Source organism: Hyperolius riggenbachi, chromosome 3 (assembly GCF_040937935.1).
Source record: "Hyperolius riggenbachi isolate aHypRig1 chromosome 3, aHypRig1.pri, whole genome shotgun sequence".
Taxonomy (NCBI): Eukaryota; Metazoa; Chordata; class Amphibia; order Anura; family Hyperoliidae; genus Hyperolius; species Hyperolius riggenbachi.
The window spans coordinates 345,316,576-345,449,709 of record NC_090648.1 but is presented as its reverse complement, the minus strand read 5'-3'; the positions used below and the strand labels follow the sequence as shown (position 1 = coordinate 345,449,709).

General features: G+C 44.0%; 2 protein-coding genes across 8 annotated transcripts in view; both read right to left on the bottom strand.

Moving 5' to 3' along the window:
• Nucleotides 1-22,035: 22,035 nt before the first annotated feature.
• FAM53C (family with sequence similarity 53 member C) lies at nucleotides 22,036-95,969 on the bottom strand. 4 transcript variants are annotated; one of them, XM_068277022.1, is made up of 5 exons: nucleotides 95,848-95,969; nucleotides 94,317-94,517; nucleotides 62,129-62,186; nucleotides 49,677-50,434; nucleotides 22,036-25,785 (listed from the first exon to the last, which is right to left on the bottom strand). In XM_068277022.1, the coding sequence occupies exons 2-5, from the start codon at nucleotides 94,392-94,394 to the stop codon at nucleotides 25,561-25,563; spliced, it is 1,119 nt and encodes a 372-aa protein (XP_068133123.1). In that variant the 5' UTR covers nucleotides 94,395-94,517; nucleotides 95,848-95,969; the 3' UTR covers nucleotides 22,036-25,560. The 4 variants fall into 4 exon arrangements, with proteins under 4 accessions (XP_068133123.1, XP_068133120.1, XP_068133124.1 ...); XM_068277019.1 differs by lacking the exon at nucleotides 95,848-95,969 and adding an exon at nucleotides 95,190-95,463; XM_068277023.1 differs by lacking the exon at nucleotides 95,848-95,969 and adding an exon at nucleotides 95,190-95,463 and having other exon boundaries at nucleotides 49,677-50,431.
• Nucleotides 95,970-105,118: 9,149 nt separating this feature from the next.
• Nucleotides 105,119-133,134, bottom strand: part of LOC137563918 (oocyte-specific histone RNA stem-loop-binding protein 2-like) — a 68,868-nt gene continuing 40,852 nt past the window's right edge. For 3 of the 4 annotated variants that reach the window (XM_068277016.1, XM_068277018.1, XM_068277015.1), the window contains exons 3-8: nucleotides 124,493-124,570; nucleotides 124,241-124,357; nucleotides 123,199-123,324; nucleotides 122,377-122,511; nucleotides 118,775-118,874; nucleotides 105,119-105,358 (exon numbers count right to left, since the gene is read on the bottom strand). In XM_068277016.1, coding sequence (XP_068133117.1) covers nucleotides 105,239-105,358; nucleotides 118,775-118,874; nucleotides 122,377-122,511; nucleotides 123,199-123,324; nucleotides 124,241-124,357; nucleotides 124,493-124,570 — 676 coding nt within the window. In that variant the 3' untranslated portion in view covers nucleotides 105,119-105,238. The remainder of the gene's footprint in view (nucleotides 105,359-118,774; nucleotides 118,875-122,376; nucleotides 122,512-123,198; nucleotides 123,325-124,240; nucleotides 124,358-124,492; nucleotides 124,571-133,134) is intronic. The other variant, XM_068277017.1, reaches the window with a different exon arrangement.

The window sequence follows — 133,134 nt, the reverse complement described above, 5'->3', positions numbered from 1 at the left end:
GAGTTTATTTTGGACAAGGAGGAGTCCCAAAAAATTATATTATGGTCACGGTTCATTGATTACCTCCTGTTCATATGGAGGGGTCCAAAAGCTGAGCTAGATAGCTTTTGTGAGATGATCAATGGGCTGTGGGAGGAGATAAAATTAACATTTAGTATCAGTCAAACCAATGTCAATTTCTTGGATTTGGAAATAGGCAAGGCAGGGGGAAAATTGGTATCCAAGACTTTTTTCAAACCCACGGACAGAAATGGGTACATACCCAGAACCAGTTGCCATCATTCGAGATGGCTGGATAATATCCCCAGGGGACAGTTTATGCACATTATGAGGAACTGTACACATAAGGAGGACTACACTAGGCAGAGCCAACAGTTGGTGGATACATTTGTGGAGAAGGGGTACAATAGACACAAGATAGAGGCTGAGGCCACCCGGGTGGGCAACATGGTGAGGAAGGGACCTTATCAGGGATGCACCTCGACCTCCAGCAAGCAATCATGATTATTCCTTGCAATTTTGATATAGCAGTCAGCATAAGGATATTGAACGTATTATATACAAACATTGGAACATTATCAAACTGGACGGGACATTGGGGAAACAACATCCAGAAAGACCAGCCTTCATCTACAGAAAGGCCCCAAATTTATGGTCTAGGTTGGTCACCAGTTGTGTGGATGCCCCTAGGACCTCGGGGACCAATCTGTTGGGACAGGCGGGGTTTTTCCCGTGCCGTCAATGTAGTGGATGTGTGGAGGGGAGGGGTGTGAGGGGGAATAATTTTGTGGCAAGCAACACTGGGTATACACATAAAATCAAGCATTGCATTACGTGCAATACAAGGGGGGTTGTATATATTTTATGGTGTCCATGTGGGTTGGAGTATATAGGAAGAACTACTAGGGTATAACACAAACAGATAGGGGAACACATATACAATATATCAAGAGGGTTTGAGGCCCATAGTGTATCTAAGCACTTTAAACTAAAACATGGATCTGACCCCACGCAGCTTAGTTTCATGGGGATCAAGAAGTGGATCCCTAAGTGGAGGGGATCAAGTACACAGAAAGATGTATCACAAGCTGAAGGCAAATGGATATACAATCTAGGATGCTTTGCCCCTAATGGGATGAAAATAGAATTTGATCTAAACTGCTTCATAGACAATGATTAGAGGGTTTAGTATTAGAGGTAAGGGGGAACTGGAGGGTTGGACCCAGTGGCGTAGCTAAGGAGCTGTGGGCCCCGATGCAAGTTTTACATTGGGGCCCCCCAAGCACTCTATACTTAACAATTGATACAACGCACCAAAACCTGCCATTGGCAACTTCAGTGTCAGAGGTGCAAGAAGGGGATGGGGAGCAGTTTGTTAATGATTACCACTATTCAAAGTATCTATAGAAGTCATTATTATGAGCACAGGACCAGTAGAGAGCTAATACTGTAGTTGAGGGAGGGCCCTTCGGGTCCCCTCTGGCCCAAGGGCCCCGATGCGGTCGCTACCTCTGCACACCCTATTGCTACGCCCCTGGTTGGACCTTAGGAAGTAACAGGGGATCTATGGTATTGAGGTGGGGGTGGTGGAAATATATGAAAGTATACTGCAACACTTGCGGAGTATACTCTGGTATAAGATGGACGGGGGTAGGACACTCGATGCGAACGGATACACAGTTTATTTGTAGCAAGGTACTGTAGATAAAAAGAATCTGGCAAATATATACACACATAATATAACATTTCATCACTAGATGGCAGTATTTGCATGACAAAACATCGGTTGGAATTAATATATAATTTTAGAAGGATTTTAGGTGGCAGGATAGTTTAGAGTAAGTAATGTCAGGCACTGTATGTTAATTTGAGTATTATATGATCTGCCGCTTTGTACAAGCTATTTCGGCGCATTAATGCTGAAAGTGATCAAGATCAAAGGACCACAGGGATGCCAGTGACGATAGGGTCACATGGCAGGTGGAAGGACCCAAAGGGTAGTGAAATTCGGGCGGCGCACTGGCCACACTAGCCCCTGATGAGTCTGATTGGAGAACGAAACGCGTAGGGCGGAGCCATTGCGCATGACGTCATCACGTACAGAAGTCTGCGGCGGGGATGCTGGAGTAACTCGCGGGGGAGCTTAGCAGTAACAGGGACCTTTACAGAGCGGGACGCCGCCGGGAAGCCGCATGCAGGCTCGAAACAACCTTCAGCATTTCCGCCCAGTTAAGCTTCTTTCTTTCTTTTAGTCTGTAAGTAGGCAATCGGCGCGAGAAGCGCAGTTGTGGCATCTGATTGTACTTACATGCTGCGCAATGAGGGATTTTATTGTTCTTTGTTTTTAAAGTTTTACGAAGAATAAATGCATTTTTCTACTGAACTGGAGGGTGTGAGTCACTGAGGACCCTGTTGACACACAGTGCTGAGCTTGAGACCCACCTGAAAAGCGAGGTGGTTAACATCCGGTGAGCCCCTTTGATGTTAGTGGAGGATACACATGAGTGGGCACTTTTCTGGCACAGAGGTGGTCATAATTAGGATTGTACTGTGAAAACCGGATTACGCTATGTGGAGTGTTTTTTCTGTTTTAGGTTACTAAGGAGAGCGCAGTGGAAATACATATATATATATATATATATATATACACAAGTTCAGACACTACTGCAGCCAAATAAACTAGCAGGACAGCCAAGCAACTGGTATTGTGTAAAAGGAAATAAATATGTCCGCCTCCATTTTCCTCTCACTACAGTTGTCCTTTAATCCTTTTCTGGTTTGAATAACAAAACAACATATTTTTCTTATGAAATCTTTATCGTATGCGTAACTCGAGGTGTGTCAGGGGTGTGGCTTACGTTTCCCCCTTTCTGATCTCACAAAGTTGGGAGATATGAAGGAGCGACCCACACCCTTGCCACACCCCATAGTCACTAACATGAGAAATAATTCAGAAGCCAAAAATTGCAGTTCTAAATTCAGACCAAATTGGTCCTCTCTATCATCACTAGCTCTCATTCATTTTAACATTTTACAAAAAGAACTTTAACAATAAAATTTAGAGTATATACATTTACATAGATCTGTGAGTCCTGAAAGAGGAACAAATGAGAAAGAAAGGGGGACAAAGGGATTTAGTTCCCAAAGAAGGACTTTCCCTCTGAAAATGGGACAGTTGGGATCTATGGCTTAGAGCTTATTTTCAGAGGGTGTATTATATTTCCATGAATGAGAACCTATATTTATTCTAGAACCAAAAATATATGTGCCGCCAGGGGCGGACCCGCCTAGGATGCCGCTTCCTCAGGAGGCATCATGCGTCAGGGCAGCATCCAGGTTGCCCCAGGCCTCGCACTGAAGGAGGCATTGCCTTGAGCAGAAGGGGGAAGCAGCGGGGAAGGAGGAGCAGCGGGGAGGGGGACCAGACCCCCCCCTCACCTAGGTCCCCCCCCCTTCTGCACTCCCCCTCCAGCTATTCGAGCAGTGTCAGTGGATGGCGGAATGACTTACCACTTCCACATTCCAGACGCAGGAGAGCTGCGTGCTACAGGTCTCCGCCTTCAATGCTGCTCACTGTACTTCCTGATTAGCGGAAGCACAATGAGCGGCATTGAAGGCGGAGAAGACCTGTGGCACGCAGCACTCCAGCGTCTGGAACGCAGAAGTAGTAAGTCATTCTGCTGCCGCTGCCACTGCTCGAATATCTGGAGGGAAGAGTGCGAAAGGAGGCGATGCCCACTACTGTGCCTGCTGCTCCTCTTTCCAGGCTACCTATACTGGGGACACTAATAGCTAACTTCCTATAGCTGGCTTGTGGCTACATATACTGGGGGCAACTATATTACCTATACTGGGGCAACTATACTACCTATACTGGGGCAACTATACTAGCTACCTATACTGGGGCAACTATACTGGTTACCTATACAGAGGGACAACAATATTGGCTACTTATAAACAAAAAAAACCAGTTCTATGCACAATGCCACACACACTTCAAACTGAGTTGCAGCCGATCTAAATTGATGCCCAGTCAATCTTTAAAAGTAACAAAATCTGTGTTGATCAGCGCAGATATATTCACAAGCTTCACAAATTTCAATATCCTCCACCACACCTCTTGTGAACGCACTCACCAGCTGAGAGCTCAAAGGTGGGCTCCCCTCTATATCCTCTTCATTTCCTCATATGCATAACATGAAAATATAAAAACGCTCCACATAGCATAGTACAGCTTCAATAAAATTTATTTTCCATAAAATCAAAGTAGAATAAACACGTTTCCGGAAACCGGTTGGGGAGGAGCTACAGTGCGGGCGTGGAAGTCTGGAAGTGTGCGGATGTCTGTGAGACAGCGGTGCTACATGGAGTAAACGGCTGTTTGCGGTCCGCTGACACATACACACACACAGCCCCTCAAAAAATTAGCATATTGTGATAAAGTTCATTATTTTCTGTAATGTACTGATAAACATTAGACTTTCATATATTTTAGATTCATTACACACAACTGAAGTAGTTCAAGCCTTTTATTGTTTTAATATTGATGATTTTGGCATACAGCTCATGAAAACCCCAAATTCCTATCTCAAAAAATTAGCATATTTCATCAGACCAATAAAAGAAAAAAGAAGTGTTTTTAAAACAAAAAAAAAGTCAACCTTCAAATAATTATGTTTAGTTATGCACTCAATACTTGGTCGGGAATCCTTTTGGAGAAATGACTGCTTTAATGCGGCGTGGCATGGAGGCAATCAGCCTGTGGCACTGCTCAGGTGTTATGGAGGCCCAGGATGCTTCAATAGCGGCCTTAAGCTCATCCAGAGTGTTGGATCTTGCGTCTCTCAACTTTCTCTTCACAATATCCCACAGATTCTCTATGGGGTTCAGGTCAGGAGAGTTGGCAGGCCAATTGAGCACAGTAATACCATGGTCAGTAAACCATTTACCAGTGGTTTTGGCACTGTGAGCAGGTGCCAGGTCGTGCTGAAAAATGATTTCCAAAAAGCTTTTTAGCAGATGGAAGCATGAAGTGCTCCAAAATCTCCTGATAGCTAGCTGCATTGACCCTGCCCTTGATAAAACACAGTGGACCAACACCAGCAGCTGACATGACACCCCAGACCATCACTGACTGTGGGTACTGGACACTGGACTTCAGGCATTTTGGCATATCCCTCTCCCTAGTCTTCCTCCAGACTCTGGCACCTCAATTTCCGAATGACATGCAAAAGTTGCTTTCATCCGAAAAAAGTACTTTGGACCACTGAGCAACAGCCCAGTGCTTCTTCTCTGTAGCCCAGGTCAGGTGCTTCCGCCGCTGTTTCTGGTTCAAAAGTGGCTTGACCTGGGGAATGCGGCACCTGTAGCCCATTTCCTGCATACGCCTGTACACGGTGGCTCTGGATGTTTGTACTCCAGACTCCGTCCACTGCTTCCGCAGGTCCCCCAAGGTCTGGAATCGGTCCTTCTCCACAATCTTACTCAGGGTCCAGTCACCTCTTCTCGTTGTGCAGTGTTTTCAGCCACACTTTTTCCTTCCCACAGACTTCCCACTGAGGTGCCTTGATACAGCACTCTGGGAACAGCCTATTCGTTCAGAAATTTTTTTCTGTGTCTTACCCTCTTGCTTGAGGGTGTCAATGATGGACAGCAGTCAGGTCAGCAGTCTTACCCATGATTGCAGTTTTGAGTAATGAACCAGGCTGGGAGTTTTTAAAAGCCTCAGGAATCTTTTGCAGGTGTTTAGAGTTAGTTAGTTGATGCAGATTAGGTTAATAGCTCGTTTAGAGAACCTTTTCATGATATGCTAATTTTTTGAGATAGGAATTTTGGGTTTTCATGAGCTGTATGCCAACATCATCAATATTAAAACAATAAAAGGCTTGAACTACTTCAGTTGTGTGTAATGAATCTGAAATATATGAAAGTCTAATGTTTATCAGTACATTACAGAAAATAATGAACTTTATCACAATATGCTATTTTTTTTAGAAGGATATATATATATATATATATATATATATAGATATAGAGTTATATTCAGCTGCACTCACTCTCTTTCTCCTTCTCCAGAGCAATTGATGGAGAAATACCTTTTAAAGAGTAACTGTTAGCCCCCAAAGTGAAATTTAAATCTCTACAGCAATGTTTTATTTAGTATTAAAGTGATCCAAAAAGCCAATGCAGAACTTAAAAATCAATATAATTATGTTACTATGTAGCCTTTTGCCCAAGCTAATGACGCAAAGCCGCATATCTGATACTGATGAGCATGCAGAGCATGCCTATGTCTGCCCGACCCCCCTCTCCCCCCCAGGACCAGGTGCCGATCTATTCACACCACAAACAGCTGACCGCTCTGACACGGAGACAGAGCGGCAGCACTTCCAGCGCAGCCACGGCAGAGCAGCCGCCACCGTGCATCTCTCTCACATGTGACTCGGCGGCGGCTGCTCTGCGTGGCTGCGCTGGAAGTGCTGCCGCTCTCTCTCCCTGTCAGAGCGGTCAGCTGTTTGTGGTGCAAATAGATCGGCACCTGGTCCTGGGGGGGAGAGGGGGGTCGGGCAGACATAGGCATGCTCTGCATGCTCATCAGTATCAGATATGCGGCTTTGCGTCATTAGCTTGGGCAAAAGGCTACATAGTAACAAAATTATATTGATTTTTAAGTTCTGCATTGGCTTTTTGGATCACTTTAATACTAAATAAAACATTGCTGTAGAGATTTAAATTTCACTTTGGGGGCTAACAGTTACTCTTTAAAGTATACAAAACCGCACATAGTATAGCCTATTAAAGCATATCTAACACCCTTTTAGTGATCAGCATGCTCCTTCACCAGTGACCCAGGCATGCATACACGAACACAATGAATCCAGTGCAGGAGACTTGGGCGCACAGGGAGTAACTTCGGCGCCATCAGAAGACAGCTGAAGTTACTTTTAAAACACAATAATTTGGCTTCCAGCAATTGCTGTAAGCCGTTTTATTATTTTAATTCTATACCACCCATGACGGCCTGGAGGGGCAATAGTATTTAATACGGCCGGAACTTGTGCAGCAGCAGGATCAGCTATATACCGGCTGTATCCTGCGCCCAAGTCTCCCACACAGATATCTCTCATATGCTGCATACATAGGGGGTAATTCCACCACCTGCAGGCTCCCCCTTCTCTATGTTCCTGCTCTCACTGTCAACTGCTTTCAATAAGTAGTCAGCATCCGCCACGGGTCTTTCTCAATATGACATCTCTGCAAGTAACTCAGAAAGACACACACATATGCCTGTTGTAACTAAGGGTCGGTTCACACTTGTTCAGGAACTGTATTTGTGTTGTATGTTTTTTGATGTGGACAAAAACTAAGCCATGGATCCCAATGTTAAAAATTACACCCACAATCGAGCATTATTATATCAAACAGCACTTGTATAGGGCAGAAACAATACTAGTACCCTCAAGAAGAGACAAAGAGCCCTCAAAAAAGTGAAAAAGTCACCATACTGCGGATTTAGAGTATGCAAAAAGGTTAAAATTTTATTAATTTCAAACAATACAGAGTACATCAATTAAAACCAATATTAAAAAATACCCATGATTTGATTATAATCAGAAAACCCTATATTCCACAAGAAATAGTCAATACATAGATCAAAAATGGGTAGAAAACATCCTCTGGCGTGTGGGAACACACTATAGCAAAAAAGAAAAAAATGTGCATGTGCAAAATAGTCCAAGGAAAGACCAAAGAAGTGCAATCAAAAAATGCATATAAATGCTGCTCAATGTTAAAAATAGCGGCAGTCTTCACTCTTCAAAAATTTGATCCATGGAATCTGTGCATGAAATCTGAACTGAGAGTCCGGACTTTGCACTTTTTCCCGGAGCCCGGATCCCCACGGAGGCAATGAAAGGCAACACAAAGACGGATCTCCCTTCACACACAGAACTTTGCACACAAAATGGATGCCAAAGCGGATTGCCTACTGCTTGCTCCTCCCCTCAGCGTCATCTTTGTGGACCTCTTTATCCAATAGAAACACACAGGAAGGAAGGACATGTTTTTGACATATGTTTAAACGGTACTGGAAACATATGCTGCAAAAGCACAACATTTTGAAAAACGGATCAGTTTTTAGAAAGCCTAATCTGTTTAAAACGCATTCTGATCTGCAACCTGATAAGTGTGGACTGAGCCTAACCGTGCTTTAATAAATGACCTTGCATCTGAGTGCTGGAATCCTTTATCTTCATTGAGAATCAAATATATATATATTAAAATAAAGTCAGGTCATCCTATTTTGGAACATCATCAGAGCTCTCCAAACCAAGAATTTGATCATGCATTTCTTGTGACCATTTCCTTTTTCCATGTGCAATAGTCTACACTTAGAGAGAGACCAGTACTTCCTAACCCTAAGGCTGGTTTCACACCAGGACGTTGCGTTTTAGGGGATGTTATGGTCGCATAACGTGCCCCTAACGCAACGCCTGGTGCTCTCTGATGTGGACGTCAGAGTGAGCCGCGTTGTGCAGCTCACTCTGGCGTCCGTGATGCGTACTCTTGGACGCATGCGGCATCACGTGGTCCCGCCCGGCCAATCGCCGCACAGAGCGGCCGCTCCAGGAAGTAAACACTGCACATCACTGAGTGCAGTGAATGTTAATTAGCCATGTGCCTGGCCGCTCTCCGCTCCTCCCCAACATTGCTGCGCATGTGCAAGCAGTCCTGCATGCAGTACGTTCTGTTATGGCGCAGCGTTACTGAGTAACGCAACGTGGGCACTGAACAGCCCATTGATTTTTCATTGCTGTGCGGTGGGGTGCGTTACAGGCTGCTCTAACGTGCGCCTGTAACGTCCCACTGTGAAACCAGCCTTAGGGCCCTTTCACAGGGGAAAATGATAGGCAGTGAATTCCCTGCCAGTCAGCTGCTCTCCAGCAGACAGACTCAAAATGGGCTTTATTCACAAAACCTGTCAAACATGACTTATCACCTTATTGATAAAAATTAACCTTTCAGCACATTTACAGCAAAATAATCACTCAAAGTAAGTGGTTTCTGATTAAGTTCATTTCAATATTACTTTTCTTACCTTAATTATATTACATTTTTTTCTCCTTGGGAACTTAAAAAAAGTAACAGAGAAGGTGAAAACAGAGGAAAATAGGTGAAAAAGCTTTGTGAATCATGCCCAATATGTTGCGCTCCTCTGCTGTCCTGTAACACCATGTGTCAGCACTTGACAAGCATGGCGATACTACTGCTGCAATTCAACGGAATTTAAAGGGACCTTGAGAAGTGCAATAAAAGAAATCTAGACTTACCTGGGGCTTCCTCCAGCCCCCGCGTAGCCCACAAGGTTTCCTTTGCATCATCATGGTCCCGCTGGCAGCTCCAATAATCCGGCAACTTCAGCTGAAGGTGCGCACCCTTTGCATCATCACGCCGGTCGCCGTAAGCATCCTGCACATGTAGTTCTCTAAAGACTGAACCGTGCATGCGCAGGACACTTATGGCGACCGGCATGATGACTCGAAGAGTGAGCTCCAGGGGCTAGACTTCCACATGTCACTAGTGCTAACTTTGTTTTGGCATGTTTTGACTTTGCCTCAAATCCAGACGACAGCTTGCACCCTCGTAGTCCATACTCTGCTCTAGAGTAACTTATGTTCTCTCACTGTTTGAGCAATCTCAGGTGCTGTGTGACCTGGTAGCACCTTATAGCAAAATAGTTGGACACCCACTAGGGGTGGCAGTCCATCATCACCTGCAGGGAGTTGTGGTGAAGACCATTAGCTACAGATAGTCAGTGAAATGCAAATAATTCAGTTGATGCAGGATTATGCAAATTTTGTATGCTAACATATGCCACTTGAAAATGGACCAACGGAATCCCTCCAAGGTGAAATTTGACTGGTCCATTTTCAAGCTGCATGCATTTGCATTCAGAATTTGCATAATCCTGCATCGCCTCAGTTATTAGCATCTCAATGACCATTCCTATCAATAGCCTTATAAAATTTCGATACAGCCAATAAATGTGATTTCATTTTTTTATAAAAGGGTGCCTGTTTGTAACCAATGAGTGTGATTCTATTTACAGAAGGATGTAGCCGCTTTCAGAATAGAACCCTAATGTTAACTACCCCCCATGGTGGTGCCTGAATTTTGAACTGATATAACCCAATTTATAATAGTTGCCGCGGCATTTTCAAGTAAACATGCATTATTCTGAAAATATAACAGAATTTGTGGCTTGTGGATATTGCTAATCTTTAGACGTCCTCGTTGTAGCTGCATTTTGCGTTATTCTAAAAATATAACTGAATTTGTAGCCTGCTGATATAACCGATCTTTAGACATCCTTGTTGTAGTTGCATTTTACGTTATTCTAAAAATATAACCACATTTTTGGCCTGCTGATATAACTGATCTTTAGACGACCTTGTTGTAGCTGCATTTCTAATGCCGTAAAAAATGACAGGTGCCCTTTCTACCGCTTATAGTCGCAAATCACGACAAATAACATTGAAGTCTATGGCGGCACCCTTTTCAGTGCATACCAATAAATCAGCATAAACTAATCATTCAATGCATTCACCATATATAGTAATTTTGGTACCTTCTGGACAGCGCCCAAATTACTGTTTGAGCACCACTATATCCGTAATTCACGTTACGGCCTATGGCAGCGCATGGTGTGCCCAAATTTCCAGCGCCCTTTTCGCCTGTCTGGCGGCCAACTATTACTCGATTAATTGCATTGATTTACCGCAGATTCAATGATAATGATCAAATTTGGCAGAGATTGATGCTGCAATATGGATACCAGATCGTCATTTTGATCACGTTCTGGACAAAATCAGTTGAAAGGATTGATCTGGTATGCTGGAAAGATCTCACTTGAAAGTGCTCAGTAGGGTGCATAATGGTCGCAGCGTTACATTTACAGATACCTGGCCGCTGTCCCCCGAAAGGTAATGTGTACCCCATGGATCCTTGGTGAGTGCTGCAGTGTTTTGGTTCACCTATCCACTGGTGAGCTTCTCCTACCTGTAGCTTGTGATCCCGCTGCATGTAGTGACATCATACACATGCTGTAGGGTCACTGGGTACAGGTGCCTCGGAGGCAATGGAGAAAGACGCGGATGTGCCCCAATGGACAGGTGAGCCTACACTACGCTGCACACTCACCACTGGTCCAGGAGGAGGGGGGTGGCCTATTACATGGGGGAGACCTGGAGGGCCCAGCAGGCAGAGGTGGCAGCACCAATATTCAATTGATTTCATGCTGAAATCTCCACTTTAGCTTTTGACAGAAGGATGGAGCTACTGAAATAAAGTAAGGCAGAGGTCACACTTATGGTGTCCATACAGAGTACAATTAAAATGTTTGATTTCCCCATTTATTCAACCAAAACAATCAAATTGAGTGAAAATCAAAAAGACATTTTTTTGAACAAGAAAAAAAAAATTATTCAGTTTTTCCGATAACAATCTGATCGGACATGTCAGAAAAATCTTGGAGATCGTGAAATTGTATAGTGTATGGCAGGTTGTATAAGAAAATACTACTAGTCTAGATAAACCCAACTTTTTCTTCTTATTTGATTTCTTGGATTTTCAGGAAAAAAAATAAATAAATCGAACGTGTTCGGTACCTTGAAAATAATTTTTAAAACTATTCTTCCAATCAGATTAATTAATCCAATTTCTTTGATTGATCAGAGAGGAATCGATCTGTCTACCACATTAGGCAAAAAGCTAAACATGTATAGCCAGCATAAAGAGACAGGACTCTAATGGTGCCCATACATGGTACAGATTTTTTTCATCCAATCTTACCATTTCTATTTGAGCATATTCTTTTAATTTGCCCTTATACTAAAGGATAATTTAGGCAGTTCCCTTATATTACATAGAAATGGTAAGATTGGATGAAAAAAAATGGTACCATGTACGGGCACCATAAGGACAATTCAAAAGGAAAGTTAGAAAATTAAGAGCCTTACCTGATATCTTGATTCATCACTGCAAATCAAGAGATCTTATCCATATACGGCATTTATGAGCACATGTACTGTATGTATTTACCCTTTAATTCTAGAGAAGCCATGAAAAGTTCACTTGCATTAAATGCTTTACTGTTATACTGTCCATTCTGAATCTTGTGTAAATGTATTCATTGAATTGAGGTTGAAGGAAAATAAATAAATAAAAAAGGCCAGTCTTCAGGTGCATACACATCACATTTTGATTGGCCAGCAACTGACCAACATTAACACTTGAATGTGGTAGAAGGGTCAACAGATTTTGAATACTATGAACAGAGTAGGTAAGCTTTCACACTACATAATAGTGATGCTCTTACTCTACATAATAGTGGTAAAACTGGCCAATCAAAATCATGTATGCTCCCTTATAGTAAAATGTATTTTTTGTTAGGGAGTTAAATTCTTTCCCTTGCATGCAGATTTCTCCAATACATTTTATCGTTTAAATCATAACACAAATTCACTTTCACATAGTGATCTAATGCCACCCCCAGGTCTTTAAACCGACCCCCTTCTGGCAGAATTTACCAAAGCAGTACACCAGTGCGCTAGTCCGACTCACCTGCTGCATCTGCAGGTGGTGAATCCACAGCCCCCGTCAGTTTTTCCTGTTGCTGGGAAGCACTTAGAGGCAGTCGCACGTCTTACTGCACTCAGTCCAACAGTGCCACAAATTCTAAACATTTATACCTGGGGTCCTAATTCCATTTGGGTCCCCATACCTTGAGTTGGGTATTTATTGAACATTGTTATCTAATAGCTGTGCTTTTGAATGTACACTGCGGTCTGATGGGACTTGTTGGGCCTCTGGGTTGTGGCAGGTGAGACCAGGAACAATCTTCAGGGCAATTCAAGCAAGATTGACAGATGAAAACTCTGCAAAGACTCCCAACAAATTATGATCAAGACAATTTAAATTTGTCACTTTAACATAAGAGTAAGGCCTCTGTCAAGCTAAGAAATGCAAATAAGCAGGGCCTGATTTCTCCCATCCCCACAGGTCATCCACCTCACTCTGCCCCCTCATGCAGATTTGCAAGCGTAGCATAAAGGTTAAGTTACTCACCAACTCTCGAGCATTCCACCGCTAGGAACACTCTTCAGCCGGAAGCTGATTGCTGCTAAACGGAGGATGGGGAGGGGCGCATCATTGCTTATGGGGCTGGAGGAAGCCCTGGGTAAGTAAAAAAATATTTGTGAGGGTCTGTCTCTGGTTTCCTTCAATACACCCATATGCCTAACCTTAAACCATCCCCCCCAAACCTTAACACCCCTTTATGCCCACTCCCCCAAACCACACCTTTCAGAACACCCCCCTCTATTCCTTACCCAAATGGACTGTGCTGCAAATCTGCCGCTATTATGATACTTATGGGTCACCACCATAGGTGCTATTATAAATAGTGGCCATAGTGTAAAATTTGTTTATATCGGCGCTTAAGACGGTGCCCAAGTTTCTTGCAATAGTGGGCGCCCAAATTTCCCACTTTGATTTGCATCCCTCATTTTACAGCACTGTGTGATAAGTCAGTGTTTTATCGTGAGGTGTGGTGTTTACAAGTATCTGTAAAACAGTAGCAATCACTTCAATTTTCAAGTGAACATCTTTATTAAAACAGCACTCTCCATTTTCTCAGTTCATCTTTGTTTTATTCCTTAATATATCTAGGCCAATAGTTTGAAGGGAAACACATCATAGACATGTATAGAGAGCTCTTCATAGACACATAAATGAATCTGAAATGCAATCTGAAAAAGTGATCAATTTTACTGCCGTTATGAATAGCCGAAAAGGCTTTATTAAATCGGTTGAACAGAATTATTACCAGTGCAGGAATAACCCTTTCGCAGAATGCCAGAAATGGGACAAAAATAAAAATCAAATAAAGAACTTTAGTCCAGAGAGTGTACCCAACATTTAGTCCATTATTTGCAGTCTTTGACATTCCAATCTCTTCAGTCAGAGATTCCCAACCAATGTGTATCTATGCAGCATATTGCCAGGCTGGTTCTGGCTCAAAATCAGTAAAATATTGGTTAGGCAATGAAGATTATGCATAAACTGTTTAAATTGCAAATGGCACCATATAGCTATCAAGTATACAGATATTTATTCACAATTGCAATTCCATTCATTAGAGTATTGTTATAAAAATGAATTGTGTATACCTGTGTATACAGATGTGTTTCTAGGCCACAGAGGTTGGGAACCCCTGAATATATATATATTTATATATATTTTTATTTTCTCCAAGTCTCCAGTAATGTCTCAAACATTAAATTATTAAAGGAAACCTGCACTTTCACTCTGTACACACACACCACTCACTGATTTAGCATATTGTTGACCTCCATTCACCCAACAACAGAAAATAAATTAAAAAAAAAATAAAGAAAAAAAAACACTTGAAGTATAAAAATAAGAAGTTACAATTACATTTACAATACTAGAATGATAACACCATTGCTGCAGACATGTAATAACTTTTATAGTTATTTTAGGTCTCTCGCTTTAAACTTTAAGTAGAGGTCACTGTGAGAGCAAGCAGTTTGGACTGCTTAAATACTGGAACAAATAATTTCCCAGTGGAGATTAAGTTTGCAAGTGTAGCAGTTGTCTAAACATAGTGGAGGCGGCCATAATCTCAAATCACACTCTCCATGTAGCCATTTTGAAAAAAGGGACAAAGGGTCATTGCAGCAACCAACTAGGGCTGGAAGAACTTCAAATGCATTAGCTTCAATACACTTAAAGGGGCACAATGGTGAAAATTAGGCTACTGGTATAGCCCTGGTAGCATGTACCAAATATAAGGAGCATAAGATAGCAAGCAGTTTTTTTTTTAATGTCTGCTTAAAAGGTTATAGAGAGCATATGTAGAAATCCTGCCCATCGTTTTCCAAACTATACAATGTGTCCTCCCCCTCTGCTGACTCAGGTTATGCTGTACCAGCAATTTTTCATCTCTCCTTGCTTGTCGCTGTATGGTGGATGCAGGCTGGTCAGCAAGTGCTCATTAAGTGCTGGGGAAGATAGTAGCACAAAGAGCAGATAGAGCCAAACGCAGTGTAAACAAGTAATTTGTTATCCTAGTAGCCTAATTTTTGCCATAGTGCCCCTTTAATTTGGACAGCAGCACTCTGTATTGTACTGCTGATAGGTGCAGTAGCCAATGCTGAACACATGGACAATGTACCGAGTTGTCAACTTTCATCAAATTTTTGATAAGGGTAAACTGAATCTAGTTATTCACAAGCTTCCAAAGTTTAGGAAGGATCAGATGCTATCATCACCATCGTTAGATTGCCATCTCTGGTGTTTACAGTGTCTAACATCATGGAGCATGGATAGTAGATCAGCAACCTAAGATAGATAATTTTGCACCCACTGATTATACCGTAGAAATGTAGAGCTTTTAATCGGAGTTAGAGTGTAGTGCCATACTGACAGCATCATAGGTGAAGGCTGCACATTCATGTGTGCACCAGTAGAGTATCAACAACTGTGTGTGCCATTAGCAAGTCCATAATGGATACAATTACTGCATTTCTTTCAGCTTTACCAGCCTTTCTGGGGTGCTCATTTTGGAAAAAAACAAAAAACAACTGCACATACTATGTGCCAAGCAGCAGCCTGTTCTATTTATTTAGGGTGGGGGATGTGATCCCATCATGGGAAGGCCAAAGATTATTACTTTAACACTAGCATTAGAGAAATGTAATCAGTCCCACCGGATCACTGAAGTGGAGGCCTCCTTTGTCTCCAGTAAAAATCAAGAGTGAATAATCAGGGACTTTCATTCCAACTGAAGAAAATCTAGTGTATATGCAGCATTACCCTTTGTGAGCACTGTGTCATGTTTGACTCCCTTTCACTTTAACCCTGAACAGAGCCAGGAAAACCTGTATTAAATGGTTACCAAGATACATTTCCTTTATGTCACACTGGCCATAAACCCATATTATGCATCTCCTGATCCAGCACCGCTATGGCAAGCATAAATATGCTCTTGTAGTATTCAAAGAGCCTGTCAAACAGTTGTAGTACCAAATGAGTGAAGGACATGTACAGCCATCCTCCACCCTCTTTCCCAAGTGCTTTGGCTCCCTGGCCCCTGCATTTATCCAGCAGAGAAATAATACAAAGAGAGTAATCCTTTAACATTCAGATGATGAATTCATTTTGCCTACTCATTAGTAATCTAAATTTGGTGAACTACCTTATTCAGAATAGTTACAAGAGAATTTAGACCATTGAAACTTGGCCTAGAAAAATCAGCCAACTCCACTGTGTTTGGCAACAACGCTACACTGCTTCAAACTGAGGAATGGCTTGCAAATCAATATAGGCTACTCCAAAAGGCCGTTCTAGAACAGAGAACAGAGGAAGCGCCACACTGCAAAGCAAGCCAATACAAACCGGTACTGAAGTACATGGGGGAATCACAGTATCAGTTTAATGTAAACTGAAGAACAAAAAAAGAAAGTACACAGGCTTGTATGCCTGCACATAAAATCACAGTACTATACAGAAATTCATCTAAAGCAAATGCAGATGAGGTGGAGTGTGACAAAATGAGAATGAAATGGTTACACAGATAATAGTGAAGTGCCTGCGAGATGGCCAGCATTGGTGATACATCGAGGGAATATCAGAACAAATCCATTACACATTCTGCCCCCACACCCATCCTTAGGAGAGGAAGTTGTTTAAAATGGCTTAGAGCTACTACAGCTTTTTTTTTCTCAGTTATACCCCCAGTTGCCAGTAAAGTGTCTAAAATGAGAAGTTACAGATACACTGAAGAGCCACTGGATGCATTTACAGATGTGTAGTGAGATATTCACCTCTGCATTCCTCTATGCCTGAATCTCATGGTTCACACAGCCCTAACCCAAAATGTGACTGAACGCAGCATTATTAAGGGGGATTCGCAAATATTCCCTATAGAAAAGGGAATGATCCCTACAGCACATCTGTGACCAGGAGTAGATGAGCAGATATGGTACCAACAAATATGGGGAGGGATCTGTTAATCATACCTGCTGTGCAATAATAAAAAAAAATAAAACAAATTAAAAAAAACTCTTCCACCATCCTCATTACTCTTACTTCATCACACGTTAAATTATATTCTGTATGAAAAATAAAAAATATTTACTTTCGTGTGACTGGGAAGCAATTAAAAAGGATGCAATGCACAAGTCAATTCTTTATCACAGTTTACAGGATCATAGTTTTGACTCAATGTCAATGCCATTACCACTTATTTCCTTGGGGGAAAAAATATACAGGTATATAAAATGTCTGAATTTTTAGATTCCTTTTCATAAAAAGTAAAATGGCAATAGTACCAATGTTGTCTGAGCAACCCAGGTAATGTTAGGAAATAGAGGTCTCGGGATCTCTGGATGGATCACGATGCTTACATTTCATGCCGCAAAATTTGACATGATGGGACATTTGGGCGCTTTTGATTTTTGTGATTGACAGCAATCAGTGTTCCATTGCGATGGATTTTGTCAGATTCCTCAACAGGAAGCCCAAAATTAAGATGGAGAGGTCACAATCATACTTGTAACATTTTCCTCGTGCATACACCAGGGCAGAGGGAACATGGATTTTGCTTCACATGGACTGTACCTTATATGTTTAGTTGCCCGGTCTGTTTGTTTCTATGTTTATATAGGATACACAGTAGACATTTTCTCATCTTTTACAGCTGGGGGGGGGGGGGGGGGGAGGAGAACACCTCAAAAAAACTAAATTGGTTCATGAAATATCAGTTGTGAGGATTTCATAAATTTAAAATGCAAGGCCAGGCTAGGACTTTTTGTGCAATGGTCCTACATAAAACATAGGAAAAGGCAAACATTACACAGAAGTTTAACTCCTTTAGGAATGCTGTGTGTCACAGCAGCACACTTCAGTGCTCAAATGTAAATACAATTGGAATTAAACAGCCTCATTAACAAATAGGATGATAATAAAATGTATTACGCCATGAAAGACTACTGAGAACGCCTAAACAGCAACTCTAAAACAAAACCTGGATAGTTGCAATTTTTCCTCATATAATAACGGTTTCGCTATTCTCATTAGGGCAATATCCCTTTACTTCCAGACTCCATAAAACGTGTGGGTTTGCTTTCTTTCTGTTAAAGTGAAATTCTACTTAAAGTGGACCTGAACTCTTGCACAGGACAGAAGGAAAACAAAGAAATGCACAGTGTGTACTTACTCTGTCTAATTCCCCCTCATCTGACTAATCACCATTGCAATTTGATCTCTCAGCTGTGTCAGCTCAGGAATTTCCTCTGCCACGGCAGTGCAGCTAATTTGTAAACTCAGGATGGTAACCATATGCCTGTTTCCATGAAAGTAGGAAGTAGACACTGTAGATTGATTGCAGGATTTGTATCAGCTGTAACAAATGAAATGTTTATTTTTCTTTAAAGGTTATTATGCCGTTGCTTATCTTTTAGAGCAGAGAGGAAGTTCTGAGTTTAGGTCTGCTTTAAATAAATTAGTCTCCACTAGTGAAAGCATGTCACACACAATGGAACTAAAGTGCCAAATGTAAAAGGACTACTAAAGCAAAAGGCTGCAATTTTTCTGCTGAGAGCCACACATACACAGATGCTAAAACCGTGGCAGCATCTGACACTTTGCTCACCAATTCTGAATTATACATAAAACAAAATGTTCTTCAGCACCACGTACAGATACAAGGAGTGATCATTAGGAGTTGCCTGCTGTATTTTCAGTGTTTCTCAAACCTGTCCTCGTGACTCCCCAACAGTGCATGTTTTGCAGGCAACCTCACCTATGCACAGGTGGGGTAATTAGTGTCTCAGCTAGGTGGATTAACTAATTACTTCACCTCAGCATAGGTGAGATTACCTGCAAAACATGTACGGTTGGGGAGTCACTAGGACAGGTTTGAAAAACACGAATCTAATTGATACAAGAGTCCCTTGCACTTGTCTTGCTCCACGTGCGTAAGGACTGTTGGTTCCTCTGAAAGGCCTGTACTGCTTTCAGTGGTCATATTACAGATATAATTTTAAAATTGTGTAAAATATTTCTGTTTGTTGGCCATAGAAACAATTGTTACTTACATACTTCTGCGGAGTACGGTTTTATCTCCGGAAGGGCCATACTAAGTAAACTGAACCAGCAACTACAAATCCAGTCATCAGTGGAATCCGCTTAGTACTAAAAGGGCAACACAATATGCTCAAGTCTCTCTCTCTATACCTATAAAAAGTTAGGGAATCTAAGAGCAAGCAAGAATAACCTGTAAAAACTCCATACAAGTTGCTATCTCACGATGGTTTGGAATGGTCAATGCTTAAAACTGTCTTCAAATTACTACAGAATTTTATAAGGAAAGTATATATTTAGTAACGCAAAAACCACCTTGGGACGTTAACAGAAAAAATAAAATAAGAGTAGAATGGATGAGGGCTGCATAGAAACAATAGGATACAGGCCCAAAATCAAATGGTTTGACATGCCTGCACTAGACAGCAGATACTACCTACCTCAAATGGACAGTATAAATGGAGCAAGCCTGCGAGTGAGGAAAAATAGGATGTTCTAGAGAAACGTCAGTAAAAACGGAAGACAACTGTAAAAGCTCAATTTTCTACTAGTGCTAGATCCTATTCTCAAATGATCCCTCTAGGATTCCTAGTATGGACATTGTTAGATACCTCAGTGCTCGCCCCAGGCTCTTTTAGCCGGGTGCTCCACCCAGCTAGTTTAGTGAGCACCCGGCTGTCACCCGATCACCTCCTCCTCTGTTGTAAGCAGAGTTGTGCAGAAAAGTGCCGGCCTTCCATTCTCTCATCTCACCCCACCCGGCTACTTTTTCATGCCACCCGGCTGGAAAAAAATTCTGGGGAGAACACTGTACCTTCTATTTAATAGATTCTTAAAAATAAAAAGAAGGCCTTGAGTAACAGGATTGGCACAGAAGAATACTCTCTAAATTAAATTAAAGGACCACTATTGCGAAAATCATGCGGAAACATGCTTGTACTCCAAAGCACTCATATCAAAGCAAATTTCCCCATAAGAATGAATGGAAACTCAGGTGATTCGTTCCACAATCCAATATCAGTTATAGTAAAATAGTATAAAATAAAAATGTAAGCAAGACTTTCACTATAAATCATTGCCATCTGTTGGCTCACCCCAACCTTTTTTATTTGTCTGGCTTTAACAAGGAACTTATCCAATGACTGTTACTGCTTGTATTGCAAAGCGCTCTTAAACCAAGTTACTCTCACTCCAAGGTTTTACTAAGTACATTTCTCCAAGAGTAAAATGTGCTATAAATTTCTCCTATGTTCCTGTCATTCACAGTAGGAAGTAGAAATCGGACAGAACAAACAGGTTTTGGACTAGCCCAACTCCTCATGGGGGGGGGATTTCATTATTTTCATAAGCTCTTACTGAATGGCAGTTGCTCCATCCAACTGCCAAAAAAAAGTGTGCAGCGCACAGGGAGGCTGGCCAGCATATATGTATAAATCCTTTTCAGGGAGAGTCTTTATAAAGAATAAAGGTCATGCTGAGAATCCCCTATAAGGAGATAAGCTGGTTCAAAACCTGTCGGTTCTGTCAGATTTCTTCTATCTACTGTAAGGCTACTTTCACACCAAGACGTTGTATTTTAGGGGACGTTAAGGTTGCATAACGTGCCCCTAACAACGCGTGGTGGTGTTGAAGTTGGACGTCAAATTGAGCTGCGTTATGCGGCTCTCAAAGCAGCAGCTCCAGGATAGTGATGGGAAGTCCGGATCTTTTAAAGGATTCGGATCATTAGAATTGGATCATTGAAAAGATCCGGATCTTTGAACCGAATCATTTGAATCATTTTACTAGGGAAGCAGACTGGGAGAAATTACTAGCAGGACAGGACTTTCCCTGCACTGTACATTCTGTATGTTCCTGTTTCTTCCAGACAGACATCCACTGTGAACCGAATCTTTCATTGTGATGATCCGGATGATTCGACTCACAAAAAAGATCCGGATCAAATTAATGATTCGTTCATGATCCGGAAAACACTACGAGTCCCAACACGAGTCACCACAGTGCAGTGAATATTAATTAGCCATGTGGCTAGTCACTGAGCATGTGCAAACAATCTAACACTGCTCTGTAGGGGTATAACGTACAGCATGCTGCACTTTCATTTAACGTGCAGCGTTATACCCTAACGCAACGTGTGCACTGTGAACAGCACATTGATTTTACAGTGCTGTGAGTTAGGCTGCATTACTGGCTGTTGTAACGTGGGACTTTAACGTCACACTGTGAAAACAGCCTAAGTGACAGCAACATAGGAGAAAAGTAATCATAGCTCATTTTACTCTGGAAGAAACTTACGTCTTATTTGATAAATGCATGTAATGTAAATATTACACTTTTTCGTGATAGTGGTCCTTAAGTCTTTCAAAAAAGTCAAGAGCTACAAAGGCAAACTGCCTCACTGTTATCTGTCCAACTCATGCTACAAGAAAATGTGAGATTTGGAGTGAGAGAAAAACAAAAAGTGACTTTAAAGACAAAAATGACAAAATTGATGGGTTTGGTCTGATAAAAATGGCTTGCTGCAAACAAAAGCTCATTTAAATACAAACCTGAAGTCAGAGGAATATGGAAGGAGGCCTCTCTGACTCCTAGCTGTTGTGCTGCTCCTTTACATCAAATATACATGTGACTCAATGACCAAGAAAGAGCATGTAGATCAGGAGGCCTTACTTCTGGCTGCTAGCATATTCCAGGCGTGTGGCTCGGACATTACTGACCAACTAGCATTTTGTTTGTTTTTTTCAAGTGCACCTCTAGTCACATGAATAGGCTATTGGATTCAGTGGCGTAGCTAAGGAGCTTAAACCCCCAGTGCAAATTTTACATTCTCTCCCCCCCCCCCCCCCCCCCCCCCAAGCATTCTATACATAACAATTCATATGACAACATTACCTGCCAAAGTCATCCACAGTATGAGATGTGTGAGCAGAAGAGGGGAACAGTTAGTTAAGGATCACCACTGTTCAAAGGATATAGAGAAGTGATCATTACCAGCTTAGCACCATTGAAGAACTAACACTGCAGATGATGAAGGGCCCTCAGTGGAGCCCTCTTGTTCAATGGCCCCGGTACAGTCGCAACCTCTGCATCCCCTATTGCTACGCCACTGATTGGATTCCAACTAGGCCATATGAAAAGCAATATTGTCCCATTATACAGCACACGGGGTATTTTTCCATCTAAATGGAAAACCATTTAGAAGTAACCTATCTGGCCTGACACAAATGAAAAAGGGGAACGCGTAATCAATTTTTTCCGATAGTTTTTTTTGTAAGAAAAATCTGTCACTGTCTATATGTTCTGAATATAAATAAAGATTGCAGCCTTCTTCTCAGTTCAAGTGTGAAACTCAAGCCATACATTTTTACAAAAACCTACGAAAACTGATGAGGGGATAATCGTTAAAAAAAAATTACTACTAAATTAATTAGCGGATTTAAAACAACCTACAACTTTCTCAGAAAGCCAATACTGTTATACAAAGGATACTTGTTTACGTAGAATACACCTTCCCCGTGACAAAAACGCTGCAAGTCCCGCACTGTGCATTTCACTACAATGAGGGCCCGTTTCCACTATCGCGAATCCGCATGCGTTGCCCGCATGCGGATTCGCACAGTCAGTACAAGTGGATGGGACTGTTTCCACTTGTGCGTTTCCCCACACGTTTTTCTGTGCAAAAAAAATCTGCATGGTAGGGCCCTCAGAATTCGCCTGCGTGTGGAATGCAGGCGAATCGCACGCAATGTATTTAATAGGGAAATCGCATGCGTTTTCCCCATGCGTTTTTTGCCGCGAATTTGCATGCGATTTCGCATAGGTATTAATGTTAATTTACACAGGCAGTGACATGGTTAAATTCGCATACAGCCTTACCTATGCGAAATCGCATGCGAAATCGCGGCAAAAAACGCATGCGGAATCGCACCCGCATGCGATTTGCCTGCGGTGATTCGACGGCGATTCCGCAACGCTATAGTGGAAACGGGCCCTGAGGAATTTGCTTTCCATCGAGAAAATAAAATGTTTATGTATAAAAAAAAAAACATTTAATAAAATAAATACTCACCGTATTAAAACACTAATGAAGAAGTGATCTTCATACAAAGCCTCAACATTTTCAACCCAGTCTGATGTCCCTCAGTGTAGCCTCTGTTTAATATGGCTAGGTTGCTACTTGCTACAGCTGGCAAAAAGCTCAATGCCTTTGGGAGATTATTAAAAATATATCAATAAGAAGGTTTATATTCTTAACAAAAGACCCTTCAGAGGAATACAGTGTGGCTCAAAAGTGTTATGCTAGTAGTAGCCGATTGTCACTCATAAGCTCAATGTTTGGAAGCTATAACCCAGCGTTCACCTGGACAATGGGATGTATTCACAAGACTTTGAAGACTGACCAGTTTAAATATGAACAGTAATGTAAACAAAAAAAGTAGGATCTCCATTTGTAAAAAAAATAAAAAATAAAAGTCAAAAACTACATATTCAACTGAAAATGCAATGGCCCTTTGTAAAGCTAGCCATACACCTCTACATTGCCACCCGATGTGGCACATCGATCAATGCCTCTTTGAAAAGAATCAATTCAGGAAGGAACTGACTGCCACACACTGCACAGATTTTGAAGAGTCTAGCAGGGAATCTATTGAAAAATTGAACTGCAGCACTGTGGGCCATCAATCTACCACTCCTCCTGCCACAGATGAAGATCTTTCATCCTGTCTGATTACTCAGTTTTGCCACAAAAACAAACAAAAAAAAATCAGGTATCAAAGGTCAATTAATCAGACATTTTAAAGGGATCAATTCCCTGCAGTTCTAATCTGCGGGGAATCGAACTGCAAAAAGAAACAAAAAACCATGTATGGCATGGGTGGCAATACATCAATTTTATCATTTGAATCCTTTCAGATTCGATAAATCGGCTGGGAATCGGTTCCCCAAAATGTCAGATCAATTCATTTTGAAAGATTGACTAAAAAATCAATCCAAAGTATGATCGGACATGATGAAAATTTTAAAACAATCAGGGCAGGGCAAGAGCATTGGCAGGTCGATGGCCTATAGCTTTGCACTGCATTGAAATGTGCAACTGAGGTTTGATCAATTTTCAATAGATTCCATGCTGGAATCTTTATTTGAAATTAGTGTACGGTAGGAAACAATTTCTTCTGAATCGATTCCTATCAGAAAGGAATCGATCGTTTTGGGGCATTGGGTGAAATCTATTAGTGTATTGCCTGCTTAAGCCAATGAAAGATTACAAAAAAATCCAGAATACATAGAAACCATTATGAGGTAAAATGTCCACATACAAGTTTATGTGTAACTGCAAAATTCAGTAGATTATGTCCTCTGACAGAGGAGACTAATAGAGCACACAAATGTTTGTATGGCTCCTATACAACATTCAGGAATGACAGATGGCAACCCTAACAACTTCCTTCTCCGACAACACTACAAGCACACTCAGTCAGATTTACACTCTCCAGCAACACTCATACATGGAGGGCAAATGACACCAGTCTGAGGTAATCGGGTGGGTCACGTAAATGCAAGAGTTGAATGGCAGTGCAGACAACATATGGGCTCAGGACGACCTGTTTAACTCCCTTTAAAACTGGCCAGCAATGTTAAAGAACAAATTCATCAATGCTTCTAGAGCATTTGCCACAGGCAAACATCAATGAAATAAAAGGGGGGGGGGGGGGAATAAAGTTTAAAGATAAAGACACACATACAATTGAAGACATTTGTTCTGTTGTCAGCATTGTTCAGAATGAATTAAGGAAAAAAAGAAAAAGGGGGAAAAAAAAAAAAGTGTTCGTAATGGAACACACGGGACTACGCTTCTTTTCTGTGAAGCTCTAGACTCATGTCTCGGGGGAATTCATTTGAAACAAGGTCTCAGCCTTTGTGCACAACCAGATTTGCCATCTCGTTTGTTTACATTTTTCCCAATAGTCACGTAAGCATGAAGAATTACATCACACACCTATATTTGCATGTGATCCCCTCAGGGCAGTGCAGAACATCCTTCCAAAAGCCATCTGTATAAAAATAAAGCAATCCCACAGCACCCTTTATGTAAAGTTTTGGAACGCAGTAATGGGAGATCCCAGTTCCAGCTGTATAACTGGGAATGGAGGAGAAGTGTAGTTAGGGTCCAGATGACCCAGCCCCATGCTTCTCCTTCAGAAAAGCGAAGAAGCTTTTGGCGCACTCCCTTTTTGCCCTACTCCCACACACAATATCTAATCAGTCATGAAGATTACAATGTTTGTGGAATGCTCCTGGTACAAGTCTCCGGGTGATGGCTGGCAGCCAGACACTCATTCAAATGTCCACTTTACAATAACTCCTTTTGAAATATGATGTTTCCTGAGAGTGTTAATTCTCTTCAATTAGATTTAAATCCAGGTCTGCAAAGTCGTGCTGGAAGAGCATTGCCTGGGGGCAGGAGTGGTCCCTCCTACCGAGATCTTCTTCCCTAAGTGCCAGTGTGCAAGTGGAGTCGGGACTTCTAGAAGTGCAAGGAGATTCCCCATGGCATGCCATGAAAGGAGATGAGCTGCCTTCATCAGAGTTGTCCAAGAAACACATAGCACCAGCATTCTGAAAAAAGAGAAAACACGATTAGCATTTTGCAGATGTAAGAAAAGGAAAAAAAAAAAAGAAAAAGAAAAAAAAAAAAAAAAGGAGGTGTAGCAATAAATGGGAATTGGGGATCCAACCATCAATCTTTGAAAGGAATCATAATATCGTATAGTGGAATGGAATGAATTACTCAGCATAACCATGTTTACCTTCATTATCCTGGTTTCAGCACTCTGAAGGAAGGAGTAGTCTAAATTTTGGATTCTGGGGTGTTTTTTTTTATTCAGTCTTTTTACTGTTCAGGGTCCCTTTAAGACCCTGCATATTCTGGCAAGCAATGCAAATTTTCACAATGATTCACCTTGTCAGCCGTAAAGATGTCGGCATGGTTGATAAATTTAAGAATGTAAATCAGGTTGCGGTAAGATTTTACAATGGGCAAACATTGGCTTAAATTTAAAAAGAAAATTGTAAAAATAAGCAATTTTATTCAGCAAGTTCTACACAGGAAAACACCAACTGGAGCTTAACAAAAAAAAAAAACAAAAAAAAAAATTGGCCATGAGAACTCTCTCACTTTTTGCCTTTTTTTTATCACCTAGGGGAGAAAAGTGATGAACATTATATTTCAAATACTGTGGACATGCAAAGAACTATAGATTTAAAAATGGTTCAGGCAAATCCAGTAACTGTTGATCACTTACCTTAAAGTGGATCCGAGATAAACTTTTACTCATTGCATAATTGTGTTCCTTTCATATAGTTTATAGGGCATTCCTCAAGCCAAATACTTTGTGGTTTTAATACTCTCATTCCCTATGAACTAAACAAGCCTCGCCCACAGCTTTTTAGAGTGCCTTGGCACTCACTCCCAGATAGCAAGGGCTTATGGGAGCTCAGTCTGGGCAGGAGGAGGAGGTTACTAGCCAGAGATTTCAGAGGCTAATTTCTCAAAATATCATAGAGAGAAAGAGGCAGAAATGCTGGCATTGCAGCAGCCGTCTTCCATATAGGGAGAAAGGGGCAGCACAGTCAAAGGCTTAGATATGGATACTGTGAGACTTCAGCATGCTCAGGCAAAAGTAAGATCTATAAGCAGAGAGAAGGAGGAGAGCGCCGGCACTACTGTCATTCACTTTATTGAAAGCTCCATTACATAATACAGTACATCATACGTGCATTTAAAAGCTGCAACACATACCAAAGATGACTGTGGATGGGTGCAGGGGGTAAAGAGCCTTACGCTGTTTCGCGCGCTTGCACTTCTACGGAGGCAGCCTCCGTAGAAGCGCAAGCACGCGAAACGGCTGTAAGGCTCTTCACCCCCTGCACCCATCCACAGTCATCTTTGGTATGTGTTGCAACTTTTAAATGCATGCATGCATGCATATTTACTGTATTTTGTAATGGAGCTTTGAAGAAAGTGAATGACAGCAGTGTCGGTGCTCTCCTCCTCCTTGCTGCTTACTGGTCTCATTTTTGGTTTAATGGGAGCACAGAAAAAAACCTCCTGTGTTTACATATTAGCACAAGGGCTGTGGAGTCAGTACAAAAATTATCCGACTCCTTGTTTATGAAACCTCTAACTCTGACTCCAGTTACCCAAGATGACTGACTCCTTGACTCCTTAGTCTAATACTTACCAGGACTGTGGATTTTGTACAAAAATCATCTGACTCCGACTCCTAAGTTTATACACTAGAAGATGGTCAACAGACCTGCATTTAAAGGGGGCTTAGATGCTTTCCTTGCGTTGAAAGACATCTATGGCTACAATTACTAGGTAATGCCTAAAGGCCCATACACACGTCGGATTTTAGCGAACGACCCGTCGTTTGAACGTTCCGTCGTTCGGACGTTTTCGCGTCAAATCCGACGTGTGTACAGACTATCGTTCGGGTGATAAGACTGGTTACCAGCGATCCGCCCGGCGGATCGTTGGTAACCAGTCTTATCACCCGAACGATAGTCTGTACACACGTCGGATTTGACGCGAAAACGTCCGAACGACGGAGAGGCAGAGCATTTATTAATACTAATTGTTTTTATTAATATTCCTGAAAGGTTCTAGGCTTCATTTTTAAATGTATTGAGGATAAAGCATCCTTTACATCCATTTCATGGTTATTAGTATTTTCTATTAACCTAAATTTGATACAGGAACCCACTTTATCAGAGATTTTAACAGTGGGTGAAGCTTAGCTAGGTAGTACTGGTGTCCTTTCTAATGACTGTATAATGTTGAAGTGCAATATAGTCAAATTGTTCTAGTTTTTTTTTTTTTTTTAAAGGATACCAGAGGCAAAAAGCTCTGGTAAAAAGTGAAGGTGCAGTGGGTAGGGGGGGCATAATCAAATATGAAGGTGCAGTGGGTAGGGGGGCATAATCAAATACTTACCCCGCCTCCCGTTCCCCTCAGTCACTTGCAGCTCTCGCGCATGTGCAGTGTCCGTTCTGCTCCCCTGTGGCTGCCCAGAGTGATGTCACAGGACAGGAGCTAACTAGCTTACTGCTGGCTAACATTTAATGGAGCCTCTACACCTAGCGAACGTATACTGGGGGCCACCTGTGCAGTGCAAAACCTGAACAGCATGCCAGACACCGGCAGGCATGCCACTTTTAACCAAAATTTCTTGCCCAACACTGTTGCGCTCAGGAGATTAAGCTCAGCTCCTATTCAACTAAACCTAAGAGGGAAGGGGTGTGGTGGGGTAGATACTTGTGAAGTAGGTTCTGTGCAGGGGTGCCCATTAGGTAGATCTAGTGTTGGATTACAAAGGATTTCAGGGTAAATCCCACACCACCTGTCTGAGTGACAGATGTGTCGTACTCTGCACTAAACACATGCAGGTCAAAGACCATATGCTGCCCTGAAATTGTACACAATGTCGTAGGTGATTATAAGGTTGCAAGGTGGAGAGACCTACATAAATGCATTATGTGCTACTGTGGATTACAATTTTGCTGAATACTATGTATTATATTGTAAGCATGATAATGTGACTAAGGTTACTTCGTTTTTTTTTTTTTTGGCTTACTGAGGAGGACTCCATGATATGCTTCTAATTGACTGGAAGCTCCAAGGAATCGCTGATGGACTGCTGCTGTGCATGTGCTGCAGTTGTGGCTTGTGGGAATAACTGATTGACTGCTGCTCTGCATGTGCTGCAGTTGTGGCTTGTAGTAATCACTGATGGACTGCGGCTGTGCATGTGTTGCAGTTGTGGCTTGCGTTAATCACTGGTGGACTGCTGCTGTGCATGTGCTGCAATTGTGGCTGGCATCCGTAGGTAGATTCCACCTGGTAGATCATTTTAATTCATAATTTTCGAAACGGCTCACAAGCTGAAACAGTATGGGTACCTCTGGTTTAGGTTTCAAAATCACTTTATTTAGCAGATATAAATCTATAATAGTAATAGAAAACTAGAATTGAACAAAAAGTAGAATTCACAAATATGAACAACAGTAATAAAGGAATTGTCCCCTTGGGGATCAAATGTGTACAATGAGTCTGTGCTCATGGAAACAAGTTCAAGGGTAAAATGTTCAGAGTATATTTTAGGTAAAACAATCAAGCAGGCATAGGTATCATAGCAAGCAAAAATTAAGGTTAATGTGTCGAATCAGATGTTAGAGCAGCTGGGTTCCTAAAAGAAATCCAGGGGTCCCATATTTTAAGAAAATTTATTTATCTGCCACTCTGGCATTAATTTGTTCCGAGAAAATTGTAGAGTCTACCTGCCGAAGGACCAACGAGAAGGATAGGTAGTTAGTACGCCAGGAGGTTGCAATGTGTGATTTGGTGACGTTAGCAATATGCTGAGTTAATTTATGTTCAGGGTATTTAGTTCCTGGAGGTTTATATCCCAGAAGGAGGACTTTAGGGTATTTCATAATAACTTTATGAAATACACTGGTAAATAGAGTGTTTACTTTTGACCAGAGTCTGGAGGCTATGGGACAGGCCCAGAATATATGAAGTAGGGTTCCTTCAGTTTGGCAGCCTCTAAAACATAAATTAGAGGTACTTGGGTCTATGAGGTAGGTCCTTGTTGGGATTAGGTAGGTCCTATGGAGTAGCCGGAGCGACACCTCCAAACGGGTGCTGTAAAGACTACCTTTTGCAAGAGTTTCAAAGATGTAGCCGTCCGGACCAGGTGCTTTATAACTTAGAGAACCTCCCCGGCATCTATAGGAGCATTGAGGGAAGATATAGCGGAAGGTGATAATCTAGGGAGTTGGCATTGCCTCAGATATTTAGCGGTCTCTACTAAATGGTCGCTGGCTGGTTTATTGTAGAGGGAGGTGTAGAACTCTTGGAAAGCTTTATATATTTTGTTCAGGTCGCTAGAGATACAACTAGGGCTAATTTGAAGCTTGTGAACCATATTTAATCTTTCCGGTTGTCTGGGTACCGCTGGCTTAGAGGGGCCCTGGGCTGGAACTGTGGGTTGTAGAAAGATCCAGTAAAGTCCTTGGGCCATCCAGAAGAAGCTTTCCATGCCTGAAGTAATTAACCACCCTCCCAAACAATTTCAGACCTATATTCTGCTGGATCCATTAGGAGAAATCTGAATATTTTATTTTTATTTCGCAAGAAACACAACTGGGTTTGGCATGTACAGGGCTAGTGGGGTGGGGGTGGGGGGGTTGAGATTGGTGTTGAACAGAGTTCATAGAGTTCAAGTAGTTGATAGCCAAGGGGAAGAAGCTGTTCCTGTGTCTACCAGTCCTGGTGTAGATGGACTGGAACCTCCAGTCCGAGGGGAACAGATGGAATTGTATTGAGAGATCTGGTCTCCCATTTAATATATCACGTCTGCTTCCTGATACACAACCATCTAAAACTGTACAAATGCAATAATTCATGAAAACCCAGGATGCAGTGTAGATGCAAAAATCACAAGGATACTATATAACTAATTAATTCCACTTCGTCGTAATAGAGCCTCAGCTCAGACCTCAATTTTCAAACAGAAGCACGTGCAATGTACAATCAAATCAGGACAAGGAGATTATCCCCATACAGTCCTGCCCAGAACCCTTAAAAAGGCATGAAGTCTGGGACCACAATCATCTTCTGAGGTGAGGGAGGTGCTAAAGGCGGTTTGGTCAACAAAAGACCAAAGTTAGTTAACCCTTTGCACACTCACATACAAAATGTTTATACAAATACTTTCACAGAAATCAATCATCCAGGAACCGCTGCTATCCCTTCAGCTATTCTGGCGTAGAAGACGACTTTTTAACCCTTGAAAATTATCTGAAAAGTCATGGGTCATCTTATATGCCGGGTGATATGCCCGATCCTGTTACCGCCTCTCAGATCTCGTTGCTGACTGTAGTGAAGTGGTGCAGGCACATGTGTGAGATCTGAGAGGCAGAGAAGTAGGTAAATAGGATACAAGGGTGGGCCAGATGGGTGAAAGAGGCATGTTTTATGAGCACAGCGCTATCTATTCTTCCATACCGCTCTGATAAACAGGTAGACCAGGAGAGTTGACCAATCCAACCTATATACAGTTATATATTGGGTACCACATACAGTACAGCTTCATAAACTGGTGCTATGTATGAAGAGTTACTGATTTCTTTTAATGTTTAATTTGGTGTGTGTTGGAAAAGGGGTAGTCTTATATGGCGAGTATATCCCAAACTCTGTATTTTAACTGGAAAAGTTGGGAGGTCGTCTTATACGCCGGAATATAAAAGCTGGAGTTTTGGTACAAATTAATATATTCTCTTGCATAGTCCCATACATTGTGCAGAGGTACCTCAGTATTTGTGGGTGGTATGCATTTATAGGCACCTAAAATACTGGAGTCTAAGCCTGCACGATTTTACGAAAAAAAACTGAATTGCAATGTTTTTCTGTAAAAACTGCGATTTCAATTTTTCACAATTTTCTTCAAACAAAGCTTTAGCATTAAATTCACAATGTACAGTAACATTTAGGGCACTCTTTCACAGTGCGACGTTAAAGTCGCACGTTCTAAAATACTTTAACGCAGAGTAACGCACAGCAATGCAAAGTCTGTGCGACATTCACAGTACACACGTTGCGTTAAGTGTGTAACGTGTAGCGTTATGAAAAAGTGCTGCATGCTGTGCGTTTAGCAATGTATCTGCTGTGTTGTGTGTTGCACATGCTCAGCAATTTATTTTTTTTAAATGTAACGCATGCGCCGTTTTCGTTCCATCAGTATGCGACAAAAACGGCGCACCAAGAGACAACGCAGTGCAAAATAACGTCCAATTTCATAACCTACATGTGCTGCGTTAGGGGCACGTTGTGCGACTTTAACGTCGCATTAAACGCACCGTCCCACTGTGAAAGAGGTCTTACATACACGCATTGACAGAAAATTACATACTATCAAATTGATAGTATGAGGTCATTTTCTGTCTGGTTTATACATTTTACTGCATTATGAATTTATCAAAACAAAGTTATTAATAAATGCAAAGCGGAGTACCACAGCAGATCCTGGGCAGTGGTGGTGATCCAAGTGGTTTGTTTGACAGGATAGTGGAGAGATAACAGATCCTGGGCAATGAGCAAATGTACAGTACACTGTGTGACCACGGGAGACAGGGGGCAGAGTGCAGAACAGGAGTGCCTAATGTGCAGGATCCTTCTCCACAAGAACCGTGCTGGCCGCATTACACTTACTACCGCTCTGACTTCTTCCGGCCGCAAGGAGGAAGCGTGCCACGCGGCCAACAATTCATTTTATGCATGGACCGCTTAAAATAGTACGTGTAAAAAGCCCATACTCTTAAAAAAATTGTAGACATGAAAAAAAATCACCACTTTGACGATTAGGAAATAGCTATATCGTGCAGCCCTACTAGGGTCCCTCTGCAGGATGCAGGTGACTACACAAAAGAATATATTCATTTGTACCAAGACTCCAGCTTTTAGTCACCTACATCATGCAGAGGGACCCCAGTATTTTAGGTGCCTATGAATTCATACCACCCACAAATACTGATGTACCTCTGTGCGATGTAGGTGACTACGCATGAGACTGTATTTTATACCAAGCCGGACTTTTTAACTGCACTGTAGGATAGCAGTGGTCCTTGGAAGATTGATTTCAGTAAAAGCATTTGTATGCGAGTGTGCAAAGGGTTAACAGACTTTACTATAAATGCCCATGCAAACTCAAATATACTGGGAAAACTAAGAATGATGAAAGAGTCCTTGAACATCTTAGATTAATGGTCATTTCACACTTGCTTTAAAAAAAAAAAAAATTAAGAAAAAAACCGTGAGATAGGTTTTTAAAGCAGGAAGCAGATCCCATGTTAAAAATAGGACCCGCTTGCCCAAAAAACACAGATCCGTGTATTGCATAACATAGAGTCCGGACTTGGCATTTTTTCCCAAACTGGATGGGAAAACGTGCCCAATGAAAGCCTATGAGAACGGACACTGTAGAAAAAGTAATTACTGAAAACAAATAACACCAAAAAAGCCTAATTGGTGGTAAAAACAAGATCTGGATCATTTCATTGTGATTCGTAGTGATTAAGCTATTGGCAAATGAAAGGGATGAGCACTGGAAGGTAAAGAAAAAAAAAATAGCTCTTGTCCGTTAGGGTATAAAACGCTTTGGGGTGAAGTGGTTAATTGCATTTTTAAAGCTGGCGATAACCTGAATTTGATGCAGCAACCCACTAATTTTAAACAATGGAAGAGGAGTAGGCGTGGTAGAATTATGTGCTGTATATATACACACTTTTTTTTTTTTTTTTTTTTTTTAACAATAAGATGCTCCAGAACATAAAAGAGTAACCAAGCAGTTTAGAGTGACTCAAACCACTAGGAATGTATAGGGGGCCTAAAGAGACCGAAAAGCCCTCCTACTATAAAAAAATAAATAAAAAAATAATGCTTGGTGTGATTTGCCTTCTTAAAACAAATAAGACGCACACAGCTTTAAAAGAAAAAAAAAAGAAAAAAAAAAAAAAAAAAAACGGGGAAAAAAAATAAATAAAAAACTAGGTGTGCCCATGGTCCAGGACCTTCATATGGAGCTCCCCCCCTTTCTAAGCTGTCCAATAAATACTTTTTTAGGTTTTTACAGGTTCACCATGCTTTCCAATCCCACTTTCTGTCCTCTGGGGATGGCTTTAATCTGCTTCCATCTCCCTTGGAGATGGCAGTGACTACCGAACTCCTTCCTAAACCACTCTCAGCCTTGTACAGACTCCTTCTCCCCACTTCATCTGTTAGAACTGAAAAGGAATACCAAAAATGGCTGATAGACATACCTGATCTTGATAGGGAAATAACCAAAGCAATATCCTTTCTTAGGACATTTTTACACTGAGAAATACAATCGCATTTCTCGCCATTTCCCCTGCAGCCATTCCGCCACAATCCAACAGGTGTACAGCACAATAGCCATGCATTTGCAATGGGAGAAGGAAAAAAAACAAAAAGGGCAGGAAAATATTTGGAATTGCAGGATCCCTAAAAAAACAAACAAAAAAAAAAACCTATAGTGGCACAATTGCTATATAATTTACCTGTGCACCTTATACTTTGCATAGGATCTCAAGCGCACAAAAAAAAAAAAAAATGCAGCAGGCACGATGATGGAAACAGCATGTACTAATGCAGTGATTGGCAAACTTGACTCCCAAGCTGTTTAGTAACCACAAGTCCCACAGTGCATTGCAGGAGTCTGATAGTCAGTCATGATTCATAAAGGCAAATGCATTGTGGGACTTGTAGTTCCTTAACAGCTGCAGAGCCAACTTTGCCTATCACTGCTCTAATGAAAACTAAGGGCTCATTCACACTAATCAGTGAGTTTAAAGGGAACCTAAACTGAGAAGGATGTGGATTTTTCCTTTTAAAATAATGCCAGTTGCCTGACTCTCCTGCTGATCCTGTGCATCTAATCCTTTCAGCCACAGCCGCTCAACAAGCATGCAGATCAGGTGCTCTGACTGAAGTCAGACTGGATTAGCTGCACGCTTGTTTCAGGTGTGTGATTCAGCCACTACTGCAGCCAGAAATCAGCAGGACTGCCAGGCAACTGGTATTGTTTAAAAGGAAACATCCATATCCCTCTCAGTTTAGGTTCCCTTTAAATGCATGAATAAAAACTCATGAATGGGTGTGAATGGGTTTGTGAGTTGCTGTGCATTTCCATGAATTTTAAAGAGACACTGAAGCGGAAAAAATAAATTATGATATAATGAATTGGTTGCGTAGTACGGATACTTACTAGAATATTAGTAGCAAAGAAAATATTCTCATATTTTTATAACATTGCATCATTAGCTAATATTTGCAGTTTACACACTACTCCGCATTCTAAATGATTTTACAGAGCAGGCAAGTGAACTTTTGAACTGTTCTCTGCAAGAAAAAGAAAAAAAAAACACCACAATGCCAGACACTTGAGATAATAAGCTTCAGTAGACAGAGCCCTCTGCAACTTTGAAAGTTGGAGCTCAATGGCTTTTTTTGCATAGATAACTGGAGTTTCTTAACTCTTCCTGTACTGGAAACAATATTAGACTTAAGTCTCTGCTCCTAATGTTTTATAACTTAGGTGTACTATACATACAAAACATATCACTTTTATTTTTGCTTCAGTGTCTAACTCCCAACAAGTTGAAATGCACTGCACAGCAACTCACTGTTGTAGTGTGAATAATAAAATTAAATTCTATGGACTCATGTTCACAAGAAAACGTACACTATGTACAGTGAGTCAAAACTCACTGCAACTCAGTGTGAATAAACCCTTAGGGCTCAGCCACAATAAGGGCTTTTCTGCAGGGCTGTGTAGTTGGTACAAATATCCTCAGACTCCTCAGTTTAGGATTTCACTGACTCAGACTCCTCTAATTTCCAAATTACAAACCCGTTGATTGAACGTATGTAACATGAAAAATCGTCTTTTAACTGCCAACGCTTAGGAATTTTAAAAGACAACTGAAGTGAGAAGGATATGTAGACTGCCATATTTATTCCCCTTAGTCATGGACTAAAACTAGTCCTTGGTAAGAGTACTTGAAAAAAGGTACAGACCGGAATAAAGAACATCTATCAGGCCCTAGGCAATGTAACTGTGGGTACATGTAAGCGTGATATGCAGGTTCTCTGCAGGGGAAAAAGGGGATTCTTCCTCTATTACACATTCTTCATGTACAATCTGAACCAGGTTTATGGGTGATAGACAACACCTCTGTGTTCAATGTGCAGAACATTCTCAGTGGATTCCCTGCAGCCCTGTGGGGAGTGCATATGTAGAGTATAGTACTACTGTGTAACAAAGTAAACCTGAGAGATGAAATTAAAGTTTTATACATACCTGGGGCTTCCTCCAGCCGCCTTCAGGCTAATCCGTCCCTCGCTGTCTTCCTCCGCCACCTGGATCTTCTGCTACGAGTCCAGACACACACACACACCCCGCTGTCGGAAACGTACTACACCTCAGAAGCACTATTGCGCAGGTGCAGAATGCTCCTGGCTGTAGGAGCGGCACGCGGCCGGACTGCACTGACTGTCTGAATTACCAGGACTCATAGCAGAAGATCCAGGTGGAGGAGGACAGTGACTGGATTAGCCTGAAGGGGGCTGGAGGAAGCCCCAGGTATGTATAAAACTTATTTTCATCCGTCTCAGGTATCCTTTAACTTGTAGTCACCAAACCAAATTTTAACATATCAAATTATTTGATTTCATGAGCAAAGAGTGCGTACATTTGCATAAACCAGCATCAACGCAGAATTATTTCCATCTTATTGACCATCTCTATTAGTGACACTGCTACACAGCAGGCGTTATTCTTACAGCATAGATGTTATTTAGTATATATAAGAGATTCCTGTGTACACATCATATATACAGTCACAATCAGATATGTATATCTGACTTCAAAAATACGGGGACTGCTTTATTGAAGCAGCACAAGTAACTAATTTTGATTGGTTTATTTCAGTTTTGTGGACTAAGCACAGCTATTACTGTATATATACATTATTTGTGATGACTATTATCTGATAAATAGAACATAATTTCTATTTTAATTAGTTTAAATTCATTAGGAATCGGAGCATTTTTTCCCCCGACTCCAGGCACCCAAAATTGCTCCGACTCCGCGACTGACTCCACAGCCCTGCTTTTCTGAACGCTTTGTGATTGATTAGCGATTTGAGTGCTTTTTAAAAATCGCTCCCATTCACTCATTAAAATTGCAGTAAAAAAAAAATCACCGCAATTGCGCACGCTAATCAATCACAAGCGCTCAGAAAAGCGCTTATAGTGTGGCTGAGCCATTATAGAAACAGTCGCATTAAAACTCATTGCAACTCACTTAGTGTGAATGTATCCTAAGGGCTCGTTCAAAACGAGGTAGTTTTGCGGGTTTTTTGAACGCCGGCAAGTTACAAAAAATAAATAAACACCCTGAAATCTCTAGAGCATTGAATCCTTATGGGATAGTTCATATCAGCGTGTTTCATCTGCTTTCCGCTCAGCAAAGCGATGCATGTACCATTTTTAGGGCCATTTTGCTACAATGGACGGTATAGGAAAAGCACAGAACGCTAACAAAATTGCTTTGTGCGGCGATTGCGTACGCGCTTTTTCTTCCACAGATATTTAAAATGGGAAGTCTTTCCGGGTCAGCCTGCACTTCCTGCTTGTAAAGAAAACGAAGGCCGCACAAAAAATAAATAAATAAATAAAAAAGTGTGGCAGGAGCTGTTTAACACGAAGGAGCTAATTACAAAGAGACAGGACCACTCGGAACTGTACAACAAGAAGCATCCCGACTATTAGGACACCTGCAAGACAAATGTGGTGTGAGCTGATATAGCTGCATACTTTTGTGAGTACATATGAAACCAATTATCAAATAAAACCAAAGCAACTAAAAGCAAGTTGACTGTTCTGTTGGCATATCTGTTATTTGCTTGCATCAGAGTTTTTCCTGTTTTATCTATGTAATGCTATGGTGTGCAGTGAAGGCAGCAATACTGTTAGGCTTGTAATATGCAGAGCTTGTAAAGTAGGCATCACACACACAGACATGTGTTGCTTCTGATGCTGCGAGTTTAATTTTTTTTTTTTGTGCTGCCATGGCTCTGGTAAAAAGGACTTATGACATTCTCTAAAAGGGCAAAGGCCTCAGCACCAAAAGGTGCAGGGATAGGCAGGTGACTGGGTGTTAGGCCAAGGGCCTGGTCCAGGGATGTGAATTTGGGTCAGTTTCAGTTCCAGCCAGATGTTTCTGCAGGTATCCAAAACTATGTTCTAGATAGTGGACTTTCACAACCTATATTAGAAATGTAGTGCTGCATACCTATGTCCTGTTGTAATGAATGTGCAAGCGTAAACAAAAAAGCTTTTTTTTGTTTTTTGCAGTTGAACAATTGAGAACCAGATGGAAATCTGTGATAACTACAAAAAGGGAGTTGGAGAGGCAAAAAGTGGCGCAAAAAAGTGGTTCAGGGGCCAAACAGACCATACAGATTTGCATCATTTCTTGACTTCCTCAAGTCACATATGGATACTGGGCCGTAAGTATGGACACTGATGACTGATAAAGCCATGAGACTTATTCAGAATAAGGTGAGGTTTATTATTATTTTCCTTTATTAACAGTACAGAAGACAATCTACCTGCTGAAGAACCCACAGATACAAGTACAGATGTGGACATTACTGACCCTTCATCAGTGGATACTAGTGCTATATTTGTGCAAGAAGCTAAGGAGAACATCCCTCTGCACTCCCCACAGAATCCATCCACTCCTTTCAGTCCCCCTTGTTCGCGTAATGTGTCATATTTACAGGGGCACCTCTAGCCATTTTGTCGGTCCAGGCGAGAAAACCTGTGGCCCCCTCCCACATTGTGGCATGCCGCACCCCCCCTCCATGAAAATAACCGTAATGCGGCAGTGTTTCACCAAAAAATAATCACAATGCGGCAGCGTTTCACCAGAAATTACACTTATTGTGGCAGCGTTTCACCAGAAAATACACAAAGGCAGGGCTCCACTTTCATAAGGCACAAAGTGGGACAGAAGGAGGCACAGAAGGAGGCACAATGGGCGACAAAAGGAGGCACAATGGGCGACAAAAGGAGGCACAATGGGCGACAAAAGGAGGCACAATGGGCGACAAAAGGAGTCACAATGGGCGACAAAAGGAGGCACAATGGGCGACAAAAGGAGGCACAATGGGCGACAAAAGGAGGCACAATGGGCGACAAAAGGAGGCACAAAGGGCGACAAAAGGAGGCACAAAGGGCAACAAAAGGAGGCACAATGGGCAACAAAAGGAGGCACAATGGGCAACAAAAGGAGGCACAATGGGGGACAGGAGGCACAGGAGGACAGAAGGAGGTCCACAGAGGGGCAGCGGGTGGTACAGGGGGACAGAAGAATGCATGAGGGCCAGAAGGAGGCACAAAAAAGGACAGTGGGAGGCACAGGGGGACTGAAGGAGGGAAAAAGTGGGACAGAATGAGGCACAAAGGGGGGCAGAAGGAGGCACAGGAGAAATGAAGGAGGCACGATGGAGAACAGAAAAAAACACAAAGGGGCAGAAGGAGGCACAGGGAGACAGTAGGAAGATCAAAGGGGAACAGAAGGATGCACAAAGGGGGACAGAAGGAGCCACAAAAGGGTGACAGAAGAAAGCAGAGGGGGATGTAAGGAGGCACAGGGAGACAGAAGGAGGCAGAGGGGGACTGATAGAGGAATAGGGGGGTAGAGGTAGCACAGGGGGACAAAGAAAGGCACAAGGGGACAGAAGGGGGCACAGGGGGACAGAAGGAGGCACAGGGGGACAGAAGGAGGCAGAGGTGGCACAGGGGAACTTAAGGAGGCACAAAAGGGACAGAAGGAGGCACAAGGGGGGGGGGGGGAGAAGAGGATATAGAAGGCACAGAGGGACACAGTGGCAGCTGTCTGCAACTTACGCTAAGCAAATGCATTAAAAACAAGTAATAGCAACACCCGCGGGACGGGGCTTAGTCTGGGGCATGGCTTCGTCCAGGGGGCGGGGCTTAATCCAGCAACATGGCGCCCCCTAGGACCAATGGCACTCCAGGCAATGGCCTGTACTGCCTATGCCTAGAGGCTCCCCTGGTCATATAGGAACAGAAAGATTTAATGTCAGAAGAGCAGGTAGAGGAATGTCAAGGTCAGAATTTGATCTGAAAATGAACATCCCTGGAGACGGCAGTCTTCCATATGGAAAAAAAGAGATGAAGAGAGAGCCCAAATGAATGACCCCATTATCCATTTTCTTATCAGTTTAGCTCCCTCTATCAAACAAATTCCTCGTGAGAAATTGTCTGCCAAACTATCATTGAGGTTATAGACAAAATTTGTCAAAACAGAACCACCTAAAGAACCAAGACCAATTCCATTATGGCCAGGCTCATATGGGTCAACCTCCTGCTCCATACCGATACCCAGTACAGCCACCTTATTATGGACAACCTATATATGAGCATCACCACTATTCGTTTCCTACTTTACCAAATTATTCTCAGAGGGCTGCACACCCCTACTATCCACCCATACCACCCATGTCTCAAACAGCATCAAGTCCCCAAGAATCCTCTCCTGACACACCGGTCTTCACAGACCTAAGTGGTCAAGGTAGTGGACATAAGACCACAGGAAAATGTACCTGACAGTGAGACAAACAGTATGTCTCAGTTATGATTTATGCATGACATGTAATGTGGCCTCCTTACATACACAAACTGGTAATTTAGGTTTACTTGTCATGTTTACAGTTTATTTTTTTAAAGAAGATTATTGCTAATTGCGATATTTTAGCACACAGCGCACATATTTTTGATTAAAAATTACAGTACTATAATTACAAGTCGTTATGTAGGACATATAGGCAGCTGGAGGACTGCAGTGGACTAAAAAAAAAAAAAAAAGCCTAGGCCACAATGTCTACAGGACATTATGTAAACTGTGGTGAAAATAGTTTCTTTGAACATTAGAAACATTTAAAGGGGTTCTTTCACGAATGAGGAAAAAAATAAAAAGTGGTTTATGCATAAACTATTAAACATCCTTGTAAAATAGTGTAAAAAATGTTAGGCTTGGTGGTATATTCTCCACAGTCAGCACGTGGTGTATATCCTGACGTGAAGGAGGTACACACGCTAGCAGAAGGAACTGCTCCAACAGGAGATGTGGCGCACAGAGCAGGCGTAGATCCGAACAGCCACAAACAATCCTTTCACTATAGTGGCTCAGCACAAGGTAGCGCTGAGCGCATAAACCAGAACTCAGAAGATCAGGACAGTTAACAGAATGAACGCTTGCTTAACTAGTCACTGCTTAAAGAGAGTGAAGCGAGAATAAATCTCGCTTCAGACCTCATAGTTAGCAGGGGCATGTGTGCCCCTGCTAAAACGCCGCTATCCTGCGGCTTAACGGGGGTCCCTTCACTCCCAAATCCCCTCCGTACATCACGGAATCTCTTCCGCATTGGGGCAGGGCTAACCGACGCAGCCCTGCCTCCCGCACGTCTATCAGTCTTCCTTCACTGAGAGGGGCGGGGGAGAGGCGGCGATGCGCGTCTAATAGACGCGCTGAGAGGCAGGGCTGCAGCCGTTAGCCCTGCCTCCAGGAAGAGCAAAATGTACGACCAATTTGGTCATTGATTTTGCAGGGGGGGGGGGGGGGGGGTTGGGGGTGAAGGGACCCCCGTTTAGCCGCAGGATAGCGGCGTTTTAGCAGGGGCTAACTATGAGCTCTGAAGCGAGAATTATTCTCGCTTCAGTGTCTCTTTGAGTGACAGCAAGCGTCCATAACAAGACAGACTGGAATGAGGCAGCCAATGCGATGCAATGGCGTGCCTCACAAGGACAGGACAGAATAGTCGGGAAATAGAGTCAAAGAAGGCAGATGTAATACACACAAAATATACAAGAGGTATGATTTCCTAGCGCATTACGATTACAGCTATCAAATTAAACTACAAACGACTGACTGACATATGTATATATCGGCGATAAACCGATATAGGACATAAGGAACACTAAGAACTGGAGCAGGACAAGGAACAGGACTAGGAAGGATTCGCTACTTCTACGCAGAAGTGAGCGCAATCCACGCAAGTTAACAGGAACAGGACTGAACTAGCTAAGCACGGGTGATCACGATACGCGCAAACTACCAAAACGTGCTGGAAACTGACTGACTGAACACAGGATATAAACAGTTCGAGGCTGGGAGGCTAATCCATTTGTTAGGGGTGGTTTTTTTTTTACTTTCTTTTCACAACCATAACTGCTGCCTACATAGTTTTCAGTGGTATAACCCACTTCTAGCAGGAATCGCCGTTACAACCCTAATAGCGGAGCTCCGCTGAGCTGCTGAATAGGAGTTTACATTTTTGCTAGACAACCAGACCCTGGTGCAGAGACTTGTTTTGTGAAAAAAAGTGTCATAAGCTGCAGGGAGAATCAGTCCCATCTACACCATATGATTCTTTGTCAGATTTGATTCAATTTGATTCGATTCATTGATATCAAATTGAATCAAATCATGAATCGGACATGTCAGATCAAATCAAATCAATGAATCAAATCAAATTGAATCCAATCTGACAAAGAATCATATGGTGTAGATGGGACTGATTCTCCCTGCAGCTTATGACTTTTCACAAAACAAGTCTCTGCACCAGGGTCTGGTTGTCTAGCAACAATGTAAACACATATTCAGCAGCTCAGCTATTAGGGATATAATGGCGATTCCTGCTAGAAGTGGGTTATACCACTGAAAACTATGTAGGCAGCAGTTATGGTTGTGAAAAGAAAGTAAAAAAAAAAAACTGCACCCCTAACAAATGGATTAGCCTCCCAGCCTTCATCCGTCACTATTTACCATACATGTTATATTGATGAAACCATTCATTTTTAAAAAAAAAATTTTTTACACTATTTTAGAAGGAGGTTTAATAGTTTATGTAATAAAACAATTTTTATTTTTTTCCTCATTCACGGAAGAACCCCTTTAAAGAGACACTGAAGCGAAAAAAAATTATGATATGATTTGTATGTGTAGTACAGCTAAGAAATAAAACATTAAGATCAGATACATCAGTCTAATTGTTTCCAATACAGGAAGAGTTAAGAAATTCCAGTTATCTCTATGCAAAAAAAGCCATTAAGCTCTGCGACTTTCAAACTCATGGAGAGGGCTGTTATCTGACTTTTATTATCTCAAGTGTTATTGGACTATTTACTTTTCCTCTGGCAGAGGAGAGGTCATTAGTTCACAGACTGCTCTGAAATAATCATTTTGAATGCAGTGTTGTGTAATCTGCACATATTATAGAATGATGCAATGTTAGAAAAAACACTATATACCTAAAAATAAAAATATGAGAATATTTTCTTTGCTGCTAAACTTCTAGTAATTATTCATAGTACACAACCAATTCACTATATCATATTTTTTTTCCCTTCAGGTGTCTCTTTAAAGAGAATCTGTATTGTTAAAATCGCACAAAAGTAAACATACCAGTGCGTTAGGGGACATCTCCTATTACCCTCTGTCACAATTTCGCCGCTCCCCGCCGCATTAAAAGTGGTTAAAAACAGTTTTAAAAAGTTTGTTTATAAACAAACAAAATGGCCACCAAAACAGGAGTAGGTTGATGTACAGTATGTCCACACATAGAAAATACATCCATACACAAGCAGGCTGTATACAGCCTTCCTTTTTAATCTCAAGAGATCATTTGTGTGTTTCTTTCCCCCTGCAGCTATCTTCCACTGAAGTGTCAGGCTGTTTCTTCCTGCAGAGTGCAGACAGCTCTGCCTGTATGTAATTCCTTAGTATGTGAAAGCCCAGCCCGCTCAGAGGAGGATTTATCCAGCTTGTAAAAGATAATAGAGCAGAGAGAATCTGCACTAATCTAAATAACACACAGGCAGTGTGCAGAGAGGGGCCTGGAGGGGGGAGATGCATCACAGAACCACAACACTGAAGAACTTGGCAGGCTTCCAGACACAGGCTGACAAGTCTGACAGGAGAGAGATAAGTTGATTTATTAAAGAGATGGTGATAGTAGAACGTGCTGCAGTAAGCCAGCGCACATTAGAATAGATTTTGGAACTTGTAGGATGGAAGAAAACCGGATGAAATTTTTGTTACTGAGTCTCTTTAACAGAGTAACCAAGCAGCTCAGGGTGACCCAAACTACTAAGAATGTATAGGGGGATGAAGGGAACCAAAAAGCCCTCCTACTAAAAAAGCAAAGCTAGGTGTAATTGCCTTCTTAAAACAGAAGGAAATTTGCAATAATTCAGTTATAAATGAACATTTGTGGTTACCCACAATGCACACCTACTAAATATGCAAATTATCCCTTTCCGCCCTTGTTAAGCCAAGCAAGCATCCAGAACCGCTGGTTTATAGCAAGCCTATAGCTTTAAGTTTTACACATCTCTTTAAGTGTTACATGTGCAAGCTACACATTTTATTTTGTGTACTAATGACTTTAGTTTTAAACAAACTTATGTTTTTGGCATACAAGAAAAAGTTCAGTTACGGAAAAAAAACAAGAAATAAAACCAACAAAAAAAAAAAAAAAAAAAACACAACAAAAAAAAAAAACCCATACATAAATTAATCCACAACATGACTCTTTCCCTTTGTTCAATCATAATTACTGTTTGAGGCATTGTTGAAAGGGGTGAAAAATGTGAGTGAAATATATTTCTAACTTAGGGTATAGCAAATTGGTAGCCTATACCTGTTGCTAAGGACATTGGGGTCAGATGTGTTTAAATTTCTGTTAATTAACATACCGTATTTTTCGGACTATAAGACGCTCCGGACTATAAGACGCACCCAGGTTTAGAGGGTAAAAAGCAGGAAAAAAAACAAAAACTAATCCTAGGTGAGTCCATGGTCCAGGAGTGTCTTATAGACCTTTCCTCCCCCCCAAAGATGTCTCTGTCTAAATTACACTGACAAGCTACACCCCTGCTGCCCCCATAGCTACACTGCACTACACAACACCCCCTATCCCCCCCATCTACACTAATCAATTACTTCAATTACATTTCAGGTTCTCACCAGCCCCATGGTGGCAATAGCTGGGTCCGGTCTGGGTGTCCAGGATGCAAATTATTCAATTGAGGTGAGCAGAGGGGAGGCAGCAGTGCGATCCATGATGTTTCCATGTAGCAGCTGTAATTACCTTTGCTCTTAATCTGTAATTGTGCCCCGCAGCGCTTTACCTTTGATCTGTAATTGTGCCCCGCAGCGCTTTACCTTTGATCTGTAATTGTGCCCCGCAGCGCTTTACCTTTGATCTGTAATTGTGCCCCGCAGCGCTTTACCTTTGATCTGTAATTGTGCCCCGCAGCGCTTTACCTTTCATCTGTAATTGTGCCCCGCAGCGCTTTACCTTTCATCTGTAATTGTGCCCCGCAGCAGCGCGATCCATCGGCCCCGCAGTAGTGAGATCCACAGCGCATCCAAGCGGCATCGGAGCAGCCGCTGTAATGATTTGCAAGTGACTGTCACGTTGTACGGCTGCCTCTTTCATGCCCAGCATCAGCGCAATCCCAGCTGACAGGCACATCTTCGGCCGCTTTAGCGGCTCAGTCCTCAGAGGCTTCCGTACTGCCCTGTGTCCTGGCGCCCTCTCATGACCACGTGCGCCGCAGGTCATGAGAGGGCGCCCCAGTACGGAAGCCTCTGAGGACTCAGCCGCTAAAGCGGCCGAAGATGTGCCTGTCAGCTGGGATTGCGCTGATGCTGGGCATGAAAGAGGCAGCCGTACAACGTGACAGTCACTTGCAAATCATTACAGCGGCTGCTCCGATGCCGCTTGGATGCGCTGTGGATCTCACTACTGCGGGGCCGATGGATCACGCTGCTGCGGGGCACAATTACAGATGAAAGGTAAAGCGCTGCGGGGCACAATTACAGATCAAAGGTAAAGCGCTGCGGGGCACAATTACAGATCAAAGGTAAAGCGCTGCGGGGCACAATTACAGATCAAAGGTAAAGCGCTGCGGGGCACAATTACAGATCAAAGGTAAAGCGCTGCGGGGCACAATTACAGATCAAAGGTAAAGCGCTGCGGGGCACAATTACAGATCAAAGGTAAAGTACTGCGGGTAATTACAGTGGAGTGGAAACACTCTGGATAGCGCTGCTGCCTCCCCTCTACTCACCTCAATAGAATGGAAACAAGTGCCAGGATAGGTAGGTTTGTGCTACATTCGGACTATAAGACGCAGTAACTTTTGCTCCCCACTTTTGGGGGAGAAAAAGTGCGTCTTATAGTCCGAAAAATACGGTATTTCAAGATACAATGGCTTTGAAGAACCATGACATACACATGAGATTACATAGAGATAACAAAAAAAAAAACATTTACAGTTAGCGGTCTATATTTATTCTAGTGTAATCAAATGGCTTTCCAGATTTAGCAATTAAATCTTAGTCAATATAATGGAATTGTCCCTTCCAATGTGGACTCACATTCATGGGATGCACCCAGGACAGACGAGTCATGGACCTTGCCCTCAAGTAAGCAACAGCAGACAGCACCAACTCTTCCTCCATGCCTATACTCTTCTCTACTACCCAAAAAGCATTGCAGGCACCACTCCACTTATATATATATATATATATATCCTGCCCTGTACACAATATTAATTATACCATTTACAATTATTTAGCTAAAGGGCTTTTGAAATCTGGGCAAAATCTAAAAAAAAACAAACAAAAAAAAAAAACAAAAAAAAAAAAACCCGCAAATCGCAACCCTCCCCCACAAAAAAAATCCTCACAAAACGCTGGTGTTTTGCTATTTCGATTTTAGATGTGAACAAAGCATTACAAGAAACAGTCGCACTAATGGAAATATTCAGGTTCACAAGAAAAATGTACACTATGTGCAGTGAGTCAAAACTAGTTATAACTCGCATAGCGATTTACGCACACAAACGCAAAGCTTACGTGCGCAAACGCTAGCACAGCTGTGATATGAGTGATCACGGTTTAGTGAATCAAGCCCTTAGAGTGAACGAACCCTTATAGAAACAGTCGCACTAATGGAAACCTTCATCACGATTTTAATCAGTTTTAAATTAGAGCTTTGCAAACCAATTCTGGAACAGGGTCCTTATTTATATTTGCTAGCTGCATATGGTGATTTCCCTCAGCTGAATGCAGAGGAGAGGGTTGAGGATGAACTATGAAGTCTGAGTAGGCAATAATGTAGCCATACACCTAAAGATTATGGGCATATTCAACAAAGAGAAAAATGTATCTCTAATCGAATCTGACTAGAGATAAATTTGTCTCTGTCAAAGAAGCTGCCCATATACTGTACTGCAGGCCTATTCCTGTCCGATTCCAGAATGAACTCTTCAGGGAGGGAATCTGCCCCCCCCCCCCCCCCCAGTGTGCATTTATACATTACCTGTCCTGTGGCAGCACAAGACAGGTAATTTATAAATGCACACACAGGGGGCACATTTATACATTGCGGCGGATTCATCGCTCGCTGCTCGTTCTGAAATCAGTAGCCGTACCCCCGCACACCCGACCAACCAACTTCAGACCAACATCTTGCAGGATGCACAATCGGCAATGCTACCAATTTTCATTCCAAAATTAGTCACGGTCGGTCGGGCATGTACTTGGCGGCAGATTTTCATCCAATTTGATAATAATCGAATTGGATGGGCAATCAGCCGGCAAGTCATCTGATGTATGGCCACCTATACAAGATCTGGCTTTGTTTGGGTGGAGGGAATCCAACTTAGCCATTTATGCCGCCTGGACGCGATTCCTCACATCCAGGCGGCTGTTGCACGCTTTGACGCGCTCCCGTGGGCAATCGCGGCGCCCCCGTGCCGCCCCCCGGTAGCATGGAGATCAATGAATGGGAATATGGTTCCTGTTCATTGATCTATGTCCCCGGCAACAAAACCGAGAGCCTCTTATCAGAGGCCGCGGTCTTTCTGAAAGGGAGGAGGGGAGGGGGGGGGGGGGGGGGAGGACCAAAAAAGAAAATAAAAACATCTCAATGTGGCCATCTAGTGGCTAAATAGTAAAACTACATCTACATACATTTTTCAATACAATACACACATTATTACATTTAAAATTAGCTGTTTATTTCCCACGCCAAAAATTACTCAAATCAAATTTTTAATGGAAACAAAAAAAATTAATTACAATAAAAAAAAAAGTTACCTAAGGGACTGAACTTTTTAAATATGCATGTGAAGATGGTATATTCCGAACATTTTTTAATGTATAAGCTTGTAAATGGTGATGGACGCAAAACTGAAAAATGCACCTTTATTTCCAAATAAAATATTGGCACAGAACATTGAGATAGGGACAGAATTTAAATGGTGTAATAACCGAGACAAACTGACAAATAAAATACATAGGTTTTAATTATGGTAGCATGTATTACTTTAAAGAGAACCTGTACTGAGTAAAAATATTTAAAATAAACACATGAGGTAACTTCAAATGAACATTACATAGTTACCTTGCCACCAGTTCCTCTCAGAAGCTCACCATTTTCTTTTGACAATAATCCCTTCCAGTTCTGACAATATTTTGTCAGATCTGAAATATATCAGTTGCTGTCAGTAAAATATCAGTTGCTGTCAGTTATAGCTGAGAGGAAAACTGATGTACCAGGTAATGTCCATGCTTCCCTATGGCTCAAGTGGGCGATGTTACAGTTTAACTGTGTGCTGACCAGAAAGCTGTTATGGTTAATGGCCATTTTCAAAATGGAGGATGGAAAATTCCCCTGATCACAGTGAACAAACAGGATGCGGGACAGGAGAAAGACACTGAGGAGTAGACTACATGGGAGGTAAGTATGACTTGTGTATGCTTATTTTGACTTTTAATTTTCAGTTTAGGTTTTCTTTAAAGCTAGAATGGCCGAAAACTGAGAAACAATGATTTTTTTTTCCTTTTCTTAATCCTGTTAAAATTCATTTATGAAAAAATTATTCTTAGCAAAATGTACCACCCAAAGAAAGCCTAATTGGTGGTGGAAAAAACAAGATATAGATCAATTCATTGTGATAATTAGTGATAAAGATATTGGCGAATGAATGGGAGGTGAAAATTGCTCTGTTGCATAAGGTGAAAAATCCCTGCGGGCTGAAATGGTTAAACAATAAGGAGCGAGAAGAGTGAGAGACATACTAGAAACAAAGCTGAGGAGAAACCTTCTGTTATTTGGTCCTTCAGAAGATCCAATAGCCCTCTGCAGTGTAATGTTACATACCTAATGGTGTGTGAAGAAAAACAGGTAGCAAAGGTACATTCACCTAACATTTATGCAAGACTGCAGCAATTATCCTAATGTGTTCTGTATCACTTTAAAAGTTTACACACAGCCTTACCTTCAATTTCTAAAATAACATTTTTTGAAGGTTCAACCCCAATCACTTTTGATTTTGCCACTGCAATGTTAAAAATTTCCTTTAAGATAAATGTAAACGCTATGCACTGTTTATTGAAGAGGTTTTCATGAATTTGTATGGTCTTGTACTACTTAGGACTGCATAGTGCCACATAAATCAATGGCCGCTATGACCACACAAAATTAACGTCTAATTGGCTAAACCCTTTTTCCTCGATTTCCAGTGGGTTTTCAGCACCATACAACCTGCAGAGGCGAAATTCATCTTCCATTTAGCAGAACCCTGTCTGAACGGCTCACTGTATATTTATACAGGTTAGAGCACCATTTCATTCTACAGTTCTACTGTTTTATTAATTAAATTTTTTTTAAAAAAGCTCAATTCAATAGTAAAAACACATATAGAATAAAGTCAGATCAAAGATATGCAATATTGGATGTTTCCCAGTAAAGTTTACCTGGTTCATCTTGTAGAAGTCCAAAGAAGGACGATGCCATCGTGTATCTTCCTCGTGCCTCCGCTTGATTCCGCATTTCCTGGTGTCAAGATCACAGGGCTGGGACTGGCTACGAGGCATACACTGCTGTCGCCGGACCAGCTCTGGTGTGGAAGGTGGGGAGCTGCTGGCTGAAGGGAGGAACCGTCCTGTATCTTTGAAGAGTACAGGTGAGAGGGAAAACCGGCGCTGCAATGGAAAGCAACTTGGCCCTTCTGTGTTTTCCCAAAATATAGTAGTTGGAGAAAGGGTATAGGGACCAGGGGACTCACGGCACAAAGCCAGGCTGAAGAAAGGAGGGCTGTTGGCTTGGATGCATCGTAAAGAGGCACTGGGGTCATTTTGGAACCTGAGATTGGAGACCCCTTGGGATGGACTTTGAGTCTGCACCCCCAGTACTGCTCCAACCCCACCACTATTACATCTCCTCTTGACAGGAGTCCACACTTTAGACCCACTGGGCCTCCAAATAGGCCGCCAACGTGATAGGTCCTCTGGCACTGATAAAGACCGGCAGTGTCTCTTGTTAGGGGGAGCTGGAGGAGCAGCAGAGTTAGATGCCTCAGGTTCTTGCGAAGGGCTCCTCCGGTTAGGAGAGTTCTCCCTGCTAAGAACTGGAAAATGGAGACTCAGGCTTGAATGGTGATGGCAACCAAGTCGAACTCCATCTTCAAGTTCAATCCTCGGACAGTGGCTAAGAATTCCCCAGGAGCGTTCTTCTTCAAAAAAATAAATAAATGAAAATATTTAGGGCTTGTACCAAATATACAGACAGTGTTCTCCCCAGAAATTTTTTCCAGCCGGGTGGCATGAAAAAGTAGCCGGGTGGGGTGTGACGGGAAAATGTATGTGGTATTTACTACCCTGTCTCACCCTCAAACCACCCCCACCCATATATTGCTTACCTACTCATTGGTGGTGAGTGCCCACTATTATTATTACTTAAGTATTTATATAGCTCAGACAAATTCCGCAGCGCTGTACAGCGTACGTTGTCTTGTCACTTAACTGTCCATTAAAGTGGCTCAGTCTAGTTCCTACCATAGTCATATGTGTGTATTGTGTAGTGTATGTATTGTAGTCTATGGCTAATTTAGGGGAAGCCAGTGAACTTATCTGTATGGTTTTGGGAGGAAACTGGAGTGCCCAGCAGAAACCCATGCAGACACAGGGAGAACATACAGACTCCATGCAGATAGTGCCCTTCTGATTATCTCCCTGCAGCAGTACTGGTAAAAGCAGGGACATGTGAGCCCTTTGCGTCATCTGAAAGGCGACTAAATGCTGTAAGCCCACCCAGAGCTGTGTATCAGTGTTGGTTATAAAATGAAGCCACGCTGCTATACAGCATGCAAGTTTACAGCGCATGGCTGCCTGTCAGATGACACAGAAAATACTGTTCTTTACCTAAATTTATCTGTGCTGCAGCAGTGGAGATCTGCTATACAGTATAGAAAAAGCAGTGAGGTCTTGCAGCAATGGTGCCTCTGGGCAAGGAATGGTAGGACTAGGGGTGGGTGAAGGCAGAGGATACAAGGTACAGACCTTTTTGAAAAATGCTGGGCAAAGGTGGCAGGATGGGGGCAGGAAATGGAGGCAGACTGCAGTCCAATCAGAATTTTTTTTTCATTTTAGCAGTACAGGATCTGGCCCTCACCTCTCGCACAGACAGTGCAGTAGGAATTGAGGAAACTAAAATGGCTCGGCCTCTCCTGCTATATGCAGGCATGAATGAACTCTATGTGACCTGGTCAGTGGTCACAGGAGTCAGACCAGAGCAAGCCCCGATGGAATGTAAGGAGTGAGGGACAGCATTACTGTGCGGGCTGCCATGCTCCATTAGCTGGCCACACGCTGTAAGGTCTAGAAAGTGTGACTCGCTTGCTTAAGCGTAACCATGCTGTCCCGGCTATCACAAGAATACGGAGGACAGCAGTAGCTGGAGGTAGAGCCTGACACGCTGGACGCTTGCAGAGAGAAGGGACCTGGCTGTGAGGAGTACAAGCAGAGGGAGAAGCTGTGGTATTTGGAAACTGTGACTGCATCAATAAATCCCCGTCTGCCAAACCATGTGCGCGTACCTCATACAGGCTCGAGTCTCCCTGCTATGTAAACTCCAGCAAGCAGACAGCCTCTAACACGCCCCCCACAGTCTATAGGCTAGTGCAGATGGTCCCACCTCTCACCACGCGCTGAGCCAATGAATGTACGAGTCTGCCGGGAAGCAGAAGAGTTTGTACGCAGAAAAGCAGAGCAGATTCAGGACAGCGCTGGGTTTTGCCATTTTGCAAGAGAGCCCAGCGCGTCTTGATAGATCACGTGAAACCAGCCGGGCGGTGCTTAATTTCAAGTGGGCGGCCCGCCCACTTGTTTGATTCTGGGGAGAACACTGACAGAGTAGAGTAACAATATTTAAAATGTGGGTGCTATATACACACCAACTCCTACCCAACAGATCAGACAAATTACCTTCATCTTGATTACACAAAAAAAAATACTTTTAGTGCAATATAATTACATTAAATACGGTTATAGATAGGGATGTCAATGAGATGCAAATAATTTCAAGTTGATGCAGGTATGCAAATGCATGCAGCTTGAACACGTACCAATCAAATCTTGCTGAGGTAATATTTGGTTGGTCCATTTTCAGGCTACATAAATTTGCATAAGCCTGCATCAACTTGAAATTTGCATCTCATTGACCATCCCTAGTTAAAGTATGATTTGGAAAAAAAAAAAAAAAAAAGGATGATTTTTGAGGATGCTCAAAATATAAGCTATACTCCAAAAACAAGCCCTAGTATTCAGGGAGTGAGGGTCATTACTTACGTACAACGGCCTGCTCCTCTTGCCCCTATGGGACTATGGGATCTGCCATCTTCTCCACAGACTGACTGCAGCTGCCAAGTTTTCCTTTACAGAGGAAGGAGAATGTGTGCCGCAATGCATACTGGGAGATGTAGTTTGTGAATGAGAGTACATCTCTCTACCCACATCCACTGATTACATCTACCAGAATGAATTGCAGTGGGCGCCCATCTTCGCTGGGAAAATTTAAAATGCAGCAACTGCAGTCAGTCCAGGAAGAAGAGTGCGGATCCCATAGAGACTAGAGGTCAGGGGAGCGGGGCCCTAAAGTAATGACGCTTACCCCAATGGTACACTATTATTTATACCCTAAGGGAGGTTTGTAATAAATAGATAATGAATATCCTTTCGCTCTTATTTGGCTCTAGCACAATATTGTACACCAGTTGCAGTAAACCTGGCATGCTGTAGTATTGACATCATTGCACAGTTTCCAGTAAGAAAGTTATTGCACTGAAACCTTTCGTATTCCGTTTTCTAGTTACTTTGATTTCCCCCGTTTATGTAAAATTTCAATAAGTGTAAACACAATTCTACCTTGTAGAGATTCAATTGGTCGATTTTCAAGCGGCATAAATTTGCATAATCTAGAATCAGCTCAGAATTATGTGCATGTCATTGACCATCCATACTTTCCAGCCTCCCCAGTCGTAAAAGGTGATGCAAATTTTATGAGGCTTGGAAAGTGCCCATATAAGTGCAGCTGCTGAATCAGATCGGTTCAAATTGGGGGCTGCATAAATTAGCATAAAATCTGCATAATCTTTAAATGATTAGCAGGTCATTGATCATCCCCCACTACTCCCTTAGCTTCATAGACCAGCAAGAAGGCAATTTTACAAACCATAATCATTTCAAATTTGCCTTATCTGTTCGAATCTATAGAATTCCTAAAATGTAAAATATACAGCATTTACATACATCTATGATAATGTAGTTAACATTTGATCTCTTTTGCACAAGTTTACTTCAGAATCCCATATATTGGCTGGTACTCACTGGAGTAGTGCTAATCGGCTCTTGCAAACTTGCCATTTGAGTGGTAGAAGTAGTTTTGTTCAGTTTGTGTGTATAGTTATACCAGAAGGAAGGTTCCTGCAGATGTTGAAATAATGCCTTCCTTGCCATTTGCAAAAAAGAGAAAGGGGGTAGAGGAAAAAAAAGGGGAGCCCCCTCTGGAGTATGTCTGGATGATATTGAAGCACAGATCTGAAAAAGAACTGCTCATGTGGTCTGGTTTGCTTGGAGTTTAGGCAAGCACTAGAAAAGCCCCAGGGGATTAGGTGGATACTAATAGCTGTATTATTACACTATCTTTAGACACGCGTCTACGCCCATAACTGACGGCTGAGTAAAGCGGGGGGGGGGATGCAGGGGACCTGAGGTGGGGAGGGGGGGAACAAATAAAATTGTATTAAAAATGTGTTTTTTCCAGATCAGAATAAAACCGCTTACGGATTTTTTAAATTCTGTTTTGGCGGCTGTTGCCTGAAGCCTCTTCAAAGAAGTCCTGGGCTCTGTGGCCATTTCCTCCTGTGTGGGCGTGGCTCACTGCCTGGTCTGTGGCCACATATCAGTAGAGGCTTCCGGCATAAAATGCCAAGTCAGAGTTTAACAATTACCGTATATACACTCGCAAGCAAGCCGAATTTCTGATCCCCAAAAAGGGGGTCAAAAGTTTGGAAGGGGTCGATTTGCTTGCAAGTCACCTGTGGTCCGCGCATCCGTCCCCCAGCCGCTATCACCGGAGCTGGCGCCGCATCTTCTATTATTCCCCTCTCCGCTCGAATAGTAATTCACTCACAGCAGCGCGCCCCACGGGGCTGCTGTGATTACGATGACGGGGCGGGGGAGAGGAGGGGGCACTACCTATACTGGGCACTGTACTAGCTATACTGGGGAACTACCTACCTATACTGGGCGCTATACTGGGCACTACCTACCTATACTGGGCGCTATACTAGCTAAACTGGGGCACTATACTAGGCACTACCTACCTATACTGCAAACTATACTAGCTATACTGGGCGCTATACTGGGCACTATACTAGCTAAACTGGGGCACTACTTACCCATACTGGGCACTATACTAGCTATACTGGGGCACTACCTACCCATACTGGGCACTATACTAGCTATACTGGGGCACACTGGGGCACTATACTAGCTATACTGGGCACTATACTAGCTATACTGGGGCACTACACTAGCTATACTGGGGCACTACCTACCCATACTGGGGCACTACCTACCCATACTGGGGCACTACCTACCCATACTGGGGCACTACCTACCCATACTGGGGCACTACCTACCCATACTGGGGCACTACCTACCCATACTGGGGCACTACCTACCCATACTTGGGCACTATACTAGCTATACTGGGGCACTATACTAGCTATACTGGGGAACTACCTACCCATACTGGGTACTATACTAGCTATACTAGGGCACTACCTACCCATACTGGGCACTATACTAGCTATACTGAGCACTATACTAGCTATACTGGGGAACTACCTACCCATACTGGGCACTATATTGGGTACTGTACTAGCTATACTAGGGCACTACCTACCCATACTGGGCACTATACTAGCTATACTGGGGCACTATACTAGCTATACTGGGGCACTATACTAGCTATACTGGGGAACTACCTACCCATACTGGGCACTATACTAGCTATACTGGGAACTTTACTAGGTATACTAGGGCACTACCTACCCATACTGGGCACTATACTAGCTATACAGGGACACACTGGGGGGATAACAAGGCCAGCATTTCCTACCCCCGGCTTATATGAGAGTCAATCATTTTTTCCTGTGTTTTTTTTTTTCAGGTAAAAGTTGGAGGTGGGGTCGGCTTATATGCGGGTCGGCTTGCTTGTGAGTATATACGGTATGCCTATTTCGCGGCGATCGAGTGGGTTATTTACCTTTGCAATCGCCGATTATATCTTAAAGGGAACCCGAGGTGAGGGGTATATGGGGGCTGCCATATTTATTTCCTTGTAAAACATGCCAGTTGCCTGGCAGCCCTGTTGATCTTCTGGCATAAGTAGTGTCTGAGTCAAAACCCTGGAACAAGCATATGAATAATCCAGTAAAACCTGAGTCAGAGCACCTGATCTGCTGCAGGCTTGTTCAGGGTCTATGATTAAAAGTATTAGACACACAGGATCAGGAGAACTGCCAGGCAACTGGTATTGTCTAAAAGGAAATATGGCAGCCTCCATATCCCTGTCACCTCGGGTTTCCTTTACGTTAGAATGAGGTTTACATTAATTGTGTTTATTTCACCCTAGGTGGTGTTTAAAGGGTTGTATGTTTCGCTCTCAAAGAAAAATACAGATAAAAGGACACCCGAAGTGAGAAGTATATGGAGGGCGACAATTATTTCCGTTTAAGAAATGCACATTGTCTGGCTCTTGTGCTGATCATCTGCTTCAATTCGTTTAGCCATATAACCTGAACAAGCATGCAGATCAGATGTTTGACTGAGGTTATTGCTTATTATTTCAGGTGTGCGATTCAGAAATTACTGATGCATAAAAAAAAAGAAAAGAAAATTAGCAGGACGCCACGCAACTGGTATGGTTTTAAAGGATATAAATATGGCAGCCTCCATACCCATCTGAGTTCAGATGTCCTTTAAGCAGGCCTAGACGTAAAGAAGAACTGTAACAACACAAAACAATTTATTCTGGCTGGATATTTGTACCTGGGTTTAAAGAAGAACTCCAGTGAAAATAATGTAATTTAAAAAAAAAAGTGCTTCATTTTTACAATTATGTATAAAATGATTTAGTCAGTGTTTTCCCAGCTGTTATTTCCCACAATGCAATGAGGTTCAAACAAAAAACTGTCAGGACCATGGTCGGGACATCCCTCTGTGGGAGGGGTTTCACCACAATATCAGCCATACAGAGCCCCCTGATCAGTTTGAGAAAAGGAAAATATTTCTCATGGGAAAGGAGGTATCAGCTACTGATTGGGATGAAGTTCAATTCTTGGACACTGTTTCTCTAAGTTTTAAAAGTGCTTCTTGCAAAATATATATATCTATATCTATCTATATCTAGTGATGTTTAGCCTGTGCTAGGAGGTCACGCAGCCTGTTCCCCCGAGCATTCTGAAGAGAGCAGGATCACCACATGATCTCCCAGAGGTGAGGTTGGTAGATAAAGTTAATGTAACAAACTGCCTACTTTTGCAAGATTAAAGGTGGCCACTAACAGTCCAATTTCTAGCACAAAATCGTTTGAGCGATCAGAAATTCTGATGAGACGAAAAATCGTTCACTACACCATCAACTAACCAATCATTGCTTTCTATCTATCACGACCACCAAGAAAATCCAAATTTTCGTTGGACGAAAATGCATTCGGGCGACATTATTTTTCACTCGTTCATAATCGATTGTGTCCACCAATGGAGATTTACAACCAATCCGATCAGAATTTCTGATCGCTCGAACGATTTTTCTCTAAAAATTGGACCGTTAGTGGCCAGCTTTAGTTACAAAAATGTAGGCAGTTTTATACACATTCAAGTTTATTTTTAACTCAAGTTCTACTGCTTTTCAGGGTCATACAAAGTTTACACCGAAACAATGTTTTCGTATCACTATCTAGTATGGTCTTGTAACTTAATTGTGCCTCAGGGTACATACACACATGCAATTTTCATTAGCCAATTGCTAACCAATTTTACCACCTCCATGTAGTATGAGGGCCAACAGATTTTCAATTCTATGAACAGGTTGTATAGGTAAACCCACATACTACATGGAGGTGGTAAAATTGACCAATGATTGGTCAATCAAAATTGCATGTGTGTACTAGGCTTCAGAGAGGCTTACAATGTAATTACTACCGAAATCACATGTAGTCTAGGGACAATTTTTAGGGGAAGCCAAATAACTTATCTATATGTTTTCGGGATGTGGGAGGAAACCGGAGTGCCCAGAGGTAGCCCAGGCAGATATGAGGAGAACATACAATCTCTGTACAGATAGAGCCCTGTCTGGGATACAAGCTGGGGACCCAGCGATGCAAGGCGAGAGTGCTAACCACTACACCACCGTGCTGCACTATGTACATAAAACAAGTATATGTACTTCCCGAATACAGTACTTTGTGTTCAAGTATCAGATGAATTCATTTAATGGTTTGATTATCCTTTTTGAGGTGTTGATTTAATACTATAATTGTATTAAACTGTTTAGAACATTAACCACTTCTCTACCACAGGGTTTTTCACCTAAAAACCACAGCAATGTTCACATTTAAGGGAGGCAAGGGTTAATGGGCTTAATGGGGGTATAATTTATTTAAAAAAAACCTCACTGATGCTGATCAGTCACTAATGCTGTGTTAGTTATCTGAGATCCTCTCACGAGTGATCTCTGTAACTGTACAGCATAGAGACTGATGCAATGTTTACACACATTCTGCATGAATGAGCACACAGTCATTGGCTTTGTGAACACATGTTCACTTCAGCCAATCACGGACCAGTGGGTGCCCGACGCGTATGCACGTCCGCGTGCACAGCAGCAAAATAAACAGGAGTTGCCTATCTACGCCCCTGTGACTCAGGTGAAGTTTAAAGGGGCGTAGATAAGCGTGGCAGAGGTTGTTAAGTGGTTAAGACTGCAACAAAATGTATTTAGTGTATAGATGAAAAAAGTGAAAGTGAAAAGGAAAAAAAAAAAAATAAATAAAAAAACCAGCAGTGGAACAAGGGGACAGAGAGAACCAGGAAGGCTCTATGGGATCCAGAGTCTTCCCTTTACATAGGTGCTTGCTTCAGGGTCACGCAAGTCACTGACCCAGAATGGAAGTATATTTACCACTTCCCATTCTAATCATGTGGTCTGGATCATGGTGCTTCCAAGACCTCTATGACAGCCTGCATGGCTGCATGTACATCCAGAAATGCATCCAGGGCTACGGCTACCAGTATGGCACTGCTGTTCATCTTCCCATTACTTATCCTTTGTGGGACTGTTTTTTTATCTTAATACATGGTTTTATCTGCTTAGACCATTTCCTCCTACTATTTATTGCCATTTATCAAATTGCATTTATTACACTAGGGGCACTGCATTGTATAAGTGTGTGACATAGGACAGTATTCACTTATACATGCATTACTTTGCAGCCAACATTTTTAGTATCCATTTCACATCCATTGTTCTGTCTCTACTCCTGCTCAAATGCCTTTCACCTGCCCACTGTCAGCAATGCCATTTACATTGCTCCTCTTCTACCATCTTCCTTTCTCTTTAGCCATGAACTATTCTTATTTCTCAGATCATACACACCTTTCTGAGCTTCCCTTAAACAGAATGCCATTGCTTACATACCTTATCCTCACCCCTCTTGTCTCTGCCTCCAGCAGCAAGGAAATGTAGTACCCAATCCAGGGCCCTCTCCCTGATCTCATTTTGCTCCATCATCCTCTATAGGCTACACAGACCTTCTTCACTTTCCCTTACCCACCAATAACTCTAACCTGCATAACCAGATTAGCATTCCTCTTCTTCCCAGTTATGGTGCCCTCTGAAATGCCCACTCCGTAGTTGGCAATGTCTCACTGAGGCTCAGATCATGAATCTGTGCCAGTCTGCTAACTCCATCTGATATGGTGTGTCTCCTGCTGCCCTATCATATGATGGATGTAAATTTAGCTAGAACCTTAGAGCCAGAGGGAAACATTGAGGTAAGGTGGGGATTCTTTCTAAACACTGTTCTTTTAAACCATTTACCCCTATGCATTTTCTGGCTCTTTCATCCTTTGAGGTTAACACTGTCAATGTCTTCTCTCCTCACCACTTCCAGACTGCAGTCATGCATTGTCCTCCTGGACTAGCCTCTATCTTTAAAGATCATGTCTCTGCATGGCTTCTTCTAAAAGTCACTTTCCTCGGATATACCTTCTATCATTTTTGTAGACTTGCCCCCATATACACTAACTGCCCTACTGCAACTAAACATCCATCACTCACTCACCTGTTCATATGACCCCTGACAAACATGTCTACAGTCCAGCCCTAGTCTATACCTGACTGACTCAACATTTATTAACTCATTTTCCCTTTCTGATCACAACCTTCTATCTTAATCAGTCCTTTCCCGTCACCTCCTCCACTAACACTGCACCCCACTTGCCAACAGACATCATAAACCTGATCTCTGTCCTCTGGCTTATATTTTGCAATTCCTGAGTGCTGTCATTCTACTCCAACCCTGAGACGGCATGCACTCACTACTCCAACATAGTCTCTGCAGTCATGAATTCAGGCCCCCTCATCAACACTTGCTCCCGCTGCATCAACAGACAGCACTGGCTGACTAAACCCATTAACTGAAAAGGCATTCTAGGGTGCAAGAATGGCACTGGAGGAAAAGCTCTCATGCAGAAGAATTGGAGCATTACAAAAAAGCTCTGCAGCAGCTTTCCTTTCCCTTGTAAAGCAATCCTTCTTCTCACAGTTTCATAGCCCTAAATAAACTTTTTAACAGGTTCAATACACTCTGGACCCTATTTCCTCTCATCTCACCCCCCATCTTGCCTACATTACTGCTTTAACAGTCATTTTCAACCACCCAATCTCTACTGGCCTTTTACCTTCCTCAATTAAACAAGCAATAACACCACTAATTAAAACGCCTTTACTGGACCGTACCTACAGCCCTCTCGCACTACCATCCAGTCTCACATCTTACCTGTGTTTCCAAACTTCTACAACAGCTCTTTCCAGAACTCTCTCTCTCTCTCTCTCTCTCTCTACCAACTTCCTTGTTGGACCCCCCCCCCAGTCTGGCTTCTGCCCTCACCATTCCACTGAAACGGTCCTTACTAACTAGGATTAAGGAGCCATTCAGAGCTCCGATACGCATGAGCTTGTACCCGTTTGTCCTGTGATGCACTGAATAAAGATTTGGACATTTTAACTGCCATCTGGTGTACCGGGATATCTCTCTTTGGAATCTGCTCTTACAAGACATCTATGAATCCCTGGCTCCCACCTGGTATAGCTTGGGTGGTTGTAGCGGCCCCAACTTTCATCACTAGTCCTTACTAAACTTGAAAATAACTGCCTGGTTGCAAAGTCCAAAGACCAAATTTCTGTAGTAAATACGTTCCAACCTTTCCTCTGACTGACAAAGCTGATCATTTTCCGCTTCTCCAGACCCGCCTGTGACTAGAGATCAAAGGCCTAGCACGTTCTTGGACTTTCTCTTACCTGTGTGGAAGTTCTTGGTCTCACAGGCAGGACCAAAGCTCAGTCATTGGGCTAATCACTACACTTGCTGCTGCTCAGCAAGTGCAGCGATTAGCCCAATAACAGAGCCATGGTCACACCTACAAGACCATCAGCTCCAGTAGAAATAGAAGTTGTGTTTATTTAAGAAGAAACCCTGTCGCATTATGTGTATTTAGGGGGGGGGGACGCTGCCGCATTACGTGTATTTTGTGCGGTAACGCTGCCGCATTATGAGTATTCTGTGGAGAAATGCTGCCAATTATGCGTTTTTCTGAGTCAGCCAATACTGGGGCACACTGAGGGCCTAACTAGAAATACGGTTACATTTGGCTTCCCGGGATTGGGGCGCACTCACCGGCTACCTACATTGGTCCGGCCCTCAGTCAAATTTAAGATTGCTATGTGGCCTACAAGTCAAAAAGTTTGCCCACCCCTGGAGAATAACATTCTCCTGCACAGAGAAAACGTTTTGCAACTACTGCCATGGTTTTACATGGACCTATATAAGAGTTGCAGTCTCTTACCAGTCTCTAAAAAAAAAAAAAAATATTAATAAACCCAGCCAAGGCATACAGGACCACTTGCGTACTTTAATGAGATCCACCCCTGGACTCTGCAGCTGCTGCATTTGATTGGGCAAATTCCAGGCTGTAAAAAAAATTAGAATCTCAAGGACCATTCCTACAACCTGTGCCTTGTGCCTGGGAAAAGGCCTCCAAGTTAGTTTACTTAACGTGTGTGTGTGGTGTGTGTGTGTGGTGTGTTGTGTGTGTGGTGTGTGTGGTGTGTTGTGTGTGTGGTGTGTGTGTGTGTTGTGTGTGTGTGTGTGTGTTGTGTGTGTGTGTGTGTGTTGTGTGTGTTGTGTGTGTGTGTGGTGTGTGGTGTGTGTGTGTGTGGTGTGTGGTGTGTGTGTGTGTGTGGTGTGTGTTGTGTGTGGTGTGTGTTGTGTGTGGTGTGTGTTGTGTGTGGTGTGTGTTGTGTGTGGTGTGTGGTGTGTGTGGTGTGTGTGGTGTGTGGTGTGTGTGGTGTGTTGTGTGTTGTGTGTGGTGTGTGTGTGTGTGTTGTGTGTGGTGTATGCATGTATAGCAGAGGAAGGAAGCACAGTAGAAACATCTTGGATCTTTAAGAACCAAAGAGCTACACCTATCGCAGAACAGATTCAGAATGCCTTTAACCAAACAAATCAACACAAATCTGAAATGACCAAAGCTTACGCATCACAGACAGACAGAGAGAGAGAGGCACACACTGTCATTTACCTGTCACAAAATGGTATGGACTGCTGCACCCCTCAGGCTGTTGATGATCAGGCAATGGCTAAAAGATACAAAAGAAGGGTATAAGGAGATATAAAGAAAGGCTTTATGTTACACTAAAAATAAAAAATGGTCAATGTGATGCAAATAGTTCTGCACTGATACAGGATTATGTAAATCAATACAAAATTATGCAGTTTGAAAAAGGGCCAAAAAGTGCAATTTTATTAGTCTATTTCAAGGTGCATAAATGTGTAAGAAAAATTAGATCCAGCATAAAAACTCTGAAATATTTGCAACTCGTCCATTCCTAGATTAGATATGTGGTCTGAAATTCAACTTCCCAGTTTGTAAAGAGCTAAACCTATTCAACAGGTTATTTGACAACGTAAAGAGAATCTGTACTCTAATATTCTTACAATAAAAAGCATACCATTCTATTCCTTATTTTCTCCTGTGCCCCTCTGTGCTGTTTCTGCCACTCTCTGCTGCAATCCTGGCTTGTAATTAACAGTTTTAGGCAGTGTTTACAAACAAACTAACCAGCTTCTAATAGGCTCAGCTAAGCATAGTGTGTGAGTCATTCAGAGTATGCAGGGGGCCTGCAGAGGGTGTGTATCGCTTCTACCAATCACAAGAAGCCCTGCACATTCCACACAATCAAGCTTTAGCCCGACAAACAGGACAGAGGAAAGATACATTGATTTATTACAGAGACAGTGCAGTTAGGAAAGACTGCAGTAAGCCAGAGCAGATTAGAACAGGCATAGGAACTTATAGGATAGAAGAACTAAGGCTGAAAAATTTGTTACAGAGTCTCTTTAATGAAGCTGACAATCAATTTGTTCAAAATAGAAAAGCCCTGTGCAAAGAATCAGGCCTGACCACATTATTCCAGCTCCTGTATATGAAACATCTGCTTTAAATCAGACCTGAACTCAAAACTTCCTCTCTGCTCTAATGCTAGGGACACTATGCAATTTTCTCACAGATTTACTGTCAGATCGACTATTTCCATCAGGTGTACCCAGCACAAAAGATAAGCAACAGCATAATAACCTTATAAAGAAAAACATTTCTTCGTTACAGCCGATACAAATGCTGCAATAAATATGCAGTTTATCTACTTCCTGCTTTCATGTAAGCAGACATATTACCATTCTGCATTTACAAAGGAGCTCTCTCAGTGGCAGTCAGCTGACAACTAAGCGATCAAATTACAACTTGAGCTTAGTCAGATGAGTTAGACAGGCTAAACTCTCTAAATACATACAGGGTGCATTTCTCTAGGTATTCCTTCTGTCCAGTGCAAGAGTTCAGGCCATGGAACTTTAATCCAGGATCAAACTGCATTCCAATCAGTAGCCAATACCCTCTTTCCCACAGAAAATCTTTACCTTTTCTCAAATAGATCAACAGAGGTCTGCATGGCTGGTATTGTGGTGAAACCCCTCCCACAGTGTGATGTCATAACCATGGTCCTGACAGTTTTGCATTATGGGAAATAACAGCTTAGATACTGCCATATTTGCTTTTAAGCAATACCAGTTGCCTGGCTGTCTTGCTGATCCCATGCATCTAACACTTTTAGCAGTGGCTGGATGGTGTAATGGTTAAGGACTCTGTCTCTGACACAGGAGACCAGGGTTCGAATCTCGGCTCTGTCTGCTCAGTAAGCCAGCACCTATTCAGTAGGAAACCTTAGGCAAGTCTCCCTAACACTGCTACTGCCTATAGAGCGCGCCCTAGTTGCTGCAGCTCTGGCGCTTTGAGTCCGCCTGGAGAAAAGCGCAATATAAATGTTATTTGTCTTGTCTTGTCTAGCCATACACTCTAAACAGCATATGTAGATCAGGTGTTATTGTCAGATATGAAAAGATTAGCTGCATGCTTGTTTCAAGTGGGTGAATCAGACACTACTGAAGCCAAATAGATCAGCAGGGCTGCTAGGCAACTGGTATTGTTTAAGGAAATAAATATGGCAGCCTTCATATTCTTCTTACTTCAGTCGTCTTTACATTTCAGAATTTAAAACCGGGAAATGGAAGAAAAAAACAAAACAAAAAAAAAAAAAAAAACCTGACCACATAATTAATAAATGAACATTGTAAAAAATAAGTCATTTTATTCATAATGTTATTTTCACTACAGTTCCTCTTTAAAAAAAAAAAAAATCTGACGTGGGGGAAATGCCCTGGATACCATAGATCCTTCCCAGTCCTCTGCCCGTCCCATCATTCCTGCACTGTCCCTAGTGGAAGCTACTCCTAGGTCTTCGGCATGCCCTCTGCAACCTTCAGAACTAATCGCATCCCCAAGTAGTTCCACAGAAGAGTGCAAGCTCAGACCTGCATGTTCGCACTATGGATGCACTCGTCTTTGGAATGCCACAAGGCGTGAAGAAAAGGGAGCAATGACTGGGAAGGCTCTGCAGGGGTGTCAAGCTCAAATGCAAAGTGGGACGAAATTGTACTCTAGGACCTAGTCACAGGCCAACCTCAATGTCTACTGGCCACCTTCCTTCCTTATAAAGTTCCCTTGTTTCTAATGGCCCCCCAACTCCTACACAGTTCCTTGGTGCCTAGTGCTTTCCCCCTACCTCCCCCATATTGCTTCCATGGTGTTCTAGGGCTTCACCTCCAATATAGTTTCCCTGGTGGTCTAGAGAGGGACAAACATATTGCAAAGTGGGGAAACCACTGTAGGGCCAGATTTGGCCAGCGAGTCGGAGTTTGACATGTATGCACCATAGTATTCAGAGCCTTGCCTTTCTATAAGCATGTATAAAACCGGAAGTGAAAGTCTATAACCAAGCTCTAAAAAAGGTAAACATCTTGACTATTGAGGAAACTGCATGTCTGTACAAGACCATTATTTCCAAGGAGGGAAGGGGTCAATATTGTGTAGCCAGTTTCCCTTACTGTGGATAAACTCTAGTGTTTTACACAGGGCTGTGGAGTCGGTCCAAAAATCCACCGACTCCGACTCCGACTCCTCAGTTTAGGATTCCACCGACTCCGACTCCTCTAATTTGCATATTACAATTTTGTTGATTAAAAGTATGTAACATGAAATTCGTCTCTTAACTGCCAACGCTTAGGAATTTTACAAGACAACTGAAGTGAGAAGGATATGTAGACTACTACATGTATTCCCTTTAGACTAAAACTAGTCCTTGGTAAGAGTACTTGTAAAAGGTACAGACCGGAAAAAAGAAAATCTATCAGGCCCTAGGCAATGTAAGTGTGGGTGCATGTAAGAATGATGTGCAGGTACTCTGCAGGGGAATGAGGAGATTCTTCCTCTATTACACATTCTTCATGCACAATCTGAAGGTTTATGGGTGACAGACAACACCTCTGTGTTCAATGTGCACAGCATTCTCAGTGGATTCCCTGCAGCTCTGTGGGGAGTGCATATGTAGAGTATAGTACTACTGTGTAACAAAGTAAACCTGAGACAGATGAAATTAAAGTTTTATACATACCTGGGGCTTCCTCCAGCCGCCTTCAGGATAATCAGTCCCTCGTTGTCCTCCTCCACCACCTGGATCTTCTGCTATGAGTCCAGGTACTTGAGCCAGTCGGGCGTAGTGCGCATGCACACACTCCGCCGCCAGGAGCATACTACACCTGTGCAGCACTATTGCGCAGGTGCAGAATGTTCCTGGCTGTGGGAGCGGCATGCGGCCGGACAGCGCTGACTGGCTGAATTACCAGGGCTCCTAGCAGAAGATCCGGGTGGTGGAGGACAGCGAGGGACTGATTAGCCTGAAGGGGGCTGGAGGAAGCCCCAGGTATGTATAAAAAAACTTTACTTTTCATCCGTCTCAGTTACCCTTTAATTTGTAGTCACCAAACCAAATTTTAACAACATATCAAATTATTTGATTTCATCAGCAAAGGGAGTGCATACATTTGCATAAATCAGCATCAGTGCAGAATTATTTCCATCTCATTGACCATCTCTATTAGTGACACAGCTACACATCAGGCTTTATTCTTACAGCATAGATGTTATTTAGTATATATAAGAGATTCCTGTGTACACATCATATATACAGTCACAATCAGATATGTATAGCTGACCTTAAAAATACGGGAACTGCTTTATTGAAGCAGCACAAGTAACTAATTTTGATTGGTTTATTTCATTTTTGTGGACTAAGCACAGCTATTACTGTATATATACTGTATTTATACATTATTTTTAATGACTACTATCTGAGAAATAGAACATTTTATCATATTTTCTATTTTAATTACAGTTACAAATTCATTAGGAGTCGGAGTCGGTGCATTTTTTCCCGACTCCGGGCACCCAAAATTGCCCGACTCCACGACTCCGACTCCACGACTCCGACTCCACAGCCCTGGTTTTACAACAGGTGGCCAGCAGGAATGGAGACAGGGCACAGGACGAAGAATGCTGGCGGACAGGTCCACTGCCAACACACTGCAGGGGCCACCTGAGGGAGTCAGTCGGTCGCTGATCTACCAAGGCACCCCTGATTCTCCCCCTTTCGAGCAAGAGCCTTCTGTCCAGAGCCATCATTGTGACCAAATGCAGTTGGAAAGCGATAGAAACTATGATTAGCGCATTTAACTCCAGCAGATTCCATCACTGGAAAAATTAATAAGTGTATGGGCACATTTAGGATATAACTGTAGAATTGCAGCTGTTAAATACAATGGGGTAGGACAACAAACAGGCCCTGAGCAATTCAAATGTGGGCATAACTAAAGCACCAATTTTCCCTTGATGTAGTTAGATTGATTTTTCTCTGATTAGATTGCCATCAGTTCCTAGTACATCAATATTCAATAGGTTTCTACAGGAAATCGAAAGAAAAATTAATCGAAACAGCACTGCATTGCACCAACCCTGCCCCACCCCTGATCAACAAATTTTCCTTCCTGTCTCATAGTTTGCCAGAAATCAATTTTGACCTAAAATCAATGACGATTCAGTGTTTGAATCAAACAGGAAAACTGATGAGTTGATGGGCCAGCAGCAGAAGGCAGCCACATGCCTCAGGCCCACAATTGCATCCTCACAAAAACAGAGCAGTGTGCCAGAGAGGTGTTGGGGTAGCCCATATTCCAGAAGCTCTGACGGGCCTTCAACGGCCGTAACATCTGCCCAGTCCCTAAATGAATGGGGGAATCTATGTGCAGGGTAATTTCGCACACTTCGGATCAAACAATTAGGCCTGAGCACTGATTCTACTTTTTGAAAGAAGTAATTTATTATGACCATTATCTGAGGAGGGGGGATTATTTGAAGTTTTAATTTATTAGGAGTCGGTACCTTATTACAGAATCCAGGTACCAAAATAACTGCTGCCACACTCAAGACTTCACAGCCCTGCTTGAGAAGGGTGATCTCAGCTCTTTTTCACTTGAGAAACCTTAAAGCGGTATTGCCACCATAAAAATCAAATTTTAAACAGCAACTGGTCTGAGTGTATTAAGTGATAAAGATGCTAATCCTGCATTCAAAACTTTTTTCTGCTGTTATGGTTTGGAGTTATTACATACTATAGGAGCACTGGCCCTTGTGCCAAACAGTGCCAAAAAGTTGAATGCTGGGAGTTCTTTTGAATGCTGGGAGTTCTTGTTATCTGTAATATATTCCTCCTCTTCCATTTATTTCCCTGCCTAGCTGATCACTTGTTTACAAGCAAGGCTGAGGTGACTCAGTGATTGGATGTGTAAATAAAAAAAAAAAAAAAAAAAAAAATTCTTACATAGCACAATACATCTGTTATGTAAGTAGAGGTAGTATTTATCTACTTATATATGTGTTTTTTATTTCTAGGTTAGCATGGGTGTCGCTTGTTCTTTAAGCTCCTCTAACTTTCTGGCAAAAGGGGGTAACATAAGCTCCCTTGTTATCCTTTTGTAGTAGTTTCAGTCAGACAGGCTTGAGACTATGGTTCCTAAACATACTCAGCCTGCCAGGTAGCTTCCTCCTTGTTGGATTCCTCTCATAGGGGGACAAATCTGTTTTGAAAGGGCAAAAAGAAATTCTTCTACAATAGCTAGAACTGTACCCCACTGTATTATGGGAGACTTTTTTTTTTTTTTTTTTTTTTTTTGCAACTATCCTTCAAACTGAACTCTGTTATTGTGTACTGCCTTATCTTTGTACCAATAAATCTGGTATGCCAAGAAAAATACAAGAGGCTGTAGAAAGCCATCACCTTTGTTTTTGCTGACTATACCTCCTGGTGTAGGAGTAGAGGCAGCTACCATAGCAACTCCCCATCCACCTGACTGTACATCAGTCTAAGACTAGGTTCCGACTTGACCCGGACTCCATCAGTGGGAGCAGACAGTGAATTGTCTGCTCCGATGGTCACTGTGGTCTGGTTGGAGCCAGAGGAATAAATGGGCTAAATGGGAAATGCATCCCCTCTCCAGAAAAAAATTATGAATGGTACAAGAGTGCATTTCCCTTAATGCAATAGATGCATTGCAGACTCAAGTGTAAAACTGATCTTAGTTATCACTGTCAGTTTATCATTGCTTTTAAACTCATAAAAATGTCCATTTTCCTCTGTAGTGGAAATCAAGCCCAAGCCAAAACAAATACAAAAACGTACAGCAGAGAGGTGGTAAGGATGCACAGACAGTTGACAGGAGCGCAATTGATGCTGCACATGGCCAGGCGCACTGGCCATCGACTGGCTGAGTCTCCGGAAACATAAAGTAGGTCACTGTGGGGGACTGGAGGATCGGTTAGAGACGGCACAGGGCAGCTGCAGGGAGCTGGTAGAGGCCCCAGATAAGTTAAACTGGCTTCTTTTTTATTACTTTAGTTTTCCTTTAAATAATCTGCACTTAACTTTCAGGAAAAGTTTCTGAAATTAAAATTGTCCAACCGCAGAGCTGTTAATCTGCCATTCGGAAATCTGTCCAACCTGGAAATGCTCGTAACCTGGCTACGACCCACTGCCACTAGATGTAACTAGGGGACAATTTTAAAATTCAAATACACAAAAGAACTGAGGAGTAGGACCTTGTGCTGAACTTTATAACAGGATAAACCAGGGCTGTGGAGTCGGTACAAAAATCATCCGACTCAGACGTATAAAACTGACTCCAGATTCCCAAAATTGCTCCGACTCAGACTCCTTAGTCTAATATTTACAAAGGCTATGGATTTAATAAAAAAAAAAAATAAAAAAAAAATCATCCGACTCAAGACCCCTTAGTTTATTGAAACCACCACCTCCAGTTACCTAAAATTGCTCCAACTCCGACTCCACAGCCCTGAGATAAACACAAAGAATGCACTTACAATCCACAGGTGTAAATAGCCTTTTAAACTGGGAACACTGAACTATAGCTAGAGGCAGTGTGTGGATGGGGTCTCTTGTCTATCAGGCACCCACATTAGATGCCATGTTTGTGCACAAAGTAACAATGATGTGGCTTGTGGGAGATGGAAGGCACAGATTTGCATAACATCTAAACACTGCCATCATATGTAATACAAGTTCTTCTATATTTCTGTTTATTCTGAAAATGTCAGGCTTAACCACTTAATGACCGCCTAACGCCGATAGGCGTCAGCGGGTCGATAGTGGTATAGCATGGAAACGGCCGCTCGGTCGAGCGGCCTTTCCATGCCAGTTCACGGAGGCTGTCTCCGTGAACAGCCAGAGAGCCGCCAATCGCGGCTAACGAGCGAAATGTAAACACGCGGGGAAGAAATCCCCGCTGTTTACATCATACGGCGCTGCTGCGCAGCAGCGCCATGACGTAGATCGGCGATCCCCGGCCTCTGATTGGCCGGGGATCGCCGACATATGATAGGCTGAAGCCTATCCTTCAATGCGCAGGACGGATATCCGATCAGAACCCCCCAGCAGGACATACCCTAGTGGGGAAAAAAGGGGGGGGGTGGGAGTCTGATCGCCAAGGCTCAATCCTGATCGGTGCTGCGGGCTGAAGAGCCCACGCAGCACCGATCACTGCAGAAAGCTCTGGGCTTAACAAAAAAAAAAAAAACCGGGGAATTCTCAAAATAACCAACCAGAAGCCACCATATTTGTTGCTTTGGACCTCTAAAAGTGGTCCGAAACTGACATAACATTCAATAAGAATGTTTTTTTCCTACTTTATAGTTTATCTGCTCTGAATGCTGCCATCCATTTCATTTTATTCAATCTGCTTTTTATTATATATTTAAGTCTTCTAGTGAGCTGTTCTTAACTGTGTGCATGCTTAAAGAGAATCTTTACTCTAAAATTCTTACAATAAAAAGCCTACCATTCTATTCATTATGTTCTCCTGGGCATATCTGTGCTGTTTCTGCCACTCCCTGCTGCAATCCTGGCTTGTAATTGCCAGTTTTAGGCAGTGTTTGCAAACAAATGACATGGCTGCTAACCAGAGTGCGATAGGCTGAGAGGAGCTCAGTCTGTGACTCACACAGAGTCTGCAGGGGGCGTGGAGAGGGTGTGTATAGCTTCTATCCTATCACAAGCAGACCAGCACATTTCTGCCTGAGTGCCTGAGCCCAACAAAGCAGTCAGGAGGAAAGAAGATTAGATTATATAAGAGATAATACAGCCACTGTGCAACTAGGAAAGGCCGCAGTAAGACAGATCACATTAGAACAGGTATAGAAACTTATAGGATAGAAGAAATAAGGCTGAAAATTTTGATACAGAGTCTCTTTAACACTGGTTTCACACTGTAAATTGGCATTAGCGATGCAGTACAGGACTGCACCGTGTTAGTACACAGTGTTCCCTGTCTGGCATTCGGTCAAGCTACAATTTATTTTTTTGGTGACAGTAGCTTTAACCTCTTGAGGACCATCGGTTTATAACCCCTATAGTGACCAGGCGATTTTTTACAATTCAGCACTTCGCCACTAAAAATTTATTGCGCGGCCATACAACTTACCCCCAAAATGAATTTTACATCCTTTTCTTGCCACTAATGGAGCATTTTTTTGTGGTCTGATTGCTGCTGTGATTTGTTTTTATTAAAATTTTAAAATATTTTTTTAATATAAAAAAAATAAATATATTTCCCTCCCTTCCCCCTTAATTGGCCCTGATTGTGATCCTTACACTACACTACCCTCTCATAACATCATCTTATGAGAGGGATTACATTGTGAGCCAATCAGAGGGAAAGATCACAGAGCTGTACAAATGTAAATATGCTTTTTTTTTTTTTATATATATATTACAGCCTGACGTCTCCGATCACGGCCGACAGGCTGATCGCCAAATCCCCACCCTGTTTACAGCTGGGGACAACTAATCCCGCCAACCGCACTTGACGCCAATGGACATTAGGCGGTCTTCCAGCAGCCACGCTTCCACCGCCCATCATCGTTAGGCAGTCAGAAGCTGGTTAAAGCTATAAGAAATTTTTAAAGCAAAGAAGAAATGCTGCGATTAAGACCACTTTAAAGAAGCACTAAGACAAAAAATAAAAATGGTAAATAAAAAAAAATTCACATACAGTGCATTAGCTATGTATTCACTCCATTTGCCATGAAGCCCTAAAAAGAGCCACCATAATTAGGGAGATAAAGTCCACCTGTTTGCAATCTTAACTGTCACATGATCTATCAGTATATAAACAACTCTTCTGAAAAGCCCCAGAGGCTTCAACACCACTAAGAGGCATCACACCATGAAGACCAAATGAAGACCAAGGAGCTCTCCAGACAAGTTCAGGGACAAGGTTGTTGCGAAGCACAAGTCAGTGTATGGTTATTTAGCTACCTAACGACCATGTCACGCCGATGGGAGTGACCGCGGCGGCAGCCCCAGGACCACCTAACGCCAATTGGCGTCAAGTTCTGGAGCTGCAGTTTGGCAGGGAATGTGTGTGCGCGCGCGCATATATGTTCCCTGCCGGTTCATCGTTCCCTGCCGCGGTCAGCAGACTGTTAAGAGCTGACAGGGGAAAGAATTACCCTTTGTTTACAATTGTACAGCACTGCTATCGTCTGCATCGCTGTACGAGGGACACTGGGCTGTCCCTCAGAGTGGCTCGATCTGTGTGGCCTCTCATAGGCTGATGCCTATGAGAGGCGGGGAGCAGTGCCAATTACCATCCTATGGCAATTTAGAAAGGCACAGGGGGGAGGGAGGAAAAGCCACCCTTTACTTAGGGGAGGAAAAAAATAAAAATAAAAAAAAATAAAAAAAATCGCAGCAGCGATCAGATACCTCTGGCAGAGTGTACTATTAAGGACACTAAAAGAAGGGGGGGGGGGAATTATTTGTGTGCTAAGTTGTAGGGCTGTGCAGCATGCTGACCAAGCATGTCCATAGGACCACGATGATAGAGATGAAGAGTAGTCAGAAAATAATCCATTGCTTAGCATTAAAATAAAAAGGCACGTTTTGAGTTTGTCAAAAGGCATGTGGCCCACTCCCCAAATGTATGGAGGAAGGCACTCAGGTTAGAGGAGACTAAAAATTTACTTTTCGCCACCTAGGCGCAAACCCCAACACAGTCCATCAGCCCAAGAACACCATCACCACGGTGAAACATGGTGGGGTCAGCATTATACTGTGGGGATGTTTTTCAGCAGTGGAGACTGGGAAACTGGTGCGAGTTGAGGGAAAGATGAAGGGCACTAAATACAGGGATCTTTTTTTTAGCAAAACCTAAGTTAGTCAGCGATTTGAGACTGGGACAGAGGTTCACCTTTCAGCAAGACAATGACCCGAAGCATACTGTTAAAGTAACACACACACACACATTTTTTTTTAAGCGGAAACATGCAAATGTGTTGGCATACCTCAATCTCCAATAGAGAATCTGAGGTCAGACTTGAAGATTGCTGTTCACAAGTTACCATCCAACATGATTGGAACAATTCTGCCTAGAGTGACGGGCAAAACATCTCAGTGGAAAGATGTGGCAAGCTCATAGAAACTTATCCTAAGTGACTGGCAGCTGTAATTGCTGCAAAAAGTGGTTCCACAAAGTACTGAAAACTTCAGCATGCATAACAGTTCACCCCGCTAGAATCAGTTGTCACTTTTGTGGTTTGCTTCACAACTAAACTAAATAATTTTGCAAACTCTCAAACAATTCATTTTTGAATTCCAGGTTGTGAGGAAACAAAACCTGAAAAATGCCAAGGGGGCAGGTGAATCATTTTTCAAGGCACTGTGTATATATGTTACGGCCAGAACCCGCAGTGTGGCCACTTCTAGTTCTGGCCGGCCACTTCGGGTTCTGGCCGGCCAATATGCGAAGTGGCCGCAGCGCAGCGGCCAATGTGTGAAATGTTTTGTTTATGCCGTCTCGCTGCGGCCAAATTGATGACAAAACTTGCTTAATTTAATGAAATATAGCCGGAGGCAATGTAATAGATGAAGCCGCCGGCTTTCGCACTGCCTCTCCCCGATCCCACCTCCCTCCTCTCCCCGCCTCCCATACAATACGTAGCAGCCGGCGGGGACATGCAGCCGGAGAGTCGTTCGTCGCGGCAGGGGAATCCTGCCGTTCCTGCAGAGCGGGTGCTGGCAGAAGCGATGTCTGCAGCCTCCCCCGCTCTGCTGCGACGAACGACTCTCCGGCTGCATGTCCCCGCTGGCTGCTACGTATTGTATGGGAGGCGGGGAGAGGAGGGAGGCGGGGAGAGGAGGGAGGGGGGATCGGGGAGAGGCAGTGCGAAAGCCGGCGGCTTCATCTATTACATTGCCGCCGGCTATATTTCATTAAATTAAGCAAGTTTGTCATCAATTTGGCCGCAGCGAGACGGCGTAAACATTACATTTCTCACATTGGCCGCTGCGCTGTGGCCACTTCGCATATTGGCCGGCCAGAACCCGAAGTGGCCGGCCAGAACTAGAAGTGGCCACACTTCGGGTTCTGGCCGTAACATATACACTAAATGTACATTTGTCCCAAAGTAAATGCACCATTTATTTTTTTTACTCCCTATGTAGCTTAAAAAGTGTACCCAAAGGTATACATACCTAGGGCTTCCTCCAGCCCCCTCAGGCCTGATCACTCCATCATCCTAAGTTGCCGCCTGGTTTGTCCACAACTTGCCCCAGTAAGTCGTCCAGTGGCGCCTGCGTGACCGAGTTCTGCGCAGACATAGAACGCTCCCGACCACAGGAGCACGATGGGGTTGCTTGTGCGATCAGCTGTGCATGCATAGTATGCCTCGGGCAATTTGCGGAGGATCCAGGTGGCGACTGAGGACAACGAGGGAGCGATCAGGCTGGAGGAAGCCCCAGGTATGTATCCATTTTTTTCTTTGGGTCCTTTCTCAGGTTTATTTAAACTTACAGTGGGTAGATTATTATTATTTAGTATTTATATAGTGCCGGCATCTTCCGCAGCGTTGTACAGAGTATATTGTCACTAACTGTCCCTCAGAGGAGCTCACAATCTAATCCCTACTATAGTCATATGTCTATGTATGTATCATTTAGTGTACGTATTGTAGTCTAGGGCCAATTTTTAGGGGGAAGCCAATTAACTTATCTGTATGTTTTTGGGATGTGGGATGAAACCGGAGTGCCCGGAGGAAACCCACAACCCCACGCAGAGATGGGGAGAACATACAACTCCTTGCAAATGTTGACCTGGCTGGGTATATGCAGCTTAAACTTACAGTAGGTATTATGATTGCCACTGGGAAAATAAGTCCACTACCAAACAAATTATCTGAAGACGGCATATCTAATGTCTAAGGCCCATACGCAATTCACTTTTTCACCTGAGTTTTCTCCTAGGTGATAAGTTTTTATTGCATATGCCCCCAAGTGTCAAGAAGGGGCTGGGAGCAGGCTTAGAGTCTGTTCACATTGCTTTAAAAACGTATCCGTGAGATAAGTTTTTAAACCTCCTCAAAAACGCAGGAATGTTAAAAATAGGATCAGCTTCCACTTAACATCACGTAAAAAACATGGATACGTGTGCTGATAAACGAGAGACGGAACACAGAGTCTGGATTTGGCACATTTTCCCAGACCAGACAGGAAAATGTGTCCAATGAAAGCCTATACAGACACTGTCCGTTCTTACAAGGGCTAGTCGCCGCCTTTGGGTCGCCTGCACATCCTCATACCCACCCGTCCCGCATCGCCGCCGCTTGGTCCCTGCAAAACAGCTTTGTGGCCAGGGTATCTCCATTGAGCCGTAAAAGACCAATGGGAATCCTCAGCAACAGAGAGAATTCTGAATTCTCATTGGTTCATGTTGAACCAATGAAAAATTCTCCCTGTTGCAAAAGAGAATTGGCCTGCTGCATGTATCTGCTGGCCTTCGGGCTGCGGAAGGGACAGAGTGGCGGCGACTGGCGGGACAGGTGAGCGGCAATGGATACGGGCCAACGTGAGCCACATGGAACGGGCGGGTATTTTCCTGCATGTGGATGCAGAACAAACAGTACACATGCGCCACGTGGATACGCTTACCGTTTCTGTTCTGCATCCACTCGAATGTAAACAGAGCCTCTTTTAGAGACATACAGATGTCAGGAACAGAAGGCAGTGACCGGAAGAGGTTGGGGGCTCTGATACACTGCTGGGACCATATAGATGTCAGGGATGGGAGGAGGCAGCAGTGACAGGAAGGGGCTGGGAGTTGTGATACACTGTTGAAGCCATATTGATGTGAGGAAGGGGAGGCAGTGGCAGGAAGGGGCTCGGAGCTGTGATTCACTGCTGGAGCCATATTGATGTGAGGAGGGGGAGGCAGTGGTAGGAAGGGGCTGGGAGCTGTGATTCACTGCTGGAGCCATATAGATGTGAGGGAGGGGAGGCAGTGGCAGGAAGGGGCTGGGAGCTGCGATTCACTGCTGGAGCCATATAGATGTGAGGGAGGGGAGGCAGTGGCAGGAAGGGGCTGGGAGTGGCGATACACTGCTGGAGCCATATAGATGTGAGGAAGGGGAGGCAGTGGCAGGAAGGGGCTGGGAGTGGCGATACACTGCTGGAGCCATATAGATGTGAGGAAGGGGAGGCAGTGGCAGGAAGGGGCTGGGAGTGGCGATACACTGCTGGAGCCATATAGATGTGAGGAAGGGGAGGCAGTGGCAGGAAGGGGCTGGGAGTGGCGATACACTGCTGGAGCCATATAGATGTGAGGAAGGGGAGGCAGTGGCAGGAAGGGGCTGGGAGTGGCGATACACTGCTGGAGCCATATAGATGTGAGGAAGGGGAGGCAGTGGCAGGAAGGGGCTGGGAGTGGCGATACACTGCTGGAGCCATATAGATGTGAGGGAGGGGAGGCAGTGGCAGGAAGGGGCTGGGAGCTGCGATTCACTGCTGGAGCCATATAGATGTGAGGGAGGGGAGGCAGTGGCAGGAAGGGGCTGGGAGTGGCGATACACTGCTGGAGCCATATAGATGTGAGGAAGGGGAGGCAGTGGCAGGAAGGGGCTGGGAGCTGTGATTCACTGCTGGAGCCATATAGATGTGAGGAAGGGGAGGCAGTGGCAGGAAGGGGCTGGGAGTGGCGATACACTGCTGGAACCATATAGATGTGAAGGAGGGGAGGCAGTGGCAGGAAGGGGCTAGGAGCTGTGATACACTGCTGGAACCATATAGAGGTCAGGGAGCGGAGAGGAGGTGCAGTGACAGGAAGGGGCTGGGAGCTGTGATACTCTGCTGGAGCCATATAGATGTCAGGGAGGGGAGATTAGACACCAGCAACAAGAATGGGCCTGGAACTGTCAAATGACTGATGATGTTTTGACTAGAGATTGTCTAAGAAATGCAGATTATTCCCACTTGTATTAATATTTCATGCAAATTACAGGCAGCCTAGAATTGGCCAAGCCAAATGCACTCTTCGTCAGTTTGGACCAGGGCAATGCATACTACCTGAGTATAATCCGAATTACTGTATATGCATCTCATTGAACATTTCTAGCTGTGACACCAGGAGAGAACCATTGTTCTACATATTTTTCAAAGAAGATCACTCTGCATTTTCCCATACATAAGTGATTATACGGTACTTCTTTATACTTTGTTTTGAACAGACCGGTTTCTTAACCTCTTTCGGAGGAGTGTAGTGGAAGTCTACGCCCTGTTTATGTCTCCTAAGCCTGCCAGGGCGTAGATGTCAACTTCCGCACCCTGGCCTGGCCTGCCACTACCACTTCCCTCCCACTCTCCCTGCTGTCGATATGACAGCACAGCTCCATGAGCCAGTCAAGATTTCATTGGCTCCTGACCCTGTGAGCCAATCACATTGAAGTGATGTCGGTAAGCCTGGAGCCAGAGACTGCCGGTACTGAAGTGGTTAATGTGTAAACCGTTCCCTTCTCTAGAGGAAAGCCTTTCAGACAACGCTGTTTAGTCAAAGGGAACCTAAACTGAGAGGGATATGGCTGTTTCCTTTTAACTATTTAAGGACCACGCTAATTGAAATCTACGCCCTGTTTTGGTGGGCTCCTAGTTGCCAAGGTGTAGATTTCAATTACCCGCCGCTGCGCGCATCCGCCAATCGCGCCACTCAAACCAGACGAGTCTCGCCACATCTCACAGGCTCTACCTGTCTCTATGACGGCAGAGCCATGTGAGTCGGTCAGGAGCAGTTTCATTGGCTCCTGGCCGTGTCTATCAATGTAAGCCACTCCCATTGGCTTACATTGATAGACACAGTGAGGAGCCAATGCACGTGGCTCCTGACCGGATCACAATGGCTCTGCCGTCATGTCCTGGGGGTCCCGGCGAGCAGCGATGATGGCGGGTATGTGCGGCGATTCGTCGGGATTCTGCGTTCCTGTACCAGCGGTCTCTGGTCCTTAAGGTGGCAGAGACCGCTGGTACTTAAGTGGTTAAACAATCCCAGTTCCTTGTCAGTCCTGCTGATCTCTTTAGTTGCATTAGTGGGTCACCGCACTGTGCAGGCAGCAAGCCGGACACTGAGGAGGACCGGAGCTGTGGTGAGGGACTGAATCGGCTGATGGGGGCTGGAAGAAGCCCCAGGCGAGTAAAAATAGATTATACTAGTTCGCCTCAGGAGTCCCTTATGATTAGATCTATATACCTGGGCCTTCTTCTAGCCCCTAGCAGTCTCTGTAGTCCCTTGATGTAATTCTGCTGCTCTCCAGTGTACTGCTAGCCCCTCCAAAAGATCGCCAACCACAACTGTGGTCGTGGGCAACTGCACACACCTCCTCCCTTAAAGGGAACCAGAGACGAAGCACCCTCATGTATTTGACCATATATATCAATGGGAACATGACAGTAAACACCTACTCTGCTCTTTGTTTCATTCTTCTCTGCTAAATCTGCTTGCGTTTACTGTCATGTTCCCACTGATATATATGGTCAAATACATGAGGGTGCTTAGTCTCTGTTCTCTTTAATTGCACTCCCATAACCAGGAGCAGTCTGTGGTTGCTCAGTTTCTTTTTTGTATGGACTGCGCAAGTACAGAACACTCCCAGCAACGGGAACATGATCAAAAGCTGCGCCCACAACGGATGTCGCTGATCTTTCAGGTGGGCTATCAGCGAACTAGAAAGCAGCAGAGCTTGACCACATAGCCCCAGGTAAGTAGATGTAATCTTTAACATTTCAGCTCTTATGTCCCTTTAAACTCCTTGGCTGTAACCATAAGTGTAGCTTGGGGTTACTTTTTACAGCAAATAGCTGTAACCCAGAGCTACACTCATGGAAACCACTAGTAGGGCCATGTGCACTGCAGTAATCGCATCTGAGCTGTTGATCATTGGCATCGCTGTAATAAAGCTGACAACATAGGGGGAATCGAATCATACAGAGTTCCCCTCCACCCACTACTGTATAGTTCAGGATGAAGACCTCCAGGATATGCCAGGATCCTGGAAGGTGAAATTATATATGTACGGGGGAGAGGAGCACTGTGTCTACCCAAAAGGGGGTGGGGGGGGGGGTGAGAAGAAACACTTTGCCCACCTATACATTGTGGTGCTCTCTGGCTATCCATACTGGGGGTGGATAATTTCTGGCTACTGGTAACAGGTAGAACAATGGCTACCTACACTAGGGGAGTACCTACGCCCTCAGTCACTCTGGCTGCATAAACAGGGTTGGGGGGGGGGGAATCTTCGCCTGCCTATACTAAGTGGTGTGATCATTTCCAGAAAAGGAATTGTAAGGCTCTTCTAAACAAATCTGGGAAGAGGTTAAAGCATAACTTAACACCAGCTTCTTCTGCAGTGCTTCAATTTAAACCACAAGTAAAAGGTTATGATACAATTTTCACAAGGATAACATTTTACACACATTTTTCGCATGGGTCTAGCATAATTGAGAATCATTGCATGTCAAAATATGCGTGGTACAAAAATTAGTCCCATCTTTTTTCTAGACTAGAATGGACTACAAAAAGAGAAGAAGAAAAAACAAAAACATTTAATAGAAACTATTTCATTGAATGTACTGCTTTCAGATTTCGAAAATGCCAAGGATTATCTTCAGAGAGCTTGTGCAGCATTGAGCATTGTTGTACCCAACACTTGACAGACACTATTTCTGGGGAGGTTTGGGAATTACAATTTGTGAACACCCGTTGAATGGACTGCAACCTGCTGCCACGTGGCCCTCAGAAAGTGCACGATGTTTGTTCACTGCTACAATGCATGTTTACGATGCTTAACAACATTCAGCCCAGCTTCACACTGCGAATTGGCATTAGCACCGAAAAAACAGGCCTTCGGGGATTACCACGTTAGTACGCGGTATTCCCCATCTGGCAGCTAGCCAAGCAGGAAGTGACGCTCACTTCCTGTAGCTGATGCGATCTCGTGCGCAGAAGCGTATTGCAAGAAAATAGACTTGCATAACTTCCGGTCGGCCGCATGTTAACGTAGATCTGTCCAAGCGTTGGGGATGCGGCGAAAATGTCACTTTCACATTGCATCACACTGTACCGCTGGAGTATGAAAGTATACATAGACCAACGTCCTGCAGTGGGTTGCAGTAAAATGACCGCAGCTCACTTCCCCAGTGTGAAAGGGCCCTCAGGGCCAGTATTCAGCCCTCAGACATTGCATCCAACATTTTCCAGACATACAGACGTTAGCAAAACTCTGGAAGTTGCCATATTTTCTGCCATATAAGACGCACTTTTTCTCCCCAAAACATTGGGAAAAAAGTCCGTGCGTCTTATACGGTCAATGCAGGGAATCCCCAACTTAGAAACGCCCGCCGATACAAAACTGCCGACCCACCGCAACATCGGTGATTCCCTGCTGTCCCAGCCGCATGTCTCTGCTCCAGTTTTAAGTGTCCCCCTCCCTTCCGACCCGTGTGGCCGCTCTGTCCAGCCCCCTTGTCTGTGTCCCCTGCTCCTCGTGCATTAAATGTCCCTCTCCCTTCTGACCCCTGCGTGGACACTATCCAGCCCCCTAGCCGGTGTCTCTGCTCCCCTGCATTAAGTGTCCCCCTCCCTTCCGACCCGTGTTGCCGCTCTGTCCCACCCCCTTGTCTGTGTCCTCCGCTCCCCATGCATGTTAAATGTAACTGCAGCCAACGTCTTACTGTATCCATGCTGCCCGGAGATCGCCGACATCCTCACTTTTCCCTCTAGTAACCAGCGCTTGTGTAGATGATGTCATCTACACAAGCGCCGGTTATTAGAGGGAGAAGTAAGGACGTCGGCCAACTCCAGGCAGCATGGATATAGCAAGACACGCTGGCTGCCGTTACATTTAACATGCACGGGGAGTGGGGGAAACACAGACAAGGGGGCGGGACAGAGCGGCTACACGGGTCGGAAGGGAGGGGGACACTTAATGCAGGGAGCAGCAGAGACCCATGCTAGGGGGCTGGACTGAGTGTGCACACGGGTCGGGGGGGGGGGGGGGGAAGAGACAATACACAGGCAGTGTTCTCCCCAGAGCCTTTTACCAGGGCGGGCCGCCCGGCTGATCTCTCTCGAGCGCCTGGGTAAAGTTATCCAATTCTGTGCGGCTCATCAGTGGTCAGCGGTGGCTGTATCATTGCAGCCAGCCGCTGTCACTCAGAGACACTATCTCCGCCCACCTCCTCAGCTCCCGGCAGTTGTGTGGAGGGGCGGGGAATGCAGGAGACGTCACGCAGCTCATATGAGCTCTGAAGAGTGGAAGCCGAAGCAGGGCTCTCTGAAGGTCCTGCAGACGCTGTCCTCCTCCTCTCTCTGTATGAGCATCTTACATGAGCTAGGAAGCGCGGCTCTGGAATGTCCAGCCAGACGCTGTCCTCCTCCTCCTCTCCCAGTACTCAGAACGCGCAGCTCTGATGTTTGTGGCATGTCCAGCCAGACGCTTTCCTCCTCTCCCTGTGCTTGTCCCAGCAGCAGCGTGTATGTGTGTAATCTCGCTGGCTATTATACCCCCCCCCCCCACGAACTTTAGGATGCTTGACACTTTGACCCCACAATTCTCCAGTCCTGCCACTGCCTTTTCCAGTCCTGATTGTTTAGTATCCCTTTAAGAGATTCCAGTACAAAAGACAGAGCCTAGCCTGTCAATTTATTGGGGGGGGGGGGGAATGCGGGGGCGCGATTCCCCACCTAGTGGCGCCCGACCTAACCTTCCACCACCCGGCTACTTTTTCATACCATCCGGCTGGAAAAAATGTCTGGGGAGAACACTGCACAGGGAGAGGAGACCCAGACTAAGGGACTGGAAAAAGCAGCCACACAGAGGACAGCAGCGGACACATAGGGGACATCTAGGGACACACAAGGGACACAGGCTGGACAGAGTGGCCACACAGAAGACAGGTGACACCTGGGGGTAGAAGGGGACACATAGGTGACAAAGGGACTGAAGAGATGACACCTGGGGTCAAAAGGGGACCCAGGCTGGACAGAGCGGCCACACAGAGGACAGAAGGGGGACACCCGGCGACATAAGACACCTGGGGATACACAGGGGACAGAAGGAACACAGGAGGACACCAGTTGGGGGAGAACATTATAAGACGCTCCTGGAATATGGACGCAGCAGGATTAGTGTATTATATTTCCCCCCCCCCCCCCCCCCTGGTTTTTGCCCTCTAAACATGGGTGCTTCCTATATGGCGGAAAATACGGTATCTACAAAAACCTCCACCCAACAAAGTTAAAGCGAGGCTTCGTTTGGTCACATAACAATTTTACTTTATTGTAAAAAAAAATCACAGCAATCACAGACTGAATCAAAGGACTTCTAATAAAATATTAAAAACACTTCGAACTTAGGTATTGACCTGACAGCCCCTGCGTCCCACACACGCATCACATCCATCCATCCATCCGTAACATTCATCCGATGAAAAGAGCAACTGCATGCATTTGTGAACAACCACAGAGCTCTGGGTAAGGACCTAATAGCAGGCTTATGCAGGTTACAGGAAGACAGTCAGATGAAATGTCACTTGAAGACCGTTGTTTAAAGTATAAGGAAAATACGGTATTACAGATGAATGTCAAATAGAAAAGATTTCTACTGGTTTTAAACTGACAAGGCCAAGCAAAATGCCTGTTTAAACAGTGTGAACTACAGCAGCAATTTTCTAGTAGTATAGTGGTGTGCAACTTTCTTACCCCCTCCCAGGCGATTTATGTTCAGGGCTGTGGAGTCGGAGCAACTTTGGGTACCTGGAGTCGGAGGTTTCATAAACTGAGGCGTCTGAGTTGGATGATTTTTTTGTGCTGACTCCACAGCCCTGCTTATGTTGGAGCTTTGACAAAAGTTTTTCGCTGACAGGAGCTCCAGTGCACTAAAGCTACACATACCTGCTGAATTAACTACTAAAGCACCTCAATGATTGAAATCTACACCCTGTTTTGATGGCTACCTGCCTGCCAGAGCATAGATTTCAATAAAACAATGCCGCGTGTTCGCCGCTCCTGCCGATCTTGGCGACATCTTCAAGCCGCAGCTCACTCGCTCTGCCGTCGCTATAACAGCAAAGCCCTTGGAGCGGGTCACAAGACGATTTCATTAGCTATTGACCCTGTCCATCAACATAAGCGGCTCCCATTGGCTTACGTTGATAGGCAGGGTCAGGAGCCAATGAAAGCAGCTCCTGGCCGGCTCACAGGAACTCTGCCATCATAGAGACGGCAGAGTGGGTGGCCCAGGTTCCGAACGTGCAGCGGTGGGCGGCGATTCGTCGCTATTCCGCCGTCTCTTGTACCAGCAGTCTCTGGTCCTTAAGGGGGCAGAGACCGCTGGTACTTAAGAGGTTAAACTGGGTTGAGAGGGCTGATAAAGACTACCGCGGATGGGAATCTAGCAAATGTACAGTGGCCACCAACCCCCAGGCACATAAGAAAGGGATCCGCCTGGCTTATCAATTCAACCGAGGGCACTGTTCTGCATGCCCTGACCACTCTGTGCCTACCTATCATGCATCACTCTGGTCGCCCTCCTCCCCCTGCATCTCCAAAGAGTACACCCCTCACATTTTTGTAAATACTTTACTATATCTTTTCATGGTAGAACACTGAAGATATGACACCTTGGGCTTGATGCTCTAAATGGCAGTAAAACTGCCATGCACAGGCAACACATGGCAATTTTATCAGTACTAACAGCAGGGGGACATTGTGCATTGCCCTAATAGCGCAAAGCACATTACTGAGGTTACCCAAGAATTTGCTGTGGTAACGCATGCCTGCAGCACACTGTAGTTTTATCACAGTTTAGTGCATCACGCAATTTGATATAATGTAGTCAGTGTACAGCTTGTAGAATGCCAAATTTACTGTCCCAGTAACTCAATCCACAGCCATAGATGTCTAAACAGGTTGCAACAGAAGTGAAGAATGTCAAAATTGTGCCCAAAGTGCCAATGTTTTTGCCCACCATTATTTTCCAGCACCACCTCAACTCTTGGGCATGGTGTTCACTTCACTTCGCGGGTTGCCACTGGAATCCTCACTCCTCCATGAAGACATCACAAAGCTGGTGGAGATTAGAGATCTTGCTCTTCTCCACCTTTCTTTTGTGGATGCCTCACAGATGGTCAATAGGGTTTAGGTCTGGAGACGTGTTTGGCCAGTTCATCTCCTTTTCCTCAGGAAGGCAGTAGTCGTTATGGAGGTGCGTTTGGGGTCATTATGTAGGTATATCTCCCTGCAGCCCATGGGGACCATGCTCAGCTTCAGTACGTCACAGTAAGTGTTGGCATGCATGGTTCCCTCAAGAGCTATAGTTCCCCAGTGTCAACAGCACTCATGCAGCCTCAAACCATTGCGCTCCCACCACCAAGCTTGACTGTAAGCAAGACACATTTGCCTTTATACTCTTCACCTAGTTTTACTCACACACTTGAAACTATCTGAACCAAATAAGCTTATTTTGGCTTCATCAGACCACCGTGCATGGCTCTAGTAATCCATGTCATGCATCTGCTTGTCTTCAGTAAACTGGGCAGCGTATGGTCAGAGCCCTAACAAGTTGCCCCCCTTGCAAAAGACAACCTCTGGATATGATGCTGAGCACATGCACTCAACTTCTTGTGTCAACTATTGCAAATGCCTGTTCCAAGTGGAACCTGTCCTGTTACAAGTCTGTATAATCTTGACCACCGTGCTGCAGCTTAGTTTAAGGGAGTTGGCAATCTTCTTATAACCCAAGCTAGCTTTATATGTAGAGCAACATTTAATTTTTTGAAGATCCTAAGAGAGGTGCCATGTTTAATTTCCAGTGACCACCAGTATGAGAGCGTGTGAGAGCAGTAACAAATTTAACACACCTGCTGCCTGTTCACACCTGACACCTTGCAACACTAAAGAGTAGCATGAGCCCAGGTAGGAAAAAAAGCAGAATTTGGGCAGAATTTTGACATTCTTCACTTAGGGGTTTGATACCAGCGGATCAGACATTAATGGCTGTGTGTTGAGTTATTTTGATGGGACAGAAAATTCACACGGCCATACAAGCTGTACACTGACTACTTTACATAGTATCTTCCAGGGCTTTGGAGTCTGAAGTCGAGGTCAGAGCAATTCTGGATAACTGGAGTTGGTGGTTTCATAAACTGAGGAGTCGGATGACTTCTGTACCAAATCCACAGCCCTGGTAAGTGTTAGATTAAGGAGTCAGTCATTTTTTGGGCACCTGGAGGTTTCATAAACTGAGGCGTCGGATGATTTTCTGTACCGACTCCACAGCCCTGGTATCTTCAGGGTTGTCCAATGAAAAACTATTTACAAAAATGTGAGAGGTGTACTTTTGTGAGATACTTCAGCAAAAGAATGTATTGCTAGCCTCAGCCCTGCATTGTCCACCAAACGATTAAGTCCTGATCCCTCCCCAGAGACAGTCCTCTTACATATGTGCATGGCTTCATGCTAGGCACCACATGTGCAAGCAAGTGCCCCCTAAAGTTAACCAATATGGATCTTTGAATATCTGGAAGCAGCTGTGGAGTCAGAGTTTTGACATGAGATAGCTGGGAGGGGGAGCAGGTTGCACACCACAGCACTATAGAAAACAGGCCTAAACTAGTCAGCACTAGTTTAAGTTGTACTGCACCTTTAGGCCTCGTTCACATTACAAACGAGGACGGGCACGCGGAACGCAACGCTTACGAACGCACGCCATCCGCGTTGTATGCGTTGCGTGGCTAATCCCATCCCTGAAAAGTGAATGGGACAGCCACGCGGTTTGGCAAAAAATGTGTGCAGTATGCGTTCCCGGACCGCACAGGTCCGGAACGCATGCAGTGTGAACATCAGACAGTGCACTTTATGCACTGTCTGATGTCGTGCGTGTCGGCCACCTGCACGCGTTTCCAAAACGCGGCTGGAAACGTGTGCAGTGTGAACGGGGCCTTAAACTTCAGGCAAGATATCAATTGCCTGTCATTCTCTCTCTCTCTTCTCTAGACATGCAGCCAGACTGCAAAACGGCAGTCCCCATTTAGGAGGTGCTAATGACCACTATGCCCCTAAAATCCCCAGCCTGTAAACCTGAGACAACGCTCTACTGCATATGAAACTGCTGTTTGTATACAGAGTGGGTCTAAATGAGTCTGCAAAGTCTTCAGACTCAGCTGGTGCATGTGCAGTAAAACTTCGTCCCATGTTTAAATGCCAAAGATCCATGCCACAGTAACTGGCAGATAGGTATTGCCATTAACCATATCTGGAAACCGTGGCTAACCTAACATTTACTTTAAAAAGTAAATTTCAACCTAAAAAAAAACAGGTTCCCATTTCTTAGTAATGACATTTTGCTTTGAAATAAGTACTGCAGCACCTGCCGTAAGGTCTATAAAATAACTATTCTTAAAGCATACTGGTTCAAAACAAGTTCGTGCAAACACCATAGGATGCAAATTAAAGAATAGTACCCATGAAGCATCAGTGGAGAAGTGCAAGAACTACAGCTCAGAGCAGTGGATTTTATTTTTTACCGTGTCCATTAACATGGCAAATAATAATTTAAAGCCATGAGTGTTCTATGGTTCAGATAGTAGGAACGCAAAAAAATGCATCTGTCAGGTTGTCACTGCTGTGACCCGCATTGAGAATTTCTTCACTTCCTGTCAAACCAATATAAAGCTAGTGAGATACTTCCTGTCTGGTAAGTGGGAAATTTCTACAATATCCAATCAGTTTTGCCTAATGCTTTAGTAGAATACAGATGTATATGTTGTTGCCAAAGTCAGAAGCGTGGCCTATTTTCACATTGGCCAACCACTGTGGGAAACTGGCTTAAAGAGACTAACAAAAATGTCATCCTTTTCTCTACTATCCTACAAGTTCCTTAACCTATTCTAATGTGCTCTGGCTACTGCAGCACTTTCTATCATCGTCTCTGTAATAAATATCTTTCCCCTGTCGGATTTGTCGCCCTGTCTGGAAGGCTGCCAACTCTTCAGTGATGATCTGTTATGCACGCCCCCCTCCAGGCCCCCTCTATGCACACTCCCGTGTGTGTTATTTAAATAAGGCTGCCTCTGCTCTCGTCAGTGAGAGAAGAGAGCTTTACAAGCTGGATAAATCGTCCTCTGTAAAGGTCCGTACACACGCCGGACTGGAGGCAACGACGGGTCCGTCGTCACCTCCCGCTGGGTGGGCGTTCCAGCGACAGTCCGGCGTGTATACAGTTTGTCAGCGGACTGATACGGCTGTTTCTGAGCGATCTGCTGTGAAAGGAGTGGGCTATCTGAGCGATCTGCTGTGAAAGGAGTGGGCTATCTGCAGGAAGAACCAATCAGCCAGCCTGTCACTCTTCAGTGGATGAAAGCTGCAGGGGGGGGGGGGGCGTACTGTACATCAACCTACTTCCGGTTTTGGTGGCCGTTTGCTTATAAACAAACTTTTTAAAACTGTTTTTTACTACTTTTAATGCGGCAGGGAGCAGCAAAATTGTGACAGAGGACAATAGGAGATGTCCCCGAACGCACTGGTATGTGTGATTTTAACAATACAGATTCTCTTTAAGTGATATAGTCAAGATCAGGTATAACTGTACATTGTAGTTTGGACGGTCAGGTGACAAAAAGGAAAATCAGACGGTGACTGACTAAAGGTGGCCACACACGATACAGTAAAATGATCCGATTTTACGGCAATTCGATAAAAACTATCGGATCTCCTGAAAAATGTAAAGCTTTTTTTTCATTCGACTGAAAATCCAATCAGATTTCCCGTTTTCTTCGATTTTTATTGATGCGGAATGCCAGATATTTTTCTTCAATCTTTCTAAAGATTGTATGGTGTGTGTTAGATTGTCAGTTTATTAATATACACACCCTAGCAAATTTGGCATAGTTTGCAATCATTTTTATCATAATTGGGGAAAAAGAGTAGTAAGCACTGAAAAAGGTGGGCTTGTGGTCGTGTGTAGAGGGAGGGTGCAAGCTGGAAACACAGCCAGAGCAGTACTCTGTAACAGGCAGACATTTAACACTGCAAACCCAGAGAAACAAACCATGCCAAAAAAAAAAGGAACACAAAGTAAATGTAAATCAACAAGTTTCCATTACTATACAGGCAAACGTATTCCTGCCTTCCAGCACTGGTCCAAAGAGGCAAAACGACTGCTCACAAAACTATTTCGCATGCAGAGTGGAGTACACCCTTGATCTTGTAAGGATTCATAATTCCCTCCATCGATGTGAGCACACTCCAGACTTGCTTGATGATGATGATGATGATGATGATGATGATATTATAGGCGTTGGGGGGGGAAGGAGTTAGCTGAAATACTCTACTCACCTCAACATGGAGGTCTCTAAGGGATAATAGGGACTCGGTATGAAGTCACCAAGGGATAGATACAAATGTGCCTAATGAATTTTACATGCACCAGCAATAAGTTTACTTCACTGCAAAACTGCTGTTTTATATCAGCATCAACATGGCATCATTCAATCAGAAAAAAACAAAAACACAAACCGAATGTTCATCTGTTAAATTTATAGAAAAATATAAATGCATACTAAAACTACAAAAGATGGTTCTCCTTTTATAGGTATTTAAATTGCACAGAATTTAATCATATATCACATTAACTGTTTTATTGCCCATTACATTACTTGATTTTCCATTGAGCAATCAACACTTAACAATCCAAAAAAGTGTGGCCAGTTGAGAGTAAAACTAGTGGTTCAAACGCTGCAAGCAAGTTCCTAGCCATTCTCCTCCACTAATCAAACATTTCAGGCACCTGTGGAGGGTTGCAGGGCTGTGGAGTCAGTCCAAAAATCCACCGACTCCGACTCCTCAGTTTAGGATTCCACCAACTCCGACTCCTCTAATTTGTATATTACAATTTTGTTGATTAAAAGTATGTAACATGAAATTCGTCTCTTAACTGCCAACGCTTAGGAATTTTACAAGACAACTGAAGTGAGAAGGATATGTAGACTACTATATTTATTCCATTTAGACTAAAACTGGTCCTTGGTAAGAGTACTTGTAAAAGGTACAAACTGGAACAAAGAACATCTATCAGGCCCTAGGCAATGTAAGTGTGGGTACATGTAAGAATGATGTGCAGGTACTCTGCAGAGGAATGAGGAGATTCTTCCTCTATTACACATTCTTCATGCACAATCTGAACAAGGTTTATGGGTGACAGACAACACCTCTGTATTCAATGTGCACAGCATTCTCAGTGGATTCCCTACAGCTCTGTGGAGAGTGCATATGTAGAGTATAGTACTACTGTGTAACAAAGTAAACCTGAGACAGATGAAATTAAAGTTTTATACATACCTAGGGCTTCCTCCAGCCACCTTCAGGATAATCAGTCCCTCGTTGTCGTCCTCCACCACCTGGATCTTCTGCTAGGAGTCCAGGTACTTGAGCCAGTCGGGCGTAGTGCGCATGCACACACTCCGCCGCCAGGAGCATACTACACCTGTGCAGCACTATTGCGCAGGGGCAGAATGTTCCTGGCTGTGGGAGCGGCATGCGGCCGAACATCGCTGACTGGCTGAATTACCAGGGCTCATATCAGAAGATCCGGGTGGTGGAGGACAGCGAGGGACTGATTGGCCTGAAGGGGGCTGGAGGAAGCCCCAGGTATGTATAAAACTTTACTTTTCATCCGTCTCAGGTACCCTTTAATTTGTAGTCACCAAACCAAATTTTAACAACATATCAAATTATTTGATTTCATCAGCAAAGGGAGTGCGTACATTTGCATAAATCAGCATCAGTGCAGAATTATTTCCATCTCATTGACCATCTCTATTAGTGACACAGCTACACATCAGGCTTTATTCTTACAGCATAGATGTTATTTAGTATATATAAGAGATTCCTGTGTACACATCATATATATAGTCACAATCAGATATGTATATCTGACCTTAAAAATACGGGGACTGCTTTATTGAAGCAGCACAAGTAACTAATTTTGATTGGTTTAATTCATTTTTGTGGACTAAGCACAACTATTACTGTATATATACATTATTTTTAATGACGATTATCTGAGAAATAGAACATTTTATCATATTTTCTATTTTAATTACAGTTACAAATTCATTAGGAGTCGGTGCATTTTTTCCCGACTCCAGGCACCCAAAATTGCCCGACTCCACGACTCAGACTCCACGACTCCGACTCCACAGCCCTGGAGGGTTGTAAAAGCAAAAAACTGACACTTACCTGGGGCTTCTGTCGGCCCCCTGCAGCTGTCATTTCCTGCGCTGTCCTACGATTCTACGTTCCCCCGCCGCCGGTCTTAGTCTAATTATTCGTCTAACTAGACGAATACTGCTCACTTCCGATTGGATCTCTGCGAGCTTACTGCGCAGGCCACAAAAACCTTGTACTGAGCAGTAAGCTCCCAGAGACGCAAGGGGGAGCAAGCACACCCGTGGCCATGGCCGCGCAGCAGTATTAGATGATTAATTAGACCAGGACCAACGGCAGGGAACAGGGGATCGTAGGACGACGGCACGGGACATGACAGCTGCAGGGGGCCGATAGAAGCCCCAGGTAAGTGTAAAGCCCCATCTACACGATAAGATTCTTTGTGCGATTCGATTACGATTCTATTTACGATCCGATTAAATCAGACATGGCCGATCGGGGTTCGATTCAACTCTATTTCCCATTATTTTCCATTGTTTTGCAATGGCAAATCAAATCCCGATCGGCCATGTCGGATTTAATTGGATCATAAATAGAATCGTAATCTAATCGCACAAAGAATCGTATCGTGTAGATTGGACTTTTGGTTTTTACAACCTTCCACAGAACCCCTTTAAAAGCAAACTCGAGCCGAAATCAGATACTTTTTATGAAGAGAGGGAAGCCACAGGATCCTATTGAGGCTTCCCTCGGTTATCGCAAGCCCCTCGTTGCTCCATGCTACTGTGCATGCAGGCAGGCTTACTCAGCTATTGCATACACATGATCCAAGAAGAGGAGCTGCGCGGTCCCGATGTGATTAGGGAAAATGCCTTATCGCTAATCTTCCAGGGGGCTACGCTCAGTGACTGGGAACATCAGACCAGCCAGGGAAGCCTCAATAGGATCTTAAAGCTTCCCTCTCTTAAAGGGATACTGGGGGGGGGGGGGGGGGTCGGGGGAAAATGAGCTTAACTTACCCGGGGCTTCTAATGGTCCGCCGCAGACATCCTGTGTTGGCGCAGCCACTCACCGATGCTCTGGCCCCGCCTCCAGTTCACTTCTGGAATTTCAGACTTTAAAGTCAGAAAACCACTGCGCCTGCACGCTTGTGTCCTCGCTCCCGCTGATGTCACCAGGAGTGTACTGCGCGGACACAGACCATACTGGGCCTGCGATGTGCGCTCTTGATGACATCAGCGGGAGCGAGGACACGGCAACGCAGGCGCAATGGTTTTCAGACTTTAAAGTCTGACATTCCAGAAGTGAACCGGAGGCGGGCCGGAGCATCGGTGAGTGGCTGTGCCAACACAGGATGTCTGCGGGGGATCGTTAGAAGCCCCGGGTAAGTTCAACTCATTTTCCCCTGACCCCCCCTACAGTATCCCTTTAAAGTACCGGTAAGTATCCGATTTTGTTCCCAAGCTTCGGCTCGGGTACAGTTCAAGACTTGCTATGCTAGAGAGTTTTGACCTACAGTTCAGATGAGTGCTGACAATACATTAAAGGGAACCTAAACTGAGAAGGATATGGATTTTTCCTTTTAAAATACCAGTTGCCGGACTCTCCTGCTGATCCGGTGTCTAATACTTTTAGCCACAACCCCTCAAGCATGCAAATCAGGTGCTCTGACTGAAGTCGGACTGGATTAGCTGCATGCTTGTTTCAGGTGTGTGATTCAGCCACCACTGCAACCACAGAGGTCAGCAGGACTACCAGGCAACTGGTATTGCTTAAAAGGAAACATCCATATCCCTCTCAGTTTAGGTTCCCTTTAAGCTGAATACTCTCCTCAGGACCCAGGAAGATGGATACCAGCAACGTCCCACGATGATGAGCCCTCCCTGACCCATCTGCCTGGGAGCAGGTATACGCGATGGTCAAGAACAAGAGTTCATGCAATTGCAGGACTTTGTGCAGAGGTCATCTGGGATCTTAAATATCTGGTCCGACGTGACAGTCGTTAATCGCCACGTCGCCAAGTGCGTGCCAGTGCCCACGTTGCGAGATCGCGGAAACTATCACTCGTCCTTTACAGGGATTCTCAATTTGAACTGCAATGTGCCCTGTGTTTCCACTCACAGCTAGGTAGATGTAAGCAGGTAAGTAGTTTAGTGGATATCCCTCTTGCCTTGAAGAGGGTCGTAGGTTCAGGTATGGTCCGGACACTATTGCATTTGCATGGCATTCCCTCTTAGCACTCGTTTCCTCCACTATTCCAAAACATTAACTGGGTACCCCAAAAATTGGCCTTTCCCCTACAAAACCTCATACACACAACAAAACAATTGGTTATCCCTAAAATTGGTACCCATACACTTACTGATTTTCCTGTTCGATGTCCAAAATGTTAAAAAATGTCCGATTGATTAAATTTTGATCGCTTTTCACCCAAAATCGATTGAAATGAATCGGAGGCAAGGTAGAGCAGTAGTCGACCAATAGGCTAGAGAGTTGCATTGCAATGCTGCAGTTCAATCGGTATTCTATAGACTCCCTGCTGGAATCTACTGAAAATTGTTGTGCTGTGTGTGGTAGGAATCTATTCTTTTCAAAAGAGAACTCATCATTTTGCCACATTGGGCGGCAACCTACAAGTATGGCTTAATCTTTTTAAGCAGGTAATCATGCCCCAAATATAACCTTTCCCATTACCGAATAACCCACCTTTTCGGCAACAAACCTTGAATGCTTATGGATGCTGACCTCACTTTATCCTATATCCCTTCTCAACACCTAACCCATTGTTGCCCAGCCCTCATGGGCACCAAATCCTAGCTGGCAAAACTTTTCCCTCTAATGTCACTGAGACTAATGATATAATTGGTCATGTATCAAAAGCGAAGCCAAATCATGCACCAAAACATGGGTTGCTGAAGACACCTGCTTCACCACACAATGATCTATTGTTCCACCAGCTTGCCAGCTCACTGAATCACTGATGTACACCTTATTCCAGATGCACTAGCTCATGAGCAGATAAATGAAAGGTACCTGCAGAACTGAAATAGTTGCCATACAAAATCCCCAAGGAATGTATGTTTGTACTGTAGAATCTTGTTATAGTAAACGCTGACTAGTATCATCTCCGACTTTGTACCTGTATGAATATACAACGAATCCGAATATAGCAAACTTCTGTTATGGTAAACTACTAGGCCATGTCACCTAGCGTTTACTATAAAGAAATTCTGTACAAATTGATCAAAAACTTTTCTGTATATAGAAGAATTCTTAAAAAAGAAAAAAATGGAAGCATATGACTCTAGGATGGGACCTACTTTATTGGAGTACTGTAGGTAAACATATTACCACTCAAGTTGACAATAGCACATTTCAAAGCAAACTGGAAGTGAGAGGGATATAGAGGCCGATATTTCGTTTTTAAACCAGTAATATCAGTTGCCTGGCAGTCCTGCTGAGGACTCTGGCTTCAGTAATGTCTAAATCATACACCGGAAACAAGCATGCAGCCAATCTAGTCAAGACCTAGGTTAGAAACATCCAAACTGCAAAGGGAAAAACAAACACCCGATCTGCATGCTTGTTCAGGGTCTATGGCTAAAAGGTATAAGATGCAGTGGATCATGAGGATAGACAGACAATTTGCATTGTTTAAAAGTTATATTTCTGCCTCCATATTCCTCTCACTTCAGATTCCCTTTAAAGCACATACTAAAACAACCATAACAAGCACTACCTTACAACCATTTGCACACGAAAGAAACTTGCTAAAGTAGATGCTAGTCTACTTCAGGGGACCCAACAGGAATTCCCACACAGCAGACGCACTACATTTGGTCGCAACCAGTAATTTGTAAGAAATAGGAGACCCATGAGGAAACACAAAGGACACTTGCACATCAGGACCCTAGCCTTCAGGCATGGGACTTACTTCGGGCTACCACCTCCGCTGGCACAACTTTTCTAGACCTATTTGTTTTTTTGCTTTGGTAGAGACTCCCGCTGGGTCCCCCATTTCTTACAAATGGAAGCGGCCGTTTGTCTATGTGGACAGCTTTATAAACTACGGATCTGAAAACTATGTATTGGCACCAGTGCTCAAGTGCCCGTAAAAGAGTTCTACTAATGAAGTATGCAAAACATACTCTGCAGTTGACTCATTTCAAACAAAAATCATATACTTATTTTGGCTGATCGTTCCTTACCAGGCTTATACTGAAAGATTTGCATTTAAGATCCTCCAGACTTTGTTTTTGTAATTGTTCTGTAATCATGGAGATCATGATGCCTAGGAATGGCGTCTCATTTGTCTTCTCAGTAAGGAGTATATGACATGATGGCAAGCTCAGTGCCAGTCTTGACTGGACTCGACAAGTTTAATTTCAATTCCACCCCATCATGCCATCCTGCATTAAACAAACACAAAGTCATTTATGCAAACACACAAGAGTATAAAAATTGTAACTACGAACAATGGGTCACATATAAACACGGGTCAGTCTAAAAGCAAACGTATTGGGCCTAAATGATGTAACTAAGCAGAACTCCTCTGATCAACTATATGAAATCACACATCAGAACAATTTATATTTAATTCAGGGTCTACTTTAAAACTAAGCTATACCACATTTATGCTTAAGCAAAACACCCCATTAAAACAAGTGGTACTACCCAAAGTGAAATGTTCATATGTACATTTTCTCCCTTATAGGCACCCCATTTCATTTCTGTAAATTCCAAAATGCATCACCACATGTGTGGGAAGCCAATTATATTAGCACTGTAAAGTAAGCAGACAGCCTGGGCTTGTATGTGTGGCTAGATAGACGAGCATGCACTGGGCCCTACACTACAGCACTTCTAGAATGGGCCGAATGAAAACAACACGGTGCTCTGCTAATATGGCTTACTGATTGCTGCAAAACACAAGGCCAAATCTCATGCAAGCTAGAGAGGGTCTCCTGCCTTTTAGCTGCAGACAGTGATCTACAGATGGAGGCTCTGGTACCATGACATGGGGATGCTGTGTATGAAGGAGGATGATGGGGGGAGGGGAGGGGGGACAGAGCATCTCTCACCACCTCCAAACCAATGCAGCGCCGGCCTGTCTGATCGGTGACATCTTCCGCCCGTGCCGAAGAGAACGATGCTGTGCAGCTGAGGGCGGCAATGACAGGCCCCCCAGTGACTGCAGCTCTTGCTCTGGAGCATGAAGAGTTAAAGGCTTGTTTATCTCCCTCCTCAGGAGATGGCCTGGCCGGCGCCTTTCCCGGGCCGCATCCTACACCTCGGCGATCATCCAGGCCTCCCCCATCAGCCCGCCTCCCCTTCACCTTGTCTCTGCCGCCCCCACCTGCTCTGTCGGTACCTGCCCCGACTACGACCCTCCCAACGACCCAGAGCAGCTCTGAGCCACCAGCGGCCCTGCAGAGCCCTTAAATATCGTCTGGAAAATTCCACTTTTGTGGGGGTGGCCACTGGGCATCGGCGCGCCACAGCAAAACGCAGAACGGCAGTAAATCTTTCCCTCAAGCTCCGCGTAAAGCCAAATAGCAAACCTTACTGCAGATAGCCTTCCGTACTGGAAACAGGGCACTCCAATTAGTAAAAGACAAGGCGTAATCCTATACCCCTACCCACAGAAATGTCAGTCAGCCCGGTCCCCCAGTGCGGAACAAACCATCATACGCTATAGACGGGGCGGTCGCCTGCCGCTGTGTCAGGCTGCAGGCTCACCTGTAATGGCTATGCTTGGAGGCGCGATGACAGCGGAGCTCGGTGCTGTGTCTCTGCTTCCGCCACATCCTTCTCATCAGCGATGCTGGAAGCTCGGCTCAGCCGGTCACATCATAGGCCTTCTCACACACCCCCGAATCGCCCGAGACTGTGCCGTATGCAGAAAGAGCGTGCTGGGAAATGTAGTCTTCCTGCAGGAGGCTGCTGTGTTTGTCCCTGCATCCAGTGACTTGTGGGTGTGCACTATGCATCTGAGCATCCTAATCCTAGTGATGCTGCAGGCCTGACCCTCAGCAGCAGTAGCAGCTTGCCTCTCATTCAGCTAGGGCATGTCTGGAGCTGAATAAGCTCAAACCATTCCTTCCATGGCTAGAGACGCAGTAAGACGTGCAATCCAATTCTGCTATTTGGAGTTGTCCAAAGATCAATAGGAAATAGAACTAAAGACAGTCAGATGTCATCAAAGTAGATGAAATAGGCCCATTGTGCCCAGTAAAGATGGTTAATGAGATGCAAGTAATTTCAACTTGATACCGGTCTATGCCTATAGTAACTGAATTTTACCTTAGCAGAATCCAATTGGTTAATTTTCAAGCTGAATAAATTTGTATAATCCTCCATTAACTCAGAATTATTTGCATCTTATTAACCATCCATAGTGCCCAGATACCAGCTTGTGAGCACTATACATTATTATTGCTGGATTATCCACACAGGAACAGTGTTTGGACGTATTTAAACATCCTATATTGCTTACAACTAATGAACAACCAATAGGGAGTTGATAGTCATGTTGGATTAGGGTCCTTTTACATGAGCAATTAATAGGTAGTGGAAAGATTGTCAAATTCTTACAACTGCTTGCTGCTGCCTGGCAACTGCTCACTGCCGCTTGGTAACTGCTCGCTGAGCATACAGTTCAGCCGCTTATAGAAAAGGGCCCTCAAGCTCACTGGACAATTGAGACCTATTCAAAATTTATTTGTTACATAGTTTGGTTGAGAAAAAAAAATCTGGCCAAGTTCAACCAGAGGAAAAACAAATCATGGTCCTACACCCACACAAATTCATGTTGATCCAGAAGGAAAATAAAACTAAAATAAGCTTGGGCCAAAAAGCAATAACTCAGCAGCAGCTTCAAAACACTTACCAGTATCTTGTTTGAGATCATGCAATGCTTTTGACCTCGTGCTGTAAATTCTTGGAATACTTTGATGTTTAGTAAAGGATATATAAACTGAAAGCAGAAATCTTCTATTACCACACATACATGCCCCCTTAGTGACAAGTAGCCATAAATACATATTACAGTAGTACTAATTAGTTGCAAGGAAATGTAACGTAAGAAAAAAAATGTGCTACAATAAATTTGCCTGGAGCACTTGCAAGCCTCTAAATAAATTGGCTGCTAAAGGGTTAAAACTGAAAAATGTCTCCCCAACTCCAGATTTCAGGCAGATAGAACTGAAATAAGATTACTCTGTGCTACATCCCTCATAATACCTTCAAACAATTTACACACAACAGAGTCTAAAGCCTTATAAAAATCATCTTTTTATTAGACATTTTTCTTTAGCACAATCAACACTGCTAAAACACTGCATTCCAACGGCAGAACAATATTAAACCTCCCAAATCCCCGGGGCAAAATGCAGGCTCACTTACTTGTAGAGGCAGAGCTTTGTGCTGTAGCTCTGCCTCTAATCAAGTCAATCCCCACTGATAGAAGACAGAGGGGTGGGGAGAGGCAGCTTTCACTGAGAGGGGCAGGGGAAAGCCGGCGATCAGCGGGGATTGACGCTAATGGAGGCAGAGTTACAGCAATAAGCTCTGCCTCCCCGGGCAGCAAAAGCTACGACTTTAAAAGTCGTGGAATTTTGCCCCAGTATTTGGAGGGTTCTCAAGTTTTCTCAAAATTGCACATTAGATTTACAGTATCTGGTATATTTGAAACAACCATATTAAGCAAAGCATACCCCCTGGTTGGTTCAGTGAGCATTTGAATTAGGTAATTATCTTGTAGTGTATATTGTGCAGGTACAGGTGTGAACGTGCACTGTTGCAGTCCGTAGCTAACATACTACAATAATTTTTGGATGGTACACAGGGCTGCCACCAGAAATTTTGGGGCCCCTCACCCATCATCAGGCCTAGGCCCCCACCCTCCCAGGGCCCACCCACTGGTTGCTGTGCCCACCAACTAGCTACCCCACCCCCATGTCCGTGCGCAAAGTGCGCTGCCGCGAAAAATGAACATGGCTCGACACTGAAGAAAGTGGCATGCACAGCGTGATGCAGCAAAAAGTGGCATATTGTGGGTAGAGCCAAAATGCAGGTAGTCCTTGGTTAACAAATGAGTTAGGGACTTTTAGGTCCATTTTTAACCTTTCTCATTTGTCCCCCTCTTTCTTCCTGTGCCTCTTTTGTCCCCCTCTGTCTTACCTCAGTTGGTGCCTCTTTTGTGTCCCTCTGTGTGACCTCATGTTTCAGTCTCATCTCTTTTCTCCCTGTGCCTCTTTTGTCTGCCTCTGTTCCCCCTGTTACTCTTTTATCCCCGTGTTACCTCTTGTCCCCTTCTGTCTCAGCTCGTCTCCTTGCCCTAGCCAAGTATAGGTGCCCCCAGTATAGGGATCCAGGCATAGGTACCCCCAAGTATAGGTAGCCAGGTATAGGTACCACCAGTATCAGTAGCCAGGTGCCCCGGTATAGGCCAGCAAGATACAGGTGCCCCGGTATAGGCCAGCAGGTGGCACCCTCAGTAAAGGTAACCAAGTATAGGTGGTGCCTCAGTACAGGTAACTAGGTATAGGTGGTTCCTGCACCAGTATAGGTAGCCAGGCATAGGTGATGGCCCAGTATAGGCATCCTGTAGCCAGATATAGGTGGTGCTCCAGTATAGAAAGTCAGCTGTAGCTGGCTCACTCATCTGCTCCCCACGTGCTGGAATGCGGTGTGCTGGTTAGTGAACCACAGGCCAGCAGCCTGCACATACGGCCCTTCCAGCGCTTTGTGGTGAGCCCAGGGCCCCCAGAAGCCACTGCAGTGTCAGTATGTCTCTCTCCCCCCACCCCCACCCCCCGTCGGCTGCCCTGGGTACACACAGTACTTTTTTTAATTATTTTATATTGTATGGGTTGAACTTTTTTCTTTGTTGGAATTTATAATAAAGAATTTACTTTAAAGAATAAGCTCAGTTTGGAACGCTCAGCGAGGAAGCACAAGAAGACAAAATTGCCATTTTGGCTGGTCTTGCTACCTTGATGCCCACTTGCTGAAAGGTGTCCTGGTATGCAATGCTAGACTCTTCACTACATTTTCCCATCCCTATAAACAGTACTGTACCCTGTTCTACCCTAAAAGTGCTCATTAATAATTACTTTGTGGTGGCCCTCAGATCGCGTTTATAACACTTGCACAAACCTGTGCATGGACCTTTTTTTTTTTAAAATACAAAGACCAGGAAATCTGTTCTTAACTAAAATCGTTAAGTCACTCAGTAATAAAGTTGCAAAGAGTTTCCTCATAAGAATTAGCAGCTTGTGAAGGATATATTACCAGGATGTCCATTAAAGAGAACCCGAGGTGGGGTTCTAAGAATGAAATCTGTGCTCAGAGGCTGGGTCTGCTATATTGCCCAGCCTCTGTTGCTATTTCAATCCCCCCCCCCCCAAGTTTCCCCTGCGCTCCACTTTCCTCCATAAATTACCGCCGCACTGTCAACACGCAGCGTGTTGCAGCAGGCTGTGTTTACTTTTGTACTGTCTGTCTCGGCGCTTCACCGCCTCCTGCATAGCACCCCCTTCCCTCCAATCAGCGGGGAGGGAAGGGACACAGGAAGGGACCAGAGCTATGGAGGAGGTGGGGGAGCGGCGAAGAGTGACAGGACAAAGGTGAACACAGCCCACTGTATGTCGACAGTGCGGCTGTGATTTATGGGGGAGAGCGCGGGGGGAACTGAGGGGGGATTGAAATAGCAACAGAGGCTGGGCAATATAAGCAGACCCAGCCTCTGAGCATAGATTTCATTCTTAGAACCCCACCCTCGGGTTCTCTTTAATGGACATCCTGGTAATATATCCTTCACAAGCTGCTAATTCTTATAATGAGGAAACCCTTTGCCACAACCACTTTGTGCAGGATGGAGGTTAAAAACTGGAAGACGTACAATTGTATACTAGAGCAGGGCTTTTCAACCTGTGGTACGCGTACCACCAGTGGTACTCTGCTGTTGGCTGGGTGGTTTGCCTGCCAAAGTTCGCTCCCCTTCACTTGCTCCTTACTGTGCTGCCCTAAATACTTCAGACCTCAGATCAGCCAGGCGAACGGTGCACATTGATAGCACATATACTTCAAATACAGGAAGTGACATCACTGCTCACTTGTACTTGAAGTACATGCGCCGTCACTGTGTACATTTCCCCCAGCTGTCTCTTCACTGCTGCCAGGTTACAGCTGATCTGCATGTACCTCAGATCAGAGGTAGCCCGGCAGCTGTACTTGTAAGAAAAGCTTTAAGTGCATCAGTAAGGAAAAAACAGTGCCCCTGTGGGTTATTTAGCTCTGGAGGGGGAAGCCTCTGGATCCTAAAGAGGCTTCCACCTTCCTCAGTAGAGGGAATCCAGTGCTAGGTTCCCCCAAAAGATCTTGTCAGGGCCTGTAGGCATTCACACATGCACAGTATCAACTCTCTGCTCAGGCTCCGGCAGATACAACCGAGCCAGATCGGGTCTGCTCGACTGTGCAGGCACACTGGTGGTACTTGAACATTTTCAGGGGAAAGAAGTGATACAATTAGTGAAAGGTTGAAAAGCCCTGTACTAGAGGTTACAAAGGGGGAAACTTTAGGTTAGAATAGTCTCAAAGGGCTAGTGCCTAAAACATTGTGATGGATGGGATTATGTGATGGATGCAAAAAATAAAATAATAATAAATCTATATATTCCTATGTACAATTATGATTCCTGTAGAGGTTCTGTGGTTACATGTCTATTTCCCAGAGACAGCTAATGCGCTAAGGAGAAATGAAAAATCAGATCCAGTAAAATGGATAGAGAAACTGAACAGTTTGTGCATCTTTTGGAGCATAGCCCGCTTTGGCAGGCACCACCTCGTCTACACCACTTTGGCATAACACAAAAACAGTGCATGTAAAGCTCCCTTCAGTATGGTTACTGATATTCAGGGACCATTTTATTTTACAAAAGGTTTACTATACACTTCTCTGATAAAGGAAATAAGCCCAACTCACCAATCCCTGTTGGTGCACCCACTGTAAGGAGAGGTAAGAATTGATCTGCGGGCGGCTTTGATTCAGAGGCCAGTGCTGTCCAAACTGCACTCCCTAGTTGGTGGTGCACAGGGTTAATCTGATGTGCAACCTCCTCCAGCTGGCTGAACATGAACAGCAGCCTAGTGGATATGAGGCCTTACCCTAAGTACCCACTGGAGATAAGTCTTTGGAAAATGAGAGATCACAAACCAATTTTACCCCCTTCCATGCAGTACGAGAGCCATACTCTACACAGTCTATTCTATGGAGCTGAACTCTCCATCAGATAAAAATCTTTGCAAGATGCTGTACACAAAGACTCTGTACACATGCAAAAGATCACTTCCTGCAAAATGCATTCATAGTCATATCTGCATCTCTCATACTGTCATACACACCTTGTTTAATGGACATTCATCTGCAGATCAGATCCACCAGGATGGTGCAGATAGAATATGAATGCATTTTGCAAGAACTGATCTTTTGCATGTGTACAGCATCTTGCAAAGATTGTTATCGGATGGGGAGTTCAGCCTAATAGAATATAGGCCTAGTGCACACCAGAGCGGTTCTGCTGCGGTTTGCGATCCGCTTGCGGGTGCAGATCCGCAAGGGTAATGTATTTCAATGGGCTGGTGCACACCAGAGCGGGAGGCGTTTTGCAGAAACGCATACTCCCGGGCTGCTGCAGATTTTGGATTGCGGATGCGTTTCTGCCTCAATGTTAAGTATAGGAAAAACACAAACCTCTCTGAAAAACGGCACTTCAGAGCGGTTTGCCAGGCGTTTTTTGTTACAGTAGCTGTTCAGTAACAGCTTTACTGTAACAATGCATGAAATCTACTACACCAAAAACGCTTCACAAAACCGCAAAATGCTATCTGAAACGCTACAGAAGAAAAAGCGTTTCAATATCTGCTAGCATTTTGCGGATCTGCTAGCGGTTTTTGGTGTGCACCAGGCCATACTCTGTAGATATGCTCCCATACTACATGGGAGGGGGTAAAATTGGTCTGTGATCTTTCATTTTTCAAAGACATTTATCTCAAGTGTGTACTTAGCTTTGATGGTTCTGGCCTGGGAGCAAACCCTAGAAGTAGCCCATGAAGACAAGGACTTCCTAGAAGATTACTCACTCTTCTTCAAACAGGATCTAGGGATTGCATGATCAGAGGTAAAACAATCTAAATTATTGAAAGACATTCCTGGAGCCCAACCGGAAGACTTGACAGAAATACTACAATTTCCATAGCCTAGAAACATCATCCAATGGACGATCCCCCACATAGAAGTAATGTTTGGCTCCTTCCTCCTAGGAAACCGTATAACTGGGGTCAAAGGTGAAGGGTGAGGCTTTCAGCCAGGTTTTAGTTTGCATATAGGACAATGGCAGTCATCTCTAAGGATTAGGGATGGTCGGAAAAGCCCATTTCCATAGCCGCGGAAAATCCACTTTCTGCCATTGCCGATTACCGCTACCCCTTTCCAAATTCCGATGTGGATTTCATCAGAAAAATGACACCAACTTTAACATCGATTTTCTAAAAACCTACAAGGTCTTTATGATTCCCCCCCCCCCCTCTTGTCCCCACTCTTAACATACCCTGCAAATTTTGCGTTTCTAGTACCTATGGGGGCTTTGCCATTAGCCACTAAAGTCAGGGGCCATTGACTAATGTAAAATGCAGAAAATCTGAATTACCTGATATGCAGTAATTTTATGACAATCAAAGGACTCAGAATGAATAAGTCAGAGAATGCGGATTTAGGTGGAAATTTTCGCATTCTGATTGGCTTATTCATTCTGAGTCAGATTGTCAAAATTACAGCATAACAACACCACCACCTTGTTTTTGAGAAAATCGATGTTAAAGTTAACAGTGGCTTTTCCATGGAAATTTTTTGCAAAAATCCGCTTACTGCACTAGCATTACCACTTTCCGCATCCATTGCATTGCATTTCCATGGAATCCGAATGAGCAGGGTTACTAAGGATCTCTTGTGTTGCTAAAACTGCATAAGGTTTCTCCAGTCAGCAACAAAAAGGAAGCTGCCTGTTCCATTAGTTCATAAGCGCTGAGAGTCAGGAACTGACAGCTCACCGTCACCTAGAACACTCCCTATGTAGCCACATGGGCATTATGCGGGGAAGAGGGGATGGGGGTTATTCCTCTAATCAGGGAAGCAGTATTATCTTGCCCTGATTTTGACCCCCACCCAATAAAAAAAAAAAAAAAAAATGTTTTTGTGTTTGCGAAGAGAAAGTCACCCGTGAACATATGAAATTACCCTGGCCATTACCTAAGATGGCCATGTGGTAATAAAAAAAAAAAAAAAAAAAAAAAAAAAAAAAAAGAGAGAAATGCACCGAGGTATTTGTTACTAAAGTGGTTATTAAACTGACATTTATTCATCGTATACACATACACACGCAGGGCCAGCGCTACCATAGAGGCAAAGGGGGCAATTGCCCCAGGGCCCCAGAGCTTGTAGGGGCCCCCAGTGGCTACAAGAGGAAACAATTTTTTCAAATCAACCTTAAAGTTTGAGAAAATCGATTTTAAAGTTTCAAAGGAAAAAAAATACGCATTTAAAAAACTGCAGACTTTAATGGTTAATAGCAAATCCACCTTAAATGCTAGAAACCCTAAATTTGCAGGATATGTTAAGGAGATCATTGAAAATAAGAGAAAATTTTTTTTCAAAAAGACCTTCTAGTTTGAGAAAATCGATTTTAAAGTTTCGAAGGAAAAAATTACACTTTTAAATGCGGTAAATGTCACTTTTAGTAGCAAACCTAATGGTAGTGTAATTTTACATGCATCAAAAGAAAGAGCAATAAATTTCCTGATGCGGTTTCCTGGGGGTCCATACGCAGCCACAGCGCTTTGGCCAGGGATCGCTATACAGCCGCAATATGGCTGCATGAAGATCCCTGGCATTTTTTCCCATTTTCCCTATTTTGTTTTTAGGTTTAGAGTGTGGGAATTTAAAAAAAAAAAAATTGTGGGGTCCCCCCTCCTGAAACTTTTTAACCCCTTGTCCCCCACGCAGGCTGGGGTAGCCAGAATGTGGAGCTCCGACCTATTGGGGCTTCACACCCTGACTAAACCAGCTGCAAAAAAGGTCCCTTAATGCAGATTTTTGTTCCGGGGTATCTGTTGGGATGGGGGGGGCCCAGGTTTATTTTGCCCTGGGGCCCCATTGTTGCTTAAACCGGCCCTGTACACACGTATCCTAAACTATGTGGAGATTTTACTGTACTGCTGAAAATCAACTTCCTGTCTACAACAGGCACCAATGAACTAGGACAGAATGTAATTCCACCAATCTTTACCAAGAAGAGAAATTTACTAAAGGCAAATTAAAGTTGGAAAGTCCAGTCATTATTGTACATGATACTATCCATTACAATTAGACATAAATCCTTCTACGTGCACCAACTTTTTATTTATCCCCAGGCAGAATGTAAGTGTGCTTACCAGTGGCGTAGCTAAGGAGCAGTGGGCCCCGATGCAAGTTTTACAACGCGCCCCCCCCAAGCACTCTATACGTAACAATTGATAGGACGCACCAAAACCTGCCAATGGCAGCTACAGTGTCAGAGGTGCAAGAAGGGGATGGGGAACAGTTTGTTAAGGATTACCACTATTCAAAGTATCTATAGAAGTGATTATTATGAGCACAGGACCAATAGAGAGCTAATACTGTAGTTGAGGGAGTGCCCTGTGGGGCCTCTCTGGCCCAAGGGCCCCGATGCGGTCGCTACCTCTGCAACCCCTATTGCTACGCCCCTGGTGCTTACATAAGGACAATTTTCACAGATTTGTGATACTAAAGAAAACACCCACTGATTTGTGTTACCATACTTTGTACAAAATTAAATAAAAAGTGAATAAAAAAAATTGCCAGGAATGATGCACACCACTTACGATGAAGGCAGAAAATGTAAGATCTTTTTCAACTTATTGGAATATATCCTGGGACAAGCGAGATCACAAATAAGTCGCCAGCAAGATTTATTATACATTACGTATTCACAAACTTGTTGCCTCCATTAATTAAGAAGTCATTGCACCAATGAGCAACTTGAAGATGTATTTTCTTTAGCAAAGACAACATCTAATGCCATATCCAATATGGATAAGTGCACGAGTGTGTACCACCACAGGACTGCAGCAACTTCAAGTAAGCTTGAGAGGGATCTTCAAAAAAGCAGGATGTGTCCGGTACATCTGATATCTGTCAAAAAACAACATGCTTTAATATGACAGTTAATTTGAGTAATGCTTTAATGTGTAAAAAAGTGTTTTTACATTAATATTAAATTTAGCCCTATTTTAAGGTCTTGTAAATCCCAGTATGCACAGAAAGTGACTCTGTACCTGTATTGATATCAAACAGTGCTGTGTGCTGAACCCTGTTTTGAAAAAGGCACTAAATGTTTCCACTCCCTTTGTTACTTACAATATACTCTGCACCAATAATTATAATTAATTCTATTAATAATTAAATTAAATGAGAGTTAATCTGGAAACACTGTGGAGACCAGATTGTTGTGAAGATCATACCAGATCTTGAAGTAACAGAAACTGTCATTGCAATCAAAGTACAAATAAGCACTAAGGCAATCAAAACGCTATATATTAGCGCTAGTGTTTTGTGCGGGTGATTTTACTGCAATTAGCATTGTAAAATCACTGTACACTCACAATTCCCGAGCAATCACCATCAGCGCTTTAAGCACTGTATTGTGATCACTCCAGAATCGCGGCAAAATGCTGCAAGAAATGCATACAACGAATGCTGCTAATCGCGAATCACCTGCGATTGGTGACAGTCTTGGCAGTGATTTCACTGCTATAAAGGTTGGTATTGCGCTAGCGCTTAAAAACAGGATATCGTTTCGGCAATTAATGGGAATCACACGCTAATCGTCCGAGTGAGAATGGACCCCAAGTGAACTAAGGTAGTGAGGCATCAATAAACATAAGCAAGTTAAGCTAAACCAGGTGACAGTAATCAAGCTACCTATAAAACTAAGTACAACATCTTCTATAAAGAAAGCTCTCCAGCTTAAGTGTTAGTCATATCCCACTGTAGGTGGGCTGTGGGTGGATTATAGGTGTCAATCACATTAGGAGCTTTCAATTGGCTTCCATGATTCTATGACTGACAACCTATACACTGCGCAGGTCCAGAATCCCAGACTAAGCAGAGTTTTGTTTTTCTTGTTCCCTGCTTTTCATGGAAACGTTCTACATGCTGTGCAAATCCCAGGATATTTATGAGTCCTGGCGATGACAGGACTGAACAATTTGCTAGATAAGAACCTAGCTCTCCTACAAGTAAGAGGTTTCATTAGAATTATGTTCTCTAGAATAGGTTTCTTAAGGAAGAACTTTGAATATAGTCTTCTGCTGAAACGGTTCTAAGGGAATGAGGGTTTCTCTTTCACATTGCAAGAACCTTACAGATTCTTACAGTTCACTTATGCGTGAGAAGGGAGCAACATCCTGGCAGAGTTTTACTATAATGGTTCTGCTATTTCTGTGCAAGGTATCTGCCGTTTATCACTGAGTGTGTATGGTGGCAATAGAGAACATACGGAGGACTTCGTAAAGCATATCAAATACTTTTGAGCACACCTGTTCTAATATTTTTTGCTATGACAGCAAGGTGTAGGACAGATTGTAGGAGCCAACCACGGACAACAGGATGGTCTATTCAAAGGACAACTGAACAGAGGGATATGAAGGCTGCCAAATGTATGGCCCTACAAACAATACCAGTTGCCTTGCTGATAACTTGCCTCTAATACTTTTAGCCATGGACTCTGAACAAGCATGCAGATCAGAGGTTTCTGACAAAAATCTAACAAGATTTGCTGCATGCTTGTATCAGGTGTGTGAATCAGACACTACTGCTGCCAAAGATCTCAGCAGGACAGCCAGGCAACTGGTATTGTTTAAAGTGAACCTTAACCTCCCTGGCGTTCTATTAAGATCGCCAGGGAGGCTGCGGGAGGGGTTTTTTTTAATAAAAAAAAAAACTATTTCATGCAGCCAACATGAAAGCCCACTAGAGGACGCTCGAGATGCGTTCTTCTGATCGCCTCCGGCGGCCAGAAGTAACACGGAAGGCCGCAATGAGCGGCCTTCCGTGTTTCGCTTACCTCGTCGCCATGGCGACGAGCGGAGTGACGTCATGGACGTCAGCCGACGTCCTGACGTCAGCCGCCTCCGATCCAGCCCTTAGCGCTGGCCGGAACTTTTTGTTCCGGTTACGCTGGGCTCAGGCGGCTGGGGGATCCTCTTTCGCCGCTGCTTGCGGCGGATCGCCGCAGAGCGGCGGTGATCAGGCAGCACACGCGGCTGGCAAAGTGCCGGCTGCGTGTGCTGCTTTCTATTTGAGCCAAATCGGCCCAGCAGGGCCTGAGCGGCAGGCTCCGGCGGTACTGGACGAACTGAGCTCGTCCAGACTGCTCAGCAGGTTAAGTAAGCGTGATATGGAGGCTGCCATATTTATTTCCTTTTAAGCAATATCAGTTGCCTGGCTGATCCTCTGCCTCTAATACTTTCAGCCATAGACCCTGAACAAGCATATGCAGATCAGGTGTTTGTCATTGTCAGATCTGACAAGATTAGCTGCATGCTTGTTTCTGGTGTTAGACTTTACTGCAGCCAAATAGATCAGCAGGGCTGCCAGGGAACGGCTATTGTTTAAAAGGAAATAAATATGGCAGCCTCCATATCCCTCTCAGATCAGGGGAATTTAAGGTTTGGCTTTCTGAAGTGGAGTGCACCACTGCTAACCACTTTAGAACCCATTTTGAAAGAACATTTAAAACTGCTTTTTGACATTGAAAAGTTTGTACATCTTGGCATCAGAAAACTCAGGCCCCAGAAGGTATAACTACAACTACTACTGAACTTCTCCCAGGTAGAGAGTTTATTGTTCCTCTGAACGACCACCATCTTTGGCTCACAGAGGCATAGCTATGGGAGGGGAAGGGGGGGGGGGGGGGGGGGTACGTTAGAAAATGTTTCAACGCAGACTAACGCACAGCAATACTAAGTCTGTGCGACAGTGTGTGTTGGTGTGTGTTGGTGTGTGTTGGTGTGTGTTGGTGTGTGTTGGTGTGTGTTGGCGTGTGTTGGCGTGTGTGCGTGTGCTGGCGTGTGTGCGTGTGCTGGTGTGTGCTGGTGTGTGCTGGTGTGTGCGTGTGCTGGTGTGTGCGTGTGCTGGTGTGTGCGTGTGCTGGTGTGTGCGTGTGCTGGTGTGTGCGTGTGTTGGCGTGTGCTGGCGTGTGCTGGCGTGTGTTGGCGTGTGTTGGCGTGTGTTGGCGTGTGTTGGCATGTGTGCGTGTGTTGGTGTGTGCGTGTGTTGGTGTGTGCGTGTGTTGGTGTGTGCGTGTGTTGGTGTGTGCGTGTGTTGGTGTGTGCGTGTTGGTGTGCGTTGGTGTGTTATTAGGGCCCCGTTGTGCGACCTTCACGTCGCACTGAAACGCAACATCCTACTGTGAAAGAGGCCTTAAAGAACAAATACAACAGATCTAAATTACAACTGGCGAATTCTCTTATTTTATGTACAAGTACGGTAAAAGTACAAGCCCATTTCCAAATAGTGATGAAACACACCACTGTCCCTGGACTTAGTAACTCATTCGGGTTTCCTAGGCAGGTGTACAGATGTCTGGGGGGAGTAAGGGAAAGCAGCAAGAGCCCCACCAGATCTGCTGGTCCCCATCCTGCTGGGGAATGGAAGCCATTGAAGGGGAGGTGGGAAGTGTCAATCTATAAAGACTTCCTCCTTTCCTGTCCCTTGCAAGTGCGTGGAGCCCATTCATGTGTTCTATCATGCTAGGAAAGTGGAAAATTTTATTTACATAGTTACATAGTTACATAGTTATTTTGGTTGAAAAAAGACATACGTCCATCGAGTTCAACCAGTACAAAGTACAACACCAGCCTGCTCCCTCACATATCCCTGTTGATCCAGAGGAAGGCGAAAAAACCCTTACAAGGCATGGTCCAATTAGCCCCTAAAGGGAAAAATTCCTTCCCGACTCCAGATGGCAATCAGATAAAATCCCTGGACCAACATCATTAGGCATTACCTAGTAATTGTAGCCATGGATGTCTTTCAACGCAAGGAAAGCATCTAAGCCCCCTTTAAATGCAGGTATAGAGTTTGCCATAACGACTTCCTGTGGCAATGCATTCCACATCTTAATCACTCTTACTGTAAAGAACCCTTTCCTAAATAAATCGCTAAAACGTTTTTCCTCCATGCGCAGAGCATGTCCTCTAGTCCTTTGAGAAGGCCTAGGGACAAAAAGCTCATCCGCCAAGGTATTATATTGCCCTCTGATGTATTTATACATGTTAATTAGATCCCCTCTAAGGCGTCTTTTCTCTAGACTAAATAAACCCAGTTTATCTAACCTTTCTTGATAAGTGAGACCTTTCATCCCACGCATCAATTTTGTTGCTCGGCTCTGCACCTGCTCTAAAACTGCAATATCTTTTTTGTAATGTGGTGCCCAGAACTGAATTCCATATTCCAGATGTGGCCTTACTAGAGAGTTAAACAGGGGCAATATTATGCTAGCATCTCGAGTTTTTATTTCCCTTTTAATGCATCCCAAAATTTTGTTAGCTTTAGCTGCAGCTGCTTGGCATTGAGTACGATTATTTAACTTGTTGTCAATGAGTACTCCTAAGTCCTTCTCCAAGTTTGATGTCCCCAACTGTATCCCATTTATTTTGTATGGTGCTAGACCATTCGTACGTCCAAAATGCATGACCTTACATTTGTCAACATTGAATTTCATCTGCCATGTATGTGCCCATATAGCCATCCTATCCAGATCCTGTTGCAATATGACACTATCTTCCTGAGAGTTAATGATTCTGCACAATTTTGTATCATCTGCAAAAATAGCAACATTGCTCACTACTGCATCTACTAGGTCATTAATAAATAAATTGAAGAGCACTGGACCCAGAACAGACCCCTGTGGGACCCCACTGCTAACAGTCTCCCATTTTGAGTATGATCCATTGACCACAACTCTTTGTTTTCTGTCCATTAGCCAGTTCCCTATCCATGAACACAGACTCTTCCCCAGTCCTTGCATTCTCAACTTTTGCACCAGACTTTTGTGGGGAACAGTGTCGAAGGCCTTTGCAAAGTCCAAGTATATCACATCTACAGCATTCCCAATATCCATATTAGCATTCACTACCTCATAAAAGCTGAGCATGTTAGTCAAACAGGACCTGTCTTTAGTAAACCCATGTTGATGCTGAGAAATAAGATTATTTTCTACTATGAAGTCATGTATAGTATCTCTTAGTAACCCCTCAAATAGTTTGCATACAACTGATGTTAAACTTACAGGTCTATAATTTCCTGGATCAGATTTTTTGCCCTTCTTAAATAATGGGAAAACGTGGGCTGTACGCCAATCCACTGGGACTCTGCCAGTTGCAAGAGAGTCACAAAAGATAAGATAAAGGGGTTTATCTATAACTGAACTTAATTCCCTTAGGACCCGAGGATGCATGCCATCCGGGCCAGGTGCCTTGTCTATTTTTAATTTATTTAGTCTTGCCTTCACTTCTTCCTGCGTTAAGTATTTAATATTACAGTTAGAAGATTGAGACTCTTCCGCCTCTGTAGTTTGCAACAGTGCTGTTTCTTTTGTGAAGACAGAAGCAAAGAAAGCATTTAATAACTCTGCCTTACCTTGGTCATCCACCATTGAGTTCCCATCCTCATCCTTTAGGAGTCCTATACAGTCAACCTTTCTTTTTTTAGAGTTAATGTACTTGTAAAACTTTTTTGGGTTAGATTTGATACCCTTAGCGATTTGTTTTTCAGCTTCAATCTTTGCCTGCCTAATTTCTTTTTTACAATTTTATTGCACTCCTTATAATTGCTTAGTGCAGCCTCGGTCCCCTCCTGTTTTAAGACCTTATAGGCATTCTTTTTCCTCTTCATTTTATCTTTAACCTTTCTATTCATCCATAGAGGCCTTTTTTTATTCCTAGACATTTTGTTTCCATATGGGATATACATACTACAGTATTGATTGAGTATAAGTTTAAAAGCTTGCCATTTCCCTTCAGTGTCTTCCCCTTGTAGTACATTATCCCAGTTCACCAAACTTAGTGCCTGCCTAATTTGAGTGAACTTTGCTTTTCTAAAGTTCATAGTTTTAGTGGTCCCGCTGCCCCTTGGCCTATCAGTCACCAGCTCAAACGTTATGTTGTGATCACTATTTCCCAAATGTTCTTGAACCTGCACATTTGATACATTATCTGGTCTATTAGAAATGATCAGATTAACTGAAATAACTTATATAGTAAGGGGGAAGATTTTGTACATCCTGGCATTCTTTAACAGGTTCCCTTATTAGTTAGTTCACATCACAGGTTTGTAAACTTCTATGCCATTTACTGGTTAATGAGGGGGCAGGAAAATAATCCCTTATATAAAGTTTCTGTGATTAGAGGCTAGTTATTGTCTGGAGGTACGCATGAGGGAAAGGTATGGTGCTTAGTGGTGACTGCAACCTCCCCTGTGGTCCTTTAAAATGACTATACTTCTCCAGCCTTGAGGTGGGGACACAATTCAAGTACTGTATTTTTTGGACAATAAGACCCACTTTTTCTCCCCCAAAAGTAGGGGAAAAGGTCACTGCGTCTTATAGTCCAAATGCAGGTATTGATATGTAGATAACAAATATCTCTTAATTGACTTTCCTTTGGGATTTCTTTTCCTGTTATTCAGAATCACAATCATTTTATTTCGCCAAGCATGACTGGGTCAAGCCCGGAATTGGGTTTGGCACAATGGAGCGGTACATAGACAGAAAGGCAGGAAAAACATCGGAATGACAGTAATACCTCATACACAAATATAAAAACGTACACCATATACAATCATCATCAGATATACATAAAGCTCAGTATTCATCTTTCAGAAACAGCACTGGTGGAAGTCTACCGCTCCTATGCGGTGGTAGGGCGCTGATAGAGGGTGGTAGAATGTTAAGGGAGTTCAGGAGGCTAACGGCCATAGGGAAGAAGGAGTTCCTGTGTCTGGTGGACTTGGTGTGGATGGCCCGGAGTCTCCGACCCAGTGGAAGTGGGGTGAAAAAACAGTGGCCCGGGTGGGAGAGGTCACTTGCAATCCTCAGTGCCCTGGTTCGCAGTCTTGTGTTATACAGGTGGTCAAGTGGGGGCAGAGGTCTCCCAATGATCCTCTCCGCCGACCTACTGATCCTCTGTAGTTTGTGCCTGTCACTGGCAGTGGCTCCCACATACCAGACCAAGATGGCGGAGCAGAGGATCGATTCAATGGTGGCAGTGTAAAAGCATGTTAGAATCTCCTGCGCCATGCCGAACTTCCGCAGTTGGCGCAGGAAGAAGAGTCTCTGCTGGGCTTTCCGTTGGGTTGCCGTGATGTTGACCCTCCAACTGAGATCGCTGGAGATGGTGGTGCCCAGCAGGCGAGCACAGGGCACTCTGGCCATCTCGGTGCCATCGATGTAGATGGGAGGTGGGGTAGGGGCAGACTTCCTAAAGTCAATTATAAGTTCGACGGTTTTGGCCGTGTTGAGCACCAGGCTGTTCTCCTTGCACCAGTCGCATAGTCTTTCCACCTGCTGCTGGTACTCCTGGATGTTGTCCTTGGTGACGAGGCCGATGACAGTGGTGTCATCCGCAAATTTTATGACTTTGACAGAGTCTACCGTGGATCTGCAATCAATCGTGTATAGGGAGAAGAGCAGCGGGGACAGGACGCAGCCCTGGGGTGCCCCTGTGTTTGTTATCACTTCTCGTGAGTAGATGTCCCCCAGCCTGACAGCTTGGGATCTGTTCGAGAGAAAGTCAGTGATCCATAGACGTAGGGTGGGGTGGACCCCAAGTGTGGCCAGAACATTCTGGAGGGTGCGTGGGCATATAGTGTTAAATGCCGAGCTGAAGTCTAATAGCAGTACTCTGGCATACGCATCCCTCCTGTCTAGGTGGTTGTAGATGTATTCCAGACAGATGTTTAGAGCATCATCAGTTGACCTATTTGCCCTGTAGGCGAACTGGAGTGGGTCTAGTAGGGGCAAGGTGGATAGCTTGAGGGTGGATAAGACCACTCTCTAGGGACTTCATGATGACGGACGTCAGGGCCACAGGCCTGTAGTTGTTGAGGTCGGAGATGCCTTGTTTCTTAGGAACAGGAATGATGGTAGACCTCTTGAAGCACACAGGGACTCTGCCCTCTGTCAGTGACCTGCTGAAGATGGCAGAGAGGATGGAGGCAAGTTGCTCCAAACAGGCTTTGAGGCAGGCTGGGGACACGCTGTCGGGTCCTGAGGCTTTCCTGGCATTTAGCGTGGACAGGAGGTGCCGAACGTCTGCCTCCCCCACTTCCAGAGAGAGTGAGTCCTACCTTGAGTCAGTGGGGGGGGGGGGGGGGGTGCCCCCCAGGCTCAGTCTGCCTTTCAAACCTGTAATAGAATTTGCTAAGTTCTTCAGCTAATTCAGGGCTGGGTGTAGCGTGTTGCGGTGGAGGCTTGTAGTTGGTAGCAGCCTTAAGCCCTTGCCATACAGCTTGTGAGTTGTTCGAGCGCAGGTTCTGCTTCATCCTCTCGGCAAACTCCTTTTTTGCTACTCAGCTCTTGCTTCAGAGCGTTCCTCGCCTTCCTGAATTCCTCCTGGTTTCCCGCCTTGTGAGCCACCTCCTTACGTTTCCGCAGTAGCCGTAGCTTGTTGGAGAACCACAGTTTGTTATTCGGGTAGACCTTGAAGGATTTGGTTGGGACGCAGGAGGCCTCACAGAAGCTGATGTATGAGGTAACGTTGTCCGCCCACTCGTCCAGGTCTGGAGCTGCCAGGGACTCCCAGTCTGTGCAATCAAAGCAGGCTTGAAGGCGGAGCTTGGCCTCGCTTGACCATACCTTGGAGAACTTCACGACCGGTTTTGCCGATTCCAGGAGCCTCCTGTAGGTGGGGATGAGATGAACAAGGCAATGGTCGGAGGAGCCAAGCGCCGCCCCCGGGATAGCCTTGTAGGCATTCTTCAGAGGCGTGTAGCAGTGATCGAGGGTGTTCAGGCCTCTGGTAGTGCAAGCAACATGCTGATGGTAGCGTGCCAGCTCTTGTCGAAAGATTTGTCTTGTTGAAGTCCCCCATGACTTATTCCAGATAAGATATGTTGATAAGTATATACTGATTGTATTAAACCTCTTTCCTGGGATATCATCTCCAGGTATAGGACCTTGCTGCCTGGTAATTTGCTCCCCCCCGGTGGATCTCTTATCCTGTAGGCAATGACAACATTTAGTTGTCAAGGGTCCAGCAGCATAATTTGTCCTACGCGTATGAACTTACGTATTGTACGCATGGTTCAGCCATGGGACGCAGCTGGCCCGCAGACACCATGAGCGCATGCGTACTTTTGTCCGCATGTGGCCGCTTCATGCGTACGGGAGTTTTGGATTGGCCGGCGAGATCACATGAGCGCACCCGGAAGTGACATATAAGGAAGAGCTGTCTTGTTGGCGTGGAGTCTTTCCTCGCTGCCAAGATCACTACTGGTCCGTGAAGATGCATCTTTGATGCGAAACAATTGTTGACCGAGGGGTCTCTATGCGGGGTGCACCTGGATGGGGTGAAGTATTGCCTTTATTGTTACATCTGTTGGAAGAGTTTGCTGATGCAACATAAACACGTGTGCATTTTACTGGTGCCCACGTTTTCTTATGTGATGAAGTCCAAATGCAGGGAGCTCCTGACTTGTGAATGCCTTCCAATATGAACCTCCACCCGCCGCAATGTCAGGGACTCCCTGTACTGTGCCCATGCAGAGCAGGACGCAGGGGGACCCGGAGGGCACAAGAGGGACACAAGGAGGACAGGAGGCGAACACAGGGAGACACGGGGTACAAGGGGGCATGAGGTACAAGGGGTAATGAGGTGCAAGGGGTGCATACTACACAAGATGCCACTTCACCATGGATACACCACGTTTAATTTTATTTTCCCCCTGGTTTTTGTTCTCTAAACCTAGGTCAAAAAGTAAAAAAAAAAAAAACAAAGTAAAAAAAAATATGGTAATAGTTGGCAAAAAAAAAAAACTACAATGTTTTAAGACCACTTACACCATTTTATTAATTGGTCTCTAAGCAAATTTGCATTGTTTATTTCAAAACCACACTTGTGTGTAAAGAAGAAGAAGTGTCCCCTTACAGATTTCCAGTGGACTAAAATCATTGGATGTGTCTGGGCCGCAGCTAGACTGAATTCAAGAGAAAAAGGCGATAAGGGCCCTAGCTAGAGACTGCATGAAGCCCCTCACATTCAGGGGGCTATCTTCCAGGGCAACCCTCAGGCCACAGACCACTATCTGTATCTATAAGATGGTGGGAACACTCTTACCTGTTCATTGGCCAGTCAACTCACATAACATTTACAAACTAAAGAATTCACATTGATCATCATCATGTGCAGAATAGTTTGGGATTTTTATGAAGTCAACAATTTTACAAACACAAAGATTACAATCCTATAGTATGTATAAATCATGGCTTGATGGGCAATTAAATGGCAGGACCATTTCACTGTTCAGAAGTCTGCCTCATCAGAATCACAATACATTATGAAAAAAAAAAAAAAAAAAAAAAAAATCATCCTGCCTTGGCAATTAAAACTGGTCATAAGTAATCCCAGAAGCATGGCACCTGTATTATATGACCCACATAAGCTGTACAGTTACACATGGGGCATGCGCAAGGTCACTGGTCCTTTGAAACCAGAGCAATAAATCTAACCAGGAAATAAAAGCTCTGGCGCTCCAACCAAGAAGCTGGGGTAGAATAACTGGTAGGCAACTCATTTAGTGGTAAACGTGCACATTTTAATAGATGCTTACATTTCAAGTTTAGCACATGCAGCTACAATACAAGTGAATAGGGCCACCCGACTCCAGCTGCACCTGTAACGTGAACAGCTCTCTGCTCTACACTTATTTGGGTGCATTTTGCAGTGAACTGCAAAACGCGCACAATTCTACAGGCTATTGAAGTCAAAAGCCTTGCGCGGTAAACTCGTGTGTTGTGTCAGTTCACAGTTTTCTGCTTTAACCCCGCACGCTTGCATACAGTACATGACGCTCCAAATGCAGAAACGTACGTGGAAAAACGAACTCGTTAATTGCAAACGCAAAAACTGAAACCTGGGAATCACAGGGGAACTGGCCCTGCAAGTGTGTTGCCTGCCTGTCAGAGGAGGAGAGCCCAGGCAGCAGCAGAGGTAGGGTGCAATGTAGTTTGTATGGACAAGCCCCTAAGCAGGTGGTTTTGGCGCTCAGCCTCAAGCCCCACTACTAGGCACCACCACAGCAGTAATGTTATTCTGTGCAGAGCGTTTAATGGTATTTCAGGGAATTGCATCTCCCTCAGATTTGCGACGAATAAGAGGGGGAATAGTATTTTACACCACCGAATATTTGAGGAGCAGCAGGGTAAGCCGTCATTCAGCTCACCCAGCTCACCGGCGGCGTACATCTATACGTATGTCTAAGCAGGGGTGTAACTACAAAATCATGCCCTCCCCCTAAATGTTCACACTACTCAACCCTTTGTGACCCTCACAGCCTGGGGCCCCCATTCTGCAAGGGTTATAAAGCCAAGTGTGGTCATGATCTTCACACCCATAACAAGTGTAGCTTCACCATCACCAGATTTGAAGGATGAACACTTTATTAGAGGGACTGAAGTAGTAGCTGGGGGACCCCCCTGCTCCCCTGTAGTTACACCCCTGCCCCTAAGAAGAAAAATACAGCTAGAAAAAGATATTGCCATACCACCCAACACGTGCCTCAGTTTTGCAGTCATTGGTGGCAGTGGCCAACAGATGTGATGGGAGCCATGGAAGCACAGCTCTAAGAGAAAAGAATAGCCTTGCAAGCACCACACTATACCAAAATATAGAAATCAGTTAACAAGTCATCTTTATTATAACATCATACATTTAAAAAAACATGTATAAAAACAAGACCATGGGTCTGGGGTCCAGAAGAATAATACAAATACACTAGCACTGATAATGAGTGACAAGGATAATACTACAGTGCAAAGTGATAGTAAGAGTACAACAAACTCTCACCAGTGCCAAGCAATGACAACCACTATAAGTCTATATTCCAAAAAATGTGAGTATTCAATAGAGTACAATGATACAATAGGGTAATGTGTATAACGTTACAATAGGGTGATATGTATAACCAGCAAAGGTATGCAGTACAAAGTGACACATGCAACAAGTGAAAAAATGAATAAAAATGAATAAATACTCTGTGCAAAACCGCAATACAATGGATGCCTAGGTAAGTAGCAAGAATAATGAAAAAAGATTGCGCTGAAATAGCGTGTAGGAACAAGAAATACGTGGGGGGTAATCCGAATACTCACACATGGATGGCACGGGAGAGTAAGAAAGTGAGGGACCCCAGGCGCACGGAAAACCTTAGTGCACCTCGCGGGAAAACGCCTGCTTCTAAAGAGGCTGGGAGCCATGGAAGCTGCTGGTCTGGGATCTCTCATCTACAAGTCTCTTCAGTCTACCAGTCATGCATTTCAACAGTTTCTGCCTGTCCCTGCCAATTCCAGTAATGGACCTATCAGTCTGCTTCTTGCTTGGTTCCTTATCTACCAATTACTACAATCTACCTATTACATGAATCTGTTACTAAAGCCTGCCTACTGCTGGAACCAGTAGTCATCCAATAAGTTGCACATTGCACCAATAAGCACACAGTTGCTAATTACATTAGACAAACGAGCAAGCAGCACCTTCCAAAGCCTGTGGAATTTTAACATAGAATTTTATAGAAATGTTCAGCATCTTAAGGTGGCCATACATTAGAACGATTATGGGCAGATTCGACCAAGAGACATTTATCTCTAATTGAATCTGATTAGAGATAAGTTTGTCTCTAGTCGAATCTGCCCATACACTACAGGCCGATTCCCGTCCGATTTCAGCATGACTTCATCAGAGAGTCGGCTGAGCCGCCGCATCCGCCCCGCCACTGCCCCCAAAATGTATAAATTTATGTAGTGTAGTGCATTCATACATTACCTGTCCTGTAGCAGCTTCCACGCGGTGTCCGTACATCTCGCTGGGTAACAGCCGTATACACAATAGCGGCGCATGGCGCCTTACGTCAGACGCTATGCGCTGCCGGCGTGTATGCGGAACCCGGCGAGATGGACGGAAACCGCGTGGAGGCTGACACCGAACAGGTAATGTATAAGTGCACTACACTACATACATTTTATACAATGGGGGGGCAGCGGCGGTGGTTTTGTTGTCTCGTCGCTCGTTCGCAATTCGGCCGCCGTACCGCCACGCACCCTACCAACCAACTTCGGCCCAAAATTTTCCAGCATGCGCGATCGACCGTGCACCCAATTTCTGTCCCGAAATTAGTCGCTTTGTCGGTAGGGCATGCACTTGGCAGCAACAATTTTCTTCCAATTCGATTATAATCAAATTGGATGGTCGATTGGTCGGCTAGTGTATAGCCCGCTAGTGTATGGCCCCCTTTATTGACCATCTCCACCGAACAATCAGTGATCTGGCATACCTGTAGGTCAAACAGATTGTCCTCCAAACCTTGAAGTGAGCTACTGTTATCAGCCCCAAACTCCAGCAAACTGTGACTTTGGTTCCATGGCATTCCTTTCCTGTACAACACACAATATTACATTATTTGTAGACTGCCTGATCCAAATAACTTAATTGCATTTCTAGGTTTTATTATTGAAAACTGTGATAAAGTAAAAAAGACACTATGGCTTAAAGTGTACAAAGTCGAATCTTGGGTACAAATTCACATAATTACCTAAGAAGAGGGAAGCCTCTGGATCCTATAGAGCCTTCCCATGCTATCCTCCAATCCCCCATTGCCGCTCATGGGCCCTCCAAATGTTACAGACAAGGGCTTGTCAGTAATCCGATCGTGGCCACACTACTCTTCAAGCACAAGCGTGGCTCTGCTGCACTGCACCTGCCGTTTGAAGTGTCCTGGGCAACAGCGTAGGACCAGAAGACAGCATGGGTAACCCCTGGAGGATCTAGAGCAGGTATGGGCAAACTTGGCCCTCCAGCTGTTAAGGAACTACAAGTCCCACAATGCATTGCAGGAGTCTGACAGCCACAGTCATGATTCATAAAGGCAAATGCATTGTGGGACTTGTAGTTCCGTGACAGCTGGAGGGCCGAGTTTGCTCATGCCTGATCTAGAGGCTTCCCTCTCCTTAAGTATGTGTTTCAGGTTCCTATTTAAATGATCACACCACCACAATAAATCTTTTGCCTTTGTGGAAAATATAGGCAGAGACTTCATGCTAAACTGAGGATGGATGTCTGATACAGCTAAAAACACGGTAATAAGGCAGCATTATCACCCCCCAAATTAAAGGGACAATGTGGTTGATCCAAGCATATAAATCCAGTACTATATCCTGAAAGAGAATAGCTTACAAAAACCCTGGTTTCAGTTTCTTACCCCTGTAAATGTTTCCTCTTTCTAATTCAACCATCTTAAAGTTGTAACAGAATAGTGAAATCTGCAGATACTTGCAGCATCTCTGAAAACTCTCTCCTTGCCCCATCTCTCCTGATAGGTCAGGTCTGCTTTCGGTGTGCAGAGACAAGACAACTGCTCTCAATGTTATGTATAAATATAAACACTGCGCTAATATCAAGAGTGCCCCTGATGAGTCACCGGAAGTGACAAAACCGGTCGGGCTGGGATGCACGTACATGGAACGCGGGAGGCGGAAGTGAGGTCAGCGTGGTGTATCGGAGCCGGAGCCCAGCTAGACAGCACCGCTGAGAGCCTGCCGGACGGCCCACGATCGGGGTTGAGCCCGTTAAACTCAATGCTTTATTACAACGGACATAGCATGTGAGTGGATCGGATTAATGTTTTAATACATTTTTTAATGGTTTTACGCTATGGAGCCTATTGGTTTCTTTTGAGGTGCATATGGGTATGGAGCCATTATTGAGTTTGTGAAGTGGACTACTAATGATCGTTACAGGCAGAGGGTGGCCTTGATATCCCTGCAGGTGCTGTTTGACCCAGTCTAATAGTGGGTCATATAATTGCAGTGAGTGATCCATCTTTAGGGTGTGGTGGTGGTACGCACTGTAAAGGCACTCTACTGTTCCAGTCACAGCTGCGAGTCAAGTACATTAAAGGACTTGTGGACTTGGGTCTTAAACTCATATTGGACTCTATATGTGCGCTGCTTACGATATAATATAATCTCAATGTTATGTGGTTGCTAAAAAGCCTTACAAAAGCACACAGCACAGAGCAGAAGAAACAGCATGACTCACCAGATATAACCAAAGGAGAGCAGCACTCAAATGACTGGGCAGTGTGCTACGGAAGAGTCACATGTACCACCAAGACAACCTTGTAACTTAACTAAATGAGGTCCGGCACCATTTGTATGAAACATCCACGTTATTTAGATATTAAAATTAGTAATACAAAGGGAGACAACAGAACATAGCTACAGTGCGTCTACGGCCCTCTGTTTTGGGTCCTCACCCTTGTTCACGCCATGCAGCCTAGGCCTCCTTTTGTATTGCCGATTGGTGCCAAGTAGTGCTAGACACTTAGAAGACTAGGTGAGGAGTTAGAGAGCCTGGGTATAGAGCTGCAGATTAGACCATTGTATGGTCCAATGTTTATACTGTTTTTCCACTGGTTGGATTAGGAATAGGAAAACCTTTACAATGTGTTATGATTTCAGATACTCTATTGACCCTGGCCAGCAACAGTGGTAGATGGTATCTGTATGTGGCTTCTGGCCTTCACCAGAGCACCCCCCTAAGAGATCAGGCATAACCCTTAGTTAGCAATAAAATGCTTTGCTGAAGTCAACCATCAGATTGTTGCCCTTGGAGAGAATTAGGAGTACTACAGAATAAAGTTTTGGCTGCAGACTGCACACTAATGTCTGTAGGCAGAATTCAATGCAGCAGGTAGCTACCATATTCAATAAGAAGACAATGGCCAGGATGGGTGGAGATCAAGATCAAGGAGAACTAAAACTAGTCAAGGTCAAAACAGAATCAGAATGCAGTAATCATTTGTGAAACAGAGACACAAGCACATTCTGGAGCTGTAGTGTCCTGCCATCTGGCATAGATTTAAATAGACTGGCATGGGTGTCTCCTTCTGGCCTGTCTGCATGCACATTCGCAAGTGCATGAACCTCATGTGCTTGCACCTTGAATTTTGTGTATGTGCAGTAAGCAGGGTGCACATTGTCCCTGTTTAGGTACAAGGGCAGGACTGTACAAAAGGCTCTTTCATGCGGTGTGGGTACGCATCAGATTGTGTATGCTTCTCAAGATGCTACGGGACTGGTAGCAAGACACCATATTTTTTGCAAACTACTTCTTCAGGATACAGCAGTGGAATAATATTCTTGGACCCACAAGAGGGTCTCAGTCAAGCATTGGCCAATTTTCTAGACTAAAACAGAGTTGTAAGATGTTAATACACAAATTTTGCAGTATACAGGAAATTAAGAATGCCACTTCTAAGGACAATCTGGAGCATGCTGTAAAACCTATGTAATCTGGGAGTTACGGTATATTACTGCGTTCATGGGACCATGCCGCCCCCCACCCTACATTTTCAGATACCCAAATATTATGCAGTTGTCACATGCACCACCTAAACGTGTTAACATGTGATACATGTGAATGGCTTAAAACACATGGCCGTTTTTTTGTTTGTTTGTTTTTTTTACAATAAAGTAGGACAACTCCAGGCAGGACAAGAGTCTCCAGTAAGATTGGATACCTAAGTAATGTGTCCCCCACTCTCACCCTTCCCAGTATTAGTCTAATATGAGGGGGGACACATGGAATATTATAGAGGCCCTCAAACCATCACAGGAGAAACATTTCCAGCCATCAGGCCTTCGCTCTGAGGAAGGGCTCTTGCCCAAAACATGTCAGTGTTGTAACTCTGTTGCTCCGAATACAAATTCTTATTTGCTGCAGCCCTTTGAGTGCCATGTTCTCTGTTGCCGGTTGAGCAGGCATGGCGTACCTACAGAGCATCACGCACCGGCTGGCAGTACAGTATTTTTCCCCCTCTGGGTGAGGCAATTCTACCGTTTACTTAAGCCCTCTGTGTAGGAATACAACCCTTACTCAGACTCCACTTGAGGGGGATCCCAAGCATGAAGAGCACGCCTCCAAAGCTTGATCTGCATATCCCACGACCTCCGACTATACTTCTTAGATTTGTTGGGAGTACGAGGGTGAACTGCAGGCTGCCTTTCAGATCTGTGAAGATGCAACAACAAGGAATCAAATTGCTTTTTTTCTTTTTACAATATTCATTAATAGATTATTTAGTCAGTGTTTGCCCATTGTAAAATCTTCCTCTCTCCGATTTACATTCTGAAATGTGTCACTGGTGATGACATCTTTAGTTTTGCCAGGTGACCTGTTTGGAATATTCATTTATGGAGCGTTCCATGCACAGAGGATAATATTGCTCGCTTGGCAGCTGGAAAAGCAGTTATTTCACACAATGCAAGGAGCTTCAAAGACAGCAAACTGTCAGGACCATGGTCATGACATCACACTGTGGGAGGAGTTTCACCACAATAATAGCCACACAGATCTATTTGAGAAAAGGTTAAGATTTGCCATGGGAAAGAGGGCATTAGCTACTGATTGGGATGAAGTTCAATCCTGGGTTAAAGTACATCTTTAAAGAAAAAAACGTGATGCTTTGTTAATGCCATATCTAGGCAGCTAGAAGTTGATTCATTAAGCCAATGCAAACTGGTACTTTTGCAGCAGCAGAACATTTCCAGCAGTCACACAGCAATTTAAGAACAGCATGCCATTATAGGCAAGGGAAATCTACATGTAGAGAATAGATACGGTATATAGTAACCACCATTGGCTTCTGATATCAGAACCTACTACCCAATTTCAACGTTAATAGAAATCGGTGCTTACTTTGGTACCTGTTGCCGATAACACTTGTAACCAGCTGTATTTTTGCCATAATCAATTTGCTTCTGCCGTCTCTGAAGAACAGATTCATCGGTCTCAAGTCTGCAAGGATTTAGATTCTGGTCATTGCTGTGGAATGTAGAAGGAGAGGTTCAAGTGGCCCATCAAAAAAAAAGTGAGGATATGTGTATACTGCACACCATTAGTGACTCTGTGGTACAGGTTCTAGTAGGGATTTACAACTAGTGGTCCATCTTCACTAGTAGACTTCTGCATGATGGCAAAATGCTAGACTGTACTTCTAGCATGTTTCCTTTGAGCAATGCAAGCATATAAGCCAATCAAGTGTTAGAAGACATAGATGAGAACAAAGTGTCACTCTGTCCAGTCATGGGATCTCTAACAACAATTAGATGTGGATTTGCCGGTATAATGAAGATGATTTGGGGGGGGGGGCATTTATCCACTTAGTGGATGGTTGTGACCACCCCTTTTTGCCCATCTATGGAGAGCAACTTCTTAGCCCGAGTGGGGCAGGTCTAATTTCTCCTCACACAAATAATGGTTGCCGAATATTGGCGACCCACACTTGTGAGTATAACACTGCTATTTTAACCACTTGAGGACCGCAGTGTTAAACCCCCCTAGTGACCAGGCCAGTTTTAGTAAAATAGGCCACTGCAGCTTTAAGGCAAAGCCGCAGAGCCGTACAACACAGCACACAAGTGATCCCCCCCCCCCCCCTTTTCTCCCCACCAACAGAGCTCTGTAACCACTATAGACCCTTTAGATTGATAAAGAGAGAGTGATGCATATGCCAAAGCCACTCACAGAAGTGAAAATTCTCCACCAGAGGTTAAAAGAAATCCAGCCAGACGCAAGCGTTAGGTGGGAGTGGGGAAGAACAAAAATGTAGGAGGTTTTATTCAAGTTCTGGAAACAACATTTATTCTGTGTACAATCATACAAGGTACATGAGATTACAGAACAGTAAACATTTCATGTTGGTAACTCCTACCCTCTCAGATCATCAAACAATACCCACCTGGAGTTACAGTGTACGTGATCCAACAAGTCCAGTTCTGTATCCACACCAACACTGACCACAGTCACTGCACAGGTTTGCCCCGTAGAAGAAGATGTTGCCTCAGGCACAAGGAACCTGAAAGATTTCACAGTACTGTATTGTTCTAACAGTTACTTTCAGGGCTGCTGCATGTTGATGCTTTTTAGTTTTCGCTGATCTTCCAATATGGAATCAGCATAAAAGTCTGGCAGATTTAGTTACTTTATGTACCTTGTGGCCTGTGATGAATCTGATGGATCCATTTCAAGAAAGCCAGGTGTACTGAGGAAACGGGATCTTGATGGCACCCTGGGGGGAGAGATTAAAGATTTTTAAAAACGTGGTTTAACATCGTTCCATGATTTTACTACACAGCACATTAGTAAGACACAGGACATTTACATTGCGCTTTTCTCCTAGCGTCTTCAAACCACCAGAGCTGCAGCCACTAGGACGCGCTCTATAGACAGTAGCAGTGTTAAGAGTCTTGCCTGAGGTCTCCCACTGACTAGGTGCTGGCTAGTGGCTAACGGAATAGAAGGAGCAGAGGCAGAGCCCTTAACCAGTACACTAACCAGCCACTGTAAGGAAAAGCATTGAGGCTGGATTTCACGCTGAGCTCATTCTTACTAGAGGAAGAAAGTGACTGCGGTATACTGCGATGCCATAGGTTTCATCACTGACCCTGCTCAATTACAATGAATGGTTCAGTAATGCACACCAAAATCCATGTTGCTCAGTGAAAACCAGAGTTAGTACCTGCTAACGATGTTTTGAACAATCCTTCAGAGCAAGGTGAGACGTCGCCCCTCCCAGACGCAGGAACAGACAGCACTTCCCCTATAAAAAGTCACATGGTTAGTACACCCTCAGTGCGTTAAGCCAAGTACCGGACAGGTAAACAACCTCTAACCCACAATGTGCATCTATTTCACACAGACACAGTACTAACACCCGGGTGGGATCGTTGCCCTGAAGGATTGTTCAAAACATCGTTAGCAGGTACTAACTCTGGTTTTTTCATACAATCCTTCAGGGCAAGGTGAGACGATTAACAAGTAATACAACCTCAGGGTGGGACCACCGCTTGGAGAACTTTTCTTCCAAACGCCTGGTCATTAGCCGACATTGCATCAATACGATAATGACGAATGAACGTTGAAAAGCTTGACCACGTAGCTGCTTTGCAAATCTGCTCAGGTGAAGCGCCTGCGTGATTAGCCCATGACGTTGCCATAGCTCTAGTGGAGTGTGCCTTAAATGATACCGGAACCTCAGTTCCCATAACCTTATATGCCTCATTAATAGCTAGCTTAATCCAAGTGGCTATAGTGGACTTTGAGGCTTTCTGACCCAAATTTTTACTTGAATGTAAAATAAACAAAGAATCTGACTTTCTAATGTGTGCAGTTCTGTCTAAATACTCTAACACACATCTTACATCTAACATGTGAAAAATCTCTTCTTTCTCACACTTCGGGTTTACCGAAAAAGTGGGCAGCACAATATCCTAAGACCTATGAAATTTTGACATAACCTTGGGACAAAATTTAGGATCAGTCTGGAGGATAAACCTATCCTGGAAGTCCTGAAAATACGGGGCTTTCATTGATAAGGCCTGGATTTCACTCACCCTTCTAGCCGTGGTTACTGCCACAAGAAACTGTTTTAAACGTCAGAAACTTTAATGACGCGTTCTGCAAGGGTTCAAATGGACTCTTACACAAACCTTTCAAAACTATAGACAAATCCCAAGGGGAGACATATGGCTTAAATATTGGACTCTTCCTAGACACTGCCTTCATAAATCTTACAATCAAAGGCGAGGAAGAAATTGGAACGCCTGAAAAGGCCGACAAAGCTGCAATTTGTACTTTCAAAGTACTGACTGATATTCTTTTATCCCAACCATCTTGGAGAAAAGCCAAAAGCGCTGGAATGGAAAGGCTATCAAACAGAGTTTTTCAACCAGGAATGAAAAGTTTTCCAGTACTTTAAATAAATTTTCCTTGTCACCTCTTTACGACTAGAAATCAATGTACCAGCTGTCTTATCCGACACCCCCATCTTCCTAAGCAACACTAGCTCAGGATCCAGACCGCCAAGCTCAGGCTGTCTGAATGAGGATGCCATATCTCCCCCTGCTGGAGTAAATCTGGTATTTCTGGAAGCCGCCATGGCTCCTCTGACGACAGATATTTGATTCTTGCAAACCAACTCCTTCTTGGCCAGATCGGGGCAATCATCATTGGAGACCTGCAGTCTTTCCATTTGTCCAGTACTGCCGGAATTAGACTCAGCGGTGGAAACTCATACAGAAGAGGAAAATCCCATTTCTGATTGAACGCATCCACCCCCAGACATTTGTCCCTCGGATTCAGAGAGAAAAATTGCTGGACTTGACAATTTTCCTCCGATGCAAACAAATCTACTGTTGGCATTCCCCATTTCTCTGTTATATCCCGGAACACTTCCTTGTTCAGAGACCATTCTGAGGAGAGAACCTTGTTCCTGCTCAACTTGTCTGCATCCATATTTAATGTTCCCTTGAGATGAAGTGCTCTCAAGGACAATACATGGTCCTCCGCCCATGAAAAAATTCTTTCCGCTTCCATCTGTAATAACTGGGATCTCGTGCCTCCCTGCTTGTTTATAAACGCTACTGCCGTCATATTGTCTGACTGGATCAGTAGATGGGATTGATTTACCATCGACTGCACTTCTAGCAAGGCCAAGTGTACTGCCTTCAGTTCCCTCCAATTGGATGACCTCAGGGATTCGGCTTTTGTCCATTTCCCCTGAAAGGCTTTGTGCCCTATGTGGGCCCCCCATCCCCACGAACTTGCATCCGTGGTTAGGATAAAGTCTGTTGGATTCCTCCAAAGACTGCCCCTCACAAGATTTGACTCCATCAACCATTACTAAAGGGATAATACAACAGTTTTTGAAATGCATACTTTGAATTCCAGCGTCTGAGGACGCCCGTCCCAGTTTTGTAGCAGAAATGTTTGTAACATCCGCATATGAGCTAACGCCCATGGAACTGCCACCATTGTGGAAGACATTAGACCCACTATTCGAGAAATTGTTCTCAACGATGGACTGGGATCTGATTGTAAACTCTGTACAGCCAATTTCAACTTCACAATTTTTTCTGGTGGTAGGAACATTTTTTGACTTGTTGAGTCTATTAATATTCCCAGAAAAATTATTTTCTGACTTGGAACAAGTGATGACTTGTCCAGATTGATGATCCAACCCAGAGCCTGAAGATGGCGGGAAACTACTTTTAGAACGTTTTCTAGTTCCTCCACTGAATTGACCAACAACAGTAAGTCGCCTAGATAAGGAATAACTAGTATCGACTTTTCTCTTATAGGAATTAATGCTTCTCCCAGAATTTTGGTGAACATTCTTGGGGCAGAAGTTATTCCAAACGGGAGGCAGATGAATTGGAAATGCATCACAATCCCCTCTACCTTTACCGCGAACCTGAGAAATTCCTGTGACTTTACATGAATTGGAACGTGCCAGTAGGCGTCTCTTAGGTCCAGAGAGGCCATGAACGCTCCTGGAAACAACAGTTCCCTCACTGAAAAAAATGATTCCATCCGGAATTTTCTCTTTTTTTTTTATGAATGGATTCAGGTTTTTTAGATTTAGAATTAATCTGTATTTCTCTGAAGGTTTTTTGACCACACAAATTGTTGAATAATACCCCCTTTTTTGCTCTTTTATTGGTACCCTCTGAATTACCTTCTGATCCAACATATTTTGTAAGATCTCCAGAATTTCTGGAACAAGAGCTGGGTCTCTTGGAGGCTTTGACAGTACATATCTTGACAGAGGAGGGCGGGCAAATTCTATGCGATACCCGAACCGAATCAGTTGTCGAATGAACGGACTTTTCGCCACCTGATTCCACCTGTTGTAAAAGTATCTTAACCTTCCCCCCACCGCCAGAAATGAGTCGCTGTGACCTAGATGGGGCCTCAAGAACCTTAGGCTTGAAACCCCCCTTTCCTGATCTATCAAAAGTCCATCTTTTGCCTTTCTTCTGGTCTTTTGCCTGTTCCTTTTGATTAAACTTGGGCCTACGAAAAAAGGTTTTATTAGGCACCAACTTTTGTTTCTTAGGGAACGTTTTCTTTTTATTAGATGTCCTCTCCAGAGCCGAATCCAGCTCTGGACCAAACAGAAGATCTCCTGTAAAAGAAACACCACAATCTATTTTTTGATGTCAGATTGCCATCCCACGTTTTTAGCCATAAGGCTCTACGGCAAACATCAATGCCGTAGACCTAGCCGTGAATCTAACCAATTCGGCTGAAGCGTCGGCCAAATATGCCGCTGCTTTAAGTAAAATAGTAATTGAGTTTAATAGCTGTTCAACCGAGGCTCCAGCTAAAATACTAGATCTTAATTGATTAATCCATAATTCAATAGTTCTTGCTACACAGGTAGAAGTGACCGCTGGTCTAAAGGACGTAGCAGTAGCTTCCCAGGACCGTTTAAGATAAGCATCCAATTTCTTGTCAATAGGATCTTTCAGATCCCCCAAATCTTCAAATGCTAAATCTCCCTGCTTCGCTACTGTGCGTGGATCGGGGGGAGGCCCTAGAGCTGCGCAGCCGCACTAACGCGTATGCGGACTGCGCAGCCGTGGCCGGCTCCGGCGGCCATCTTGGGAGAGGAAGGGGAGCCCGACCCCGTCCGAGGGGTCGGGAGCGGCACGGGGGGGCGATCAGACTGCGGGGACCGGGCGGAATAGCACGGAGGGCGCGGACGGCGTCCTCCGTGCATTTAAAAATGATTAAGGTACTTAATTTTTTTTTACTATTTGGGCTCGTAAGTCCTTTAAGGAAAAGGTGATTACGGAGGATCTGAGAGGAATCTGGATGCGGTGGTGATCGCAGAGGTTATTTGACTGAGCGTTTGAGACCTTATAATTTGGGTCTGACTTAGATCCGGTAAGCCTGCACTTGAATGGGTGTTTGGTGATGGCAATAATGGAGAAGAATGTCCTATAGCGCTGAGGTGTATTGAACAATACATTTTTTATGCTATGTCAGTAAAAACGTATTTCCGAGGTTGGCAACACTGACACGGATGCTCACAACAACTCAAAGCAGCACCAGTTGGTGCAAGGAAACATATTCCCCTAGCCAATCCTTGCCTGTTTTTTTTTTTTTTTTTTTTTTTTTTTAAATGACCACATTCACAGCAAGTGATCATTCTCGCATCCTTTTTCTAATGCTAACCATGCAAGGCTGCTACAGACAATTGCACCTACAAATGCACAATTGTGCGTGTGTACACGTGATCCTACACATTGCATGCACTGCCACGAGTCCTCATGCACGTGCAGGCACTCAAGCACTTACATGAACGCTCCTGATAGCACCAATTGGTGCTAGGGAACATGTTTTCTTAGCCAATCTGTGCCTTTTTTTGTGAATAATCACTGTTGGACAGTAACAGTGTTACTTAGATTGAGCCCACAATTGCATTATGGAACACCACATCACTGAAAACAGCTGCAGTTTTCCGCACCTGATATTTTTAGGCTGGGACCACATTTGCATCGTGGAAAATTGCCACAGTTTCCTATGGGCTTTTTTGAGCATGAAGTGAATATTTCATGTGTACTTCACCCATGAAAGACCTGTGGCATTTGCTGACAGTCTATAGTTATCGCAGGCTCTTCGCAATTTTACGCAGGGGGAAGGACTTGCAGGAATTGCGGTAGAGAATTTGCAAAGTTCAGAGCAGCTGGGGGCATTACCATTGAAAAGCATTATGTGTGGTCCCAACCTTAGAGCAAATCTAAGGGGTGCAAAACAATATAATGAAATAAAAGCTATACAACTACCTCAGAGGGAAGTCTCTGGATGATTCAGAGGTTTCTTCTGTTCTCCATCTTACCACTGCTCACCTGAATTCTCCGCTTTGCAGCCACACTCCCGTCCAAGTGTGGTCATACTGCACGACCATGCAGGCATGGCTTTGTGCTACTACGCAGGCATGGGCCCATACAGGTCCACCATCAACATCACTCTGGTGTACATCAAGGAGAACGTTGTTAGACCTGCTCCTCCCGCAAGAGAACCAACAACATTGGTGTAGCACAAGGGTGTGTACAGTCCCCTCTCCTGCCTCCGTGAAGATTATTTAAATTTGCAGATGACACTACTATCAGCCTTAACAGCAACAGAGAGCATTCTTACCACAGCGAGATTAAGAGAATTTGCAACTGGTGCAAGAACAAGCCTGTCCTCAATGTGGCAAAAACTATTGAACTGATTGTGAACTTCAGGAAACACCCCATCCACACTCTACCTGATCCTAATCGGTGAGACCCAAGTCTCAAGGGTACCATGCGTTCGGTTTCTTAACACAATTATAACTAATGACTTAAGAAGATGGAGGCAGACCACCAAATTCCAAAAGAAGACCTAGCCAACTGAAAAAAATTGGAATGCTACATGAGCTGCTAATTAGCTTTTGCACAGCTACAATCAAATCCATCCTTTGTTCCTCCATCATCTGGAATGCAGATGCAACCGCTAGTGACAAGTACAAAGTTCAAAGAGTAATTCGCAGAGCAAAAAAAGACCATTAAATTGCACCTGCCACCACTAGACCTTCCACACGGCTAGAATGAAGATGAAGGCCACAAGGATGTCGCACCAGCCCTTCCAACTGGAACGCCATCAAAAGCCCAATTTGCTACATAGAGCATTTAGGTGCGATTAGTAATAAAGTTATGGCCCAATGCATGGGAGTAGGGTTAAAAGACAAAGATGGCTCTTGGTGAGAAGGGTAAAACAGCCCGAGGGCTGCAGTGGTTACATTATACATGTACAGCTGATGGGATTCCCTTTACATCCTGAGGATCTGCATGCTGAGCAGATGTGCTATATGGGAGAAATGTTGACACGCGTGCCAGTTTCTAATGTCAAACTACCGCCGGATGCACTGTGGTATCCTGAAAACAAACGGAAGACAACCGTTTTCTGAGTGAAATTAGCAGAGTCTGTGACTGAAAGATGACTGAAAGAAAGTGCATGAGGTAGGCACATGCAATCTTTGAACAGTGAAAAGATAGTATAGTACATCATTACTTGTACTATAAAAATTACACACACACACACACACACACACACACACACACACACACACAGTAAGTAGGACAGAGCAGCAAAGTCCAAGAGAAAAAGCAGTTACAACAAGGTGAGTTAATCTCCCAATCAAGCGATCTCCTTACCGCTGTATTTAATTTCACCTTCACAGCTCAAAATCTAAGCCGACAGCACTCAACTAATGTGATATAACTTCAGCACGCTTTTTAGACACAACCAGGTATCAGCAGCCCTCTAGTGGTGGTTCTGGTCCAGAAAAACACCTGGTCATGTTAATAGTGACTTTCTTACTTTCTTTAGCTTTTTAAATTAGCAGTTGAAAGTCTCTTCACAGTTAAAAGTGATACAGTGTATAATCTTATTATAGTAAACTCCAAGGGACCAGCAAAACTGGTTTACTATATCAGAAATTGTCCTAGAAGTGATCCAGCATGCCCTGGCACATCCTCCTATGCAAAAGACCAACTGTCTCTTTCCATTGGAGGTACAGTACAAGCACTTGCACATTTGGTGGACTACAAAGTTAAGTATACCTTAAAGAGAACCCGAGGTGTGTGTAAAGAATGTTATCTGCATACAGAGGCTGGATCTGCCTATACAGCCCAGCCTCTGTTGCTATCCCAAACCCCACTAAGGTTCCCCTGCACTCTGCAATCCCTCAAATCACAGCCTTGCTGTGAGGCTTTGTTTACATCTGTAGTGTCAGTCTCAGCTGCTCCCCCGCCTCCTGCATAGCTCTGGTCCCTGCCCCCGTCCCTTCTCTCCAATCAGCAGGGAGGGAAGGGATGCAGGCGGGGAACGGAGTTCTGCAGGAGGCGGGGAGAGCAGCAGACTGACACTATAGAGATAAACACAGCCAGCTCTGACAAGCTGTTTGTCAGCAGCGTGGCTGTGATTTATGAGGGATTGCAGAGTGCAGGGGAACCTTAGGGGGGTTTGGGATAGCAACAGAGGATGGGCTGTATAGGCAGATCCAGCCTCTGTATGCAGATATTCTTCAAACCCACCTCGGGTTCTCTTTAAGGCTGCATAGCCAGGCTGGACAAAGCACTAGTACAGTATCCAGAGTTCCTTATAAATTGCATCTGTCGCAGAATAGAGGCAGCCATTTGCTTCCTGTGAGTGGCGCCAATACCTCAGTGGGTGGGACTTGCAGGACGTGTCCTGGAAAACTTTCTACTCACACTTGAGCCAATTATGAAGCCTCTCTTGAAAATGCAGCCAATCATGAAAAGCCACTCATATCTAATGCAAGTGGCTCCAATACCTCCACGGGTGGGACTTGGCACTCTCCTCTCCACTCTCCTTAAAGGACAACTGAAGTGAGAAGACTATGGAGGCTGCCATATTTATTTCCTTTTAAACCATACCAGTTTCCTGGCAGTCCTGCTGATCTATTTGGCTGCATTAGTGTTTGAATTACACCAGAAACATGCATGCAGCTAATGTTAATGTCAGAAACATGATCTGCTGCATGTTTGTTCAGGGTCTATGGCTAACAGTATAAGAGGCAGAGGATCAGGAGAATAGCCAGGCAACTGGAATTGCTTAAAATGAACCTAAAGTAAGAGGGATATGGATTTTTCCTTTTAAACAATACCAGTTGCTTGGCAGTCCTGCTGATCTCTTTAGCCACAGTAGTGGCCGAATTACACACCTGAAACAAGCATGCAGCTAATCCAGTCTGACTTCAGTCAGAGCACCTGATCTGCATGCTTGTTGAGGGGCTGT

Coding starts and splice junctions, on each gene's coding strand:
- FAM53C (XM_068277022.1), bottom strand. CDS start 94,394: ATGATCTCCATGATTACAGAACAATTACAAAAACAAAGTCTGGAGGAT. Junction 62,187..94,316: donor AATCTTTCAGTATAAGCCTG/GTAAGGAACGAT, acceptor TGTATCTTTTAG/CCATTGCCTGATCATCAACA. Junction 25,786..49,676: donor ACTTCTACAAGATGAACCAG/GTAAACTTTACT, acceptor CTCTTTTTTCAG/AATGCTGGTGCTATGTGTTT.